At 46.0% G+C, this 133,046-nt stretch overlaps 4 protein-coding genes across 5 annotated transcripts; 3 read left to right on the forward strand and 1 right to left on the reverse strand.

Moving 5' to 3' along the window:
* Nucleotides 1-2,999: 2,999 nt before the first annotated feature.
* UBASH3B (ubiquitin associated and SH3 domain containing B) lies at nt 3,000-69,706 on the forward strand. Of its 2 annotated transcripts, none has more exons than XM_039722005.1 (14): nt 3,000-3,284; nt 47,902-47,955; nt 48,744-48,930; nt 49,350-49,548; nt 52,343-52,512; nt 53,389-53,597; nt 56,355-56,490; nt 57,303-57,423; nt 59,023-59,145; nt 62,178-62,270; nt 63,458-63,602; nt 64,375-64,481; nt 66,033-66,142; nt 67,518-69,706. In XM_039722005.1, the coding sequence occupies exons 1-14, from the start codon at nt 3,142-3,144 to the stop codon at nt 67,653-67,655; spliced, it is 1,935 nt and encodes a 644-aa protein (XP_039577939.1). In that variant the 5' UTR covers nt 3,000-3,141; the 3' UTR covers nt 67,656-69,706. The 2 variants fall into 2 exon arrangements, with proteins under 2 accessions (XP_039577939.1, XP_039577940.1); XM_039722006.1 differs by having other exon boundaries at nt 3,085-3,284; nt 47,902-47,959.
* A 3,102-nt stretch (nt 69,707-72,808) lies between these two features.
* On the forward strand, nt 72,809-85,937 carry CRTAM (cytotoxic and regulatory T cell molecule). The gene is made up of 8 exons (XM_039721764.1): nt 72,809-72,931; nt 76,354-76,506; nt 78,564-78,695; nt 81,027-81,197; nt 81,734-82,021; nt 84,443-84,589; nt 85,202-85,285; nt 85,589-85,937. The coding sequence occupies exons 1-8, from the start codon at nt 72,883-72,885 to the stop codon at nt 85,759-85,761; spliced, it is 1,197 nt and encodes a 398-aa protein (XP_039577698.1). The 5' UTR covers nt 72,809-72,882; the 3' UTR covers nt 85,762-85,937.
* A 3,252-nt stretch (nt 85,938-89,189) lies between these two features.
* JHY (junctional cadherin complex regulator) lies at nt 89,190-106,097 on the forward strand. Its single transcript, XM_039722021.1, has 10 exons — nt 89,190-89,206; nt 90,122-90,129; nt 91,134-91,537; nt 93,561-94,038; nt 98,447-98,554; nt 100,899-101,452; nt 102,249-102,507; nt 104,256-104,336; nt 104,924-105,046; nt 105,770-106,097. The coding sequence occupies exons 3-10, from the start codon at nt 91,164-91,166 to the stop codon at nt 105,965-105,967; spliced, it is 2,175 nt and encodes a 724-aa protein (XP_039577955.1). The 5' UTR covers nt 89,190-89,206; nt 90,122-90,129; nt 91,134-91,163; the 3' UTR covers nt 105,968-106,097.
* Nucleotides 106,098-114,188: 8,091 nt separating this feature from the next.
* BSX (brain specific homeobox) lies at nt 114,189-116,060 on the reverse strand. The gene is made up of 3 exons (XM_039722065.1): nt 115,766-116,060; nt 114,810-115,006; nt 114,189-114,421 (listed from the first exon to the last, which is right to left on the reverse strand). Exons 1-3 carry the CDS (start codon nt 116,031-116,033, stop codon nt 114,191-114,193), a joined length of 696 nt encoding a protein of 231 aa, XP_039577999.1. The 5' UTR covers nt 116,034-116,060; the 3' UTR covers nt 114,189-114,190.
* Nucleotides 116,061-133,046: the final 16,986 nt, after the last annotated feature.

The raw sequence follows: 133,046 nt of genomic DNA on the forward strand, positions 1-133,046 counted from the left end.
AAAAATAATTCCCTAAAATGCATTTTCCTGTAGGTAAAGGGATAAGGATTGGAGTTCACTCAGGAAAATTTAGGATTTCCCAGAGGACACAGCCAAGGCTCTTGGGGCAGGAATTTTCAGCCCTTTTCTGGCTTTGGGCACCCAAAAGTTGTTGTTCTAAACAGGAAAAGGGTGAGCAGCAATAAATGAACACAAATAGAAATATCTGGGATCAGGCCAGCAACACAAGGCCATGTGGGGGAAAAAAATGAAAAACCAAAGCAGAAATGTTCTCTGTGAAAATCTGACAGCATTTTAAATAAACTGAATATCACAGCTTTCATACAAGCCAAATCATTTTGTGTATTTTGATTATTTTGTTAAATTATTGTTAATTTTGGAGGCTGCAGCACATTTTCCTCCTTTTAAAAAATTTGGCTTTCTACTTTTACTTTCTTCCCTTTCCCTATTTGATCACTGTGACAGCTTTCATTTTCAGCTCACAAGCAAAAAAAGAAAGAAAAAAAAAAAAGGTGGGTGGCAGCTTTATTTCCAGGCACACGTTTGATAGCTGGGGGTAGAAAAAGAAACCTTTTTTTTTCCCAAAAAAAAAAAAAAAAGTTTCCATGTAAAAAAGCCCAGCCAGATCAAATGCAGGGACATTAAAGTTCCAAGGACATGATCTTGGCAGGCTTAGAAAATAATTTCCAGCCAGTCTCACCTAAAAAAAATCTTATTTTTGTTCCTTCTTGTTTGATGCAGCAGCTCATCCAAGCAAACCAGCTTCACCGTTGCAATTTCCCCAATGTGGATTTATTTCTGTTGGAATTGATTGTGTGAATCTGCCACAGGCAGAGGAAAGAGATTCCCATCTGGGCAAAGTCCCTGCAAGCTGCTTCCATAGCAAATTTCATTTTTATTGTTATTTCCTGGTTGAGTAATTCAGCTGGAGCACAGGAGGGAGGCCCAGGGAGAGAAGTCCAAACATTTTCTGCTGGCTGCAGATCCTGCACTCCCCTGGGAGATGGGAAGGTGGGATCAGGATTAATTTGGGATTTTTATCTATCTTTTATGCTCCCAGCGTGCCTGGAATGAGTTCAGGGTGCCAAACCCTTCTGGCGGCTCCAGCAATCCAAATTTGAGCACAAATATTATTATTCAAATGCTTAATACTCCTCCTGTACTAAAATGGCATAGAAAATATTGTTATTAATGCCCTTAATTCTCCCCCTGAATTAAAATGGAGTGGATTGGGTGCCTGATCCTGATTTCACAGCTGAAATCCACAACTGAATTGCTTTCACCCTCTGGCTTTAATGAAGGCCTTGCCAATTAATTGTGGGGGCAAATTAAAGAACCTCAGCAACATCTGAGGAGTTAAAAGTGATTTTAAGCATGGAACAAGAAGCACTTCTTTAGTTTGGTGTTGGATTTTTGTGCTGTGTCTTTCTGGAGCTGGAATTCCTGTGACCTCCTCAGTTAGGGATGGCTTTTCCCTGGGGATAAAATCACCTGGCACAGGAGGACAACGAGCAGGGAGCTGTGAGGGGAATTCTTTTTCTCCCCTTCATTGATACAACAAAATGGAAATGGGCTGTTGGTTTTCCCTAATGCGAATAATAACAACTGCAGTGATAGATTTGTCATTGCCAGTATTGATTTCCTTCCCCAACATAAACTATTTTTAAAAATGCCTCTTCAGGGGTTTTTATTTGCTGGCAGGGCTGGGGTTTCATGCTGCTCTCCGCTGGGCCTGCAGGAGCAGGATCTGCCTGGCCTTAAAAGTGAAAGGAAAAGTGGAAAAAAGGGAAAGTCAGGGAAAAAAAGAAAAAAAAAAGGCAAAGGAGAAGGATGAGGAGGATGAATTGAAAGAGAATGAGGAGAAAAGCAGGAATATCTGTCCCACCCAGCCCACGGGAACTGCAGGGAGGGGAGCAGAGCTGCTGGGAACACAAGGAGGAGGCAAACATTTTGGAGCACAGCTCTTTCTTCTGCCTCGAGCCACGTCCAGGTGAACCACAAAGAACTTTGAGTGGAGCTGCTGGAGAGAGCCCAGAGGAACCCACGGAGCTGCTGCGGGGCTGGAGCCAGGCTGGGAGAGCTGGGAAAGTTCCCCTGGAGAAGGGAAGGATCCAGGGAGAGCTCAGAGCCCCTGCAGGGCCTGAAGGGGCTCCAGGAGAGCTGCAGAGGGACTGGGGACAAGGATGGGGGGACAGGACACAGGGAATGGCTCCCACTGCCAGAGGGCAGGCCTGGATGGGATACTGGGAATTGGGAATTGTTCCCTGGCAGGGTGGGGAGGGACTGGGATGGAATTCCCAGAGCAGCTGTGGCTGCCCCTGGGTCCCTGGCAGTGCCCAAGGCCAGGCTGGACAGGGCTGGAGCAGCCTGGGACAGTGGGAGGTGTCCCTGCCATGGCAGGGGTGGGATGGGATGAGATTTCAGTTTGGGTTCTTCCAACCCTACCCAACCCAACCCATGAGAGTGGAAGTGGCAGAGGGAGACCCGGGGAGGCCTGACCCCTTCTCTTTGGTTGGGATCACAGAGAGGAGTTCCTAAAAAAATGAAAGGAAGGAAAGGAAGGAAAGGAAGGGAGGAAGGAAGGAAGGAAGGAAGGAAGGAGAGAAAGAATTTATATATATAAATTAATTAACAAATGATAAACAAATAAACAATAAACAAATAAAATACACAAAAATAAACGAACAAATAATTTAGTAAATAATATATTTCTGATACAGACAAATAAATAAATAAATAAATAAACATATAAATAAATAAACATAACCATTTTAAAGGTCAAACAAAAAAAAAAAACCAACAAAAAAAGCGGCAAAAAACCAAAATAAGCAGCAAAAACCCAAAACAACCGCGCGTGCACGTGCTTTCTTTTTATTTTTTTTATAATTTTTTTTAATTATTTTTTTTTTAAAGGAAACCTTCATTCCTCCCGCCCGCTCCCGCGCATCCCCCACCCACCCTCGGCGGGGCGGGGGCACCCCGGCCGCTCTCCCCGCATCCCTCCCCTCCCTTCCCCTCCCTCCCTCCGTGCGCTGCCCGTGGGCGGTGTCGCCGCGGCTCCCCTGCGTGTGGCTGTCCCCGGCGCTGTCCCCGAGCCCGCGGCGTGCATGGCCGTGCGCGGGCGGCGATGGCAGCGCGCTGATGGCCCAGCTCGCCATGGCCGCCCGGGAGGAGCTCTACAGCAAAGTCATCCCGCGCCGGAGCCGCCAGCACCGCGCCGGCACCGTCAGACATGGCTCGTCGCTGGAGATCCTGCTCTCCATGGGCTTCCCCAAAGCTCGGGCGTGAGTCGCTGCCCCCCGCGGGGCTTTTCTGCTCTTTTCTGGCGCTTGGCGGAGCGGGGAGAGGCGGGCGCCGCTCGGCTCCGCTGCTCCGGAGCGGCGCGGGGCCGGACGCGGGGAGGGAGCGCCGGGGAGCCGGGGAGCCAGCCCGGGAAGAGGCGGGGATGCTCTGCCGGAGAGGGGGGATGCGCTCCTGAAGAGGGGGGATGCACTCCCGGAGAGGGGGGATGCGCTCCTGAAGAGGGGGGATGCCCTCCCGGAGCAGGGGGATGCGCTCCCGGAGAGGGGGGATGCGCTCCTGAAGAGGGGGGATGCCCTCCCGGAGCAGGGGGATGCGCTCCCGGAGAGGGGGGATGCGCTCCTGAAGAGGGGGGATGCGCTCCTGGAGCAGGGGCATGCTGTGCTAGAGAGGGGGGATGCGCTCCCGGAGCAGGGGGATGCACTCCCGGAGAGGGGGGATGCACTCCCGGAGCAGGGGGATGCCGTGCCGGAGCGGCCCGGACAGCGGAGGATGCTGTGCCGGAGCAAGGAGATGCTCTGCCGAGAGGGAAATGCGCTCCCGGAGCGGGGGGGATGCTCTGCCGGACAGCGCGGGGATGCTTCCCCGGCTGCAGGGGATGCGCTCCCGGAGCAGGGGGATGCTGTGCCGGAGCGGCCCGGACAGCGGGGGATGCTGTGCCGGAGCAAGGAGATGCTCTGCCGAGAGGGAAATGCGCTCCCGGAGCGGGGGGGATGCTCTGCCGGACAGCGCTGGAATTTAAAAAAAAAAGCAGGGGATGCGCTCCCGGAGCGGCCCGGAGATGCCTGCTCGGAGCAGCCAGGGAAGCGGGGGATGCGCTCCCAGAGCCGGGGGGATGCGCTGCCGGGCCGGCCGGGGAAGCGGCGCGATGCTGTCCCGGGCTGCGGGGGATACGGCCTGGGGACGAGCTCTCGGAACCGCCCGGACAGCCGGGAATGCTCTCTTGGCAGCGAGGGATGCTCTCCCGTGGTAGAGGATGCTCTCCCGGGGCAGGGGATGCTCTCCCGGGGCAGGGGATGCTCTCTCAGAGCAGGGAATGCTCTCTCAGAGCAGGGAATGCTCTCTCAGAGCAGGGGATGCTTTCCCGGGGCAGGGGATGCTCTCCCGGGACAGGGAAGGCTCTCCCGGAGCAGGGAATGCTCTCTCAGAACAGGGAATGCTCTCCCGGAGCAAGGGATGCTCTCCCGGAGCAAGGGATGCTCTCCTGGAGCAGGGAATGCTCTCCCGGGGCAGGGGATGCTCTCCCGAGGCAGGGGATGCTCTCTCAGAGCAGGGAATGCTCTCCCGGAGCAAGGGATGCTCTCCCGGGGCAGGGAATGCTCTCCTGAAGCAGGGGATGCTGTAGGACTCTCGGGATGCTCCGCTCGCCTCCCCCGGCCAGGCAGGAGCCCCGGGCACTCCGCGTCCCACATCCCGCCTGTCCCGAAGTTCGGGATGGCCAGGGAGGCAGTTTTTGCCACCCAAAGTGAAATTGCTTTAGCTCGGACACCCGGGGGATTTTGTTTAATCCGTGTACAAGTCACCCTAAAAGCAGCAGAAGCAGATTTCCATCCGCAGCCCGAAGTGGTTCGGTTTTTGTTGCCCAATTCACGCCCTGGTGTGACCTCCCTGCGTGTGCTTATGCTTTAAATTAATCAGGCTGCAAACTAATGATGACTTAATGAGGGAACAGTGGCTCCTGAGGTGGGACTGCTCGCTTTGGGATCCAGATGAAACCGGGGGGATCGGGATGGTTCCTTGATCTCCCTAAGTTTTCCGTTTGTTGTTGAAACCCGTCAGAACTCCGGGGTTTTGCAGCCTGTCTTGTCACAGTTCTGGGGTTTTTTATATATAAATATAGACAGGCACATGCAGTTTAAGGGCATATGTTCCTTGTGGATTCGTGGGATTGCACGGATCCACCAGCACATGCAGGAAATCTTATTTTTGTTTTCCACGGTGCTGCGTTGCACTCCTTCTGGCTGTCAGTTATCTACTGAGATCAGCTCGCAGCTTTTAGACACAGTGAATGCAAATGAAGAGCAGGGCAGAGCAGTGACTTCATGCTGAGCTCGGCTGGAAGAAAAGATGGTTGGAAAAAAAAATGTGTATCTTTCAGAGGAGCTGGAATTTAAAAAAAAAATCAGCTTGATCCTATGAATGAAAGTGGTTCTTACCTGCACAACAGTGCCATCAAGGCTGCCAGGCAGCCCTGCTCTTACCTGGCTCAGGAACTGTGTCTATGGGTCACATTCCTGCCCAAAAGAGCTGGCATTTGGTAAAATGCACTCAGAGCTTCATCACGCAGGGCAGAGATGGTTAAACACAGGGGGCAAGCCAGAAAAATGGGCAAAATATCCATAAATTCAAAAAGTACTTATTGGAGAAGCAGCCAGGCAGGTGGGTAAAGCTGTCTTGAGTTCAGGATAACCCTGTGTGACAATTCAGCAGAGCAGAGAAGGTTAAACACAGGGAGCAAACCAGAAAAATGGGCAAAATACCCATAAATGGAAAAAGTATCTATTGGAGAAGCAGCCAGGCAGGTGGGTAAAGCTGCCTTGAGTTCAGGATAACCCTGTGTGAGAGCTCAGCTCTCTGCTGGGACAGGCTCCACTCATCCCATCTGAAGGAGCAGTGAGTGCTCCTGTTCCACCCTGCTGGAAGTGCTACAAATAATTCATCATTAAAATTCAGACAAAAATCAACATGGAAATAAACCAAATAAAATCCAAGAGGTGCCACCAAGGGTAGGATGTGGATGGAGCACAGGTTTGGGAGTTTGAGAGGGAGGAGTGCATGGGAAAATGACATTTCCTAAAGGTCCAGAGAGTGCTTTTTAACTCTCAGTATTTCTCTGGTAGTGGGAAGGAGAACACCAAGATGCCAGTGACATAAAATCATCATCCCCCTCCAGAGATGGTAAGGAGAGTAAAAAACAAAAAATCATCATCTCCTCCTGAGATGGTAAGGAGAAGTAGCCTTAAAGCACTTGTGAGTTTTCCCCCAAAACTCTCCCACCTCTGTTTGCTGCCCCAAAGCCACAGCTCCAGCAGGGAATTCAGTGAAATGGGAATTCAGTGAAAAGGGAATTCAGTGAAATGGGAATTCAGTGAAATGGGAATTCAGTGAAATGGGAATTCACTGAAATGGGAATTCAGTGAAATGGGAATTCAGTGAAATGGGATTTCAGCTCTGTGCACACAAACACGAGCCAGGCTGGTACTTAAAAGTGGTGACCATCTGTTTGGGTGGCTTATGCAAAACAAACCTCCAAGTTGTCAGACAAGTCTGTCAGGCATGTCACAAAATACCATCGCTGCCTCCTGGCTCTGGGCTGCAGCTGGGGACAGAGGGGACAGAGAGGGGCACCTCAGGCAGGGCCACAGGCACGGGGCTGAGCTGGAATCTGCATTTCCAGGGTGGTATGGGCAGAGCTCACATTGCCTGGCTTCCAGCTTTACCCTGTGTGTGCTAAAATAATCAAAGGTGAAGGTTTAAATGTGATTTCCAGGTGTTGCTGATGGCTCAGTGGGGGCAGAAGTTGGGCTGAGGCAGGGGAGCCAAGAGGGGATGTCAGCAAGTGCCAAACTGCCATGGGGTTCCCAAAAACCCTTTATTTGTCCATCCCACGGGTGGTTTGTGGGGGACTGGGGTGAAGGGCCCATCAAAGGACGTGTCCTTCCTCTCTGAGCTGAGACAATCCTGCAGTTAATGGATCTGCAGCGTCCCCCAGCTCACACTGACACTTTGAGGTTCCCCCCTCTGAAGAGTTTTTTGGCACAGGTCTGTCTGTTTTCCTTCTTCCCAGCACCAGCTGCAGTTCAGGGCTCCTGTGAATCACAGGGTGAAGGTGAAAGCACTTCTGGAAGGTTCTACCTGAGCACAGTGTGTCATCCCTCTGAACCCTCAGCACCAGCTGCTGCTCTGCCCTGCTGGCTCTTGCCAGCACACAGCCATTATTATTATTATTTTATTTTGCAATTAGCCCATTAGATTACGTACTGTCTGGCCCCACAGGCTGTCCCTATCCCCAGGAGTTTCTGATTGAAGCAAGCAAGGAAGGCAAAGGTGAGGTTGTAATTCCCATTTTGCAATTTGAGCACCAAGAAAAACATTTTACCCTTGTTCACACAAAGGCCTAATCAAACCCCCAGTGCTTCAGTGCCCTAAACACAACAGGAGGAGTCTTCCAGAAAGAGATTTCATACAAATGTTAGTTCCCAGTTACCCTAAAATATTATTTATCATCTTGTTATGAATTTCCCATCAGTGGTTTCACCTAATTGTCATCCAATCTGCCTGCCAGCACCTCTCACTATTGTTTGTAATGCCTGTATATCCCTGAGAGCAGAGAGAAGAAAAGCACAAAGTAATTTACAGGCCATCAAAACCACAGGGGATCACTTACAACTCCTATGCCTGTAGAAGCAATTAAAAAAAAAATCTATAATGTGTCTATAAAAGGCTAAAATTGAAAAAAAATTAGTGATGGACTACAGTTTCATTCAGGATGGAAGAAGACCTTTGACCAAACTTGAATTATTGAAACTTATTTATCCTGCATGGTGCAGAAATCAATGTGGCTCCAGAATCTGCAAGTTTTAAAAGTTTCATGTCAGCCTTTAAAAAAACATCCTCAAAACCAGAAAGTTCTAGCATGAGGAAAAATTACTGATCCTGCTTTCTTTGTTTTAATTCTGGGTTCACAGAATGGATGTAGAAATGGATGTAATGCATGGATGTATAAATGTATAAAATTCAAGATGTTTCAGCTGCTGTATACAATTCTGAACTCAAGGCACAGCTCTGAGATGCTGTTTCAGAGGAGATCCAGGCCCAAGAAAATGAAGATAATTCCCTGGTCCCTGCCATTACTCAGGCTGGGTAAATCACTGCCCACAGCCAGAACACTTAAATTAGAGATATTGTGCTTTTTCTGTCACTGCTGTCTCTGATAAGCAGAAGAGATGACACAGGTGGCAGAGCTTTCCAAAACTAAATGGATCTTCCTTCCCCTCATCTGGGCCTGGAAAAGGGTTTAACTCTGTGTCCATGAGGAGGAGTTGATTCCCCTGGACCTGGGTAAAACCAGACTTGGATTTGCCTTCTCAGAAACGAGGAGAATTTACAAATATTAAAGGTTTCATTATTGTGGAAGAAATGAAGCTCAGATCCCGTTTACAAACAGTAAAAGCCTCTCTGGTGTTTTCAAAGGGATTTTTAGCCTGCTAAGACATGTTTTGCTTAGTAACAGACTTAGCAACATGCAGGATTTCAGCACAGCAAGGCTGGAGTCGCTCCTTCCTCTGGGCTTGGAGCTGGATTTGGGAAGTGACTGCCTGGAAGAGAAGTGCTGCTCATCATTTTCAATTTTCAAGTGGCTTCCCTTCCTTCCCAGCTCTGCCTTCAGGGTGTTTGTTTTCTGCAGATACTCCTGGCTGAAACTCATCCCGCTGCAGAGACCCAGCCCAAAACCAGCCCCAAGAAGTCCCACTTGAGCCCAGACATTTGAAGGATTTTCCTGATTCCCAGGGTTTTTTTGGGAAATAAATGTGAAGGATTTTCCTGATTCCCAGGGTTTTTCTGGGAAACAAATGGGAAGGATTTTCCAGGGAAACAAATTGGAAGGATTTTCCTGATTCCCAGTATATTTCTGGGAAACAAATGTGAAGGATTTTCCTGATTCCCAGGGTTTTTCTGGGAAATAAATGTGAAGGATTTTCCTGATTCCCAGGGTTTTTCTGGGAAATAAAAGTGATGTATTTTCCTGATTCCCAGTGCCTGGTGCTGGCCCAGGGCGTGGAGGGAAACCCCATCCCAAGGGAAGGAGCTGATGGACAGAAATGTTGCTGGAAGCAGCAGCTTGGGAGGCTCCACTGAAAGGGATTTCCACGTTCAGCAGTGCTGGAGGGAATCTTGAATGGAAAATGCAGGTGTTGTAGCCACAGGGGCTTAGGGAAAAGCTTCCCCTCGAGCTGTGTCTGTGCTCAAGGAGCACAGGGAGCCTTGGGTTGTGTGGCAGGGAAACCCTCAGAGCAAAATGCTTCCATTTGCATGGAAGGAGGACATTTGTGTGCAGGAGGTGCCTAGGAAGGGTTTGTGACCTGTTTCCAAGTGCTGGCAGAGGGAGAACTTCTGCAGGTGCTGCTTTGGGAAGTCACTTGCACAAGGCCCTGGTTCCCTGCACTCAGCTCTGTGCCCCTCTGTGTCAGGGTTTAGGGGATGGGACTGGGGCAGTCTGAGCCCTGAGCTGCTCTGGTTTGTGTTTGGCCGTTCCTGGGTCAGCCCTGAGGCTCAGAACTGTTCTGTCCATCTGTCTGGAGGGGATCCAACAGGTCTGCAGGACAGGGCAGGGAGATAAGGCAGCAGCTGCCAGGGAGTGCTCTGGGAAAGGCTGCAGAAACATCCATTAGGGACTCAGTCCCTGGCTGCTCTGCACATGGATTTTAATTTTTTAATTTTTTTTTCCACTGGTTTTACTGCAGATCTCAGCTGTGGGACTGAGATGATTCCTGCAGGATTCAGGTTGTTCCGTGCCAGTGGCTCCAGTGTGTTTGGGGTGGGGGGATCTCCATGAGACAGTTCCTCACTTTAGAGATTTAAAGTGATCAGCCACAGAGGGCTCTTTATTTCCACTGTGTGTTCTGAAAACTGAGGCACAGAGAAGCTTAGAGATCAAATCTACAGTTAGGCTGAGACTTGCACCTGAATCTGTGGAGTTTCAGTCCATTCATGCAAGACTTAATAGAACAACTATTTCCATGACATGGTACAGCATTTTCAGAGGGAGGGAAACCTCTTATCAAAGGGAAAGGAGACATTCCTGTGATAAGATCAGGCTGTAAAATGATAATGGCAGCAGCAGTGCTTGGTGTTACCTCAGTGATTCAGGATGCTGGACACAGAAGTGCCATTAATCAAATGGACACAGAAGTGCCATTAATCAAACCTGATGGCTGGGAGCCCTGGAACAATCAGATATTCAGGGCTGATATCCACGGAGAAAACTTTTCTGCCACAAACATCTGAGGAAAGAGTTTAAGGACAGAGCACCCCTGCACAAAGATTGCTCAGCCAAGGTCAGGGAGCCCCTGCAGGACCTGCTGGCCCGGAGAACGAGCTCGTGTGTGTGTTCAGGGAGGAAAACAAAAAGCAAACTCCTCTGTAGTGGCTGCACACCCCACACTTCACTGGGATCTGCTGTTTGAGTGTTGGAGCAGCATCACCATGTGCAGAGAGGTCCCGGCTCAGCCAGCATTCCCTGCATTGCTGAGATGTGGTTTTCAAGGCTGTCTGACTTGGCAAACGCTGACAGAGATGTCAGGGAGTTTCCTGGTCCCTGAGTACTTGGTTTGTTTTGGTATTAAAATTACATGGTGACAAGAAAACATTTCCTTGGGCTTCCGTCCCTCTGATGATTTCCTTGTCTCGAAGCCAAGGTCCTGAACTTGATCCTACCCTCTGATCTAGGAAGGAGAGGAGCCCACAAAGTGCAACCCAGACCTCACATGTCACCGAGGGAGCCTGAAAAATTGCTCTGTGCCTTCTGTGCCAAAGCCCCAGGCAGTTAAAAACTTGATCCTTAGGATGCAATTCCCTCTCAAGCTTCCTATCAGCTTGGGGGGATGCAGATCCCAGTTTTATCTTTTCTGTCCCTTTTGCTTTCTCTTCACCTATCTCCAGACCTGATACCACTGTCAGGAGCCAGCTTAAATGTGCTGATGAGATTGTCAAGACAAAGAGTGGCAGGGAGCAGTCAGGATTTCAAGTGAAGGATTTCAGGTGAAGGATTTCAGGTGAAGGATTTCAGATATCCAGCGTGTTTGAAAGGAGCCTTGTTGGCATTAACTGCTGATTCTCCTCCCGCCTTGGGCAGTGCAGTGTTGGGCTGTTTCCTGCACAGTTCTGCCTCTTGTAAAGCCCTCTGGAAGTTCATCCCTGGATTATTGCTGCCGCTTTCCTATGGAGCAGCCTGTGCTCAGAGGGTGCTGCAAACCCCTGAGACTGGCAGAAATCAGGGGGGAATTCCATTCTTTGAAAGACCATGAGAAAAAAAAAAAAATTAAAAAAAACTCCTAAAAATGTGGCGCTTTTAAATATCAACTGCTAACCCTGCTGGCTCCTGAGGACACTTTTTTGTTTTTAAGTCACTTCTGAAAGTGAATTTGGACTCTCAGAGTTGAAAACACTGCCCTGGGTTTTAACTGGGAGCTCATCGTGGATGCACAGCATGTGCTGTGCAATTGCAGAAAGAATAGAGACATCCGTGTGTGTGTCTGTGCTGCACCAGTCTAATTATCCTCAACAAGCAGAGTCATCAAAGGAGCTGTGCCTCAGCAGCTGACAGGATTTGGATTCCAGCACCGAGGCTCTCTGCAGCCTTTGTGCTCCACAATGGGCTGCACTGCCACGCCAGGGCTCCTCAGCCTGCTGCCTCAGGTTTAGTTTTTATATTTTTCAGGTGCTGCTTTAGTGTGTGGGTCTGGGTTCATGTCAGGGGATGGTGAGCTCTGCACAGAGCAGGGACACAAAACAATTCCTGCTCCAGCTGGGCACCAAGGACAAATGATCCAAATCTCAGCCCAGGAGCACAAACCCTGTGGGCTGGAGAGAGAAAAACAAGCAGGATGGGACTGCAGGGGCTGCAGCTGGGGTTGGACACTGAACTGCAATGTGCACATGGAGCAGAGCTGAGCCCAGGGAGAGACCCCGGCAGCGCTCGCGCATTTTGGGACCATTTGGGTTCATCTTGGGTTCATTTTGGGACCATTTGGGTTCATCTCGGGTTCAGCCCTGGCTGAGCTCTTGTGCTGCCCAAGGTGCATCCATGGAGGCCTTTTAATAAATCCCTGCTTTGTTCCTTTATTCTTCAGCTCTGTCCAGCCTCTGTTCTAGGCCAGCCTGCACAAGGCATCAAGCTCCTCTAGAAATACGGGGTGGGGGGGAAGAAAGAAAACAGAAGAAGTCCTGAAAACAGTGAGAAATTGAGAGAATTGCTGAAATTGCCATAACAAAGCAGCTGACAGCCTGCAGAAACAGTGTTTGAGACACCTTGGACCTCTTGGCTCTGTTCATTAGGTGCTGTCCCTTCAAACCCACTCTTACCATTTATCCTGAAGTTTAGCAAGGGCTTGAGGTGCTCCTGAACACCCACAACTCGTGGTACAGAGCTTAGAGACACCAACCTCACACACCTGGGGAGCAGGAGTGCTCCTCCATTCCCTGGGAGGCCTCAGAATTCCCATTTCCCCCAAAGATTCCCAAAATCCCCAGTGGCATGTGCAGGTAAGACAGTATTCTGTCAGGTCTGGTCAGGATTGGAATAAAATTTAAACCAGTAATTATAAATTGAGCCTGGAATGAGAGAGGGGAGATGTGTTTGATGCCTCTGCTTTCCCCAGACACCAAATCTGTGCCCTTGGGGGTGAATTTTGGCACTTGCAGGCCAGTCCCTGTCAGCAGAACACCTTGGGAATGCTGCTGGAAGGCTGGGGCTGAGCAAACCTTGGGATGTCTGCCCTGTGTGCTAAACCCAGAGGCTGGGAACTCTGACAGACACCCACAGCCTGGCAGGGAAAGAGGTTTAGCTGTGCTTCACTCCCACCCATCACCCCTGGCACCATCAAACACAAATCAAGTGCCACTTTTCACCCTTCCCTGAAGTACTGCTGGTGCTCTGCTCTCCATGACTCTGCAGAATTAATCACTCGGGGCTGCTGACTGTGACATCACTTGCCAGGGGGTGTTTTAGGGAGATTTCTCATCTCCTGATGTGTAAAAAATGACTCTTTTCCTTCCCCTGTGCTGAATGAAACCCAGCAAGTTCTTCCACGACTCATCCCATTAATGGGCTAAATTAGCCCAGGCCCTCAGGAATGGCTGAGACCAAGGTGGCCCAAACATTTCCAGGCATTAAATGGCACTGGGAAGACCTGAAACAGATGAGGTGATGCTGTTTTCTTTCTGAGCTGTTCCCCATTTCACCCCATTTTTGCACTTTCGTGATGCAAATTTCAAGCTGAGGTGAAACCCCTGTGAGCAGAAATCTGATTTTTATACCACAGCAAAGGTAAACATCCTCCCTGCTCCAGGAGCTGGCACTAAATATGAGCCAGAAAGAGCCTCCAGAGGGGAGGATGGGGAGAAGGACGGGAGAAGCCAGGCCCTGACCCCAGCACTGCCTCCAAAATCCCTTTTTTTCCCAGCGAGTTGCATTGCTGGGTACATCCACAGCTGCATGAGGAGCAGCTACTCCCAGACAAGCACCACTCCCATTTTGCAGACAGAAAAATGCAGCTTGAGACAGCACACGGAGGCTCCTGATGCCAGAGAGGGCACCTTAATTAACATTTGCCATGCACTGGGGACAAAGGGCTCTCCAGAACTGCAGGCTCTAAGTGGTGTCAATGATGTCCTGCTCCCTTGTTCTGCAATTATATTGGATTTCTGCCTCACAATCGATATTTCCTTCTGAGAGGAGCTGCCAAGCCCCAGTAAGTGTCAGCTCACAATATATGAGCCAGGGATAAGCCAGTTCTCCAGGCTCCATTCACAGAAATCTCCAGCTAACCCAGATTTGGAGCTGGTTCTTACTCACACCACTCCACGGGCAGCAGGAGCAAGCCTGGCGGTAAATGGAGTTTACAGCTGCACCTTACAAATCACATTTCTGTTCCTTTTGCAGCCTCTTCATAGCTGTACCATAAATGCATTCATGTTCTGAGGGGCAGAGCCTTCCAGGAGTGTAAATCAGCCCAGCACCATTTCCTTTGTTGGAGCAATAATAACACACAGCAGCTGAGCATCTTCCCCAGAAATAACCCAACTTTCATTGCTGGCAAAGTTTCCTTTAGAGAATTGGGTCTTTTATACCACTCAGGGAAAAAAAAGCAAAAAAAAAAAGAAAAAAAAAGCCTGGGCATAAAAAGAGCCAGCACCAAAGCCTCCGGGAGGGAAAATATAAACCCCAGGTGTTTCACAGCACACCTGGGCATAAAAAGAGTCAGCAGCAAAGCCTCTGGGGGGGAAAATATAAACCCCAGGTGTTTCACAGCACATTTTTGTGTTGGGACAGTGGAGTGTTTTATAAATAATGTGAGCTGGGGCACATAATCCTGCTTTTCCAGGCGCACAGTCCTGCTTTTCCAGGCAGCTGGATCCATGGGAACCCCAATAATTTGTGTCTGAGGCACACCAGGCAAGCCCAGGAGGGTGAGGCAGAGGCCCCCAGGGTGGTGATGGCACAGGAGAGCTGCTGCTCCTTCCAAAGCCCAGCAAACACAGGGGTCCATGCTCTGTCCTGCTTAGCCACCAGTTCATTCACACCATCAGGACCCCTCACACCCACCTGTAGGGGGGATTTTGAAGTGTTGCTTGTGAAAGAAAGTGTGATTTGCAGGGGGAAAACGACCTGCTCCCCTTGGTATTGCCTGTTTTCCCCCTGAGGTAACATTTTCTACTCTCATGGGAAGGTCAGCCATTGTAGGATCCTTCATTTCATCACCCAGCTTCCCAAAGAGGAACAGAGGATTTAACTCCTGATCTTTCCCATCTTCCTGCCCCAAAGCTGCTCATCCTCACTGAGATCAAAACACTTTTTTGGGAATTCCGGGGGGAAGGATGATGTGCTGGAAGTGCAGAGTGTGCCTGGGATTCAGCTGGACTCACATATTCCTGCTTTTATTAAAATGGGCCAGCTTTTATTGGCACAGCCTGTAGCTCCTGTGGAAGTGCGTCCCACGTGGAGGAATTTGTTCTTCACCCTGGCTGTGTCCTGCCAGGTTTCTGCTGTGACTCAGCCTGACCAAGGGCACAGCATCTCCATCTCCTCCTGGGCAGCTCCAGGGAGCAGCTGCTGATTTCTTTGCTCCTTCTGGGCGTTCAGAGAGCCTCATCTGCTGCAAAGGGAACATCCAAAGGGCAGGGCCGAGGCTGCCCTGAGAAAATGTGACAACAGGAGGGGGAAAAGGAGGAATCTTTCACAGAAATGTGTCAGCCCCAAAGAGCCTGAGGCCAGGCTGGCAGGGCTAGGTTTGGAAGCAAATTCTGGGATCACGAAGCATGGGAACAGGATTGCCATGTCTTAATATTTCCACCCCCTACCAATCTCCATGAAAAATGCAGATAAAATTCTCCTGGAGCTGCTGCCACTGCTGCTTCTCCCAGCAGAGGAGCAGGAGCTTGCTGAGGTGTCGTGGGATTTCCCTGGATGGCAGCTCAGGAATTTTACAGATTTTGCTGTCAGCAGCTTGTTTTGGGGGAGAAGGATGGCAGAGATGTCACCTCAGCCCCTCCTCGCAGCCAGGGGGGCTGTGCAGGCGTGGGGAGGGATGAGAGCAGGGAGTGCCAGAGCACCCAACCCAAACCCAGCACCAAAACCCTCTTGTAATTCTGTGGTAGTGGGGAGGACACTCATGGGGCTGTTTTATCCCTTCTGACAGCAAAAAGTCGCTTGAAAACCTTCTCAGATCTCACAGGAAGCCGAAATGAGCAACACAACTGAGCCATCAGTGCAGGAAAAAACATCTTCCCTGGTTCCTGGAGCCACAGGCAGCTCCAAGTGCAGGGTGCTGCCTTCTTTTGGCTTCAGGAGTGCAGTAATTCCCCGTCTCACAGGTGTTCTGCAGGATAAACCCAGCAAACATCCAGGCTGTGACAGTGATGGGGCACAGGAGTTGTGTCTGGACCACAAAAAGGGCAGGATTCCCCCTTGGATCGCCAAAAGCCAAAAAAAAAAATCCCCTAAAAATCTAATTTAGCAGCACCTGGGAGGAAGTTGTGTTGCTGGGGTTTGGGTTTATTCACTGAAAGAAACTAATTCTGAAAGCTGAGGGCTTTGCTGTGCTGGAATCCAGGGCCTTTGTGAAGTCCAGGAGGGATGAGCTGAAGCCAGCAGCCACTCTGGAAGTCTTGGCTGAGGGATGCTCAGTGGCTCTGCAAATCAAGCACCTCCCTGAGCATGAAAGCATTTTAAGGTTTCTGCCTGAGGACACCAAGAGAGGCTCTGGCAGCACTGGTTTGGATCTGGGTGATTTGGATTTGCCGTCAGGCCATAAATAACCCCAAAATGTGCTCTTAGGTGGAAATTAGCTGCTGTTCCAGACATCCACCTCAACCTTCCACCCACTGGATATTATTTCAGTTTTGCTGCAGCACATCCCCAAACCATGCAGGACCTTTGATGTCGCTTTCATTTCGGTAATAGACATGAAATTTTGTGGTTTCTTAGGCTGGATGTAAGTGCTGGTGAGGAAGCAATCCTTTTTCCATGCTGCTTTATCTTCCCCTTGCTTGCAGCACATTAGCTCTGAGTGTCAGGAGCACGCAGGGAGTTTATTTGTGGAATATCTCTCTAATCACTGAAGTATCTGAAGCAGTGGAACAATTTAGATGAGCTTACGAAAACGGGATTGAGTGTTGTGATTAGATAATTGTCCCTTTGCTTCAAGGTGTGAGTCAAAGCAGAGACAAGTTTTTGGTTGCAGTGAAAATTCCTGAAAACTGTGGCTTTTGTGGTGGTGGTGGTGGTGAAACAAGCAGAGAATATCAGCAGCATCCCAGCCGGGTTTGGGAGCTGCTGAGGGGTGTTTAAGGGATAAATATTCCTGTCATTTTTGGGGTTTAGGGCAAAGCTGGGCAGAGGGAATGCTCATAGGTCCTCACATGTGATCCCAGCTCGGGGGAGGATGGATTTTGGTGACAGAAGATTCAACCACATGAGCAGCTCCGGGGTCACTCAGCACAGCCTTGGAGCAATTTTGGTTTTCAACCCAGTGCAGGGTGGACTCTGCTGGGAGCCCTTGGGTGCTGGTGTTACTGTGAGCTAACAGCCACCCCACAGCAGAGCTGCTGATTCTCCTATCTGGACCAGCTCTAATTTCATTTCCTCCTGGGTGTTGATCAAGGTGTTAAGCTGCTGAGGGATGTTTAAGGGATAAATATTCCTGTCATTTTTGGGGTTTAGGGCAAAGCTGGGCAGAGGGAATGCTCGCAGGTCCCCACATGTGATCCCACCTCGGGGGAGGATGGATTTTGGTGACAGAGGATTCTGAGGTGCTGTTCAAGCTCAACCACACGAGCAGCTCTGGGGTCACTCAGCACAGCCTTGGAGCAATTTTGGTTTTCAACCCAGTGCAGGGTGGACTCTGCTGGGAGCCCTTGGGTGCTGGTGTTACCGTGAGCTAACAGCCACCCCACAGCAGAGCTGCTGATTCCCTTATCTGGACCAGCTCTAATTTCATTTCCTCCTGGGTGTTGATCAAGGTTTGAGCTGCTGAGGGATGTTTAAGGGATAAATATTCCTGTCATTTTTGGGGTTTAGGGCAAAGCTGGGCAGAGGGAATGCTCGCAGGTCCCCACATGTGATCCCACCTCGGGGGAGGATGGATTTTGGTGACAGAGGATTCTGAGGTGCTGTTCAAGCTCAACCACACGAGCAGCTCTGGGGTCACTCAGCACAGCCTTGGAGCAATTTTGGTTTTCAATCCAGTGCAGGGTGGACTCTGCTGGGAGCCCTTGGGTGCTGGTGTTACTGTGAGCTAACAGCCACCTCACAGCAGAGCTGCTGATTCCCTTATCTGAATCAGCTCTAATTTCATTTCCTCCTGGGTGTTGATCAAGGTTTGAGCTGCTGAGGGATGTTTAAGGGATAAATATTCCTGTCATTTTTGAAGTTTAGGGCAAACTTGGGCAGAGGGAATGCTCCCAGTTCCCCACATGTGATCCCACCTCGGGGGCGGATGGATTTTGGTGACAAAGGATTCAAAGGTGCTGCTCAAGATCAACCACACGAGCAGCTCTGGGGTCACTCAGCACAGCCTTGGAGCAATTTTGGTTTTCAACCCAGTGCAGGGTGGACTCTGCTGGGAGCCCTTGGGTGCTGGTGTTACCGTGAGCTAACAGCCACCCCACAGCAGAGCTGCTGATTCCCTTATCTGGACCAGCTCTAATTTCATTTCCTCCTGGGTGTTGATCAAGGAGGGTTTTTCTCTGACGTGCTGGCGCATCCTGTTTGGGCTGAAATGTGCCATTCCATCCCCTGGCTCTGCTCATCTCCTGCTGGAGGAGCAGGCTTTGGAGCACAGGCACTACTCTGCCTCCACTGCGGGGTGAGGAAGGCAGAGAAATTTCCAGCAGCTCTCCTGCCATCAGCAGGGTGATAAGTGTTATCTCCATCCCCCTCCGCAGCGAGGGGAGTGCAAGGACAGAAGGATGAAGCTTCTGTTTTCCAAACTGGCTGTCAGATTTTCGGGTTTCCACGTGGCAGAGCAGGCGTGTGTGAGCTCTGCCAGGTGCATCCCGCCCTCCTCCAGAACCCTTCCACGGCTGAAATGGGAGCATCCAAAATCTGCACCTGCTCGTGGCTCATCCCTTGTCCAAAGCCAAATCCCCAGTCCCATCCGAGCACACAGCCTGGGATGGGATGTCTGACAGAATCTAGGAATTCAGGAGTTGTGTTCAGTGGTGGTTTGGGGCTAGATTTTAAAAAGTATTCAGGCATCCAGACAACAATTCTGTCCCCTCCTTGGTGATTCTCTCAGCTCCCACAGCCAAGTTCTGCACTTTCCTGCCTGCCAGATTTGGCTTCATATCTGAACTGGCTCCTCTTGTACCTGTGGTGTTACATTGCATCTCACAATTCAGAAAAAATTCAGAAAAAAAAATAGGTTTACATTCTCCCTGGTTCAGGTTAACCTTTCTCTTTCAATGCTGCTGCTTAAGATCTTCTAACCACATGGGGGAGGAGGGGGATCTAACATCGAACACAAGAGCTTTCTTTCAAGATGCAGATTGCATTATAGGAAATGAGAGGCAATAATCAAAGGAAGTTCTCCATTCTCGTTATCAGCTCTCATTTCTCACGGCAGAGCACTTCTGTGTCTGCAGCACAGCCCCTCTCAATTCTCCTCATTAGAGGTGGAGCCTCATCCCCGCTCCCTGTGCACAGCCACGATCACCTTCCCTGAGCCAGCATGGATTGTTTTTTTGCCTTTACCTTTAAACAACTCGTTTTCAAGCCCAGCCAAAGACGCAGCTCCTCTCCCCCAAAAATCAATTGCTATCAGAGCTCCCCTTTGTCTGGCCTCGCTCACAGCACGCTGCCTTGAAGAGGAATCATTCCCTTGGATTCAGCAGCCTTTGCAAGCATTGATTTTCCTGCCTGCCTTGTGTGCTGCTGATATCCCAGGCAGCTCTGGGAATGTGATAAGGAGATTGGCAGCTGGTCTGGAGGCCAGGCTGGGAAGGGAAGGTGGAAATGTTTGCAGTAGTTGGTGACAATGAATCTCCTGTGCTGGTGGCTGAATGGGAGCTGTTGGGGCATGCAGAGAAGGATTTGTAGGTTCTGATTTAAGAAAGCCCTAAACATACATTTACATGCCATTGATCTCAGTGAATGGCACAGTCTGATGTAAAGGAATATTTTGTTTCTGCCTCCCTGAGCACAGGCTGGTTAAGAACAGAGTCATTTCCCCACTCTGCACCCAGCAAACCCAGTCCTCAGAGCGGGCTGTGCTTTGCTGGCACTGCTCAAAGCCAGCAGGGAGCACTGAATTAACTTTGGGGGTGACTTTCAGGAGGCTCCTGGATCCCTGTGAGCACCCCTGCCACCGCAGCACGCTCCCCGTGCCAGGGGACACCTCTGCAGGGGATTGGGGAAGCACAGAGAGCAGAAGTGGAGGTGGCCGTGGCCACTGTGAGCTCCCACAGCCCTGCCCAGGGGTGGTTCAGCACCCTGGGAACATGAGGCCCCATTCCTCCCCACCACATTGATGCTTCCCAGCTCTGTTTGCACAGGTATTTTCCCTTTTTCCTGCTTCTGCAGAATCTCGTGTTCCCGCAGAGTGGTGGCTCAGAGCTCTGAACACATCCCAGAAACGCTCCCTGGCTTGGTTTCCATCCCTTCCCTCTCCCAGGAGCGTCGGAGGGAGCGCAGCAGGAAACTGTTCCTGCTCGGGGCAGGAAACCAAGGTCAGAAATGTGCAGCTGTAAATCTGCCAGCAGTGGTTATTTCTGGGGCCAGCTCCGTTGCAGCACTGCTCTGGTGCCAGCAGTGCTCTGGTGACAGGTGATCTGGCTGCTGGCCCACCCTAGGTGAAAAGCACTGTTGAAATTCAGGATTTTTGTGCCTTCCTCTCCCCCGCTCTTTGTGACGCGCTCAAAGGAGAGGAACAGCAATTCTCCTTCTCCTGAAGTGTGCAAGTTTTAGAACTGCTCTGACCTTTCAGAAGTCATGTTCTTCTGGTTTCTTGGATCACTTCTGACTTTTAAGTATCTCCACAATCTGTACAAGCCATAAGAGAGGGGTGGAAGACAGTGGAGGTCCCTCCTTCCACCCAAGCACTGATATTTGGGTTTTCTCCCAGGGAAGTTGTCAGGATCAGCACAGGGGCAGTTTGTCTCCTCTGCACTCCTGAACCTGGGGAGGGAAAGGAAAAGGCTTCTTCCATCCCTGCAGCACTTCTGCACCTCTCCAGCTCCCCCAAAACCTCCTGAGGCAGTTGAAAATCTATCCCAACACAACACATCTGTAATGCTGAACATCCCCGAGGGTCCTTAGGGCTGGTAGCTGTGGAAATACACAGAAATACCTATTTTCTGTCTGCATCCAGGCACATGCAGACATTTATCCACACAGACTCAATGTTCCTCCAAGAGATATCTGAAGTTAAGCAGCCATTTGTGGCCAGTGTGTGGTTTGCTTTCTTCTGTATTTTTTCCCCCCTCTCTACATCACGAACCATCAGAATTAGAAGTAGAAACCATGAGAGCGTGTTGGTTTGGAAAAGAACACGAAGCGCGACGAGAAACATCACGCAATAAAACTGAAAAGTGCATCTCAAACCCAGTGAATTATGGTGGAGGGTCTGTGGGGTGAAATGATTCAGCCACCAGGAAATTGTGTGCAAAAGCTGCCACTGGAAACACAAACCTGTCCTACAACATATTTGTATGTCTTGCTGACCACACTTGTAGGACGTTGATGAATAAAGTCTCACCCTTGCACATTTATTAACGTTTCCGTTAGCCAATCCTAATTTTAATTTCCCTCTGTTAATGCATTTGTACTTTAACCACAATGTGTGCCAGTAAGTGCCACCCTCAGTGCACCATCTTCAAAGCACTCCAGAGGGTTTCCTTCTGCTTCAAACACAAAAACTCTCAAGCTCAGATCTCAGATTGTCTGAATAAAGATCTGCATCAGCTCCACAGGATGCCCCAAGCTCCTGAGCTTTTATTTTAGGTGGCTTAAGCCATATCTAGAAACATCTAAATCTGAGTTCTGCTTCAGCAGAGAGGACTGAGTTTTATTGGTAAACTAGGACTGAGTTTTATTGATAAAATAAAGTCAAACTTCTGCTTTGCCTCTCTCCCCAAAGATAACCAAGCCCTCTAGTCCTCAAACACTCATGTGGGTGCTGCTCTTATATGTTTATTGAGAGACCTTGGAGAAAGCATGGACATGGCCTTAACTCTCTTAAAGGCACTTGGAAGAGTTTAGTTATTAATCTTTGTGTAAGTTTTGACAGTTGGGTCAGATAGATTTAAGCCATGGCCTTCAGGAGGGATTAACAAAGCCATGGTTCATCTGGGCTGGGCATTTCCTTCCGTGAGCCCAGGCACCAGGCTGAGGGCAGGAGTGTAATGCACATTTCAAAGATAATATTGCAAAGACACGTGAAGTCAATGGGAGTAGAGATCTGGTTGCAATTAAATCACAGCAAGTACAGTTTAAAATCTAGAGTTCAATCTTACTGATTTTTGAAGGGAAAGGAGAGATCTGAGGACACAAGTTACTGCAAGCAAGGTCTTGGTGGGTGTTATTGAGCTTAATTCCCCCTTGGTGGCAAGCCAAAAGGCATTTAGCAGAAGTGGGAAATCCCCCTTCCCCCTTTCAGATAAGAAATTATCTGAACATTTCAGTGTGAGAGTCTTATCTGCCTGGTATTCCCCTCTTGTCCTGGCTGCCAGCCTTCACTGTGAAATACTCTGAGCTCAGCCTGGCTGGAACACCCAGAAATTCTTCAGCAGGAGCAGGAGTGAGCTGTTCTCAGTCAGAGCAGTGATGGGCTCTGCCCTGAGCCAGCCCTGGGGTGAGCAGAGTTATAAACCAGCTACAGGGTGCTGGTGCAGCGTGACAGAAGCAAATCCCAGTGCCTGATTCCTTGGATTCTGAGCTGAGCCTGTTCCTGGGTGGGTGATAACAGAGAACTGGGAATGGAGGGGAGGCAATCCAGGATTGTCATGTGATGGTTTTGGATGCCTAATGACACAATTCTGGATGCAGTGGATTGCGCCCTAAAAGTTTGTATTGCTGTCCATGGACTGTAAGAGCCCAGACAAATAACTAGAGCAGATAAATCCAACTGCAGAATCACAGAATATCCCACTGCAGAATCACAGAATATCCAATTACAGAGTCACAGAATATCCAATTACAAGAATATTCTGAGTGGGAAGGGGCCCACAAGGACCATGGAGCCCAACTCTTCCATGAATGGCCCACGAGGGATCAAAGGCACAATTTTGGCATTGTTAGCACTTGAGCTGGCCTCAGGCTCAGACAAATCCCACCTGCACCTGCTCACGCCCAGAAACTTGGATGCACAATGTTCAGGTATAAGCACAGAACTTCTTTCCCAATCATACTTCTCCCAACACAACAGGGATCCAGGAATGTCGGGAGGAGATTGTGGTGTTCACGTGCCCTCTGAACAGGGAGAAGCTGTGAGAGAAGCAGAGAAAAGAATGATCAAAGCAATTCTTATCTCCTTTGCTGCTCCCGTGTTGTGTTTGTGCTCACGTGGAATGTGCTCTGGAGATTGTTTACCCAAGGTGATTGCTTGATTGGATTCTGGTGGAATTATGTTAATTAGCCTGTCAGGTCCAAGCTGTGTCCTGACTGTTGGGAGGCAGTCACGAGTTTTCTTTAGTATTCTTTATGATTATATGGAATATTAATAATACATAATATCATATCATATCATATCATATCATATCATATCATATATAATGGTAACAGAGCTTGTTCCAAGAGCTGAGCCAGGTGAGTGTCACCAAAGGGGTGTTGGGGACAGACCAAGGTGATACAGAGACTCCATTCTCAGAAGGCAGGAAAAGGCACTTTTTTATTAGAAATCCACTGTTCTTACAGAAACAATGGTGGATCTAAGACCTGATTGGCCTTTAGGAGTCTTCTCTCACCTATTGGGTCAAGAAGGGACAGCTCCTTCTTGTAAACATCTCTGATAAACAGAGATTGAGATAGTAATTGTTTTAATTCTTTCTCTGAGCTTTCTCACAGCTTCCCAGAATTTTCCTGTGAGAGCTGTGTCTCTCTGTGTTCAGAGGATGTGTGATTATTACGGTGAGCACAGCTCATGGCCAGCTGCCTTCTACCCCTCTTCCTGCAGAAAAGGAGGATTTTCCCTGACCACAGCTTGTAGGAAAATTATGAGAGGCCAAAAATTGCAGGGACGGCAGCAGGACTGTGAGATGAGGAATCCACCCCAATGGGCTGGGCAGGAGCAGGACTGTGAGATGAGGAATCCACCCCAATGGGCTGGGCAGGAGCAGGACTGTGAGATGAGGAATCCACCCTGGTGGGCTGGGCAGGAGCAGGACTGTGAGATGAGGAATCCACCCCGGTGGGCTGGGCAGGAGCTCTCTGATGGTGAAGATCTGCACATTTAGGATGAGTGAACCTTTATTCTGCAACCAAATTCAGGCCAGACACTGGGATTAACCCCAAAACTTCTCCCTGCAGGCCTGGGAGGGCAGAATCTCCTCTGGCCAGCGGGGCTGGGAGGCTCAGCAGCGTTTGAAGCTGCTCTGGGGCTCTGCTCTGAGCAGGTGCAGCGGTCAGAGCTGACAGAGGTTCAGCTGCTGACGGGATGGAAAAAGAGTCACACAAACAGGTCTCAATTTTCATCTCTGGAGCAAAGCTCAGAGTCATGTGAGTGACCAAATATCAGAAAATTTTATAACCGCTGGCTGCCCCCACCCAACCCCCCAGTCACACATCCTGCTCACGTCTTACCCTGGGCTTGGAGGGCTTGATTTATATTTATTTAAAATTTTGTATTTATAGTTTATATTTATATTTTAATTTTATATTTATATTTTATATTTGAAATTTTATATGTATATATTTCTATTTTATGTTTGTATTTTATATATACTTATGTTTATTTATAATATTTGTGTAATATTTGCCACAGGAAGCACCTCTACTTATATTCTTACTTTTACCAAGGATTCCACTGAAAAATGAGCATTTTATGCAAAATCCTCAGGGCATTTCACAGCACTGCATGATCAAGGTGTGAGGGGAACACCCTGGGGGTGCAGAGTGGGGTGTCCTGGGTGAAAGCTGCTCTCCAAATCCCCACCCCCTGTCCCTCAGGGTGCTGCAAGCTCCTGGCTCCAGCTTGACTTTCCATTCCATTTCCATTCATTTCCATTCTGGATTTCCCTCCTTGGTCCTTGTCAGCCAGCTGGACCCTCCCAGACACAGCCAAGCTCGTGGCAAAGGGGAAATCCCAAAATGATGATGATGCTGCTGCAGAAACCACCCAGCTTTGGGAGAGAAAAACTCAATAAACAACAGCTGAGACCTGCACAACACACCTGACCTGCTTGGTCTAGGAGTCAGGAGGTCCCAAAGATGGATTATTCCATCCTCTGTCCCATGGGCTGTTTGTTCCCTCCTCTGAGCTGTGAGCACCTCAGGGCAGGGACTGTGCCCCATCCTCTGAACAAACATCTGGGCATCTCCCACCCTGAATATTTCAGCATTCCTGGGCAGCCTGGCTGTGAGCAGCACGCAGAATTCAGCTCCTAAAGGGACAAAAGCCATGAGGAAACACAGTAAACAGCCCTGTTTATTTGAGAGGGGTTGGGGGATGTAGGTGGTGTCATCTTAAATTATTTTTTTTTTACCCCCAGTCACATTTCAGTCTCTTGACTGTTGGGTTGTGCCGTGGTTTGTTACTATAAGACACGAAAATACACAATGTGAACACGCTGCTGTTCTGGAGGTTAAAAGGGCAGTTTATTTCCTGACTCCAACATTTATAGATTTCCAAAAGTGACAGTGGATTGAAAGGTGACAGTGCCACCTCTCCAATGACACTGGACAAACCAACAGTCCATCACATTTCTCTTCCTCTATAAAAGACTGCAAAACAATAAGTTATTTATATAAAGTGTGTGAGAAAGTTTGTTACACGAATGCAAACATCAGAAGGCTTAGAAAATCTTAAAAAATCAGGGTGTCAGTTCTTTAGTGAGGATGGATGGTTCGCTCCTGTGGAGAAGGATGGAGCACTGGAAGAAACAACACCCCGTTAGTTCTGAGCAGATTTAACACCCCTGCCAAGCTGCCATCTGCCACGAGGAGGGGATGAGGCTGCCAGGGCTGGACTGCCTCCTTGCTTTGTTCCAGGCAAGCCCAAGTGTGAGCTCACACCCCGCTCAGGTGTTGTGCCTTCAAAAGAGCATTTCGGTGACTCCACGGAAATGAGAAGCTCTGGGGTTTGTCTGGGGGGGTGTGGTGTTGGGAATTGTCGGTTTGGGGGCTGGAATTGCATTTTTTTGTGCTGTGAACAGGGAAATGGTGCTGTAAAGATCAGGAGATTCCCTCTGGTACCACAGCAGTAGTGCCACGTGCTGTTTGCTCTCTCTGAGGCTGTCAGGGCTCAGAGAAATGCAAAACTCACTGCAGCTTTCACCTTGCCCCACTGACAGCACAGGAAGCGGTTCTTTGAGTATTTCCTACTCAGCTGCAAGGAGGAAACACTCCCAGGGCAGGACTCCCCAAATGCCACCTCTCGGGTGCAGGCCACGGGGCTGAGGGGAATCATGTTCACAGGGGGACACCCCCAGAGCATCCCAGACTGCTGCCTGCCCCACAATCCCAGAATCACGGAATGGTTTGGGCCTTAAAGATGATTTGTTCCAAGCCCTGGGTGGATGGCACGCACTAAATCATGGGTTTGTTCCACTCGTGGAAGGGGAATTATAAAATCACAGTGGATGTGGCACTTGGGGACACGGTCAGTGGTGGCCTGGCAGTGCAGGGGAAGGATTGGACTCTCTGATCTCACAGTTCCTTTCCAACCTTAAATTATTCAGGGGGATGGGGGAAATTATGCCAGAAGTATGAGCTGAAATGCTCTCCTTTATTTGGGGTGGCCTGTCCCTACCAAGCTGTGAGCACAGAAAGCACCAGAGAAGTTTTTTGGGTCTTCCAGCTCATTTTCTCTGAGTTCAGTCATGGTGTGGTGGTAAAAACAGCAAAAACTTGGTTTTGTCAGCTGTCCTGCCCATTTGCAAGGTCAAAATGAGCAGAGCCCATTAAAACAAAAAACAAAACACATTCAAGGATATTCCTCTAAAGATAAAACCCAAATTAATGCTACAAAGGTACTGATATGCAAAACACATGAAAATCAGAATTTTCTGGGAGCAGCTGGAGCACAGTGTGGCTGTTATCACTGTAAAAGTCTTTAGAGAAAAGGAGAGACAATTCCAGGGGTTTGAACTCTTCACCATGTTAATAGCATTCAGAATGTGACTCAGTCAGATGCTTCCATCCCCAGGGAGCCTGGATAATTCCACATGAAATTTTCCTGTGTGTGCTTCCTCCTACTCCTCTTTCTGAATTATGTCCCCAGCATTCTGCCACAAACATTTCTGCTTAACTCTCTGCCCTGGATGTATTATTACCCACAAAAAGACAATGCCTGAGGCTGCAAACAACAGGAGCAGAAGGAAGATGAGATGTATTTTTATTTCCTTCTAATACTCAGCGAGCAGGATGGGAGAATTCTCTCATTCCTTGTTCTCTCACTGAATTACTGTGAGCTAAGTTTAGCTGCTGAACCCATTTGTGCTGTGGTTTTCTCTCTCTTAATGAGGGTAATGACTACCTGAGACAGCAGCCTGGAGTTCACCACTGAGAGCTGCAAAGCATTCAGAAAAACTCAGGAAATTGGGTGCAGGAGCGCTGCTTCCCCTCAAACCATGGAAAATCCACCTTTATTCCAAAGTGAAATGCCGTCCCTTTAAGTCATTAAATACCTAACTGCCATACAGACACACTTAAAGGAATTATTTCGAGTTATTTCTGGTTGTGTGTGGGAGGTGGGCGGGGGATGAAGTTGATACTTGGTGGTTGGAGCAGCCTTTAGCCTCTGCACAGCCCCTTTGTCTGTGCACAGGAACTTCTTAGGGTCTTTCATTCCCTCTGCCTGTACACAGGAACTTTTTAGTTTTTTTTCTGCTCCTCTCCCTGTGCACAGGAACTTTTTTGGGTTTTTTGTGGCCACACCACACTGGTGATTTCCCTCTGGGAGTTCCTGAGCTCCATCCCAGCACGGATGTTACAAGTGAGCTTTGGCTCAGGAATTCTTTCAGGGCTGGCGTTTTCAGAGGAGGCTGAAGGAGATGAGGAAGGCTTGGCAAAGCCAGGTGGGTGGGATTTGGGAAGCTCCCACCTCAGGGTGCTGTGAAAAACCCAGCTCAGGAAGAAAAGAATCACCAAGAATTCACTGGGGCACCTCCAGGAGGGAGCTGTGGGCACAGCAGGGAAATGCAGAGCTGCCCCAAGGGAATGAAAGGAATAAAATGGGAATTGTGAGTGGCCTGGCTGGCACCCAGTGCTGCTCCCCACATGATGATGATGATGATGATGATGGTCCTTGTCAGAGCTCCCTGCTCCCAGGACTCTGCCCCAAACCCTGCTTTCAATCCATGCAAAAATTAAAGAGAAAAAAACCCTTCCATGAGCAGCCAGAAGGGAATGCAATTAAGGTGGCCTCGTGAAGCTCATAAAGGCTAATGCATGAAAAGAAGCAGACAAATTACGAGGGAGCATTAGGAAGAGGAACATTTCTAATTGTGAGGTCGGCTGGCCCTGTTCCTTCAGCTGAGCTGGAGAGGGAAATAAAAGGATCCTACTGGGAACAATTCTGGGCAGGATGAGTAAGATGGAAACTTCTTCTCTACAATATAATGCACTTTTTCAGCCTTTCTCCAGAAATCCAGCCACGGTTTCTGGCTCTTATTTGTGAACCTGTGTCCTTCAGGAATTAAAATCTTCTTTCGTTTTGGCTGAGCTGTTTTCTCTCTCCCCTCTGGATGTTTTCTTAGCAGAGGACTTCATGCAGCATTCTGATTCAGGAGAAAATAGGAATATCTCCCATCCTCAAGCTCTCAGGCACTGCTGGGATTGCTCTCCAGCTCCTACTGACATATTTGGCTCTCCTTTTGGGTTTGTTTTCAGATCTTGGCTGCTGCTGGAGCTTGAATTACAGAAATACCACATGCACAGAGGAATAAAAAACCCAGCACCTTGTTCTCAGTGTTTCCTGCCACCAGTCAGATCTTCTGCCTGTCCTGACCTTCCTTCCAAGCAGTTCTTGTGTGGTTCTTGGAGTGAAATCTGGGAAACCATCCCTGGGAATCCATCCCCAGGCTTTGGGTTCTTGGGATCACCCAGCAGCTGCCTCTTTTCCAGACTGTACATCAGGAATATCCCATTTGTGACCCAGCAAAAACCCAGCAAGCTTTGCCATGGGGAAAAAAAAAAAAAAAAAAAAAGTGAGAATTGGGGTGTTTGTCACAAATGTACCAGAGATTAAATCTTGTCCAGGGCTTTTGTGCCTCGGTGGGGGATGCGAAATGAATATGAAAATATGAATATGGATACGAATGTGCATTTTTATTCTGGATCTCATCTCTTCCAAGGCAGCTGCAGGGCAGAGGGGTGGACAAATAGTAGCATTATTCTGGAGTGTGTGTGTGAGTACATCTCACACGCTCAGGCGCAGGGAAGGAATCATGAGATGCTGCTTAAATAAGCCTTTGTGCAATTTTTATCTACGATTTTCCACTATGACTCAGAGTCATTTACATGTTATCTAACACCGAGAGTCGCAGGTTTAGGTTCCTTTCTGCTCTTCTGGGGAAGGGAAAAAAAAAATAAGAAAAAAAAAAAAAGGGAAGGGGAAAAAAAAAGCTTTTTGGAAGAGGTTCCTGCGGCTGGAAGGAGTTAAAGCTCTCTGGAATAACTGTCAGCAGCCGATTGTGTCCGGAGCAGCAGGAGTTACCAAAACCCATCGCAGCCTGCGGGCTGCAGGAACAATGCCTGCATTGTCCTGCCGGCACAGCCTTGGCACCCAGATAAGCCGAGAGAAAAGTCATGTTTTGTTGCTTACGGAAGTGCTGGAATCCAGTGAAAGGTTATTGTTTGAGGGGCTTTTGAAGCCAGCCCCAGCCCTTTGGTGCTGGGGTTTTTTGGGGCGGTGGCGTTACCTGGGGGTGACAAAGCCAGCCTGCCTCCAGGTGATCTCCCGTGTGACAGACTGCTCTGTGAAAATTTAAATTAAATTTAATTCTTAATTTTCAAGAAGTTTAATAAAGGACAATAGTAAAATAAAATAAAATTTTAAAATAGTAAAATAAAATTTTGCAAAAGTAAAATAAAAATTATGGTCAGGTGTGTCTTGCACTCAGCTAAGAGCACCCCATCACCCTTGAGGATACTCCTTAAATCCTTTTTTTATTAAATTGTTTTGTTGTACATTCATCTACTCTTGTATATTCATGGACTCTTATGTATATTCACAGTTTTCTATAAACTATTTACATATTTCAGGAAATATTTGGCATGCCCCCTCTCTGGCTCTGCATTTTTAGAGAATGTGCTTCTTTAGAGATGTGCTTTTGGCTCTTTTTATCACTTTTAGGCTGGGCCTTGGTCTGTACTTTTTTTAGATGGGAGATGTTGATAGTTGGTCTATTAATTAGCGGTGGATAGTTGGTATATTATAATAATTATAATTAATATTATAGATTAATTATATTAATAATTAATAGTAGGGTCCTCTTTATTTGTTCAGTGGATGTTATCCTGACTGAACAGATAGTTCACTTATAACTATAACAGTTATATATATCACTTTTTATACTATATTACTGTATTATTTACAGCTAGATCTATATTATTTAACTATATTACTGTATTATTAATAATTATATATACAACTATTAGTATACTACATTACTATATTAATACTAGTTATATACATAACTATTGTTATATTATATCACTACGTTATTAATAGTTATATCTATAACTATTATTTTACTATATTATTAATAGATATACCTATAACCATTATTATACTATATTACTACAACCCTAATACTTTAAAACTAAAAATAAAGTTTTGACTTTATAAGGTTAAAATACTTTATAAACTATTATATAGTTAGTAATATAATAATTAATTACTACTACTATGTCTAAGTTTTCTGTTAATAGCAGAAATAAAAGCAAAGTTATTTTAACATTATACATATAACATTCATCTTAATATTTGTGAAAAACCAACAATATAATATGTATTTATAACACCCTGCAAGCCCAAATTTCCATCACAAAGGTCTGAAATGTTGGGCAGGAGGCTTGAGCAGAAGTTTCTGTTGTCATCAAAACACATTGCTCCCTAAAAATAAACCCCAGTTGGAAAAACATTTGAAAAAATAAAATCCCAGTTGGAAAAAAAAACATAAAACAAAAAATAAATCCCACTTGGAAAATTTCACCTCTTCTTGACACTGACAAAAATCCCATGTTGGGCTTGGAAATGTGGAGCTCTCAGACAGGAAAAAGTTGATTTTTTTAGGCTACATAAAGTGCTTAGTCCTCGTGGATTTGGACAAGGTGTGAGGCTGTCACTGGTCTGGCTTTTATGCAGGAATTTTTATTCCTGATTTTAGCAAAGATCCTCCAGGCTTTAAAAACCTCAGGGAAGATTTTTCTGTGTGGGAAATGTCTGAAATAATTCAGTTGAGGTTGATTTGAGAGGAGGAAAATGATGGGAACTTTAATGAGAGGTTTTTACATGGTGGTGGATTGTCCCAAAAATGCTCTTGGAGCTCTCCCTGTCAATGGCACAGAGGGACACAGAAAATCAGCCACATCCCAAAAAACTGCCAACGATTTTTAACAATGCTGGGGAACTGCCACAAAGTTTCAGGGTTGGAGTTTCTGAGCTTTTTTCTCTCCATCCTGCACCTATTCCAACAGAAATCTGCAAAACTCAGGCTCTGACTAAGGACAAACTCCTGGGCCTGGCTTAAAGACTGAGATTTAATTATTAGAGCATTAAAACTTGAGATTTATTTTCATTCCTATGAGGATTTAGGACACACTGAAGTTGTTTTCTTAAGCTTTTCTTGCCAGACAGGAAGGACATGGGTTGACTTTCCCTTTTCTAATGAAACTCATTGATTCTGAAATAATCACTTGATGTTAGGAGCTGTGCCATTAAAACATCAACAGCAAAAAGAGGTGAAATTACAGGAGCGAGGAACTCGAATAATACAAACGTGAAAAGGCTTTTAAAATTCTTCAAAGGTGATTATGTCCTCCACACTTTGCTGATTTTTTTAAGTGCCTGGTTTCATTTGAAGCACTTCCTTTATAAATTACACACTTAAAAACCTGCTGATGCTGCCTCTAATGCTTACAAAAACATCCCATTTTTTACTTTTTTTTCCCCATCTCCCATTTTATCTCAGTTTTCCTTGGACAGAAATTTCAGGCAATAATTTTGTCTTCTTTTTAACCTCAGGAACAGCAGATTAACTCAGTTACAATTACTGGGGTACAGTGCAAATCTTCAGTTTGTTTTGCAACAGAAAGTTTATTTTCCCTGATTTTTAATTAACTTCACACCTGGCATTACTAATTTGGAGCCAGATTCAGTAGGGAGCTGTGGCATTTCATCCCCTTGTCCAAAATTCCCCACCTTTCATTAGAAATGTTCAGGCCAGAGCCATTTGGAAGCCACTGGGAATTTTTTTCAGCAGCTTTTGGAAGAAATTCTATGGTAACCTAAAGGAAAGCAGCAACAGGCAAAGACCTCCCTACCTCTATTTTGAGCAGAGGATAAAATGCACCCAAAAATAAATAGATTTGTCAACATCAAGCAGCAGAATAGGAGCAAATCCAGCACGAGATTGAGTTACTCCAACCCCCTCAGGACTTTAATAATCCTGCTTTTCCTGGACATTTTCCCTTGCTGCTCTGCAAGGAGGAAAGTTCTCCATTAGAAAAAGCAAATTGATTTGATTTCTTTCCCAGCCCATCCATCCGTCTGGGTGCCACACAGAGCTGGGGTTTCAGGCTGGAAATGATGGGAGAATTCATGAGATTCACAGAGGTTCTGTGTTTGTGTCAACACCCCAGAGACAAAAATAGGGGAAAACTCAGGGAAGCATAAATGTGTTCATATCCCGAGCAGTCTCCACAAAGAATACTTTGTACAGTCTTTTTATTGTTGTTGGAGTCTTTTTTTTTTTCTCTCTCTTTCCCAGAAGCATCAGCAGTTCCTTAGGCATGTAATTTATGAGAGGCTAAAATCTAAATTATGCATCAAAAAGGGAGAGATGCAACTTCAGGGTAATAACACATTGCAAAAATAACTTCAAATGCGTAGTTCAGAGCAGCCTATAGCAGTGCCCAGTCAGCAAAGGCAGCAGAGAAGTAAAAATTGCTCTTCCTTACATAAAAAACTCTTGTGGAGATCTTTATTTTTAAATCTGACAGCAGCAGAGCTGGATCCTGGAGCCCTGAATCCACGGGGAGGGGTGATCCTTCAGAAATGCACTGAACAGAGTCTTAAATAATGCAGGAAATCGTGGTTCAAACTGAAAAGAAAAGTTTATTTTTTAGGTTTAAGAGACAGAAGAACTCTAACGCAGCCCAGGGCTGATGTTTGCACAAATAAAAGTCCCTTGAGAGCTCTGAGATCCCTTTTTGCCCTCCTTGAGCTGCTCTACACCAGCCTAGAGCAGGGACAGACCTTCCCCTGAATTTCACTGCACTTAGGGACGGCTGATCTTTCCCTAAGAATTTTTTTATCCAAAAATTATTCTTATAAAAAACATTATTTTAAGTTTTAAAACTTATTATTTAAAACTTATTATTAATAACTTTAGTTATGAAAATGATTTCAGAAAAAACCTGTTTTTCACAAAAGGTATTTCGCTGAGGATCAAGAAATGGTGAGTCAGACTCACCCTGGGGAGTGCAGGGACCAGGCTGGGAATAATTTACCTCTCACAATTATTTATGTTCTGCCTGCCTGTAGTAATTAGAGAGCCTTGCACTGTGATTTCTGTGAAGGAGCCCTGGGATAACATCATCCATGGTAGGAATTGGCAGTGCCAGGGGAATCCATGGGCTAAACATGCAGGAAAAAAAGGATGGGGCAGGGAAAAGGCAGAGGGGAGGAGGAATTTCACACAGACTGAGCTGGCAGCAGGTGATATCCAGGTCTGGGTTGCATCTCACTCTTTTTCCAGGCCAGGAATGATCTGAGCTCTTTGAAAAGGCACCCAGAGCACAGCAAAGGTCCCTCATCAGAGGGGACAATGCCACCAGCACAGGGTTCACTCAGAGGGTGAACCAACCCTGCCTCCACTGCTGGGCTCTGGAGTGGTTTCCCCTCAGAATTCCCTCCAGGGATAAAAGTCTGTCCTTGCTGGAGCAGGAGGGTTTTGAACTGTGCCACAAAAGGAGGGATTGAGCCTGAAATGGCATCAGGAAAGGGGAAAATGGGGAAATCTGGGCATAAGTCGGATAAAAAGAAAGGGATTCAGCCTAAAATGGCACCAGGAGAGGGGAGAATGGGGAAATCTGGGAATAAGTCAGATAAAAGGAGGGATTCAGCCTGAAGTGGCACCAGAAGGTGAAAATGTGGAAATCTGCGGACAATCCAGATAACAGGAGGGATTCGGCCTGAAGTGGCACCAGAAGGGGAAAATGTGGAAATCTGGGGACAATCCAGATAACAGGAGGGATTCGGCCTGAAGTGGCACCAGGAAAAGGGACAATGGGGAAATCTGGGCATAAGCCAGATAAAAAGAAAGGAATTCAGCCTGAAATGGCACCAGGAAAAGGAAAAATGGGGAAATCTGGGCACAACCCATATAACAGGAGGGATTTGGCCTGAAATGGCACCAGGAAAAGGGACAATGGGGAAATCTGGGCTTAAGCCAGATAAAAGGAGGGATTCAGCCTGAAATGGCACCAGGAAAAGGAAAAATGGGGAAATCTGGGCACAACCCAGCCACAAAGGAAGGGATTGAGCCTGAAATGGCACCAGAAAGGGAAAATGGGGGAATCTGGGCAGCAGCCAGGGAAAGAGGGGAATATGGGGAAATCTGGGCATAAGCCTGATAAAAGGAGGGATTCGGCCTGAAGTGGCACCAGGAAAAGGAAAAATGGGGAAATCTGGGCATAACCCAGCCACAAAGGAAGGGATTGAGCCTGAAATGGCACCAGAAAGGGAAAATGGGGGAATCTGGGCAGCAGCCAGGGAAGAGGCTCCAGGAAGGGTGACACAAAGCCGCCCTCGCTGTTGTCCCACTGTGAGCAGCTGGCACCCAAAATAAAAAGCAGCTCCTGCTCTGGGGGCCCAGATGGAGCCACTGCAGCTCCTGTGGATCCAGCAGAGCTCCTGGGGATTGCTGCCAGCAGAAGTGCAGCAGCTCATCCTCTGCAGCTCCCCTCGGCTGCAGGGACACGGTGCCAGTGTGGATCCCTTGTCTGGGAGGTGACAAAACCCTCTGGCTGCCTTATGCTGTCCTGGTAGACCAAATTAAAAAATCCTTTTTGTTTTTGGGAGAGCTGGATACAGAAAAACAGCAATAAGGAGAGTGATAACTCTGGGAGGTGACCTTGGACATGCAATTTCTTCTCTCAGCTTTTAGTTTCTTGTCAGGGCTGTGCTGGAAATGAAAGCCTTGACTATCACAGCGAGCAAATCTTATCCTTCACCAATATCAGGGCTCCAGTTAAATGTCAGGGCCAGGGTAATAAATTTTGCCCTCTCTCCTTCTCCTCCTGTGGGTATGTTTGCAGCTCCCAGGGAATGCAGTTGTTGAAATACCACCAGAATATGTGATCACACTGTCAGGAGATCCAACAATAATCACTGATTAAAAAGGAAGAATGAAGAGAGTAAGAGCTGGTGGCAGCATTGCTAAATGCTGATCAGCGCTGTAAGACAGCCTTTGATTTTTTAAATTAATTATACATTCCCTCATACTTTGTACTGCTGTAGATTTAATTGGACTCCTTATTTTTAGGCAACTCCAGCAAGAGGATGATAGGATACAGCTTTCAGCAGCTCAGCTCCAGCCTAATTCTGCCTCATTCGATGCCACTGGGAGCAAAATTAGGCTGATGCTGAGCTCCTGTGAAAGCCTTGTGGTCTCTGTGCAGCTCAGCACGGTCACCTGCCTGGCAGGATGGAGGCATTGCCACCCAGGGATCCAGGCAGAGCTGGGCTCAGCAGCCAGAAAAATCCCCCAACCCCCAAATGGCACCGAGGTCTGTGTGCTACCCCGAGAATTTACCCAATAATTCACTCCAGCCTCACTCCACGTGATTTGTTTGCACCTTGTTGGCCAAGGTGCTTTGCTGGAAGCATGAAATGTTAAACTGCAGAACAAAGAGGATTGCACTGAAAAGAGGGTCTGGTTTCAGCTGCAGCCTGAAATCCTGTATTGCCCCAGGGATTGGGGACACGCAGGAGGGGCACCTGCACACTCACAGAGCAGTCCTCCTTGGCTGGAACCTCCTCATCTGAGCCTGCCAGGGCTGGCCTGGGGGGCTGCTCGAGAGGAGGATGAGGAGGGGCTGTGCTCTGCTGTGTCTGCAGCTGTGTCCTGCAGGGCTGCACCTGGAGCTCTGCACTGCACTGCTGGCTGCCTTCTTCTGGGCCTGACGTGGTGCCTTGGGAAGGCTGACTGCAGTCCCATCCTGCTTGTTTTTCTCTCTCCAGCCCAGAGGCACCTCAGCAGCTCCACACGTGGATCCCCTGCCGTGGATCCGCAGGGGAGGCAGGGCTGGGCTGTGCATAAGGCAGAGCAGCACTGATACAGCACAGCTGCAGGAAATGCTGTCCTGGGAAAGCCAGAAGAGCAGAATGTGTGTTTCAAAAAGAAGAACGTGTCTGATGTCTCAGGTTTTACCTTTTCTATTTTCAGATTCTCTGTGCTTTAGTGTGTGGGTCTGGGTTCACATCAGGGGATGGTGAGCTCTGCACAGAGCAGGGACACAAAACAGTTCCTGCTCCAGCTGGGCACCAAGGACAGGGATCAGTGAAATTCTTTAAGGCCCCTCCCAACCCAAACCATTCCGTGATTCCATGATTCTGTCACTTACCAGGCATGCCATGCCTGAAATTTACTGCAAAGAATTCCTCTCAACTGATAGATTCTCCTTTCTTGCCTGTTTTTCATGAGGCAGCTCTTAAAATATTTACCAAAAGGGAAGCTCACACGAGTCTAGCTCCTTCACCATGACCACAGGAGCCTGCAGAGCAAACTATTCTTTAAAAACCAAGAGAGCTTTGCAACCAGCCTTTGTAGGCACCTGCCACTCATTTTATTTATCCATTTTTCTTGTTCCAGCTCCCAGGAGCCCACTCTGACAGTGGAGGGAGGGGTCTTGCTGGAAGCACGGATATTATTTTGAAGTAGCAGCACTGCCAGGTGTTCTCCTTCCTGATGCTGCTGTGAGTGCCAGTGCCTGGAATTGTCCCTGGATCAGTGACTCCCTGCCAGGGCAGGCTGCCTCCTCGGCAGGATGGAAAGAGAGGCTGCAACAGATGGAAAAAGAGGCTCCTTGTGTGTTTAGGAAAGAAAAGCTGCACTTCTCAGGCTGCTTTCTAGATATCAGCCACACACGAGAACCCAGAGAAGATGGGGCTCAGCTCTCAGTTGTAAAAGGTTTTTTTTTAGGGTGGTTTTTTTTTCCCCCCATGAATAATTTTAGCAGCACACCCCCACAGCAGCGCTCGCCGAGGTGCGGGGGAGAGCTGAGCTCTGGAAATGAGGTGCTGCTCGTGGTGGGGGGTGTGTCTGCCTGCCTGTCTGTCTGTCTGTCTGTCTGCCAGTACCTGCCTGCAGAGCTCAGCCTGCATAACGAGGGCTCCGAGGCGAGCATCCATCCCACACAGCCCTGGCAGTGGCAGGAAATGTGTCCCCGGTGCTGGGATGAGGTGTGAGCTGTGGGAAAGGAGGAAAATAAAACATGGGAAAAGCCACTTCATGCTCAGGCAGCACAGCTCAGCTGGGAGTGCTCGTGGGCAAAGGGAAGCCCCAAATCTGCCACTCTTTAGGTACCCAGGCACTCACAGACACCCCTGGAAATTTTGGCCAAGGAGGTGGAGGACAGGCCAGGATGTGTCTCTGGTTTTTCTCAGGAAGAAGAAATGAGGGCTCTGTCCTTATCTATTCCCACCCCATCTGACACCTCTTAGGTGTCAAAAATTAAAATGACCGTGATGAGAGGAGGGGAAAAAGGAGATTTCGTTAGACTGTAGTACCCACATAATTTAATTCTGGACACAAAAGCACAGAGCTGGAGCTGAACACCTTTCTGGTCAGTGCTGAGAATCTGGCAGGATTCCAGCAGGGCTCGAGCCCTGGGAGTTCCCATCCCCTGGGCTCAGATGTGCTGGGCACTTTTGAAGACTTACCACTGCTTGTGTTTGCCCAGGTGGCTCAGCAGAGGCTGGAATGATGGAGGAGAGCCCTGCTGAGCTGGTGTTTTGTGGTCCACACCGTGGCTGTGTCCTGTGAGGTCTCTGACACAGCTGCAGAACCATTCTGGTGTTAAACAGACATTTGGGGGCACGGGAAGGTGAAGTTTTTCCAAAAAAAAAAAAGAGAATTAAGCCCCGGAGTGACCAATTCCTTGTGCCAGCTGCTGGATGGGGCAGTCTGTAATTAAAGGTGGTGGGAGGGTGAAGGAGGAGGGGGATGCAAGGGATGTGCTGGGCTGAGGGCTTTGCCAGACCTTTGCTGCTCCAGGGGATTTCTGTGAGCAAACACCCCAGCAAAAACCACACCCCTGGGTTCCTGCCAGCCCCAAATCCCCAGGTTTTCAGGGAGCTGAACAAAGTTCCTTTTATCACAGCAAACACTTGGTTTAAAATCCTTGGAAATTGTGCTGGAAGGGAGAAGAGCCCCAAAGCCTTGATGGTTTTTAATAACCTGGCAGCACCTGCTTTGCATAAGAGCAGGGCTGGAGTCTGTAAGTACATGCTTGGAGTTAAAGAGATGCATAAGTACTCTTTGGTGTAGGGATAATTACTAAATCCAGGTCTCATTAAAGTCTTCCTATTGCCTTTTTTTTTTGTAATTCGCTGACAGATCCTGCAGGATCAGATACAGGAATTAAAAGGCTCTACACTTAGAGCTGACAGGCCAGGACAAAATCAGGAAAGCATGCAAAGAAATCTTCCAAGTCTGTGGTGAAGTTTTCTCATTAAATTCTTAGATCCTTCTTTATCTCATTGTTTCTCACTTTATCACAATTTTTCATTTCCTGTTCCCTTTTAGGCTTCAAACGTATTTATTTTTAATGTGGAGTTTTTTTAACCCTTCCCAAGTGAGGACTGAAACTTTGTGGAGTCCCTTGGTTAGATCTCATGTAACAAAAAATCCAGATTACTGAGCCAGACACTGCAGGGTCATTTTTAATATTTATTCTGGTATTAAAGTCTGGCCATGAGTTTACAACTTATGATTACAAGAGCAAAATAATTGTACATTTTTACAGCTTTTTTATCGCCTGAGGACTCCAAAGTGACCTGAAGGAGACCAAATCCAGCTCCCCAAACAAATTCAGAGCAGAGCTTGCTGCCTCATTTGTTTTCTCTTTCCCCTGGTGGAAACTTTGACTTTAGCTGTAGCTCAGTGCTGTAACCACACACTTCAGAATCTCTGAGGCAAGAGCCTGAGCTCTGAGTGCGTTTTCTCACCCCCACATGGGGAGTCCCAGCCCCAGTTCTGTTCTGGGGGTGTTTCAGTCAGTGGCAAATGTCCCTCATCATCTGCTGCATGTAACCCCTTTTCCCCCTTTCCTACAGCATTTTGGGCTTCTTTGGCCAGATCTTGACGTAATAAATATTTATATAATTGATATTGACATGATGAATATTGACTTAATGAATATTGGCACGATGAATATTGACATAATGAATATTGACATAATTAATACTGACAATTAATATTGACATAATGAATATTGGTCTTCACTAGAGGACCAAAAAAAAAAAAAAAAGTGGGGAATACTGATTTGGAATAATGTGAATTTTGTGTGTTACTGAAAACAACCAGGCTTCCCAAATTTCCTGAACAGAGCTGTCTAGAGCAGGAGGCTATTTTGAGTCTCTCTTTTTGCCTTTGACCCAACTATTTCAGCACCCCACCCTTCTTCTTCCTTCCACCTTCCTTAATTTCTTAGACTTCCTTCTTGCTGCTTTGCCTGAGTCTATTTTAGGGGTGAGAGCAGGCTTAGCTTCATGCCAGGCGTCCACTTCCCATTTTGCCTCTCTGGCTTTGCCTTTTCAGCAGAGCTGTGAGCCCACAGGCACGCAGAGCCTCTGAGAGCCCCAGCGCTGCCCCCAAAGAGGGAAAAGCAGCACTTGAGGGGAAGATAAGGGCTCAAAATGAGCAAAAAAAAATTTATCAGGGCAAAGAACATCAAATTCGGCTGGGTGCAGATGTTGGGGTGGGAGCTGAGCTCACCCATTTTTGGCAAGCACAGGCTATTCCCTTCTTCACTGGAGAGAGAGGGAGTGAAAGAGTGGATGGATTTATGGATTAAATTCTTCCCCATGAGGGTGGTGAGGCTCTGGAAGAGCTTTCCAGAAGCTGGGGCTGCCCCTGCATCCCTGGAAGTGTCCAAGGCCAGGCTGGAGCACCCTGGGACAGGGGAGGGTGTCCCTGGTGGAACCAGAAGATCTCCAAGGCTCCTCCAACCCAAACCACCCAGGATTCCATGATTTGGTTGTGCAGGACCCAAGCTGGCAGAGTTTTGATCAAAACCTGTTGTTTGCACCTCGATCCAAATCTGAAGCAGGTTCAGAGCAGCTCTCCCACCAGCCCTGCGAGGGCGTGCAGCACACGCAGACCTGGAGGCTCACCTGGGAGGGAGGATTTTACACCCCAGGTTTCCCACGAGATCCAGCAGAGCTCAGTGCTCTGCTCTGGGCTTTGGGCTGTGTTATCTCTGCTCACTTCCTCTCCCAGCCTGGGTGAAGCTCCCCTGAGCACAGCTTTGTGCAGGACAGAGCAGCCCTGCGCCGCAGCTCCACACAGGGCTCCTCCAGGCAGGAGCAGCCCGTCAGAACCTGCTGGGAATCAGTCCCAGAAGGTCACATCCTTGGTGGCCGCCAGGGCTCGGGTTCCTGGTACAGCCCCGTGTCACCAGCTTCACAGAACAGCAGCTTTCTGGCAAATTGTGCAACTGCACCGCCCCCAAACTTCCTGTTTTGAAACCCCAAGAAGCTGGAAAATGTTAACACTGGCACTTTAAAGTGCTACTTGTGGCTTTGCCTTTTTTTTTTTTTCCCCTTTTCTTCCTAAAGATCTACTAAAAAATTCAGTGTATAAAGGAGTAAAGTGGGGCTGCTGGAGGAGTGGGGGCACAAAGGGAGCACAGGGAGCTGTTCCCCATCCCTGAATTTTGGGGTGTGTGGGGCAGCAGGGCACTGGGGACAGTGCAGAAGGGCTGGGACAGATGGACAGGCAGGAGGTGGCAGTGGGACATTGGTGACACTGCAGCAGCCACCTGGCCCTGCTCCCATTCCCCCAGCAGCTCCACCGGCCCAAACCCGCTCCTGGTGGGAGAAAGAGGCCGTGGCAAAAAGGAAAATAAAAAGCAGAGCTGTGGCAAATCTCATTCCTGGATAGGGAGAGGAGCAATTAGGGAGAAGAAAGCGCCGTGTCTGCCTCAAATGTGGGACTTCATTTCTTCCCTGTCAGCTGACAACTGCTTCCTTTCCTGGCTATCACCGAGCCTCCAGATGGTGCCTTGGAGCATCCTTAAACCTCCAGCTTGGCTCCTTGCAAGGACATTGTCTTCCTGGTTAGCTAAAAATGGATTAATGGCTTTGAGATGAAAGCTGCTCGCTGTGAGTGCTGAGCTCGTGGTCAGCTCTGGCTGCTGTTAAAATCAGGTTTTGAAGGGGACGAGGCCCTGCTGAATGAGCTCCAGTTGTGTGTGCATTTATTTGGTTGCTTTCCCCGTGGTCACAATTCTGCAGAAGCTTTAGCAGCAGTTATTTCTCACCTTCCTTCGCCGAGCCCCCACTGCCCTGCAGTCACAGGTTTGAGTCTGCTGAGGTGCTGCCAGTTTTTGTGGGTTTATTAGGGAATGGTGAGACATCATTTTCTCAAATTCCCAGCTCCAGGCCTCCTGCTATTTTCAGAGCTTGTCTGGGCAGCACTTTTAGATTAGCACATGGGGAGAGAAGCTAAAGGAAGTGAACCAGGAAGCCAGACAGCAAATATCATCCAAAGCAGAAATTAAAAAGAAAACCAATATCAGGATCATAGGCAAACCTAAGGACAGGGCCTTGCAGCTGAAGGGGAGAATGAAAGGACAGAGGAATTTTGATGGGGTGTGACCGATTCAAATGAGCCCAAAAGCCTGAGCCTTGTTCCTCCTCCATCCTGCAGGGACGTGGCGTGGCTGGCAGGAGCTGGACAGCCAAGCCCACGCCTCAGAAAAAGCTGCACTGTTGTTGTTCTGAGGAAGGGAATATCCTGCTTCCGCTCTAAACCCTGTCCCTCTTTGAAAATGGTGAATGGCTGCTACATTCCTGCCTTTGCCCCGGCCACTTTTTACAAGCCTGTACTTCCCTCCCCTCGTGCTTTAACAAGCTGGCTGAGCAGGGGATTAGGGAATGACTTGGTGCACATGTGGGGAGGGAAATCCGCCTTCAAAATCTTACATAACTCCAAAAAGCAAGAGACACGTGCCCAGGCCCTCCTTCTTTGCACACAAAAATCATCATTTCATCCTCCTCCTCCTCCTGCTGTGGCCAGGCTGCAGTTTGCTTGTCCTCTGAACAAAAAAAAAAAAAAAAAAAGGAACACTTGAAACTGTGGCGACTACAAACACAAATTATCATCTCCATTTCCCCTTTCCCTCTCCTCCCTGCTAGCAGAGCTCAATATTCCAGAGCTGGGGATAAGCAGGCAGCCCTTGGGAAGAGGGAGGAAGGGAATTTCCATCCCCAGCAGGCACCTTCCATAAACCCTGAGCTGCAGGATGCGGTCCCCACGTTCCCAGGAGCTTCCCCTCTGGAAGTTGCTGCATTCCAGGCAGGAGCTGGGTGTTTTCCACAGCTGGGATCTGCTGCTGGCCCCTGCTGACCTCAGGGGTTGGGAACAGCACGTTCCCAGAGGGGATCTTGGGGTGTAAAAGCAGCTGGTGCTCCGGGAGGGGACGTGGCTGCAGTTAAACTCTGAATTCCACGTGAGCAGGGATTTCTCTCTGCCGTCAGGCAGGAAAACAGAGAATTTAAGAGGCCACTGAAGTTTTAAGTACAACCTTTTGCAAGTGAAATTTGTCTTTTGCCGAGTTTTAACTTTTTGAAGGTGATCAGGCTTCCTGGGAAATTTAAACTGTGAATTGGCTGGGTTTTGAAGATGAATGGAAATCACAGACTTTATGCACTTATTAGATTCTCTTTTGCTTAAAACTCAGTGGAGGGAGAGAAATTAATTACCCTGCCACGCTCTCATATCAGAGTCGTTCTCCTCACAAAAGCACCACGGGGGTTTTGTTGTTTTTTCCTTCACAGATGCAGAAAGGGAACATCCCCAACCCCCTGCCCTAAACAGGAACTGGATCCCTGGTGATATCTTCCTGTCCTGGCCCTATTTATAGCAGCAAGGTCACCCAAATAAGAACAGAGGCAGCATCATATGATTTTTTTGGGGGTGGCTGAGTGAGTTGTGCACGGTGAGGATTCAGAGGAGCACAGCACATTTAGGAGGAACACCTCACTGTGGCCATTTCTGTCTGCAGAATAATTAAGAAATTCATGGCACCCAGGAATTTGGGAGGTTTTTTTCTATTTCACATAAACAAGTTATTAAATGCACAGAAATTTTCCTTGCAAAGCTGTTCCTCATTGTGCAGTTGTTTAGTGAAAGTCTAAAACAGACTCATTCCCCTTGTTGGACTGTTAATAAACAATTGATGAAAACTGCAAAAATTCAGGAATCTGTAAAGGTCACTCGATGGGCAATTTGGAAAAAAAACACACGAAAATTACTGGGCATTTTCCTGTTTGTGGAGAATTTTTGACAGCTTTACTGTGGGTTATAGAGCAGAGTTTGAATTCAGGACCTCCCACCCACGACTTTGACACATAAGGCAAGGAGAAATTTAAATATTTAAAATAAATTTAAATATTGGGCTCCTGACCTGCACCTGCACTGACAGATCTGCTCCAAACAGCAGCTGCAGCCAGAAAATTCCTATTTTTTCCCATTCCCAGAGCCAGCCAACATTTTGCTTTCTATTCTTTTACCAGAAACCAACAGAGATGCAAGAAGCCAAGCTTTAAATAGATACATAGAGCTAGCTGAATATATGTTTATATAAATATGTTTTATAGGCACAAACAAGCAAAAACCAAGGTGCTTATTTTGTATTCCTGAGGAAAAACGCTCTGTTTGACAGCATCCTTCTTTCAGACTCATTTGGCATAAATTATGGGCTGTAATTCCTATTTCACCCTCTCAGGCAGGCCTGTGAGTGGGACCTGATGAGGAAAGAGAAGTATTTCCATCGTATTATTTTAAAAATCTTTATTTACACAGCGAAATATTTGATGGGCCAAAGACTCAGTGATGAGTTCATCCCTCAGAGGGGTTTTGCTCAGGGGGAAGGAGTTTGTGGGGCTTGAGGGGTGGGAGGAAAGGGCAGAGTTTGTCATTTTCTCTCATTCCTCCATCCCTGCAGGGCTCAATCCCAAATCCCTCAGTGCCTGTGGAGCTGAGGCAGAGGCTGCTGCTGGTGTTTTCTGCAGCCTCTGAGAGCAGAAATTCCAAATAAAACCGGGTCCCTCTCGCAGACAGAGCTCTGCTGATGGCACAATTAGTGAAATCAAAGAAGAGCCAATGGAAATCCCTGCTGGGGCATCAAGCTCCTGAAGTTTGCACACTTTTTTAGTGATATATTTTTACCTGCATTATATTTTATCTCAGAATATTCCCCCCATGCCTTGCTCTTGCTGTTTGCAGTGGCTTCCCCACTGTCTGTTCACCCTCCTTTTTTAAGCTGGGCTTGGATAAATCCCAGCACTTTTTAAGCTGGACCAGAAGCAGAAGGCTGAGCTCTCAGCAGAGGGAGGATTTTTGTGTGGTTCTCGTTATGGTCAATGCCTCATTCCCCATTACAGTCATTTCCTCTGAAGCAAATGGGATTTGGCCATTATATTTTATGTTTATTGATATATTTTCCTGAGCTCCATTGACATTCCCCTTTTTTGTTGTTTTTTTCCCAGCCAGAAGTGACAGGAAGCCAAGAATCCCCCAGCAGTAAGGAGAGAAGTGCTCAGAGCTCTGTGCCCTGCCTCAAAGTGGGGTTAAAATGGGCACCATTTCCACATCAGTGTGGGGCCAGGGCAGCAGCACCAATTCTGCTGCAATGTTTTGGGGCCAGCTGTTTAGCTGGGATGCTTCCTGGCAATATTTCACCCTGTTTAACCAGGGGTTGAGTGGGGAAAGGTTTTCCTTGGGCCTTGACATTGAGGAGTGTCATGGGCAGGGCTTTGAGGTGGAAGAATCAAACCCAATTAATTCTTCCTGGTGAATAAAATACCTGCTGTGCATTTGGAAGTCGTTGCTGTTAGGATTTTCTTTCCCCTTCCCCAGACTCTCCAGAGCTGCAGTTGCACAGAACCTGTGCCTTGCTGTCTGTTCAAAATGATTATTCCATGTTGCTGGGTGCTTTTAAATGATTTCCCTGCACTTCATCTCAGAAGGCAAGAGATGGAGGAGCTGGGTGCCCCAGGGGACCAGCAGTGCTGCACAAAGCTTCTCAACCCATTTTGCATCACCAGAAACGGTTACTCAGTGATACCATCCAGTAAATTCTGAAAAATAAGTAATTTTCTTCCTTTTTCCTCTTTTCTGGTTCATCTGAGTCACTGTTGTTTTTTTCTGCAACGCTCCAGCCAACACTTGCTACCCAGCGTGAGGAAATGTGAGCACCTAAGCCATAATTTGTCACCTAATTAAGTGACCTGATTTTCTCAGGAGCAGGATGTGTTTTCCAGCTCCCACTGCACTCAGCAATTGTGAAAATCAGGCCACTTTTGCATGGTTGGGACCAGTTTTGAGTACTCAACTTCTAAAAAGCTGATTTTGGCCTGGGAGCTGGAGGATGGGTCCTCTCCAGGTTTTGACCAGGGTGGGATTTTGGGAGGGAAGCAGAGACTTATCAGTCATCAGCACCATTCCTTTCACTAAAATAAAAAAAAAAGAAGAATAAATCTCTCATTTGCAGGTCCTGGGATAAAAATATCCTCCGGCTTTGTTTGCTTTATGCAGCATTTCCTCCTCACACTGAAAATTAAATTGACAGGGGGGTTGGTTGTCCCTGTGGATGATGGAGGCAGCTCTGAAATCCCAGGTGAACAAAGGTGTGGCTCCAGCCTCGTGTTCTCTGCCTCCCTTCGGGGTCCCCAGCTCTGCAGGAGCTGCAGTTAATTCCAGCAGAGCTCCTCTGTGGGGTTTGTTCCAAGGAATCATCAGGTCATGAAGGAAAAGAGTCCCTGAGGTGGAGTGGGAGAACCTGGACTGTGCACAGCTCCTCCAGAGCTCTGGGCAGAGGAAATCCTGGAGAAACTGCTCATTCCAGAGGCAGAGCTGCCAGACTTCACTGCCAGACTTCAGGGGACAGTTCTGCAGAGTCACATCTCTCTCGTCAAGAGCAGAAACAACCCCGGCTGGAGGGGAGCGGAGCAAGGGCAGCACAACAAATGATGGAAGCAGGGCAGGAAGAATCCCCAGGCACTGCTCCCAGAGAGCTGCCCCTCATCCTTTAGAGGGGTGCCCTTTATCCTTTACAGAGATCCTCCTTGTCTTTTAGAGAGATCCCCCCTGTCCTTTAGAGAGGTTCCCTTTGTCTTTTAGAGAGGTGCCCCTTATCTTTTAGAGAGATCCCCTTATAATTTAGAGATGTGTCCCCTGTCTTTTAGAGAAGTGCCCCTTATCTATTAGAGAGGTCCCCCCTATCTTTTAGAGAGATCCCCCCTGTTTTTTTGAGAGGTACCCCTCTCTTTTAGAGAGGTCCCCCCTATATTTTAGAGTTCCCCCTTATCTTTTAGAGAGCCCCCCCATCTTTTAGAGAAGTGCCCCCTTATCTTTTAGAGAGGTTCCCCCTTATTTTTTAGAGAAGTGCCCCTTATCTTTTAGAGATCCCTCTTATCTTTTAGAGAGGTTCCCCCCTGTTTTTCGGCTCCTTTGCCTGAGCTGCTTTCCAAAGCAAAGCACTTTCTGCTTTGCACAGAACACTTTCCAGAGCAGAGCAAGGTCAGCAGGGCAGGAACCCCAACCCACAGCGTTCACCACCCCAAATCCACCAAATCCATCCCCCCAGAGGGCAGCACTGCTGATCTCCAGGGAATGCTGGCAGATGAGGACAGCAAAACAGCTTGGGGAGGAAGTATGTTCATCACCACGCATTTGCAACACAGCTCTTTAGTTTTTTTCTTTTTTGTTTTTTATCATTATCAGCATTATCTTTCTGCCTTCCTCTTACCCTCCAAACGAACCAAAATGTGTGTGTTCAAGGGGTGGGGAGGCTGAAGCACAGCTGAGTCAACAGCACATGGCTGGGGCTGGGGGTGACGTGCAGGATGTCCTCTGGGGGTGTCAGAGCATTTGGACATGCAGGCAGAAGGGTGACACAAACATGCTCACAAGTCCTGGAGGGTCCCTGACCCCAGACCCACGGGCTGGAGCCTGGATCTGCCCCCTTTCCCTTTAGGAAATCACCTATTCACGTGGAATTCTGCACCCTCCCCAGCTGAGCGCCTGTCTCTGCCTCATGACCCTAAAATTTCTGTCATTTTCTGCATTCTTCACTCATAATTCTTGCTCCATCTGGGTTCTGGGTGAATCCTTCCCTTTGGCTGTCCCTGGTGCCACGGGGCTGAGCTGATCCACAGCTGCTTTCCTGTGCTGGTGTCGAGCACTTGGAAAACACAATTCCACATTTAAATCTGTTACTTCTGCTCAGAAAACTTGCTGAACAGCAGAGCTGGGTGTTCCCAGCTGGAGGGAAAAGGGATTCGGAGATATCCTGAGGGGAAAGAAGCAGAAGAGCTCTTTGAGTACAGCAAGGACTAAAGGGAGGATTTTCTAAGCAGGAAAATCTCTGTTTGTGCCCTCTCGTGGCTGTTGAATTTTTCTCCTCGTCATTGCAACTCCTGCTCTCTCAGACCCAAATCTTTGGGGTTTCATGCTGAAATTGCCAGCAAAGAGACCATTAAATGCTGGTGTTTCTCTGTCCAGAAAAAGTGGGAAAACCCAGAGCTCCATAATTCATGTTTTGTGCTGGCTGCATGACTTTGCCCTTCAAACAGTTTATGAGGATTTGACAGGTGGCACATCCAAACAAAAAGCATTGGAGAATTGGAAAGGGCATCCCATGAGGGCCCAAACACACAGCAATAGACCCAGCAGCACTGAAATTCTCTTTTTCTTTTGCTCTCTCTGCAGACAAAAAGCGCTGGCATCGACAGGTGGAAGGAGTGTTCAAGCAGCATGCGACTGGTTGGTATGAAGTAATAAATGTTAAAAAGTAGCAGAAAGGGTGGATTTAGGGTTTCAGCCATTAGAATGTGGCAGGTTTAAACAGGGCTGTTGTCTGAACAGCACCTGCAGAGTTAGTGAGGTGCTGTTTAAGTGCTGGAAATGAGCCTGGTCTGAGAGGGTTTGTGATCTGTGTTATAATAATGTTCTTTTTTTTTAATGACTAAGCAGAGGTAACTGAGTCAGCAGAGGGTCGAGGCAGCTTCTGTAATTGCCTGTCACATTTGAGTCCCCAGGGTTTTGGCCAAAGTCCTTGAGTATCTGGGAATAAGAGCTTTATTCAGTGACCACCATCATTAGGCAGGGCCCTGCAGGGAGAGTGGGGTCTGTTAAACCCCTTTGGCTGCCCTGAACTGGAAGCACTGGGGGGAATAAATTCCCAAGCAGGTGGGAGGGGGAACAGGTGAGAGAAGGAACCCCCCTCACTCTGCAGCTGGGAGCTGCCTGCTGAGACATGGAGCGATTCCTGGTGCTCTCCTCCCTGTGTTCTGCACTCTGAGAGGCAGAAAAGGCAGAAGCAGTGACCTGGCTTAGATCTCCAGAGCACCAGCCTGAAAGTAAACCCCAATTTTCTGTGTTACTGAGCAGTGCAAATGGGCTGCAAGTGAGGCAGAGCAGCTCTGCCTGCCCCGCCAGAGCTGCATTTCCCCATGCAGGGACAACGAGCGGCAGCACAGGGGGAGCTGGTTTAGCTGGGGGAAGAAAATCCGCGACTCTGTCTCGATTTAAGAGCTGTTTGTGCCCGCCAGGCTCTTCTCCCACGTGGGTGACCCGTTCCTGGATGACACCCTGCCCCGGGAGTACGTGCTGTACCTGCGGCCCACCGGGCCCCTGGCGCAGAAGCTCTCCGAGTTCTGGCAGCAGTCGAAGCAGATCTGTGGCAAGAACAAAGCCCACAACATCTTCCCCCACATCACCCTCTGCCAGTTCTTCATGGTAAAGCACAGCTCCTCTCCCCTCTCTGCTGTAGCCATTCCTTGCCAGGCTCGGCCTGGAGACTTCATCCTGGCTTAGGGAGGAGCTGGGGGGATTTTGTCAGTGCCTGGGCTGCTGGAGGAGGTAATTGTTTTTTTTAAGCTGTTGTTTTCAGGGAAGAGCAGCAGCAGAAGACTGAATTCTCATCCTCTCCAGTGATCCTCAGCGTGAGAATGGGTGGGGGGAGCTTGGGGAGGTTACTTGGGGATAGCTGATCCTGCTTTGAGGACAAGGGAGGGGCCGAGGATTTCTAAACATAGATTTATTTTTTTTTCCATGCCCCTGTGCTTTTTCTCACTGCATGAGGGGAAAGGTAGGCCACTGACACCCACCCACACCCTCTGCTTTGCTGAGCCATGCCTGTCCTGCTTCCTTGGCAGTGTGAGGACAGCAAGGTGGACGCTCTCACGGAAGCCCTGCAGGCCACGGTGATGCGCTGGAAATGCAAATTCCCTGCCCCGCTGCCCCTGGAGCTCTACACCTCCTCCAACTTCATCGGGCTCTTCGTCAAGGAGGAAAGTGCTGAGGTGCTCAAGAAGTTTGCTGCAGACTTCGCTGCAGAGGCGGCTTCCAAAGCAGGTGAGTGACTGCTTGGGCGTTGTCAGAAAAACAAAGCTTGGATGGCATGAGATCCCAGCCTGGAGAGTCAGAAAACCAAAACTTTGAAGTCATGAAGGAGCCCAGCATGGGCATTGTCAGAAAAACCAAAACTTTGAAGACATGAAGGGCATTGATAGAAAACCAAAACTTTGGTGTCATGAAGGAGCTCAGCCTGGGCATTGTCAGAAAAACCAAAACTTTGATGCCATGAGAGCCAGGTTTGGACATTGTCAGAATTACCAAAACTTTGGTCATTAAGGAGCTCAGCCTGGGCATTGTCAGAAAACAAAAATTTGGATTTTAAGAGAGCTCAGTCTGGGCACTGATAGAAAACCAAAGCTTGGATGTCATGAGAGCCCAGTTTGGGCATTGTCAGAAGAACCAAAACTTTGAAAACGTGAAGGGCATTGATAGAAAACCAAAACTTTGAAGTCATGAAGGAGCTCAGCCTGGGCATTGTCAGAAGAACAAAACTGATGCCATGAGAACCAGGTTTGGGCATTGTCAGAAAAACAAAACATTGATGCCACGAGAACCAGGTTTGGGCATTGTCAGAATTACCAAAGCTTGGATGCCATAAGAGCCCAGTTTGGACATTGTCGGAAAAACCAAAACTTTGAAGCCATGAAGAGCATTGATAGAAAACCAAAACTTTGGTGTCATGAAGGAGCTCAGTCTGGGCATTGTCATTAAAACAAAGTTTGGGTGCCATGAGAGCCCAGCCTGGGCAGTGTCAGAAAAACCAAAACTTTGAAGCCATGAAGGGCATTAGAAAACCAAAACTTTGGTGTCATGAAGCAGCTCAGCCTGGGCGTTGTCAGAAAAACCAAAACTTTGATGCCATGCAGGAGCAAAGCAGCTGCTAAACCTCACAGTTTGGGCCTTTTCAGAGACCCAGAGCTCTGATGCCACCAAGAAGCAAAGCTCAAAAGCAAATCCCTGATTTTTAAGTGAAAACTCAAACACCCCAGCGGGTGCTTTGGCTTTTCAGCTGGGAGATGTCTCACCCTGAGTTTTGAGCGCTGTTTCTGGAAGGGAAGCTGACATTTGGTGGTTCTTTACCCTTTCACAGAGCTGCTCTGAGCTGTTTCCTGCCCGCTCGCCGCCTCCAGCCACCACCACAGAACTTTCCCCGGCCATTTCAAGGCCGTGGCTGTTTTTTCACTGTGTTTCTGAGGTGTGAAGAGGGCTCTGGGAGAAGACCCCAAGTGTTCTTTCCAACCTCAGAGCTCACAGGTGCTCCATGATCCAGAACCTCTGGAATGTGTTGCTTTCACCCAACCTAGAACTTCCCTTCCCTTTAGAAGAGGGAGGGAATTTTATCTTTAAAAAGAAGGTTTTGGAAGGCAGATATTGGGTGGGTCCAAGGACAGTGCAGCCAGTGAGAGTGGGATCTATGTTTCCCTCCAGCACAGCCAAAAATGTGATTTTTATCCAAAAAAACCCCACTGACCCAGAATAAAGAAGCAGTTGTGGCTTCCAACAATCTTCTGCCCCAAGACTGCTCCAATTCAGGCCAAATTGGGGTTTTTTAAGGGAAGGCAGTTGCTGCATTGCAGCCACAGCTTGGTCAGGTTAGCACATTAAAGTCTCTGGGTTTTTTTTCAAAGATCTTGAGCATATTTTTATTGCTGATGAAAAACAACAACAGAAAAAAGATGGATGAGCTTGCAGAGCTACCCCTGGCTGGCACTTGGAGCCAAGTCTCTGAATAGCTGCAATTGTGACTGAATAATCAGTCAAATCTAATTGCAATTTTTGGTTGAATAAGCATGAATAAATTACGTGCAAACAATGTGTCCTGTGATTTCCACATCTACTGGAAGAGCCCAAATATTTCACATATTTTCACCTGGAATCATCTCCTGATGCAGATTCTTTTTTTCTGCAGGATCATTTTGAATCATTATTATGTTTCCACAATTTGGGAATACCTCACCCTCAGTGACTAAACTGATAATCCAGCTAATGTCCAGGGAAAAGATTTAATCAGCTTGCACAAACCTGCAAATTCCATGGATTTGTCATTTAGTGCAGCAGAGAGAATGATAGAGGGAGAGTAAAAATCATGCTTTTAACCTGCTTATTTTGGAAAGATCCTCAGCTGCTCATAAAGGCCTCCTGGATTTTCCTACCTGGAAAAATGTCTTTTTTCTTTTGGCAGGAGATCCTGCATGTCCAGAGCTGCAGTAAGGATTGTCACACCCCCTGCTGTTTGGCAGTTTGCAGGGATGCCTTGTCTGGCACCCTGGCTGAATCAGACCCCAAATCTCTGATATTTTCAATATTAGAAACCTCCTGTGGATGCTGGCAGTCTGGTCAGAGAGGAAGTCAGATAAACTTTCCCAGGCATTGCTCTGGGGGAGCTTTGAGAAAGCTCAGAGAAAGAATTAAAATAATCTTTAACCTTTGCAGCTGATGTTTTGTACTTGTTTACTTGCAAGATGTTTACAACAAGGGTGTTGTTCCTAATTAGCAATGAGGTGAGGGGTATTGATTGAGAACCCACCAGATCCAGCTTTCTCAGAACAATCTATAAAAAAATGTGATGTCAATTTACTTTGCTGTTGCCTTCTGAGAAGACTTTGGAGTCTGTCTTGCTTTATTCAGCTGTCCCTAATGCAGCAGCAACAACCTCACACTCCCAGACTGATTCCAGGTGAACTCCAGCTTGTCTCTTGAGCTACTTGAGCTTTGCAAGTGCAGCTCTGTTGGAGGCCACGGTCACCAACCTGGCACGAAGGGGTTTTCAACCCTCCTCTCCCCATTGCAGATGTCCACGTGGAGCCCCACAAGAAGCAGCTCCACGTGACCCTGGCCTATCACTTCCAGAGCAGCCACCTGCCCACGCTGGAGAAGCTGGCGCAGAGCATCGACGTCAAGCTGGGCTGTGACTGGGTGGCCGCCATCTTCTCCCGCGACATTCGCTTCGTCAACCACGAGGTAAACTCCTGGAGCTCCCCTCACCCCAACAAATCACCCCTCTGCTGAAGGCCCCCTTCCATTTCACAGAATCACAGAATAATGAGGTTGGAAGGGAGCTCTAAGATCATCGAGTGCAACCTCACACCTCAACCAGACCCTAGCACCAAGTGCCGTGTCCAGCCTTTTTTTAAACACATCCAGAGGTGCTGATTCCACCACCTCCCTGGGAAGATCATTCCAGTGCTTTATTATTCTTTCAGTTAATTTTTTTTTTCCTAATATCCAACCTATCCCTTCCCTGACGTAGCTGAGACCATGTCCTCTGGTTCTGTCAGTGCTGCCTGGTGGAAGAGACCAACCCCACCTGTCCAGAACCTCCCTTCAGGAATTGTAGAGAGCAATGGGGTCCCCTCTGAGCCTCCCCTTCCCCAGGCTAAACAGCCCCAGCTCCTTCAAACGTTCTTCACAGGGCTTGTGTTCCAAGCCCCTCACCAGCCTTGCTGCCTTGTGGCAGCAGCTCTGTGGCCACAGAGAGGAATACAACTTTCCCAGGAATCATTCTGGGAAAGGCTGTGAGAACACCAGAGGAAAGAATGAGAAACAATTCTTATCTTCACTTGCTGATTATTGTTGGTGTTGTGCACATGTGGAATGTGTTATGGAGATTTGTTTACCAAAGGGTGGTTTCTTAATTAGCCAGTGGTAATGGTGTTTTAACTAAAAACACCAATCAATTCCACCTGTAGAGAACTAGAATATAAAAAAGAACAATGGGTTTCATAAAAAAGATTATTATTCAGCCTTCTGTAATACTTGGAGTCTATGCTAATTATTACCCTGCTGGGGGTCCATTTGATGTGACACTCATTAATATTTTGTGCTTTTCTCCCCCAGACTCTGCAAGTGATCTACCCCTACACCCCCCAGAACGACGACGAGCTGGAGCTGGTCCCCGGGGATTTCATTTTCATGTCCCCAGTGGAGCAAACCAGCACGAGTGAGGGCTGGATTTATGGCATTTCCCTGGCCACTGGCTGCTCGGGGCTGCTGCCTGAGAACTACATCACCAAGGCGGATGAATGTGGCACCTGGGTGTTCCATGGGTAGGTGAAGCTGCTCCTCCCCTTCCCACATCTGCAGAAAGGGGCTCAGGGATGCCTGGAGAGGCTCCTTGGAGCAGAGGCTGGGCAGAGTTAAAGGAATAAAGCAGGGATTTATTTAAAGGGTTTCAAAGGATACAGCTTGGGCTCTACAGGAACCTGCTCAAGGCTACACCAAAGATGGATCCCGAGTCATGAGTTTTCACATTTTACAAGTTTTGGTCCATTTCCATATTGGGTTCATTGTCCAATTCCAGCTCCAGCTGATGCAGTCCCATCCTCCCAGGCTGCTCTCCTCCATTCCCTGTTGTTTGCACTTTTTGGGCTGAAGCTGCAGCAGTTCTGGGGCTGGAAAAGGATTGTTCTGTGTGCCTGAGCTGTGAGGAGAACTGCTGACACTTGATGTGAAGCTCAGAGTCACACACTAAGGCAGAATCCAGAAAATATGTGGGTTTTATATTTTCCAGAATCTATAAAATATAAAAGCTCAAACTCAAGGCAGCAGCAGCAGCAGCTGGGATTTCACCTAGGGCAGCGAGGAGGGATGCTGAGAAGGGCACTGAGGGGAAGGAGCTGGCACAAGAGCCTCATCCCATCAGCCAAGGAGCAGCAGATGCTCTCCCTTAGCGTGGGGTGAGAGGACAAGGTGATTTTGCAGCTGAGATGTTGCAGCAGCTCTTTGTGACTCGCAGGCTGATGGAGCTGCAGCAGATGGCTGCTGGAGCCACTGCTGTGCAGGCACCTCTGGGCTGGGCCTGCCATCAGCAAGGTGTAAATATGAGAGTTAATTTGGGAAGAGACATCTTCCCTGCGTAATTCCCTGCTGGGAAAGACTTTGGATCAGGAATATTCCTTAGTTTATTTAGCGAGAATTTTAGGAGCTTGTTTTTGGCTTCAGTGAGAATGCAGCCCTTGTCTTTTAAATAAGGTTATGCCTCTTGATTTTGGTGGGAATTCAATTCAAAATTCAATTCAAAAACAGAATTCTGGTCCTGAAATCACTCATTCCCCCGTCATTTACCCCTGCCAGAGCAGGGGAGACAAGGCACCATCCAGAGGACAGGAGATGGAGTCAGGGTTTTTGGGGAAAAGCCTCCAAACAATGGCCTGTCCTTAGGAGATGAGTAAGCTGGAGCAGCCTCAGCAGTTTGTGTTTTCCAGCAGCTCTGGAGACAGGCTGGTGGCTCTTCTCCAGGCACACTGAGAGTTTGCCTCTCCTCATCACCATTCCCAGCAAATCCTGCCATCTATAAATAGATGCTGAAGCGTTTGTGGCCTTTATTAAAAGGCTCAGAGAGAAAGAAAGGCTCAGAAATTGTGTGGCAGCTCCTGGGGGCAAAGGGAAGTGGGGTAACCAAAAAATCCTTGGTATTCTCCAGACCAGTGTCCTTAAAAAATGTCATATGGGCAAGGCAGGAAAGGGATTAAATTAAAGGGAGGAAGGGCTGACAGCTGGGAGAAATTCACTTTGTGCAGAAATAGAGATGGGTCCTAAGTGAGAACTGAGATTCTGTTCACATTGGGAGTCTGTTCACAGTGAGATATTCACGTTCTGGGGTCACTGAGGATGGATCAGTGCTGACTCCAACGCTCCACCAGCATTTGGACAATGTGGGGAACAATTCCTCAGGGCAGGGCCAGCCCCTGTTGGGAGCTCAGGAATAATCCAGTAGCTCAGTGTCATCCTTGCACCCTAATTCCAGCAGGTCATAGATCAGGACCAACATCATAGTGGGTTTTTCCTCCTGTAAATCATATAACTCACGCAGGTGACCTATTTTTGTCCCACTGGCAGAGTCACTCGGGGCTATTTCACCAGCTGTGAAACCCCTGTGAGATTTTATCCTAACTGCTGCTATCAGGGAGCAGCTCCTGCTGTATTTAAGGCACTGAAAAGTGCCAGCTCTGGCAGCTCTTCCTGTCAAAGTAAATGACCACATCCATTACCTGATAATGTTCTTTTTTTTTTTTTAATGACTAAGCAGAGGTAACTGAGTCAGCAGAGGGTCGAGGCAGCTTCTGTAATTGCCTGTCACATTTGAGTCCCCAGGGTTTTGGCCAAAGTCCTTGAGTATCTGGGAATAAGAGCTTTATTCAGTGACCACCATCATTAGGCAGGGCCCTGCAGGGAGAGTGGGGTCTGTTAAACCCCTTTGGCTGCCCTGAACTGGAAGCACTGGGGGGAATAAATTCCCAAGCAGGTGGGAGGGGGAATAGGCAGCACTGAAAACTGCAGGAGCAACAGGGCTGAGTCCCTGCCAGGGGGAGAAGCTGTTTTGGGCACAAGAACCCTGAAAACTGCCCAGGGAGAGGCCCCAGGTTTCTGCTGAAGCCACAGCTTGTGCTAGAAAGGTGAGAGCAATCTCCCTGCAGCCATTAATTCCCAAACTTGGGAGCACAAATCCACAGCCAGTGACATGGACAGGTCCCCAGGTGATGTTAGTGAGCATCCTGTGGTCATCAGGAGGGTCCTGCACTGTCCGTGAGAATATTCCAGGGTTGGGAGGGCCTCCCAGGCCAAAGTTTGGGAATTGTTCTGTGAATTGTTTCTAAGGAAACAGCCCATGGAGGTGGAATTGGTCTCCTCACGTGTGTGCATCACCTGGCAAGGTGCTCTCAGGGCAGCACTGAAACCCCAATAATAATGAAATAACATCACAACAGTAATTACCACCGGCTCCTGCAGGCTACAGAAACATCCTGAGAGCAGCCTGGGCACAAGGAGCATTCCCAAACACAGTGTTCTTCTATTTTTGGCAGGTCCTACTCCATTCTGAACACCACGTCTTGCCCATCCCTGCAAGCCTTTGCTGATGGAGCTCTGGAGAGAAGGCAGCAGGAGGACCAAGGGCCAGGGGACCCTGGGCCACTCACCATCATCTGCCAGAACGTGCAGGTGGGGACCCCACAGCCAGAAATCGTTAGGGACAAGCTTCCAGTGAAAGGATTTTCCCCAAATATTTCTCTTTTCACTCCCTGCAGCACAAGTTACAGAGTTTTTAATGACACAACCCCATCCCCAAACTGCCTCTTCAGCTGGGGTGGCAGGACCCCATCCTGTGCCCCCCTCAGCAGCTTTACAGCACCTACAATAAATGTGAATGTACCAGGATTACATGTATAGATAAATGTACAGGATTATGAATTCCCAAAGAGCCCCACAAACCCATAAAACAATAAATCCTGCAGCCTTCCCTGGGATGTCTGCACAAGGGCAAAGCAGGAGGAGCCTGCTGCTGGCTCCTGTGGCTTGCTCAGGTGCCTCTCCTCTCTGCTGAAGGTCAAACCTGCTGTCACTGTGATGCCTGGAGCAGAGGCTGGGCAGAGTTAAAGGAATAAAGCAGGGATTTATTAAAAGGATTTCAAAGGGCACACCTTGGGCTGTACAAGAGCCTGGCCAAGGCTACACCAAAGATGGCCCTGAAATAAAAGTTTTCACACTTTTATAAGTTTTGGTCCATTTCCATACTGGGTTCATTGTCCAGTTCAAGCTCCAGCTGATGCAGTCCCCCCCTCCCAGGTTGTTCTCCTCCATTCCCTGTTTGTCTTTTTTGGGGCTGAAGCTGCAGCGGTTCTGGGGCTGGAAAAGGATTGTTCTGTGTGCCTGAGCTGTGAGGAGAACTGCTGACACTTGATACGAAGCTCAGAGTTATGTACAGAGTCTGGCAAATATAAAAGCTCCATCTGAAGGCATCCATTCCCTTGCAGCCCCTGAGGATCAGCAGCCAGCCGGGCCCTCAGAAGCGCTGCCTGTTCGTCTGCAGGCACGGCGAGAGGATGGATGTGGTTTTTGGGAAGTACTGGCTGTCCCAGTGCTTCGATGCCAAAGGTGAGCCCGGGGTGTTGCACACAGGTAAAACCTTACAGAAGAAAGGCCTTATAATGTCGTAGTTGAGATGGTCACAACACAAAGCAACACTCCATTTTCAGAAGGTTTCAAATCTGGTTTTATTTCAGCATGGATGCTTTTTATACAATCTTACAAAACTCTTCAGTTTACTCATTGGTCAGGAAAGGTAAACAAAGTCCTCATTGGAACAGGCAGTTGCAGGTTTCTCTTATTTATCCTTCTTTCTTTCTTGGTTTCTATGTCAAGGGCCTTGATATGAAATTCTTTCAGGGGTAAAAGTGGATCCTCTTATCAAACTCCTCTCTGGCTCACAGAAGTCACTGTAAAACCTCTTCCACATTATAAAATGAGGCCTTGCTATTTCAGCTGAATTTACAGGTAGCCTTTGAAGTTCCCATGGAAAAGAACCATGAGAATGGGTTTACATAACAATCTGTTCTTGTCAAAAGGCAGCTTGAATGTGTGAAAACAAAGAAATCCAAAAAGAAAAAATGTAAACACCTGTGTAAAGAGAGAGTCTTAGCACGTACACACCTTCTAAACAATTAATTGAGTGGCAAGAAAGAATTAATTCTAATAATTCAGTTAGTTTTATTCTAACCAATTAGAATAAAACACAATAACTTGGAAATTGGATAAAAAATAGGCTGTAACGTTACAGTGGAGCCTTTGCTGCTGGAACTTTGAAGTGTTCTGCCCATTGTTATTCACTTTTATTGTTATATGGGGGTATCCCAGGATTTCATGGAAGAAGAAGTGGCCACTGCCTGGTGGAAGCTGTGGGTTTTAACACAAAATGATGATTTTTGTGCAGCCTGCAGCAGCAAGTCATCCAGAGAGGAAATACTCCATTTGGCAATATTTGGGAAAATACTGCAGGAGTGATTGCACTCTGCAGTTACATCACCAAGGAGAAAATGCAGTCATGATGATGGTAGTCAGTGTTCAATGAAAACATTTGCTGCCATCAGAGAAAAATTTTGCACTGCTGGCTCTTGTGAAATGGAGCCATTGACTTGTTAAATGAAAATAACACTGCTCAGAGTGGTTTTTGGGGCATAAATTGCTGTTTTCAACCCAGTATTATGCTCGAGTTTCATACCAGTGAACAAATTATAACTTCAGGCTCTGTTGGCTTAGAGCTGATCAGAAATCTGTCCTAAAAGTCTTTCCTGTATTCAAAACCACCAACACCTTTAGTGAAAGGATAATTTCACAACTCCCTTCATTCTAAACTATGACTGAAGAGCTCTGATGTTCTCTCCTCCTGTAAAAGTGGAATGTTTGTTGTGGGATAGAAATGACATTCCCTTGGCGAAATCAGTCCTAAAAAATAAAAATAAAAAAAATTAGAACCTTAGCAACATTCTGTGCTGATTTTGAGCTGGTGAGAGGTATTTAATTTAATTTTTGTGAGATTCCTGATGGATTTACAAGGGAAAAAAAAAAACTGTTCACAAGCCAGGCTTAGGCAGGACCTGCACACCACAGCCGAGGTGGGGGGAGAGGGGAAAATCAGGTGTGATGTTCCTGCCTCTGCCTGGGGAAATAATTTCAGCTTGGCACCTCTCCCTGCAGGCAGGTACATGCGCAGTAACCTGAATATGCCTCACAACTTACCTCAGAGGAGTGGTGGTTTCAGGGATTATGAAAAAGATGCTCCCATCACCGTGCTGGGCTGCACGCAGGCCAGGCTCGTGGGTAAGTGCTGCTCAGCAGGCAAAGCCTGCAGCTGAAGGAGGGGGGATCTGGGGGGGATTTGGGAAGGAATTGTTCCTATGAGTGTGGCACAGGTTGTGCATCCATGGAAGTGTCCAAGGCCAGGCTGGACAGCGTTTGGAGCAAGCTGGGGTTGTGGAAAATGTTCCTGCCCAGGGGATTTTTGGGTTTTTTTTCCATCCCAAATAATTCCATGGGTTTGGAGCAACCTGGAGTTGTGGAAGGTGTCCCTGTCCAGGGGTTTTTTGGTTTTTTTACATCCCCCATGATCCCATGGGTTTGGAGCCACCTGGTTTAGTGGAAGATGTCCCTGCCCAGGGAGGTTTTGATTTTTCTAACCCAAATGATTCCATGGGTTTGGAGCAACCTGGGGTTGTGGAAGGTGTCCCTGTCCAGGGTTTTTTTGGGGGTTTTTTTTCCATCCCAAATGATTCCATGGGTTTGGGGCAACCTGGAGTTGTGGAAGGTGTCCCTGTCCAGGGTTTTTTTGGTTTTTTTTCCATCCCAAATGATTCCATGGGTTTGGAGCAACCTGGTTTAGTGGAAGATGTCCCTGCCCAGGGAGGTTTTGATTTTTCTAACCCGAATAATTCCATGGTTCCATGAAGATCTTGCCCAGGAAGGTTCATTCTCTCCCTCCCACTTCCCCCCATTATCTTCCCCTGCTATCAGAGAAAAGAAATGTGCAAGGCAGAAAAAAATGGATTGATTGGATGCCCTGAGCTAAGGGGATTTAAATCTTTCAAGGAGCTTTGCCAAGTCCCTTCACCTTCCCCAGCAATTTCCCTCTTCCAAAGGAAACCTCATTCCTTCAGCTGCTGAGGAGAAGGCAAAGCAGAGATGTAGGACTGGGGGAGATCAGAGCCATCAAAGGATGGTGCCTTGGGAAGATTTTGTTATTATCCACGTTGTGGAGCAGTGCAGCAGTGTGGCTGTCACCTCCTGCAAAATCTGCTTTTTTCACCCAGTTTGCCACACCCGTATCCTTTTATCAGTCTGCCTGGCTTTATATTGTCACAAATCATTTCCAGTGTTCTCCCATCCTCACCCCTGCCTCCTGAGCCTGCTGGTTTGTGCACAGACAGAAAATCCTTTGCCAGGAGCACATCTTGAGAGCTGTGATGAGGGAGCCCAGCCCCTCAGACACGAGCTCTGAGCATCTCCAACTCAGATCCTTCCGAGCACTCCTTGCTGGTCACATCCAAAGTGGGGCAGCTAAAATTATCTTGCCTTTTTGAACACAGATAAATCAGAGTGCAGCAGCAGGAGGATGCTCAGGCTCCACATGGCAGCGGGGTTTGCAGTCTGCACAGGACAGAAGGGACCCTGGGAGTGTCACAGCACACTTTGCTGGTGCCATTTGGGGGACAGGGACACACTGAGGGTGGCATTAAGAGCTCCAAGGACACTTCACTGTGGCATTCAGAGGATTAAAGGGACACAGTTTGCTGGTGGCATTAAAGAGGTCCAAGGACACACTTTGTGTGGCATTAAAGAGGTTTGAGGACACACTTCAGTGGTGGCATTAAAAAGGTCCAAGGACACATTTTGTGTGGCATTAAAGGGGTCCAAGGACACATTTTGTGTGGCATTAAAAGGGTTTGAGGGCACACTTTATGTGGCATTAAAAGGTTCCAAGGACACATTTTCCTGGTGGCATTTGGAGGATCTTAGGATACACTGTGCTGGTGGCATAAGCGGGTCCAAGGACACACTTTGTGTGGCATTAAAAGGGTTTGAGGACACACCTCATGTGGCATTAAAGGAGTCCAAGGACACACTTTGTGTGGCATTAAAAGGGTCTGAGGACACACTTTGTGGCATTAAAGGGGTCTGAGGACACACCTCGTGTGGCATTAAAGGAGTCCAAGGACACACTTTATATGCCATTAAAAGGTTCCAAGGACACACTTATGTGTGGCATTAAAAGGGTCTGAGGACACACCTTGTGTGGCATTAAAGGGGTCCAAGGACACATTTTATGTGCCATTAAAAGGTTCCAAGGACACACCTTGTGTGGCATTAAAGGGGTCCAAGGACACGTTTTGCTGGTGGCACTGAGGGGGTCTGGGGACACACTTTGCCATGGCATTCAAGGCTCCAGGGACACGGCTGCAGCTGTGGTGGCACCGTGGGACCTCCACAGGATTCCTGTGATGACCCAAGCCCCTGAGCAGCTCCTGTGACACGGGGCTGGCAGGTGTCCCTCTCCTCAGTGTCCCCTCTGCTCCCAAGGCATTTCTGGGTCAGCCTGCCGTGGTGACAGCCACGCTCAGGGTGAGTGTCCCCTCCTTGCTGCCACGCCTTTTCCAGAAGGAAAATGTGGCTGCTGCTCAGTGGAAGCCTGAGCAGATCCCTTCTCTCCTTTGATCTGCAGGAAAATTAAAAACCCTGATCCAGGAATATTAAAAACCCTAATACAGGAGTATTAAAACCCTGATACAGGAATATTAAAAACCCTAATACAGGAGTATTAAAACCCTGATACAGGAATATTAAAACGCTGACATAGGAATATTAAAAACTCTGAAACAGGAACATTAAAATCCTGATGCAGGAATATTAAAAACCCTGATTCAGGAATGTTGAAACCCTGATGCAGGAATTTTAAAACCCTGATACAGTAATATTAATACCCTGACACAGGAATATTAAAACCCTGATGCAGGAATATTAAAACCCTGATTCAGGAATATTAAAACCCTGATGCAGGAATTTTAAAACCCCTGATATGAACACACTAACAAGCCTGGCAGTGGAGGTGATTCTCACCCCGTTGGCAATGGTCTCCCAGCAGTGTAATGAGATTTATGCTAGCAGAGACTCCAGCCCATTGAATTCACCTGGGTTTGAGTTGTGTTCAATCATTTGATTTATGGCTTACAAATGCAATTAAATTAAACCCAACACCTTTACAATTTTTCTGGCTGCTTCTTTGGCCAGACCCACGAGAAGCAGCTCCTTGCAGTGCCTTTCACCTGGATTTACTGACAAAAATCAGAACTTTCTTGCAGGTGAAGCCTTGCTAGAAACCAACACCATTGTAGACTACATCTACAGCTCGCCGTCGCTGCGCTGCGTGCAGACAGCCCACAACATCCTGAAAGGTGAGAGCACAGGGGAAGGCTGGGTTCTTAAAACATCCTGACAGGTGAGAGCACAGGCTGGGTTCTTACAGCATCCTGACAGGTGAGAGCACAGGGGACGGGCTGGGTTCTCTCAGAATTCTGTCACTGTTTCCAGGCATGCAGCAGGAGAACACGCTGAAGATCCGGGTGGAGCCAGGCCTGTTTGAGTGGACCATACACATGAAATATTTTTTTTTTTCATTTTTATGATGAATAATGTTTTAATTATTTACAAATCAGTTCTAGGGCATTCTGTCATAGAATTCTCTCCATTTCGCAGGCATGCAGCAGGAGAACACGCTGAAGATCCGGGTGGAGCCAGGCCTGTTTGAGTGGACCATGAAATAAATTTGATTATTTTTATTTTTTTATAATGAATTTTTTTAAAATTATTTACAAATCAGTTCTAGGGCATTCTGTCATAGAATTCTCTCCATTTCGCAGGCATGCAGCAACACATGAAATATTTTTTTTTTTCATTTTTATGATGAATAATGTTTTAATTATTTACAAATCAGTTCTAGGGCATTCTCTCATAGAATTCTCTCCATTTCCCAGGCATGCAGCAGGAGAACACGCTGAAGATCCGGGTGGAGCCAGGCCTGTTGGAGCGGATCATGAAATAAATTTAATTATTTTTATTTTTTTATAATGAATTTTTTTTTAATTATTTGCAAATCAGTTCTAGGGCATTCTGTCATAGAATTCTCTCCGTTTCCCAGGCATGCAGCAGGAGAACATGCTGAAGGTCCAGGTGGAGCCAGTTTATGATGAATAATGTTTTAATTATTTACAAATCAGTTCTAGGGCATTCTCTCATAGAATTCTCTCCATTTCCCAGGCATGCAGCAGGAGAACACGCTGAAGATCCGAGTGGAGCCGGGCCTGTTCAAGCAGACCATGAAATAAATTTAATTATTTTTATTTTTTTATAATGAATTTTTTTTTAATTATTTGCAAATCAGTTCTAGGGCATTCTGTCATAGAATTCTCTCCGTTTCCCAGGCATGCAGCAGGAGAACATGCTGAAGGTCCAGGTGGAGCCAGGCCTGTTCGAGCAGACCATATACATGAAATAATTATTTTTCATTTTTATAATGAATATTTTTTTACTTATTTACAAATCAATTCCAGGGCATTCTCTCAGAATTCTCTCCGTTTGCCAGGCATGCAGCAGGAGAACACGCTGAAGATCCGCGTGGAGCCGGGCCTGTTCGAGTGGACCAAGTGGGTGTCGGGGAGCTCGCTGCCCGCCTGGATCCCGCCCGCAGACCTGGCTGCGGCCACGCTGAGCGTGGACACAACCTACAGGTACCACGGGGGCTGGGGCTCCCGCGGGGCTCCGCACCCAGCTCTGAGCAGGGGGGAGCTCAGGGCTGACTGGAAGAGCTGCTGAGGCTCTCAGAGGAAACTCGGAGCAGGCTCGAGGCTGCTGTGCTGAATGTGGCCTGAAAATTACATATAAATATATACATTTTTAAAAATATATAGAAATATTAAATATATATATATATCTATGTCTGTATGTATGTGTATATGTACATTTGTATGTATATATATAAAATAATATCTATAAATATGTACATATATGTATATAAAATATATACATGACCTGAAAATTATATATATATATAATATATATGTGTGTGTATATCTATGCTAAAATATATATAATATATAATATATATATTAATTCTATACAATATATGCAGACTATATATATGACCTGAAAATTATGTTATAAATATATATAAAATATGAAATATATAGATAAATATATTATAGAAGAGATATTATTTTTATATATTTATATATAAACTATATAAACACATGAATGCATAGAAAATATATACACTATGTATGAAATATATAAATATTGATAATAGATTGAATTCTTTATATATAAATTATATAAATATCATTATTTATAAAATATATATGTATAAAATAAGTTTTGCTTATTATCAAACAAATTTCCCACATCACTGGCAGTTCCTCCTGATCCCGGAGGTTGCACAGACCTTGCAGTTAGTTAGAATTCTTTATTTTTACAATATTCCCTGCTGTGTTTTTCTCCTCCCAGACCTCATATTCCCGTCAGCAAGTTGGTGGTTTCTGAGTCTTACGACTCCTACATCAGCAGAAGCTACCAAGTAACGAAGGAAATCATCAGTGAATGTAAAGGCAAAGGTGAGTGCTGCAGAGGGGATGGCAGTTCCAATATTCCTGCAATCTGTCCTCTGAGGGGATGAATTCCCACCCCGGAATCTCTCATCCTCTCTCCCAGAAGCATCAGAAAGTCCTGAGCTTTAATTTCAGATAAACTCTTCTTACAGGAGAGGGCCATAAGGTCAAATAGCAGAATTATTTTAGGGATCCCAACCCATTGGAATGATGGAAATTTATTCCCAAGGGAATAAATTGATTATTTTTCAGATACATCACCTTACACAAGAGGTCCATAAAGCCAAATAGCAGAATTATTTTAGGCATCCCACTGGAATGATGGGAATTTATTCCCAAGGGAATAAATGAATTATTTTTCAGATACGTCACCTTACAAGAAAGGGCCATAAAGTCAAATAGCAGAATTATTTTAGGGATCCCGACATATTGGAGTGATGGGAATTTATTCCCAAGGGAATAAATGGATTATTTGCCCTCTGCTGTGTGTTCCCAGCACTACATGGGACATTTTCCCTCCCCTGTCTGAGCTCCTCCAAATTATATTCCCTTAAAAACGTTAGAACATTTCTCCAAACACAATATTGAATTTTTTTTTTAATCCCTAGCTGTCATTGTTGATCCACAACATTCTGAGAATCCCTAAATTCTCAGAATTTGTGTAAATTCTGGTGTTTTCACTGATTTCCTCTCACTGACCTGTCTCTGCCTTCTAAGCTTTGATTTTAATGGTTTGCACACAAAACTCAAAAGCACAGTGGGGCATTGCTCGTGAAGGATCTCAGAAATGGAAATGCAAAGCTGCCACTGTGCAAAGCCAGCAAGTGAAATTAAAGTGTTTGTTGTAATAGGAATTAATTTTTGCGTAGGCAAAAAGCATCTGCTTCCCAACCCAGCTGAAATCTCACTGGAATTCTTGTTTTTTTCCAGAAAGCATTTTCAAACCAAGTAGGAGTGAGTTAACCACCACCCTGAAAATTGAGAAATGCTCTAAACATGTTAACAAATCTTATTTTCCCCTTCATTCACTATTGTATTTGTGGGGTGCCCCGTGGCAGGAAGGAATGATGAATCTGACTCCATGTTCTCAGAAGGCTAATTGATTATTTTGTGATCTATATTAAAGAATGCCATACTAAACCATACTAAAGAATACAGAAAGGATACACACAGAAGGCTAAAAAAATAATAATGAAAATTCGTTACTCTCTCCAGAATCCCAACACAGCTTGGCACAGATTGGCCAATGAGTCAAAACAATTCACATGGAACCAATGAAACAATCACCTGTGGGTGAACAATCTCCAACCACATTCCAAAGCAGCACAACACAGGAGAAGCAAATGAGATAAGAATTGTTTTCCTTTTTCTCTGAGGCATCTCATCTTCCCAGGAGAAAAATCCTGGGCAAAGGGATTTTTCAGAAAATACAAATGTGACAATTCTCAGTTTGATGTGTTGTTACAAAGTGTTTTAAAAGGCTGCTTGATCTGGGGCACCAGCCCCTCACCCTGCCTTTAGCTCCCTCCTCAGGCTGCGTTTCTCATTTTATTTCAGGAAATAACATCCTGATCGTGGCTCATGCCTCCTCCCTGGAGGCCTGCACCTGCCAGCTCCAGGGGCTGTCACCCCAGAACTCCAAGGATTTTGTACAGATGGTCCGAAAGGTAAGGGCCAGCAGGAGCAGGGCCCTGGCTCTGCGGAGACAAAAGCAGCTGGAAATCTGCTGGAGCAGGGTTTGGGCTGAGTTTCACTCATTTCAGGAGTCAGGAGGGTGAGCGAGAAGGGTTTGAGGGGCTGGAGTAGAATGTGGGGTCACTGACTTGAGTTGGTGCTTTGGAGGGTCAGATGCCCATTTAAGATGGGTTTGTAGAGAGACTCTTTGGTGCTGGAGAAGGGTTAGAGGGGCTGGGGCAGAATGTGGGGTCACTGACTTGAGTTTGGTGCTTTGTAGGGTCAGATGCCCATTTAAGATGGGTTTGTGGAGAGACTCTTTGGTGCTTTGTGGGGTCAGGTGTCCATCTAAAATGGGTTTGCAGGGACTATTTGTGCCTTGTGGGGTCAGATGCCTACCTGAGATGGGTTTGCAGGGTCTCTTTTGGGCTTTGTGGGGTCAGATGCCCACCTGAGATGGGTTTGCAGAAACTGTTTTGGGTTTGTGGGGTCAGATGTCCACCTAAAATGGGTATGCAGGGACTGCTTGTGCTTTGTGGGGTCAGATGCTCACCTGGGTTTGGTGTTTTGTGGGGTCAGGTGTCCATCTAAGATGGGTTTTCAGGGACAGTTTGTGCTTTGTGGGATCAGGTGCCCTCTTGAGATGGGTTTGCAGGGACTATTTGTGCCTTGTGGGGTCAGATGTCCACCTGAGATGGGTTTGCAGGGACTCTTTAGGGCTTTGTGGGTACCAGGGGCTGTGCAGAGAGCCCCAAACCCCTCCAGCACAGCCAGCCAGGCACTTCAGCCCTACAGCACTTCCCCTGCTCATCTAAAGAGATGTTAACCACCAAAAAGCTGGAAATTATAACAGGTTTTTATTTCCTCTCCTTTCCTGCCCTCTGCAGCTCCCTGGGGTATTCCGGGCTCATCTGGGAACCCCTGAGCTGCAGGAACATCCACATTTCCCCCAAAGCTGTGCTGGTTTGGGACCACATTTACTTTGAGCTGGTCCCTATTTAAACCTACATTCCATTCAAAACAACATTCCATTCAAAATTACATTTTTAAAACTGAATTCTTAAACCTACATTCCATTCAAAACTATACTTTTAAAACTTGATTCATAAAACTACATTCTTAAAACTACATTCCATTCAAAACTACATTTTTAAACCCACATTCCAAGGGCATTATCTTGGTTTTTTCCCAGTGTTTTGCACAGGCAGTGGTGCACAGTCTGTCAATCACCATCTGAAAACGGACTTTGGGAGAGGGAAAGAGAGAAAAAAGGGTGAAATCTTGGAGTGGGACAGCAGGGCTTCACCCCTGGGGACTGCCCAGCTCAATCCCTGCTTTTTGCCTGAATTCCCACCTCTCTCCTCACAGATTCCCTACCTGGGCTTCTGCTCCTGTGAAGAACTGGGGGACACTGGTGTGTGGCAGCTCACAGACCCTCCCATCCTCCCTCTCACCCACGGACCAACGGGAGGCTTTAACTGGAGAGAAACCCTCCTGCAGGAGTAGGGAGAAGCCAGCAAGGCCAGCCCTTCCCAGCGCTGGAGAACGCCTCTTCTTCCTCCTTGTGTTTTATTGCCAGCAGGAAAAACCCTCCTCGTCTGCCCTGCGGCTCCCTCCAAGCACATCTCACACAGCCACAGCCCTGCCCACAGCCTCATTTACAACAAAACGGGCTGATTTGAAGGGGGGAAAAAATATTAAAGTACAGCTTGAGGCTCTTGCACAGTTCAGGGTTGGTTTCCTCACCTTGAAGGCGCTCTGGTGACACTTTCACTGCCACTGCAGGGACAAGGAGCCCTGGGTCAGGCAGGGTGCTGGGGGTGTTTTCTCACTGCTGTTTTTGCAAAGTGTCTGCAGCCTTGTTCAGCACCTCGTGCTTGCTCCACTGCCAGCCCCCAAAGCCTCAGCAGCTTCCAGAAAAATAAAAGGGTTTTGTTTCCTTCCCCCAGGCTGGAAATGAGTCCAGCGTTGCCTCTGCAGGCTGCCCCAGGTTGTTCCTCCCTCTCCTCTGAGCAGACAGAGGTGGGAGTGCTCAGAATGTGCTGGATGTTGGGCAGAGATTGGTTGGTATTTGGGAAAATTCTGAATTTTACATCAGTTACAGGTGAACTGCAGTTCCAGCTTCCCTAAAGAGGAGAAACAACTGGGCTGGAGCAAACCCCCAAAAAAAGAGAAATACTTGGGATGGAAGAAACCCCAAAAAAGGAGAAGGAATTGGGATGGAGGAAACCCCCCCAAAAAAGGAGAAATAATTGGGATGTAACAAGCCCCAAAAGAGGAGAAACAATTGGGATGGAGGAAACCCCAAAAGAGAAACAATTGGGATGGAGAAAACCCCAAAAAAGGAGAAAAAATTGGGATGGAGGAAACCCCCAAAAAAGAAAAACAATTAGGCTGAACAAACCCCCAAAAAAGGAGAAATAATTGGAATGGAACAAACCCCAAAAAAAGGAGAAACAATTGGGCTGGAGCAGCCCCAGAGGGGCTGAGCTCAGGTTGCAGCTGCCCATCCTGTCCATGCTCAGAGCCTGGCCAACATCCCAGCTATTCCCACAATCCACAGGATAAATATTCCATTATTTCTACTTTCAGGACTGTGTAACACCCCTTAGGCCACTCGTAAGTGCTTTATTTCAGCAGGGATGGAACTGAAAAGTCAGGGAGAAAATTTAGGACAGGGCAAGGGAAAAAAAAATCCCGTTCCTGTGTGGTTTTATCGCTGTCAGGTTCATTTTTAATTGCCAGTTAAATTATTTTTGGCTGTGTGCAGACATTCTGAGGAGCATTTCTGGCTTGTTTTCATCCATGCAAAAAAAAAAAATTAATTAAATACTTGACAATCACACCAAAAAAAATTTTTTTTTGTTTGCTGAGGTGTGTGAATTCTCCAGATTTTTTGTTTCATGCCAGCGAGGTGTAAATTGGGGCAGGAAATATTGTTGTATTCTAATATTTATTGCTCAGATCCTGCTGGAGTTGAGTGACATTAAAAGGAGATTTTAGGGGCACGAAACAGAGAGGGAGCAAAAGCTGAATGCACAATTTGAGTGGTGTCAGCTGCTCTTTGATATAGTAATAGAGAAAAAAGTGTTCTGCTTGAGGAGGTAGATGTTCAAATACTCTTCTTTAAAAAAATATATATATTTTTGGATGTTTGGGAAATATTTTGACAATTGTAGTCTTGTCTCGAATTAGGTGTCAGGAATCACAGGGAGAAAAATCTTATTTTCTTCAGCATTTTGAGTTTCCTTGGGGGTTTTGTGTTAAGCAGTCTCGTGTTGAAAAGGCTTTTTGGGTGGAAAAAAAAGAGAAAAAATGTTGTTCCTTTTAAATTTCTAATTGAGAGGTTAAAAAGACAAAAGAATTGCTGCTTCACTTTCACCCCATTAATGTGGATTTAATGCTCATTAATGTGGATTTAATGTCTCACCAGTGGTTTGTCCCAGAACATTCAACTTGAGCTCTCCAAAATCTTTTCCTTCACTGTGAGCTGCATCAGATCCCAAGTTTTATTCTAACAGCACTTCCCAGGTTTTCCCTTCTCTCCACAATTAAGGGAAAAAAAAAAGCTGCAAACCTGCCAAGAATAAATAGTTCATTTTCATCATTTGCAATGTATGGCTTAGGGAAAAAAAAAAAAACCAAGAATTAAATTGACATTACACTCAAATCAACAGAGCTTTGCTTGTTTATGCAAAATGAGGATCCAGACCGTGATAATTTCAGTAAAAATTGGTATTTCCCTTTTCACTCCACGCAGCAGTTTCAGACAGAAGCTGGCTCAGGCCAGGGGACTCTGAATTTAAAGTGAATTTAAAGAGTGATCGTTTTTATCCCCAAATAATGGCTTTGGTTTGTGGTTTGGTTTAATTTCGAAAGAGGCACAGAGGAAATGATTTGGAAATGAGAAGTAGGAGGGATGGGGGAGCAGAGTGCCGGGATGGTGTCGCTGAACAAAAATGCAATTAACAGTGGCTGTTAATTAACAGGTTGGCTGCAAAGGCTCTAAATCACTTCTTGCTGCTCCCCACTTCCTCAAATTCATCCCCCAGGGACTCTTCATAACCCACAACAGAAAATACTCAGCCAGTTCCTTCATTATTTCCCCTTGAAATGTATTTTCCAAACTTTCTCTCCATGACATCTCTTCAGACTTGATGTTACCAACAGCTCCTTTTTCTTTCGGTTTTCTTTCGTTTCATTTTCAACCTGTTGTATCATTCTGTTTATTATGGATTTTATTTTTTATTTAGCGTGAGCAGATTGTATTTATTTGAGAAAAAAAAAAACGTTTGCTGTTTTAAAAACCCAATAATTGTATTGCCAAAAAAGTTTTGAGTGCTAACAACTGTCAAAACAACCACTGCGTTCGAATTTGCTTCTCACATTAAATGGAACTCTGAAAAGTCCGGCACAAATATCTCGAAGGTGATTTAATAAAGATGCCAGGCACCCTTCCTAGTTCAGATCTCCTCCGGAGCGTGGTGGGATTTTGAGCTGCGTTTTTCTTTTTTTCTCAGGCTGAAATTCACTCACTTGACAGCAGATGGCACAAAATTCCCCCGACTCCGGCTCGCCGTGCCCGGGGATGGGCTTTTCTCTCTGAATTCAGATTTTCCCCGGAGTTATTTCCCTCTCGGGTCTGGCTGTGTGGGACAACACAACTTTCAAACCAAACTCACTTTTCCAACACATCTTTCTTAATCTGGATTTTAAATTTTTTTTATCTTTCAACCCAGCTGCTCTAAATTCATGACTTTCAGCTCTGTCTTCCAGTAAAATTGATTCATGATGATGAACACAAAAGGAGATTTTATCAACCCAATACCCACTGAGTGATCACCTGAAACAGGTCCTAATAAACCAGGAATAAAACACACCATGTGTTCATAATTCATTTTCTCCACTTCACTCAAGCACACACAGGTTTTAAACAATAAATATCTAATTAAATTCCGTTTATTTTGACTGTCATGGTTGTCCACACCAAATTTTGAGCAGTTGCAAAGGAGGGCCAGAAGAGGATCTGCCAAAAATTCTTTTTGGGAATCACAAACCATGAGATAAATGTGATGTTATCACACAGGCTGCAATCATCAGACCTGCAAGGGGAAACCCCAATTTTGTCCCCTGGCACCTGCTGGTGTCCCCATCCCTCCTCCCAGCACCTCCTGCCACAACCACAGGCAGCAATTCCTTTTTCCACTGCTGCTCCTGCAGCATCCCCGCAGGCACAGCCAGCCAAAAACCTCCTGGCAACACCACAGTGCCACAAAAGGGACTTTTTCTTTTTAGTCCAAGCATTTAAAATGGGTTTTTAGGCAGCCTTGACACATCCACGAGTGACATTTTTTAGTCCAGACATTTTAAATTGGTTTTCAAGCAGCCTTGCCACATCCATGAGTGACTTTTTTTTTTAATTCGGCATTTTAAATGGGGTTTTAGGCAGTCTTGCCACATCCACAGGTGTTATTTTTATAATTCAGGCATTTTAAATGGGTTTTTAAGCAGCCTTGCCACTTCCACGAGTGACATTTTTATAATCCAAGATTTTAAATGGGTTTTTAAGCAGCCTTGCAAACTTCCACGAGTGACATTTTTAATCCAAAGATTTTAAATGCATTTTCAAGCAGCCTTGCCACTTCCACGAGTGACATTTTTTAGTCCAGCCATTCAAAACAGGTTTTCAAGCAGCTTTGCCACTTCCACAAGTGTAATTTTTATAATCCAGGCATTTAAAATGGGTGTTGAACTGCCTTGCCACATCCACGAGTGACATTTTTAATCCAAAGATTTAAAATGCATTTTCAAGCACCCTTGCCACATCCACGAGTGACATTTTTTAATCCAGTCATTTAAAATGGGTTTTTAGGCATCCTTGCCACACCCACAAGTGTCATTTTTATAATCCAGGCATTTTAAAATGGGTTTCAAGCAGCCTTGCCGCAGCCACCGCTGCCTTCCTGGCCTGGGCAGTGACATCCCGGGCCACCACAGCAGCAGGGACACCCCACTCCACGCTTCCCAGACCTTTTCCCTTCCCCCTGCCCGCGATCCCCCCGAGCTGAGCCCGTGTCCCGCTTTGGGGGCTGCTCTGAACTCGGGAGTCCCCGCTGCTGTCGCCCACCAGTTCCTGCGGGGGACCATGAGGTCACCGATGTCACAGCAGCCACCACCAGAGAGGAAACTCGAGCTGGGGCACAGGGAAGGGACAGCGACCCCGGCGCTGATGAAGTCACGGTGGATGTGCTGAAAAGGGAGCGGGGACAGCGGCAGCCCCGCAGAGAGGAAGCTGAGCCCAGCCAAGCTCAGCTCAGCCGAGCCCAGCTCAGCCGAGCCCAGCTCAGCTGAGTCCAGCTCAGCTCAGCTCAGCTCAGCCGAGCCCAGCTCATCTCAGCCGAGCCCAACTCAGCCCAGCTCATCTCAGCCAAGCCCAACTCAGCTCAGCTCATCTCAGCCAAGCCCAACTCAGCTCAGCTCATCTCAGCTCAGCCCAACCCAGCTCAGCTCAGCCGAGCCCAGCTCAGCTCAGCTCATCTCAGCCGAGCCCAGCTCAGCTCATCTCAGCTCAGCCGAGCCCATCTCAGCCCAGCCAAGCTCAGCCAAGCCCAGCTCAGCCAAGCCAAGCTCAGCCCAGCCAAGCCCAGCTCATCTCAGCTCACCTCAGCCCAGCTCAGTTCATCTCATCTCATCCAAGCCCAGCTCAGCCGAGCCCAGCCCAGCCCAGCCCAGCATGAGCGTGCCCGGCGCGCTGCTCACCGTGCCGCTGCTCCTGCTGCAAGGTAAGCCCGGGGCTGTCTCAGCCCAGCTCTCCTCCCCAGCCCAGCTGGGAAAAGTTCCCAGAGCTGCAGCACAGGGCACAGGGCTGTGCTGCTCGTGTTGGGGTGACAGAACTGCAATGTCACCCCATTTCATCTCATCTCATCTCATCTCATCTCATCTCATCTCATCTCATCTCATCTCATCCAAGCCCATCTCAGCCCAGCCAAGCCCAGCTCAGTCCAAGCAAGCCCAGCCCAGCCCAGCCCAGCCCAGCCCAGCATGAGCGTGCCCGGCGTGCTGCTCACCGTGCCGCTGCTCCTGCTGCAAGGTAAGCCCGGGGCTGTCTCAGCCCAGCTCTCCTCCTCAGCCCAGCTGGGAGAAGTTCCCAGAGCTGCAGCACAGGGCACAGGGCTGTGCTGCTCGTGTTGGGGTGACAGAACTGCAATGTCACCCCATTCCCAATTTTGTCACCCCATTTAGGGGTCAGGGAGCTCACTGAGTCCTAAACCCAGGATCAGTGAGACCGAGTCACTGCTGGCAGCTTGAGCTGACAAAGCATCGGGGTATCCAAAGTTCTGCCTTAAATTTGGGCAGGGGATCACTGCTTGCTTTGCCCGGGTCAGAAATCCACGTGTGCCTTTGTGGGTGCATTGTGTGAAGTCAGAGCAGCTTAGGGAGAACGTGCAAAGCCCTTTGGAAAAGAAAAGCACTTTGGATGCTCAATCTCCTCACTCCTTAGAGGAGGCAGCTTATTTAGAGCTCCTTTGTCTCTGGGCACAGGAGTGTGACAGGTTCATGTCTGACTGTGCCAAACAGAGGATGCAGGAAGGATCTACCAGAGGATCCAGGGAAGGAGGGAGCAGGGCAGCAATCCATGACAGGATCCCTGCAGCATCACTCCTGACCTTGGCAGGAGAGATGGATGTATGATCCTGGGCCTGGAGCAGTTATTCCCTCTCTCCTGACAGACACTGGAGCAGAAACCTCTGCAGGGCTGTCACTGACCATTTGCTAATTCCCAGTTTTGCCCCAGACTCCTGCAGGATGAATTTGTAGCTGCTGCCTTGGCTTCCAGAATTAATTCAGCTCCATCCACAGGTCAGAGGCAGGACAAAAACAACTCATTAAATGGGGTGGCTGTGGGTTACAGGCTCACAGATCACTCTGCACCAAAATTTATTAAATGGTGTGGCTCTGAAGGTTACAATCTCACAGATAACTGCACCAAACTCATTAACTGGGGTGGCTGTGGGTTATAATCTCACAGATAACTCTGCTTTAAAACTCATTAAATGGTATTGCTTTGTGGGTTACAGGCTCACAGATAACTGCACCTGTGAGAAATAACACTCACTTCCAAAAATGTAAAAGGTTTATTAAAACCTTATCAGAATACACTGTTGCATTACTCATCTATAACAGCACTAAAACCAACTAATTAAACAGGATGATTGTGGTTCACAAGCTCACAGATAACTCTGTGCCAAAATGAACTCATTAAACAGGGTGGCTGTGGGTCAGAATCTCACAGATAACTCTGCACCAGAATTATTAAATGGGGTTGATTGTGGGTCAGAATCTCACAGATAACTGCACCAAAATCATAAATGGGGTGGCTGTGGGTACCAGTCTCACAGATAACTCTGCACCAAAATCATTAAATTCTAAATCATAAATCATTTCTGTGGGTACCAGTCTCACAGATAACTAACTGCACCAAAATCATTAAATTCTAAATCATAAATCATTTCTGTGAGTACCAGTCTCACAGATAACTCTGCACCAAAATCATTAAATTCTAAATCATAAATCATTTCTGTGGGTACCAGTCTCACAGATAACTCTGCACCCCTGCTCTCAGTGCAAGTCTCAGTGCAAGGAGCTCTCAGCCACTTCCTGGGGGCTCCAAGAACAGCAACCAGAGTAGAACCACTCTGCTGGGTGCATCCTGCAATTCCCAGCACCAAACTGCTGCCCTTTCTTGCCGAGGATCTGTCCCTTGGTGGCAGAGTGGTTTTTCCAGGTGGGATCCACGTGGGACAAAAGCCACCCCCGTGAGCTGCCATGGGGACATGTGCCACACTTGGTGAGCACAGTGGCTGCAGAGCAGAGCCCCCGTGCTGGGAACACTTACCCTGTGAGTCACGCTGTGAACAAAACCCATTTTCCAGTGGTCTCCCATGGAAATTACATTTCTGCCCCGGGTTGGAAAAGCAAGCAACACCCGCAGCTCTTCTTGCTCAGCCCGGCTGCTGTCACCCCCAGAGGTGTGACCTGCCAGACCCCACGCTGCTGGGGGTGACAGGAAACCAGCACGGGGACAGAAATACCCGAGGGGCCTGTGGAAAACCACACGCAGCCCCCAGCTGCCTCTAAACAACTCTCACCTCCTGCCACAGCTCCTCTCAGGGACAGGCACAGCCACGATCCCCGTGGGAAACTCCTGCAGGGAGACGGGGCTGGCTCTGGAGGAGCAAAAATCAGCTCCAGCAAAATTCCCGACAAAAAGAAGAAAATAAAAATAAAATAAAATTTCTGAGCTATTTAAAATTTTTAAGAACGTGAAAATCTTCCCCAAAGCCCAGAAATATTCATTTCCCCAAACTGCAGTGGGAACTGGCAGCCGACAGCTACATGGAAAATCAAATCAAAACACACAAAACAGGAATGAAAACAAAACTCTCCTGCTGCCTGTTTGCTCAGCTCCAAGCCAGGCACCAATGTTAGGATTCTCCAGGGCATGGTTTTTGTCTGGAGAAGGCAATTCATTCCAGGTCATCAAATATTTTCACTAAGTGTTTTATCTGCCTTAGAATGGCTGGAGAGAAAAAAAACACATTTTACTGCTCACCTGTGAAATGAGCTGGGAGAAGAGAGAGTGAAATTTCATTTTAGTAACCTCTGCCAGGCCAGGTTTGGGGTTTTTTCAAAAGAAGTTTCATTTCTGAGTAAAAAATCCTCATTTTTAGAGGTGTTGGGAAATCATTCACTGCTCAGTCACACGCTGAGCAAATGGGACATAAAATCAGAGAATGGTTTGGGTTGGAAGGGACCTTAAATATGATTTAGTTATAATCATGGAATAAGTGAAAATGGAATGTTTGTGTTTAAATACGGGGAGAGAGTGCAGGAAATTGGTCTGCTTCAGTTCTTTATTGGCTAATAATGAAATATTTTCTTGGCTAATAACTAAAACAGGTTTGATAATTAAATCAGGTCGTGTTGGCAGGTGGAGATCCCAAATCTTTGTCACACAGATGACCTGTGATGACCTGTCCAATGACAATAATTTATTTATAACCCTACAACCAATAGTGGTGATGTAGAAGTATTAAAAAAACCACTGCAGAAAAGGAAAATTAACACATTACTGTGTGCAAAATATCCCTGCTTTGCTTCATGTCACAATTTCCAACTTGTTTTTCCCCCTGGTGCGTGGCAGGGGCGTTTCCAGGGGCTGCCAGTGACTCTGTGACTCTGAAGGAAGGAGAAAACCTAAATCTCAACTGCACCTTCAGCACCCTCAGCAACAACAACTTCACCCTGCAGTGGGTAAACCCCAAGAATTTCACCATTTTCCTCAATGCCCAGCGGGGTAAGTGTGAAACCCCAGCGTGGTGGCACTTCCCACCAGGGCTGGGGACACTGAGCTGGCCCTGCTGCCACCCTGGCCACGGGGGTGCCCAAAGTGCCAAAGGTGGGGGGGTTGTAGCTGGGTCCAGAGGATCCTCTCCCTTCGTGGTCTCCAGAAATTGGTGCCTCTTGGGGCTGCCAAAAAACAGAGGCCAGACAAAATTAAAATAATTAAAAGCAGTTTTATTTATTGAAGGGCCTTCAGGTACATTTAGGGCAGACAAAACCCACCCAAAAATTGATAATTAGTCACAGGTTTTCACCCTTTTATAAGTTTGGTCCATTTGCATTTTGGGGGTGAATCTTCCAATTCCAGCTTCAGCTAATGAAGTCATTGACCCCAAGTTTGCTCCCCCAACTCCCTTTTGTTTCCATCTCTCAGGCCTGAGGCAGTGAGGTGTCCTTGATTGCCAGGCCTGGGGAGGAATTGTTGTGTCTGCCCCAAATGGGGAAGCAGCAGCTCCCACTGTGTGTGGAGTTTGGAGTTCTGCACTAAAGAACTGCAGGATTGCAAAGAGATGGAAAATAGAAAAACTGAAATCCTGAGGCACCAACTCCTTCCCTCGTGGGGGCTGAGCTGCAGCCCCTTCCTGGCAGACGAGCAGTGGTGGTAAATTGGTAAATGATTTCCTGGTGAAAAGGAAACCCCCAGCAGCAGAGCTGTCAGCGCTGAGCTGCAGCTCCCAGCAGCACCCAGAGGTCAGCACAGAACCCACCCCTGGCTTTGAGGGGACAGGAGGGGACATTCCTGGCAGCCCTGACACTCCTCCACTCACAGGAATTCGGTGCAGTGCATCAGGAGGAGATTTTGGGGAAATAGCAGTGATTTTGAAATGTGCTGGCAAAGCTGAAGTTCCCATTTCTGCTTTCCCCCCTCCCATCTCTCCATCCTTCTCTCTCCTCCTCTTGGTCCAAATGCAGGGTGAGGAGTCCCTTGGCCTTCCCCCTCTGCAGCTATTCAACATTCCTTGTCAAATCCTTTCAGTTTTAATTATAAGAATGCCTGGGATTCACCCAAATTGCTGGGATTTCCTTCCAGCTCAGTATTTTGTCAAAACCTCAGCTAAAAAAAATTTAAAAAAAATAAAAAGAGAAGTTTTGAAGTCTCTTTCCCCCTGATGTTTGTACAAACCCCCAGTTTCAGTTCAATTTAAGGGCAGAAAGTTGCATTTTCTGTGCTGCACTTGTGGGAAAAGTTCATGGACTTGTTGGGCTGACCCTGAGGGTTCCTGTAAATTATGCAGCTGGAGGAAAGGATTAAAGATTAGAAAGTCAAGAGAGAGAGACAACTACCACAGAGATGGCAAATGGATCCAATTTGCTTGGCAATCCAGTCCCCTCTTGTGGCAGCAGCTCTCTGGCCACAGAGAGTGGGCACAGAAAAGAGCACAGATTTTTATTTTTTTTTCCCAGAAAAATCCCAGAAAGTTGTGTAGAAGCTGTTGGAAACTTAGAGGAAAATAATTCAAACAATTTTTATCTCTCTTTCTGTAACAATTGCTTATAGATATGGTTCTCTAGAGTGTGTTATGGATAACCAGCAACAGTGTGTGAGACGTTCTCACTTTGAGACCAGTCAGGTCTTAGGTCCACCATTGTTTTTATAAGAACTGGAGATTTCTAATGATAAAGTGTCTTTCATGCCTTCTGGATCGTGGTGTCAATGCTAATTATTACCCAGCTGGGGGTCTGCACCACACCCTCCAATAATGCTGATTACAAGGAAAAGAAGCAATAATTCTGATGAAAAGGAGGTAGAAAATGCCTCTAAACTGATCCTAAATCTCCCTGCTGCAGCTGCTCCCTCCCACCCCGTGCTGGAAGTCTCCCAGGATGAAGAAAGAGGCATCAAACTCTCCTGCTACACCCGGGGGGGCAGACCCCAGCCCCAGATTATGGGGGTCTGCACCACACCCTCACACCCTCCAATAATGCTGATTACAAGGAAAAGAAGCAATAATTCTGATGAAAAGGAGGTAGAAAATGCCTCTAAACTGATCCTAAATCTCCCTGCTGCAGCTGCTCCCTCCCACCCCGTGCTGGAAGTCTCCCAGGATGAAGGAAGAGGCATCAAACTCTCCTGCTACACCCGTGGGGGCAGACCCCAGCCCCAGATTTCCTGGCTGTTGGACAACGGGATCGAGCTCCCAGGTAAGAGCTCAAAGACTCTTAGAGCACTAAAATTGGTTTTTGTCAGTTTTGGGTGGTTTGAAGATGCTGGAGGGTGAAATATCAGCTGGGTCTGCCACTCCTGCCTACAGCTTGGGGCAGGTCTGGGGAACAGTCAGCACGAAATTCCAATGGGATGAAATAAAGCCCAAATCCTGGAACCTCAGCACTGAATTCCACTGCGATAAAATGAAACAAACCCCTGAAATTTCAGCACTAAATTCCACTGGGATGAAATGAACCCAGAATCTTGGAACTTCAGTACAAAATTCCACTTAGGTAAAATAAATCCAAGCCCCTGGAACCTCAGCTCTAAATTTCAGTGGGATAAAATAAACCCCAAACCCTGGAATTTCAATACTGAATTCCACAAGGATAAAATGAACCCAGAATCTTGGAATCTCAGCACTGAATTCCACTGGGATACATTGAACCCAAAATCCTGGAATTTCAGCTGAATTCCAGTGGAATAAAATAAACCCAAACCCCTGGAATTTCAACACTAAATTCCACAGGGATAAAATGAACCCAGAATTTTGGAACCTCAGCACAGAATTCCACTGGGATAAAATGAACCAAAATCCTTGGAATTTCAGCATTAAATTCCACTGGTATAAAATAAACCCAAAATCCTGGAACCTCAGCACTGAATTCCACTTATTTGAAATAATTCCACTTATTCCCCTTTATTTGGGGTAAAACAACCCCCAAAATCCTGAAGCCACGATTTTCAAAGCCCCAACAGCCTTTTTTCTCCTTCAACCTGCACAAATAACTGCCATTCTAGCAGTGCTATAAATAACATTATTCTACAAATAATAATAATGCCTTATCAGCTCCAGTGCACATCTGTATCAAAATGTGAGAAAAACACTCAGGGATGCAAATGGCTTTTCCTTCACACATCAACAAGCTCTTACTTGTGCTTTGCATCATCAGGAAATGTATTTAAAGCTGAACCTGTAACCTCCCCCGGTCCAAGATGGTTTATTTTTAAATTAGAGCTCTAGAAAACAGCAGAGAATTGTGTGTTCTGGCCTGAATATAGATGGAAATTAGAGTTAATAATAAGTCAGGCTGGCAGATAAAACCTGGGGGGTTTTAATGCAGAAAAGGTGAACACCTAGAGCAGTGCGTGGTGGAAAAGCAGGTTTTTAAATGCTGCCTGTGTTTGGGAAGAGCTGGGCTGTGTGTGAGGGCCTGGGAAGTCATAAAAACCTCAATATGCCCCCCAATTTTTTTATCCCTGTCTCTCACAGTGATTTTCTAGAACTGTGGGGTTCCCCAAGCCTGAAACCACCCTGATAAACTGAATTATTAGTGCCATCACAACACACAGTTCAGACACTAAACACCTCCTGCAAGCCAGCACTGCATTTCTCCAATATTTTAACAAAAACCTCTCCTTGCCTTGACCTCCTCCTCCCTTTGGAGCAGAGGGAACCCCTGAGCTGTGTCTGCTGCCTTGGTTTGTTTGGGGCTGCCCTTCAGAGCAGCCACATTCACATAAAAAAGGTGGGAGACACAAATTGAATTGTTTGAAAGATAAGAAATCATTGCCCTAATCGACTATTTCTCCAATTTCTGTGTTTTTCTCCATTTTTTGAAGGCTCGGAGTAACTCTCCTTCCTCCCCTTTCCATTCCCAGCTTTAATCACTTCCTGCAAATATTTACACTAATCAGAAAATAGCTAATAAATCTTAATTACTGACAACACCAGGGCTCAGCAGGGGCAAAGCAGCTGTAATTACTGAGCTGCTGCTGACAAAGATGATTTCTGAAATCCTTTTGGAGTGCTTACCTGGCCCTGCTGGGGATGGAAAAGAGGGCTGAGAAATGCTGATCTGGAAAGGTTCATTTGGAAATGGGGAATTTCTTTCATTTAAGGGTGACAGAGCAAGGGGAGCATCAGAACCTCTGCACTATAAACAAATCTTTCTAAATATAGAAGTTATATTCTAGAAATTATTTTGTAGAAAATTTCTATTTGTAAATACAGAAATATTTGTGTCCTTCAGATGAACATCTGAAACACCTCTCCCTCCACCAGGGCTGTTCACAGACTTCTCTGGTCACATCAAACACAACTTTATTTTCTGTATCATCAGCACTACCTGGAGTAATCAGTAATACTGGGAATCCCATCAGACTCCCCCTAATTCCTTGTGGCAAGGCAAGGAATCCTCGAGTGTGAATTCCAACAGCTGGAAAAGGGGAAGAGTCATACCTGTGCTGTAGAACGTGATTTCAGGGTGATAAAAATGCTTTTATTTATTTTATTTTATTTATTTTTTCTCCCACCGGGATTGCAGGTGACACCAGGCACCAGCTGGGAGCTGATGGGAAGAAATGGAGCACGAGGAGCACGCTGAGGATCCTCAGCTACAGCCCCAGAGTGACAGCCAGCTGCCTCATCCAGCACCCTGCGCTGGGGGCACGGAGGCTGCTGGCACCTTTCCCCTTCCAGGACCTGCCCAGCTCGGGTACTGCAGCTCCTCCAGCTCTGCCTCTCCAGCCCCGAGCTGGTGAAGATAATGCAGATGCACACAGAAGTGTGGGGTTTGCTTTTAAAATGAGGAACACGGGGCAAAAAAAGGGTTTGGAGCTGGTGAAGATGATGCAGACGCACACAGAAGTGTGGGGTCTGCTTTAAAATGAGGAACCTGGGGCAAAAAAAAGGGTTTGGAGCTGCTCCTCGGTGGCAGAGCTGAGCAGCAGCGCCTGCCCCAAGCTCCCCACAGCCAAGAGTTTCATTTGATTCCTCATTTCAGAGCAGCAAATACATTCTGAGGGCAGGAGAGCTGAGGGTGGGACTGGAAGTGAGACCCTTGAACAGCCAGAAAACCCAAACAATGCAGAGCATGGAGCAGGGCAGAAAACCCAAAAAACAATGCAGAGGACGGGACAGGGCAAAAAACCCAAAAAATGCAGAGCGGGCAGGGTAGTTTTTCAAGGATCTGCTCGGTGGCAAAGCCTTTTTATGATTTTTGTCATTTTTTTGGGGTGGGGGTTTCTTTAGGCTGCAAAAAAACAACCAGACTTTCAGAGGATGCAGAAGTTCCCAGTCCTTCAGAGAATCCAGCAGTTTCCAGTTCTCCAGAGAATCCAGCAGGTACCAGCCCCTCTTCATCCCCAGAGAATCCAGAAGTTTCCAGCCCCTCTACATCCCCAAAAGATCCAGAAGCTTCCAAACCTTCTGCATCCCCAAAAGATCCAGAAGCTTCCAAACCTTCTGCATCCCCAGAGAATCCAGCAATTCCCAGCTCAGCACCAGCCCAGCCAAACCTCACAGATGTCACGTTGAACGGTGAGTTTGGTCCCAGTCACCTGAATTTATCAAAGCTGAAATCACAATTACAGAAATGCTGCTGGGCACAGCAGGTCCCAGAGGAGTGTGGGACACAGGGTGCAGCATTTCCTGCTTGTTCCCTCCTCCTCCCTGCCAAAATCCCTGTCCTTGGAGGAAGAAGGGCAGGAGCAGGGTGGGAGGCAGGCTGGGATGCTCCGGATGGGCTGCACTAGATGGCACTGTGCAACAACTCTTCACACAATCACAGAATTCACAGAATCCCAGAATGACCAGGTTGGGAGAGACCCTAAAGATCATCGAGTCCAGCCCAGCCCCAACAGCTCAACTCAACCCTGGCCCCCAGTGCCACATCCAGGCTTTGTTAAACACCCCCAGGGATGGTGACTGCACCACCTGCCCGGGCAGCCATTCCAGAACTTTATCACCTTTCTGGGAAAAACTTCTTCCTGATCTCCAGCCTGTGTTTCCCTTGGTGCAGCTGGAGGCTGTGTGCTCTGGTTGTGTCAGTGCCTGCAGACAGAGCCCAGCCCCAGCTGAGCACAGGCACCTTTCAGGAGCTGTGCAGAGTGAGGAGGGCACCCCTGAGTCTCCTTTTCTCCAGGTGAGCACCCCCAGCTCCCTCAGGGGTTCCTCTTCATCCATGTTTGCACCAAATTCTACTTCCCAAAACCAGGAGGTTTTTCCAGCATAATTAAAATCTCCACAGCCCAAATAAATTACCCAAAACCCCACCAAGAGTTCTGCACCTGCTTAGCACGACAGGCCCTGCAGTGACAAATAATTGCTGCTTTAGAAACGCCCAAACTCTTGGTTTTTATTGGTTTAGAAGTGATCTATCAGTGATTGCAAACAGCACAAAATGAACATATCCTGGTAAAGCCTGCTCTGATAAATCCTGACACGTGTCAGGACAGCATCCATGGAAAGGGAGCCTCAATCTTGTACGGGGGCTGGAACCAGAGGAGCTTTCAGGTCCCCTCCAAGCCAAACCACTCTGGAATTCTGTGGCTTTTACTGGGTGTGAAAAGGAAAGGGGAATCTCTTCTTAATGCAAAGTTTTGGTACACACAGCACACACCATCATTTCAGCATTGCAAATCAAAGTCAATGCTTATGTATATAATTAAATTATTATTATTATTATTATTATTATTCTTTCAGGTCCCCTCCAAGCCAAACCACTCTGGAATTCTGTGGCTTTTACTGGGTGTGAAAAGGAAAGGGGAATCTCTTCTTAATGCAATGCTTTGGTACACACAGCACGCAGCATCATTTCAGCATTGCAAATCAAAGTTAATGCTTATGTATATAATTAACTTCTTCTTCTTCTTCTTCTTCTTCTTCTTATTATTATTATTATTATTATTATTTTATATATCCCTGTTCCATCTATATATGTTATATATTATATAACATATATAATGTATGATAATATGTTATATAATATAATATGTTATAGACTAATGTATATATATGTTATATATATAATCCTTTTATATTCTATCTTAAATGTTATATCATTATATATTATATTACACTAATTATACTAGTAATACTATTATATTAACTATATTATATACGATATATTATATCATTATATCATATATATAATATATATTATATATATGATATAAAATTATGTAATATATATTATATATGTATATATTATATTATATCATTATCTATTATATTATACTAATGATACTACTAATACTATCATATTAACTGTATTATATCCTGAAACTAAGTTCAAAACTTCATGAATTCATTATTCACATTTGTTAAGGTGATTTCTTCCCAATTCCCTGGGTGAATTCTGCTCTCCCAGAGATTTGTGTGTCTTAAAGATTGGTTGCACCTCATGGAAGGAGCTGACATAGGTGGTTAACTCCTTAGTTAGATTCAAATGAGAAATTTGGACCTTTGCTGTACAAAAGGAGTCAGAATTAGAATTTCCTGAAGGAAATCTGGACTTCACCTCCCTGCTGATCAAGGGGAGAAATTCAAGCAGTTGCAAAAGAGGATTTGTCTAGAAAATCTCAGAGAATGGAATGGGGTAACAGGGAGGAAATTCTGGGAAGCACAGCTGGAAAAATGAATTTGTTCTAGCAACCAGTGTGACTGCTAGAAATGATCACTGGAAGATTTTGGAAAGGAAAAGGTATACATAACTAAAGGAAAGGAAAAGGAAATATATATAAATATATAAATATTTCCTTTTATATATGAATAATATAAATAAATAAGATATATATAAAAGGAAAAATTATTCATACAAAAAGGTCTCTTTGCTCCAGTCAAATTTCCCGTGCAGGAAAGAAATTTGATTTTTCAGGAATGCATCAGCGGGGTGAAATCATTCCTGTTTGAATTCCCAGAAGTTCCCAGGGCATTTAACAGCACAAACCTGTGTTACAGAGCGAAATCCTGAATCCAAAGGGCTCCTGAAGAAGGAGAAGAACCTCCTGCTGCCCGTCCTGGTGGCCGCTCTCATCTTGGTGCTGCTCATCATTGTGCTGCTGTTCATGGTGAAGCTGAAGAAGGCGCACGGGGTGTGGAGGAGAGGTGAGCACTGGGACTGGTGCCTCGAGGCACCCCTGAGGTGCTCAGGCTGAGGGATCCCCAGTTTGGGACCCCTCTCTCGGGGTTTCTGTGAGATGATGGTGTATGAGACGGTGGGGATCTCTGTCAGGCTGAGAAATCCCAAATTTGTAACTCTTCTCTCAGGATTTTTGTGAGATGATCCTGTATGAGACGATGGCGATCTCTGTCAGGCTGATGAGATCCCAATTTTGTGACTCTTCTCTCAGGATTTTTGGGAGATGATGGTGTATGAGATGATGGTCATCTCTCTCAGGCTGATGAGGTCCCCAATTTGTGACTCTTCTCTCAGGATTTTCATGAGATGAAGGTGATCTCTCTCAGGCTGATGAAATCCCTGTTTTGTAACTCTTCTCTCAGGATTTTTATGCTCAAGGCAGAGGGTGAGAAGGAATAATGGGGGGAAAAAAAATCTCATTCTCTCCACTAATTTTTGTGGGGTTTTAATTATTTTATTTATTTAATTAATTAATTTTAAATAAATTTATAATTTAATTATTTTCTTTTTTATTTTATTTAATTAAATTTAAATCATTTCATTATTTAAATTAATTTTTGTGGGTTTTTCCCTCACAGAAAATGACGTTTCACAGCAAACATTGGAGAGTTATAAATCCAGATCTAATGAAGACAGTCCAGGCCATGAGAAGAATGGACAAGGTAAAAATCTTGAATTAACATATTCTTGTAAATATGTTCTTGTTTTAAATAATAATGAATTGTTGTTTTATTTAATTATAATAAATAATTTTAATAATAACCTTATAAGTGTTATAATAATTATAATATTCAATTAACATTGTGATATTTAATTATAATAAATAATTGTTGTTTCTTTAATTATAATAATTAATAAATAATTCTTGTTTTATTTAATTGCTGATGACTGTGGCCAGAGCAGGTGGCTGCCATATATAATATATAATATATAATATATAATATATAATAATTGTTGTGTTTTAGCTGGAAATCCCAAATCCAACCTGCAGTATGTAACAGAAGGACACGTGGAAACCCCAGAGAAGAACCTGGAAACCCCAGAGAAGAATCCAGAAATCCCAGAGAAGAACCCAGGCACCCAAACCACGGCAATAAATGAGGAAAAATTCACCTGTGGCAGGGAGACAGATGTGTAAGGGTGGGGAACGTGCAGGAAACTGCAAATTCCTGATGTTTGTGTGGAACTTTCCAGGGCTCTTGATTCGAGGGAGCAGGAGGGACAGGGAGCTCCATCCCAAAGCCACCTGCGGGGGGTTTTGTCACCCAGCAGGGCGGGGAGGGGGGCTGGTGCTCCTGGAAACCTGGCCTGAGCCACCTGGAACTTCAGAGCCTGAGCCGCCTGGAACTTCAGAGCATCTCACAAATCCCTCAGGAACTCCTAAATTATGGATTGATCAGCATTAAATAATGATCAGTCCTTCAAGTGCTCCTGGAAACCCGGCTTGAGCAACCTGGAACTTCAGAGCACATCAGGACCCTGTGCCACCAACAGTTCTGCACCCCATGTCCTCCTGGAAACCTGGCCTGAGCCACCTGGAACTTCAGAGCACATCAGGAACCTGTGCCACCAACAGTTCTGCACCCCATGTCCTCCTGGAAACCTGGCCTGAGCCACCTGGGACCTTCAGAGCACCTCACAAATCCCTCAGGAGCTCCTAAATTATGGATTGATCAGCATTAAATAATGATCAATCCTTCAAGTGCTCCTGGAAACCCGGCCTGAGCCACCTGGGACCTTCAGAGCACCTCACAAATCCCTCAGGAGCTCCTAAATTACGGATTGATCATTATTAAATAATGATCAGTCCTTCAGGTGCTCCTGGAAACCTGCCCTGAGCCACCTGGGACCTTCAGAGCATCTCACAAATCCCTCAGGAGCTCCTAAATTATGGATTGATCATTATTAAGTAATGATCAATGCCTCAGGTGCTCCTGGAAACCTGCCCTGAGCCACCTGGAACTTCAGAGCATCTCAAAAATCCCTCAGGAGCCCCAAAATTATGGATTGATCAGCATTAAATAATGATCAATCCTTCAGGTGCTCCTGGAAACCCGGCCTGAGCCACCTGGGACCTTCAGAGCACCTCACAAATCCCTCATGAGATCCTAAATTACGGATTGATCATTATTAAGTAATGATCAATCCTTCAAGTGCTCCTGGAAACCCGGCCTGAGCCACCTGGGACCTTCAGAGCATCTCAGGAACCTGTGCCTCAAACAGCTCTGCACCCCATGTCCTCCTGGAAACCTGGCCTGAGCCTCCTGGAACTTCAGAGCACCTCAGGAACCTCTGCCATGAGCAGCTCAGCACCCCCAGCAGCAATCAGCGCTCTCCAGGACACCCAGGCCCAAATTAAGATATTTAGGATTGATTTTGTCACCTCCTCTGTGACCACAGGTGCTACAACCCAACTGTGACTTTTCTTTTCTCCTTGGGACACCAAACCTGCACTTGCAGCTGGATTTAACCAAGCTGGAAAGTGGCCTGATGGCTAAAGGGTTAAAAATTAAAAAAAACCCAGCAATCCAACCCAAATTATTTGATGATTTGATGGTCCTGTGAAGGGGATGTCCCCCCTGGGCTGCCCAAATGCTGGGATGAGGGCAGCAGGAGAGCTGGGTCTCCTCCGGGGAGCCCTTCCTGCTCCAGGAGGGTAAAAGCAAATCCCTGCAATAAAGGAAATGTGAATTACGATGATTTTTGCCATTTGCTGAATGGTGATTTACATTTAAATGTGAATTACAGCGATTTTTTGTCATTTGCAGAATGTGAAAAATGCGTTTTTCTCACAGAGCCCCGGGGGATTTGGGGTGGGAAGGGAGCTCTGGCCCGGCAGGGTCACCCGGAGCAGGGACAGGACACATCCCGTGGGGCTGGGGTGGCTCCAGCAGGGAGAGCCAAAACCTCCCTGGGCTGCTGGGGCTCTGCCCCCTCCTGGGAAGGAAGCTCTTCCACTCCAGTTCCTCCCTGCACGAAGCCCAGAACGGGACAGTGAAATCTCATGAAATAAAACTCACTCGAGATTATTATTTCTCACTGGAAACTGGGGTTTGAATACCCAGTGAGATAAAAGGCCCTGTGTATTCCATTTTCCAATGGAAACAATTCCATATTTCAATGGAAATTATTCCATTTTTTGGTGGAAATAATACATTTTTTTCAGTGGAAATAATTCCATATTTCAGTGTAAAGAATTCCATTTTCCAGGGGACTATGATTTCTCACTGGAAATATGAAAAAATTAACGAAACTTGGGTTTGAGTGCACAATGAGATAAAAGGGCCTGTGTATGCCATTTTCCAATGGAAATAATGTCATATTTGAATGGAAACAATTCCATATTTCAATGGAAATTATTCCATTTTTTGGTGGAAATAATACATTTTTTTTCAGTGGAAATAATTCCATATTTCAGTGTAAAGAATTCCATTTTCCAGGGGAAACAATTCCATTTTCCAATGGAAATAATTCTGGTTTCCAATGGAAATAATTCTGGTTTCCAAATGGAAATAATTCAATATTTCAGTGGAAATACTTCCGTTTTCCAGTGGAAATAATTTCATTTTCCAATGGAAATAATTCAATATTTCAGTGGAAACAATTCAGTTTTCCAATGGAAATAATTCCATATTTCAGTGGAAACAATTCTATTTTCCAGTGGAAATAATTCCATTTTCCAATGGAAATAATTCCATTTTCCAGTGGAAACAATTCCATTTTCCAATGGAAACAATTCCATTTTCCAATTGAAATAATTCCATTTTCCAATGGAAATAATTCCGTATTTCAGTGGAAATAATTCCATTTTCCAGTGGAAACAATTCCGTTTTCCAGTGGAAACAATTCCATTTTCCAGTGGAAACAATTCCATTTTCCAGAGGAAACAATTCCATTTTCCAGAGGAAATAATTCCATTTTCCAATGGAAATAATTCCATTTTCCAGTGGAAACAATTCCATTTTCCAATTGAAACAATTCCGTTTTCCAATGGAAACAATTCCATTTTCCAATTGAAATAATTCCATTTTCCAATGGAAATAATTCCGTATTTCAGTGGAAATAATTCCATTTTCCAGTGGAAACAATTCCGTTTTCCAGTGGAAACAATTCCATTTTCCAGTGGAAACAATTCCATTTTCCAGAGGAAACAATTCCATTTTCCAGAGGAAACAATTCCATTTTCCAGAGGAAACAATTCCATTTTCCAGAGGAAACAATTCCATTTTCCAGAGGAAATAATTCCATTTTCCAATGGAAATAATTCCATTTTCCAGTGGAAACAATTCCATTTTCCAATTGAAACAATTCCGTTTTCCAATGGAAACAATTCCATTTTTCAGTGGAAACAATTCCATTTTCCAGTGGAAACAATTCCATTTTCCAGAGGAAAGCGGCGGCTCCGGGCGCTACCACAGCGCCCGCGGGAGGGGGGGAACCGCGCCCCCCCCCGCTCTGGTGGGTGCGGCCGGCGTCCTCGGGGTTGCCGTGACAACGGGACAGCGCGGCACGGCCCGGAATGGGCCCGGGCCGGGAACGGCGGGGACAGGGACGGGACACGGGACAGGGACACGGGAACGGCGGTGAGAGGGACAGGGGACAGGGACACGGGACAGGGACACGGGAATGGCGGTGAGAGGGACAGGGGACAGGGACAGGGACACGGGACATGGGACAGGGACACGGGAACGGCGGTGAGAGGGACATGGGACAGGGACAGGGACACGGGACATGGGACAGGGACACGGGAGAGGGACACGGGACATGGGAATGGCAGTGAGAGGGACAGACACGGGACACGGGACAGGGACATGGGACAGGGTGACAGGGGACATGACATGGGACAGGGGACGAAGGACAAGGACACGGGGCAGGGACACAGGACAGGGCACCAGGGGATGGCAGACTGAGAGAGGGGACAGTGGTGAGGGGACAGGGAGGCAGGATCAGGGACAGCAGACCAGGCAAGGGACATGGAAGAGGGGACCTGGGACAGGAGAGCGGGATGGAGGGGACTGGGACAAGGACATGGGAGAGAGAACAGGGATGGGGACAGGGAACTGGGACAGGGGATAGGGACAGGGGGTGAGGGAAAGGGGACAGAGAGCAGGGACAGGGGACAGGAGAGAGGAGATGGGGACAAGGACCAGGACAGGAGATCGGGGACAGGGAGTGGGGACAGGGGACGGGGTGAGGGAATGTGGGAATGGGAGTGGGTGGGGACACTGGGACAGGGGACATAGGATGGGGTGAGGGACGTGGAAAGGGACACAGGAGAGGGGACTGGGGCTGGGAGGAGGCAGGGACAGGGAGCTGGGGACAGGGCAGGCCTTGGGGACACAGTGGCCTTCCCCTGGGACTGAGGTCCTGCTCCAGACCAGGAGATTCCCCTTTCCCTGCCCATCCCAGGGCTGCCGTGCTCACTGATGGGAGCAGGGGACACCGGGGACAGCCCAGGTGTCTGCAGGGCTAAAATATCCAAAATTCTTTATCCCCAGGTGCTGAGGTGACACTGCCAGTGCACTCTGACCCTGCTGGTGCTGTGCTGGCACTGGGGCACATCTGAGCACTGAGCATCTGAGAACATCCCAGAACATCCCAGCCCTGAACATCCCAGAACATCCCAGCCCTGAACACTCCTTTTCCTCCCTCCCACCCCACCTTGGTAATACCTGGCAGACCAAACAACTTCTGATCACTTCAGCTGAGTGTAAAGAAATTCTCATCCTAATTTAGGCAGAGCTCCAGCTCCCCTGTGCTCCCTGTCACACCTTCTGATTTTACATGGCTAGAGGGTCTAAAGTTGCATGAAGAGAACAAAAATTTATTTTAATTCTCAAAGTTAACAGATGACAGATGCTTTGCTTCAGCTTAATTTTGTCACAAGCTGGTTTTGCATTATTTATTACCACCAATAGTTGAGATTTCATAGCAGTAAATTCTGTATTTGATATGTAAGATCTTGACATTATCGCTGAAAGGAAAATCAGTGGGAATAAGGGAAAATCAGATGAGAATTGATAGAGAATTGTTTGAACAAGAGAAGGTCAAGTTCTGAGCTTAAGCCAATGGTAGCAGCTTTTAAATATTATTAAAATGGTTTATGTGTTCTCCAAACAAAATGCAGTTTTTGAATATTATTAGAATATTTTATGTGTTCTCCAAACAAAATGCAGTTTTTGAATATTATTAGAATATTTTATTTGTTCTCCAAACAAAATGCAGCTTTTCAGTATGATTAAAATGTTTCGTGTTCTCCAAACAAAATGCAGTTTTTCAATATTGTTAAAATGTTTTATGTGTTCTCCAGACAAAATGCAGTTTTTCAGTATGATCAAAATGTTTTATGTGTTCTCCAAACAAAATGCAGTTTTTCAGTATGATTAAAATGTTTTGTGTTCTCCAAACAAAATGCAGTTTTTCAATATTGTTAAAATGTTTTATGTGTTCTCCAAACAAAATGCAGTTTTTCAGTATGACTAAAATGTTTTATGTGTTCTCCAAATGCAGGGCTGGCGTGACCCATCAGTGCCAAACGGGATGAATCCTTCAGGCATGAAATACATTCCAGTCTCTTCCCCACACACTTACACCACAAATAACATCCAGGTCCCTCCAAAAATCCTGGTGCCGCCCGTTTTCCAGCCTGCCAGCTGGGAACTGGGAAGGAGCTCTGCCTCCAGCCTGGAGGGCTCCCGGGATTCTGACCCGGAGGGCCTGGAGAAGGAGCAGCAGCGGCTGGCCCTGCAGCACAGCATCCCGCAAAACCAGGAGCTGCTGGGGCAGGAGGCTGGTGACATCCTGGCGGGTGACAGCGTGGATGAGGACAGCTTGGAGGAGATCAGTTCTGAAGAGGCAGGAGCTGAGTGCGACACCAAAAACAAAAGAAAACCAAGGATTTATGGCAGTGGAAGGTAAGGCAAAAACTTTAGTGGAGCAGAGTAATTCTGAAACTTTTAACCTGATGTTCCTCAAGGCCACGTTTAAACATCCTTCAGAAAGCATTAAGTGGGTGCATAAAATAAAATTGAATATCCTGGCATATGCATGGAAGGTTTAACCCTGGATAAATTGGGAATAATTCTTGAGTTTAAAGGGATTACATTAAACCCGAAGTAATAACAACGTGCAGTTTCAATTTAATAGTCTACTTAAAATAAAATGACAAACAAATGAAGGCTAAATGATTAATAGCATGCTTTTATTCACCTCCTCAACAAGCAAAATGGCCAGTTATTGAATATTTTATTGTGAGTGCAAATGATGTTAATTGTACTAGAAACATGCTCTAATTTTTAGTAATTTTTTTGGACTGAATACTGTGCTGAATGTGAGGCTCTTCATTAAATGGAAATTTGATTTTATTTTGTTTGAACTCAGCCCAGTAAGTACTCCAGTGCAGTCCATTAAGCAGAGCAAATATCACAGCACATACATATGAAACCCCCTCTCTACATCCATTACCAACCTCGGAATTTGAAGAGGAAATGCTGCAGCTGCTGTCTGCTCACCACACTTTTGTTGAGGAGCACAGAGTCCATCCAACCTCCCCACGGAGCTGGGGGCAGGAATAAAAGGTGCCCTTTTTTTGTCTGGGGATGATTAGGGATGAAGGAGCTCTTCACACTCATTTTGTCCCCGTGCAGTGACCTGGGCTGAGCCCCACAATTGGGTTCTGTGCACACATTTCAGCACAAAGGGACTCTTTAGCATTATCCTCTGCCATTTCAATCATTGCAATTAGCTCACATATTTCTGTACTCACTTCAGAGCAGCCTCACCTCGTGCTGTTTACCTGCCAGCTGGGAATAATGATGTTTTCCCTGGTGGAAATCAGCTCCAGGAGACCATGCTCACCTGGAAGGAAAGACAAAGAGATTATTTTGTTATTAGGAGCCACTTGAAATACAGGCAGAGGCATGTAGCTCGTTGAGAAAGGATGGATAAATGATTTATTTTTTAAAATATCATTAACAAGGCCAGAGGTTGGAGAATCCAGCAGATTTCTTTAACAGGAGCTGAAGAATCAATCAGGTCTCAGTGCCTGTAAATGTCCTCTGGCAGAGTCACCCAGAAACCAGGGCTGGACTGTGTTAAAAATTGTGTTAAAAGCTTTTTTTTCTCCCCCATTCCTTCCTCCTGCCTCTGCCTGCACATCTCCTGGAAGGCTGCTTGGATGGATTTGACTCCTGCAGTTGCTTTTCCTCCCGTTGGATCAGAAATTGGATCAAGTGGGGATTTTTTAAGGCACAGCATCTGGCTTTGCTTTATGACAAATGTAACTCAGAGCAGTAATTTGTCCACTTGTTAAAAAATCATCAAACACAGATTTTTCATTTATGTTTTTCTACTCTTATCTAATCACCGCCTGTTTTTTAATAAGAATTGATTTTTAATCTTTTCTTGAAGGAGTTTTTTACTCAAAGCATCACGATGTTTCACAGGAATGAGGAGAGAAAATAAGAACACAGAGCTGGAGGCTGTTCTTGTTTGGACAGTTTCAAAAGGACACTTGAAAACTGATTTTACCAAGAATTTCATTTTTATTTCACTCAGCAGAGCCTTCGAAGAAGGAACAACACAAATTGTCTTTTGTAGACTATATCACTTTTAAGGAGACAACAGAAAAATGCAATTTATCATTTCATCTTTTAGCTGATTCTACTAGGATTTAAAAATTTCTATGCCAGATTTAGGGTAATGATTGCATTCCACTGTGCTCTGAGTGTTAGACCAATTTATCATTCACTGATGATGAAAATTAAAAAGGAAGTCCTGCCTAAATTTTCTACCAAAAAAATCTTTGATAAAACTGTTCTGATCCTGTTCCCATACTGAATTCACTTGGCCAGAGCAGGACACCTGTTTGCACACTGAAATAATACAGAATTTGTACAATTGATGCAGAAATAATTTGGTGTTTGTTTTTTTAATTAGGAAAAAACTGCCTGTGGACAAATATTCCAGCCTGAGGTACAATCCTCATTGGAAGAATGCAAAAAATGGAGATTTTTTTGAGGCAGAGAAGGCATCCCAAATTTTTGAAGGAAGCAGCGGGGACTTTTCACTGGATTCATTTTACCTCCATTCTGATGGCTCAGAAAATAATGAACAGGAGGCAAAGACCCAGGATGCACTCCCAGAGTTTGGTCCAGAATTATTCACCTTTTATGGAGCAAACGTGGCCAGCAACAAACCTGTTGGGCCACAAGCCCAAAGGGAGGAACCTGAAGGTGGATTTCATTCCAAAAATAATCCTGCCCGTGCTTTTCCTCCTCAGAACCAGCAGGACCCACCCCAAAGAGCAAAAAAAAACTTTGTGAGAAAAAATAAACGGACTTTGGGGTTACAGTCAGAGAGGATTAATTCCTATCTTGAGCTGCACAATAAAAAGCAGCAAGTTCTTCAAGGGCAGGTGGGTACATTTATAAATTCCCTCATGTCTGTCGATTTGGTCTGTCTGCTGTTGAACTCTCAGCTTTGCAGAGGGGAGAAGCAGATTTGAAGTCCATTGAAGTGAGTGACAGCTCTGGATTTCCAGGGGGAATCTTGCTCACCCTTTGTGGGATAATTCACAAATCTCCAGCTGCTCCCAAGCCCAGGGGTGGCCACGTTCCTGCTGCCTGTTCCTGGCCAGGGAAGTGTCACAGATCTCACACTGCTTTTATCTTGATGCTAAGGAAATTCTGTCTTCTTTCCTGGCACCTGCACTGCCCCTTTCCAGTGGCTCTTTTTATGCTGCCTCTCATTTTTTCTGCTTGGCCAGGGTGAGTGTTATAATGTTACCCTGTTAATGTCAGCATTATCAACATGAGTTTGATAATGATTCTCTCTGCTATGCCTTATTCCAGCTTTTTCTCAGTGGAGGAAATGCAAATCTGGTTAGAAAGAATCTCAAAGCCCATCTTGTGTCACCTCTGCCATGGCAGGGACACCTTCCAGTGTCCCAGCCTGGCCTTGGGCACTGCCAGGGATCCAGGGGCAGCCCCAGCTGCTCTGGGAATTCCATCCCAGGGCCTCCCCCCCCTCTCAGCCAGGAATTCCTTCCCAAAATCCCACCTGAACCTGCCCTCTGTCAGTCTGAAGCCATTCCCTGTGTCCTGTCCCTCCATCCTTGTCCCCACTCCCTCTCCTGTCACAGGTATAACACAATGTGGACACGCAGCTCTCCTAAGATAATTTCTTTTAATTTCTGACTCCAACATTTATCGATTTCTAAAAGTGACAGTGGATTGGAGGGTGACAGTGCCACCTCTCCAATGACACTGGACAGACCAACAGTCCATCAAATCTCTCTTTTTCTATAAAAGAATAAAAAAGTAAAAGTTATTTACATAAAGTGTGTGAGAAAGTTCGTTACAGAATGTAAACACCAGAAGGCTCATGTTATAAATGAGGGAATTTATAACATCAGAGGGGCACTCTCCAGCTCTCCTGGAGCCCCTTTAGGTCCTGCAGGGGCTCTGAGCTCTCCCTGGATCCCTCCCTTCTCCAGGGAAACATTCCCAGCCTGGCTCCAGCCCTGCAGCAGCTCCGAGGGGTCCCCTGGACATTCCTTGGCCTCCAGCTCCACGAGGTTTCCATGGGCTGCTGGCCCCAGCCTGTCAGGATCCCAGATTTGATGCTGGACATCAGCACTTGTGTCTGGAAGTTCTGACTGTGCACAGTGTCAGCCACCTTGTGGCAAGGTTCGAGAGGAAATGTAATTACAGTTCCTAATGAACCATTAGAAAGGAGTTCATTGCTTTTCCTTGCTACTTATTATGCATAATGGGAAGGGAGGGGGTCACTGAATCACTCCACACAGAAAATTCTTACCTTGGAAACCTCCAGGGACGTTGTGCTTCAAGTGACACCTCTGCCAAGGCTAATGAGGAGTTGACACAACATTAGAGGGAATTTTCTGACTTCATTCCAGTGGCAGGAATGATGGACAGGATTTTTTTTTCTAGTAGAGCTATTAAGAGCACTTGTTTTTTTTCAGTTCTAATTGGGATGATGGTAAAAATAATGAGTGTGGATGGATGCTAATTAGAGCTATGTTGATATGATTATGTTTGCTATTCAGGGAATTCTGGAAATCTTTCCTGTCTAAGTGCTGGAGCCAGGGATCAGGACTTCATTGTGCAGACACCCTTCAAAAATATGGAATATGGTTCAAAAATCAGGGTTATAAGATTATCTGGCTGAAGTGGCCTTGGGGACAGCAGAGAGGTGACACAGCAGGCAGAGGGGGTGTAGGAAAGTGTGTTCCTGCCCTTGACAAGTTACAGGGAAGTTGTGGACTTCCCATCCCTGGAAGTGTTCCAGGACAGGGCTTGGAGCCACCTGGGCTGGTGGAAGGTGGCCCTGCCCATGGCAGGGGGTGAGATGAAATTGGGTTTTAATTCCTTCCACCCCATCATTCCGTAATTCCGTGATTCCATGAGCGGCATCAGCACTGCTGGCGGCCAGCCCTGGATCTGCTGCGGGACAGGCAGAAGTTACTGATTAATTCACTGCTAATTGCCAGTTCATTTACTGATTCCTAACCAGATATCCACGGCTCAGGCTTGTTGGAAGGGGTGAAAAAGGTTCATTCCGTAATTCTGTGATTCCATGAGCGGCATCAGCACTGCTGGCGGCCAGCCCTGGATCTGCTGCGGGACAGGCAGAAGTTACTGATTAATTCACTGCTAATTGCCAGTTCATTTACTGATTCCTAACCAGATATCCACGGCTCAGACTTGTTGGAAGGGGTGAGAAAGGTCCTGAGGGGAGCATCGTGGTGGTGCAGGAGGCAGCTTTGGTCACCCCACCTGGAAAACTCTGTCCAAAAGTGCAAACCCACCAAGTATGTGAAGAAGCAAATGAGCCACGTGCCACCAATGAAGCTGTGCTTCCCTAAACTGATCCTTCTGAGCTTTGCAGGGGGCTGAAGCTGAATTTATTATCTGCTCACTGCGGGGGTTGTGGTGATGAAATGGTGTTTGCTTCGAGGGCAGGACTTGGTGCACGACTGAGTTAAAACCCATCCAGCCCCGTTCTGCAAGATTTACATTTACAGATGACAGCTTCACCAAAAACCTGTGCTGATCTGTACATTTACTACCTCATGTAGCATTTCATACAGCATCAAGTTCTTTGCAGTGCTGCCTGATTCCTAAAGAACCCCAAGATGAGTTTCTTTGAGAGAGAGAGAGCGAGGCAGAGGGAGAAGCAGTGGCCCAATCTAGCTCAGCTGCGCTCAATCCCAGTTGCTTCCCTACCTCCAAGCCCCTTACTTCAAAGCCAGGAACATAATGTACAATTTTTTAATGGCTCTAGAGCAAGGCACTCAGACTCTCTGTGCACTGAGCCTTCCCTCGGTGTAAACACCTAATCAAGATTGCCTGTGCTTCAACAATAGCAGCCAAATGCAATTCGAGAACCACAAGGCTTTGAAGTCCTCCCTGCAAAGGCTGGTTTGCCAGTCTGGGATAATGACATGCCATGATTGCTGCCTTTGTTGTATCTTTTCAGTGGAGAAGCAATTATGGGCCTCAATTTAACAGAATAGGCATTACACAGCTTATGATTCTCAAAATGCAATTTCATTTGATCATTTTCTCAATTTGATTGGTATTAATAGAATGGTTCACAAAAAAAAAAAAAAAAAAAAAAAAAGGGAAAAAGAAAAAAAAAATGCTGGCAGAGGTTGTGTCATGTTCCTCTTTCAAAGAGATAATGTAGAAGTATGTTTTACCTGCCCAGCACTCCATCAATGCACTGAGTCAGTTGGCTCCACCAAAAACATCTTGTTCACTGCAAAGCTGTGTCTGTCCACGGCTCAGGAAAACCTCCGTGGTATTTTTTAATTTTCTTGTGAATTTTTTCCAGGGATTTACGTTGAATTTGGAGCCATGAGATCACCCATAAATTCAGCAATAAACCCTGCCCACCTTTTCTTTCTGCCAAAATCTCTTACCCCCAAAGTGAGAGGCTCAGCTTCCCACATTTCCTTCCCACTGATGATTTTCAGTTGATAATTCTCATATATATCATAAATATCTTCCCAGTGCCACTTCTCCTGTGGGACCACTCTGGGGTGGAGCAGAGATTCCTGTCACAGTGACACTGCCCAACACACTTCCACTGAAATACTCAGCAGGATGGTTTGGGACAAAAAATAGAAATTTAAAATGTTAAAAATTTGTTTTCATGCAGTTTTATAGATTAAAAACAAGTTTATTTCAAGAAAAAGATTAATTATTGCTATATTTATAGGGGGGTCACTCATTTTTGTGCAGTGATAACTGCACAAACTCAAAAATCTTGCTCCAAATAAATTTGCAGTGGAGCTATCCTTGTTTGTGAGCTTGCTTTGCCAGGCTCAGTGTATTCCAGACTTTATTCCTGCAGCTCCCCGTGTGCTTTTCAGCCCCATTATTGTGTTTTTCCAGCTTTTCCTGCCAGCCTCTCTCGCTGAGCTGGGGTGTGTGATTGCCTGGCCAGGGATGGTTTCTGGCTGCTTTTCTGTTATTAGGTGCATTTCCTCCATGGAAATGGAGGAGCTCAGACATTTGAGACTTTCTGTGCTGCACAATTTTCCTTTCTTTTATTCCTCTTAAAAGTAGAAGGAATCATCCCTCCCTTTAATTGGGTTTTTTGCTTCTTTTTCTCCTTTAACCATTTCTCTCCTTGCCATCCATTCAGCAATTCAGCATCTCAAAATTTCAGCAATTCACCATTTCAAAATTCAGCATATTAATTTTAATAGGCCACCAATTATTTCTCGTTATTTCCCCAAGATTTTAAGATCTGTTCCCCTGATTGCTGTGACCATGAACATTCCTGTTTTTTAGGTCACACATCCTCCACCAGCTGAAGAACCACTCCAGAGTGTCCCAACATTCCAGACTGGGAAAATGAAGCCTGAAGACAAATGGTACCCAAAAGGACAGCAGCTCAAGGTTCCTTTTGAGAGAATTTAATAATTTCATTTATCATTTTAGAATTTGAAATTGTATAAATTTAGAATTTATGCATTTAGAATTTTTCAGTTGAAATATATCCAATATATCAATTGGATGTTTAAAGCTGTCGCCTTGTGGCTTTTAAAGTAATTATTACTGACAAGAAATCCTTAAATATTTTTCAGTAGATAAACACTGTCATTTAATGTATGTGTGCTTTATGTACTAAATAAATTTAAAGCAAAATGCCAAGAAATTCTGAGCTCACAGAATCTAGTATTGTCTATTTAGGAGATGATTTGGTTGATAATCTAAAATGATAAAATAGTACATGGTTGTGTTTGATGGTTTGGGAAATTCTGAGCCAGAACTTCACCATTTCTGCCTGATTTGTCCCCTAAAATTAAGGGGGAGTGAATTAATTGCCATAAACTAGAAAATGAACCAAATAATCTCCTAAATAAATTCTCAGAATCCTCCCAAACCATCAAACATAACCCTGTGCTGATTTATAAGTTTAGGTTATCAACCAAATCATCTCCTAAATAAGTTCTATCTCAGAATGCTCCCAAACTATTGAACAAAACCCTGTTCTAAGTTATAATTTTAGGTTATCAACCAAATTATATCCTCAATAAATTCTCACAGTCCTCCCGAACCATCAAACAGAACCTTGTACTAATTTATGATTTAAGATTATCAACCAAATAATCTCCTAAATACATTCTCAGAATCCTCCCAAACCATCAAACAGAGCCTTGTACTAATTTATGATTTAAGATTATCAACTGAATTATCTCCTAAATAAGTTCTCTCACACAATCCTCCCAAACCATCAAACACATCCATATACTAATTCATAATTTTAGATTATTGATCAGATACTATCCTAAATAAATTCTGGCTCACAATCCTTCCAAACCATCAAACACAACCATGTACTAATCCTTCATTTTAGATTATCAACCAAATCATCCCCTAAATAAATTCTCACAATCCCAAACCATCAACCAGAACTCTGTACTAATTTATAATTTTGGATTATCAACCAAATAATCTCCTAAATATATTCTCAGAATCCTCCCAAACCATCAAACACAGCCATGTACTAATCCTTAATTTTAGATTATCAACCAAATCATCCCCTAAACAGAAATAATTGTGGCAGCAGCCAAACTGGGAGCAGTCCAAACCAGACAATCCCACTTTGGCCGTGGAGCTCCAGGAGTCAGAACTCCCAGGGCTGAGCCTTTCCCAAACCTGGCTGCGTTTCCCACCTCCATGAATTTTTATTTTTGGAGTGAATTTGCCCCGTGCTGGCTGCAGGGGCTGCTCACAAAAGAACCCAGAGAGGCAGGAGGATTTCAGCCCTTGCAGGGCTTTAATGGGTTGAGAATGGATTTGTGGATTCCCTGGAAGGAAATTTGAGTTTTTCCTCCAAATGGGCAATGCCTGATTGGAAAGTGAGAGATGGAAATGGATTTCAGATTTAGAGGGTGGCAGTTTGGCTCTAAATGGCAGCCCTGGGGTGCTTGAATTCTTGAGTTCTGGATTGTGTTTTGCAGGGAGGAGTGCTTGGGTTAGAAATTAGATTGTTTTTATAATGTATAGTTTATAATTATTTTTATAATTTATATAATTTTTGAATAATTTATAATATATAGTTATTTTATTGTTTCTATAATATAATATTTTATAATTTATAATAATTTTAGAATTGATATAAGATTGTTTCTGTAATTTATAATTATTTTTATAATTTATATAAGATTACTTATATCTTTAATAATTTATAATTTTTTATAATTTATATATTTTATAATTTATAATTATTTTTATAATTTATATAAGGTTATTTATATAATTGGCATCAGGCTGTTCTACCATGGGCCAGTCTAACAGTCTGTACAAAGCCATTTTCCCCCAAAATTTGGCACATAAAAAGCAAGAACTGATTTGATTTTTGGAGCATTTTTTCCAGGTGTTTGACAGAGAGGTGTCACTTATGCACAGAGTTAGATCTGTGCACTTTAGGCCCCATTTTTGCACCTCCTGCAGATAAAATCCGCATTTACCACACCAGGTTTGCATCTGCAAGGACCTGATTTTACATTCCAATGCTGCAGAATTTGTCTCAGGCAGAATAATTCATTGTGCAGCACCTGAATAACTGTTGTGGACTGAGGGTTCCTTTAATATTTGAATTTTGGGCTCAATCCAGCCATGAGCAGGGTGAGATCCGAGCAGCTCAGAGCGATTTTGCTGCGAGTGATGAAATTTCTGCACCAATATCTCAAACACCCCCGGGGAAATTCACGCCGCTGTCGGTGCCTCGTTCCAGGAGCAGCAGAGGTTCCTGCAGAGACACAAGGCAGGCTCCAGGCAGCCCCTCAGGGGCAGAGCTTTCCCGAGGGGCGATGGCCGGGAGCCCCCAGGAGCGGCAGCAGCAGAGCCCTGGATCCAGAGGCAGCAAACCCCAAAATTCCAGGCTGCTCCCCCTGCAGCCCAGGAGCCCAGCTCAGCCCTCAGTTCTGCTCTTGGCCCAGCAGAAAAACCCCAAAGTGGCCTCAATCATCTCCCAGATTCAACCCTTACCACGCCTGCCTATCATTTCCTCCCAATATTCCAGAATTTTTACCCACCAGAGGTTTTAAATCCTGAATATCCCAGTAAGGAGGACAAGAAATACCAGCACGACTCTCCAGCTGGAATTCCACATCAATTCCCAGCCAGTGCCATCCCTGGGCAGCATTTTTCCAGGAATAACAGCAGCAGTGGCCAGCCACATCCAGAACTGGAGAATATTTCATCTGATTTTAATGCAATGTTTCAAGAAAGGGTGAAGGATCAAGCACTGCTTCCAGATTTCAAAAATCATATTCATGAGGATAACAGGTATCAGAATAGTTTGTGGTGAGGATTGAAGTGCTAAAATAATATTAAGTGATATTATTATTATTATTATTATTATTATTATTATTATTATTATTATTATATATCACAGGGTTAAGTGATAAATAACCCTGTGATTCCAGAAAATTTTAAAAATGGACAAGAAAATGCTTTTAAGTCAAAAGTATAAAGTTACTTTGCTACAAATCTGACATAATAATTTACTACTCATTGAAGATTCATTCTAGATTTTGATTTTTAAATATGGCATTGGAAAAGGACAGCTCTGTCCTCCAGGTATGGAAATTTCCACCATTGAAAGTTTCCTTCTAGGAGGCTGGGTGGGAAAGTTTAAAATATCAATAGGAAAGGGCACTGTGCATAAATGAAGAGTTTGTAGCAAAATTGGCTTTGCAGGGTGGATATCCAGGGTCAATTCTGTCCCTAAAGGGGAGAGCAGGAAAATCCTCAATTATGTAGAATTTCACCTGTCTTGATAAAAAAAAATGAAGGTTTTATTTCACATAAACAAACAATTCTATCAGTACTCAGCAGGCCTGATCCAAAGCCTTTCATTGGCTTTAATCACCTTTGCACCAAGCTGAAATTTCCCCATTTGTGGTTTTTTCCCATTTATTTTCCATACACCTGGACGTAAGCAAAGTCATTTATTGTGAAATCCGCACCTTCCCATCTCCCTGCTCCCTTATTCCATGTCCAGGTTGTTTGCTGTGTGTAAATTCAGATTTTTACTCTTTCCCCCTCCTTTTTTAAGGCCTTTTCCATGTTTTGTTCACAGCCCACCAACAGCTGCTTGTAGAATCTCCCATTTGACAGAAAGGAAGGAGCAGCACCGGCCAAGAATTTCTGATTTTGGGGATGATTTTGCTGGCACGTGGCTGTGGGGTCTGTTCCCACCTGCCCTGCCCCAGGGGCAGAGGGGCTCACAGGGAGACTCAGGAAAAGCTGAAGGAAATCCAAGGAAAATGAAACGAAGCAGCTCAGAAGGGTCTCTCCTGCAAAGGGAAAAGCAAAACCAGCCCAAAGCCAGCAAGAAGGTGAGGAAATACATGTGGGTTGGGTGGTTTAACATTTCTATTCCCTCTCTAATGTTTCTTCTTAATAATCCAAAGTTGGGGGTTTTTTTAAAACCCTATAAATAGGGACTGAGAAATGTTGTAAAAGCACATGGACACAGCAAAGCATTAAAAATCATGGAACAAAGGTGGAAACACACACTGAAATCATTTTAGAGCAAAGGGATCCACGTGGATCAGTGTGGTTTAGACACACAGAGCAATGTTTGTCCTGTCATTTATCCACAGCTAAAATCATTTCGGGTCAGGCTGCTTGTGAGGAGCAGCAGGCAGCCTCAGATCTGAGCCATCCATTATCCTGCTCACGCTCCTTTCTTGTCCAGCTCAAATCTCCTGCTTTCCAAGAGATTCCAACCCCAAAGCTGGAGGATTTGCAAAGCTAACAGCATAAACACCATCCCAAACCTCCTGATGGTCCTTATTAAAACCTGCATTTCTGTCTCCTCTCCAAGCCCACTTCTCCTGGTGTCACTTAGCACAGCTGCAGGGCACAGCAGAAGGCTGCCCATGACAAATGAAATGTTTGAGGAGTTTGCTCCAGGTCTCAGGGCAGACAAACTAAGCTGGAGTAATGATTTCAAGCAGTTTGGGTGTTGCTGCCTGAGTGCCTCTAAGAAGAATTAGGATTATGGTGGTGGCTGAAGGGCAGATCTCCTGCCTCTCTCTTCAGGCCATTGTTTCTTGTCCCGTGCTCGCAGCAGTTTTCTCACGCTTCGCATGTGAGGAATGCACAGAGAATCAGACTGCTTGTGCTCCCAGCAAAATCCAGCTTTTCCTCATAAACAAATGCACTCGTGCTCCTTGCAGCAGTGAGGAACCCCTGACTTCGTGGGACACAGTGAAATTAACTCCTCACTGTACCTCGGATTAAAAATTAATGAGTTATAGCATGGAAGAGCAGGGATAGCTGACACAAAGAAACCTCAAATAGGAAATTTACTGCATAAAATTAATTTCTCTGCAGCTGATTTTAACTTGAACCTGTGTTTTGAAGAAATGTCCATGTAGAAATTGGTGCTCCTGCCTTACTCCGTGGTTGAAGTTACCACAGTGATGATCATAATGAGCTTCACTGGCAAGTTTTTAAAACAGAATTCCCTTCTAAAAATGTGGTTTTGAAAGAGAATAAAATATTATGGAGGCATTGGAGTCTTTGTGTGATGTCCTGAGGTGTTGGATGGCATCACCCACCACTCCTGCCTTCCCTGTGCACTTGTAAAGCTTTTGCATTTGTTCCCAAACAAACCATGGATTTTTCAGCTGTCTGTGGACAATGTTCCAGTGCAGCTTTGAGAACAAGGAAAGGTTATTCTCACTAACATCATTTGCCTGATTTTTGCCACCAAAGTCAGGTAATTTTATCTGCTTCTCTTACAAAAAAATTCTTTGGAGTCTCATTCTAATCATAGTCAAATGAGTGGCTTTAGGCTGTTTCACAATAAAGCTCACAAAAGGTCATTTTTGACTGAGAAAATATCACTTTGTGGTTGGGATAATTGGCAATTTCCCACCTGGATCCAAAGGAAATGCGGTGTCATTTGACTTTTGCCATTAACTCAGTGCTGTTGGTCACTTATTTAAAATGAGACTTGCCAGGGGTGGGACTGAGATTGCAAATGAAATCCTGAGGTTTCCACTACAAGACTTCCTTGAATAATTCTCTCTGTGAAATCATGTCAATGAAAATCTGTTTGCTGTTTGGTTTGCAGCTGGGTAGCTCCAAATTCTACTTCAATCTGAGTATGAAGCTTGGAGGCCTTGGACCTGACTATGAAACAATCAAAGAGAAAGTGAGTAAAGCAAAAGTGGATTTAGGCAGGGGGGAGTGGCAGATAAATCACAATTTATGATTTTCTGGGACTTTATATCCTTGGCTAGCTGGAGATGCTACAGGAAAATTCAAATAAAAGCAAGGATGGGGATAATTTTAACCCTCTAATTTTTAAAATCCAGAAATAGGAATTAATCAGGGCTAATTGCACATCAGGAAATTACACACTCAGGTGGCTGAGTTGTCGTTCCCAGTGTAAAGATCCACCAAATGTTCCAAGTGGAAGCAAAAGTTGTGTAAACAGGAGAAAATATCTGTCTGCACTCTGAAATAGAGACAGATTGTTCAGGAGAGAATAAAGATGGACCTGTCACAATTCTGCTGAGCTCCATCCTCTATTCAGTCCAGGCAAAAGCTCTTAAAAGGGAAAAGCAAGTAAAAAAAGCTGTGCCATTTATCAGGGCTTCCTGTTGTGTGCTGAGGAGGGATCAATGGCAAAGCCAGGTTGAACAGCAGCAGAGGTGGAAATGGAATATTGGTGGGAAAAGGTTTGCATTGATGGATCCCCAGCCGCTGAATGCCAGCCCCCTTCCCTGCTTCTCTCAGAAAGAAAAGCTAAAGCTGCAGAAGGAATATTCCAGGCAAATTAAGGAGTATAACATGAGGAACATCACTGTGGTTCAGAGGTTGCCTGCAAAGCCCCAGGTGTCTTCAGTGGCCAGGCAGAAGGTAAGAGCTGAGTCCCTGCCCTGGGTGTTCCTCAGGGGTGACAAGTGAGGACTGCAGGCTCCAGGACAAAGCTGTGAGTTCAGTCATGTCAGAGTGCCTCAGTTCCTTGCATTTATTCCCAAAAATAAACCACTAAGAGACAAAACTTTATTGTTTGGGTGGCAAAAAGGGGTTTGGGTTCTTTTAGGGGACTTCACCAGGAACATGAGGTAGTGCAGCTTCCACTGGAGACGTGAGGCGTCCCTAAATCCCTGCAACACACAGCACCAAAACCCATCCCAGGTTAAACCAGGGCTCTGCCAGCTCCAGCATTTCGGTCAAACTCTTCCCATTCCCTCTCCAATTCCATGTTCCAGGCGTCATTTTGCTTTTTAATTTGGATAGTTAAGTGCATTATGTACAACCTGAGCTTGTCCTGTTAACCTGCAAAACTCCTGCCTGAGGGCAAGGGCTTAATGACACTGGGAAAAAAATGTTTATAAATGTAATAGATTTGTGTTGCTATTTCTTTTTTCAAATAAAAACACTTCCTCAGTGTCTAAGGTGCCAGGCAGCAAATCTTGGGCTGGGTTATGTTGCAGTCACCACTGAAGAATCTGGGATTGATTTCTGTCAGGAACAAGACCAGGAATTCAGAGATACCTTACTCATCCCACCTAAATATTTTTTGAAATCTTGTCCAGGTTTTCTCTTGCTCAGTTCCCCCAGTTTTCCTGCTTTTAGGCTCTGGAATATGCCAAGAAGATTCCAAGACCAAAGACCTTCATAGCGAGGCAATCAGAGCAGGAGCTGAAGGAGGTTCTGCCCCAGGCTCCAGCTGGAACCAGCTTCCCCAAAATCCCTTCCCTGGAGTCTTTGTGGAGCAGGCACGAGAAGGAGAAGGAGGTTGTGGCTGCTTTTGAAGCCCTTCACATCTTGTAGGTATTTGGGAATCTCAGGGATCAAGGCAAAAATGCCTCAATTGTTTCATTTTCACATCACATCTTCATTTCCCAGTCCGCTGAAATTTAAACTGGCTTAAGTTTAATTATTTTTAAATGTTAGAATTGGTTCTAATTGTTCTACTTGTACCTATTTTGTTTAATAAATGGACCATTTGAATTTATAGCATTTTAAATATAGTGCTCAGTTCTTTTGTTAGAAACTATTTTATTAGAAATTTAGTCCTCTGCTCTTTTTCTTTGAAATAAACGATCTGACAATTCCATCTTTCAGACCAATCAGCTCTTGGCTTGTCACAACTGGATCATTTTTAAACACATAAACAGGAAAATATATCTACAAAACATTAAAAATAAACTTCTGTTTCATCTGATGATCTTACCACCAGCAATCTTTCTCTTTCTTAAATGCAGAAGAGACTTTTGACCAGAAATAAAAGCAAAAATAATCCATTGCTGCTAAAAAAGAGAACAAAAATATGCTCCAAACACAGCAGTTGGTAATGACGCAATGCTAATTATTTGTTACTCTGTTATCTCTTAGTGAAGAGTTTCCACAATAAAACCAAAATTTTGAAGCTTCATTTGGGACAAGAAAATTCCAAACCAGTCCTGGCTGAGCACGCAGACAATCTGGGATTAGCCAGGAGCAGTTGGAGAATATCTTGGGTAACTGGGGATAATTGAGAGCTGCATGTTTGAGAGGAAACAGCTTTTAACAGATTAAGCTGTAAAAATAACAACAAACAGATGGGTTTCTTAGGGTGCTTCCATTTCTTGAACTCAGCAAATTATGAATTAAGTCACCATATGAAATGTGATTAGAGCACACAGCGAGGGAATTTGGGCTAAAACCTGCTGGAAAACAGGCTGGATAAAGGAATAAAAACCCAACCACCTTGTGATGATGTGGAATTGCTTAATCCCATTTAATGGGGGTTTGTTTTATGGGGGCTCCCAATTTTATATGGGGAAAAGTGATCCCAATTCTGCCCTTCCTCATGGAGAAAGGACCTGGCCTTGCTTCAAACCCTCCTGAAAGGCAGGAACCTCCCCTCCATTGTTGAAACATCCCCTTGGATTCACAGCTGGAAGTTCAGGACATTTTGGGCAATATTTAGACAACCACCCTGTGATGGTGTGGAATTGCTTTATCCCATTTATTTGGTCTCTTTTTTTTATGTGGCCTCCCAAGTTATGTGGGGAAAAGTGATTCCAATTCTGCCCTTCCTCACGGAGAAGGGACCTGGCCTTCCTTCAAACCCTCCTGAAGAACAGGAACCTCCCCTCCTCTGCTGAATCAGCCCTTGGACTCACAGCTGGAAGTTCAGAACATTTTGGCCAATATTGAGAAATATTAAGAATATTTTGGGAAGCCCTGGTGGAAGAAGCATTGTCCAGCACGGGAACGCGGGTCAGGCTGCAGGGGGAATGTTTGCCATGATATTTTTGTCACTTACAGCATCCAATTCCAGCTTCTGAACAGAACCTTCCTCTTCCTCAGCCTCTTTCCCTCTCCTTTGGGCACTGCCAGGCTGGGAAATGCTTCCCTGCTCTTCTTTCCTACTTTTATTTTTAAACCAAACTGTAACACTTGGAAGCATTTCTGCTCAGGGCACCTCAACTTGTTGTTCCTGCTCAAAAGTGATAATCCCCCCTTAATCCAAACCTCAAGTGCCTGTTTTAATGAAACCTTCAGATGAATATCAAAGAGCTATTTACTCGTATCTAATATTTTAATTAGATTATATTCTCAATTTAACCCATTAAACCCCCTTTGATGAGCTCCATGTTCAGTGTTTAGCCCCAGATGCTGGAGGTAATGAATATTGGACCTTTGATTTAATGAGAACTTCTGCCTTTCCAGCCTGACTCCCTTTGTATCCCCCCTTTTTTTTTTTTGCTTTTCTGGCCTATAGAATTCATTTAATTGAAGAAGTCTCTTATCACCACACATTAAGGAACCTAAATTAGCATCCCTTTTCTGATGAGAAAATGCAAGCAGACATTTTCTCTTTGATCTGAGGGCTGAGTTGAAGTAGGCAACAGCCCCCTGAAAATGAGCTGATGGCTGCATTATTTGGCTGCCATGCAGATGTGTCCATGTGGTGCAAAATGCTTAATGTCTTAATTGATCATCTTCCTCCCTGGCTGGCATCCTCCTCCCAGAAATTAGGGGAGAAATCTGTTCATTTGGGATTTTTTTAATAAAATAATGAATTTTTAGGAAATACTTAAGTATTAAACCTGTGAGAAATTTGGATATGATGCTGCATCTGGAAGAGCACATTTTTTATATATTTTATTATTATTTTAATAACCACTTATTACTTTTTTTATAAACACTGGTGATGGTCATCTCACAAACCATTTAGAAATTCTGTTTGCCCTGGTGTTTTGGGTGTTTTACATCCTACAAAGTGACATTTTTACATGGAATGAAAATCTTTTAACCTACCAAAATACAAATTCAGATTTTCCCTGCGCTTCACAGATATGGCACAAAAAAAGAGACCAATGAGCATCCACCTCAAAAGTGGCCAAAACTTAATGTATTTCAGATTAGAAAGGCAAAATTTAATGTATTTCAGATTAGAAAGGCAAAATATTTAAATCAAATCAGCCCCAGCAGAGCCAGCAGGATGCACAAAACCAGGGAATCCCAGTCTGGGGCAGAACCTGCAGTGGTTTCAGTGGTTTCAGGGATGGTTTCAGTGGTTTCAGGGATGGTTTCAGTGGTCTCAGGAATGGTTTCAGGAATGGTTTCAGTGGTCTCAGGAATGGTTTCAGGAATGGTTTCAGTGGTCTCAGGAATGGTTTCAGTGGTTTCTGGAATAGTTTCAGTGGTTTCAGGAATGGTTTCAGGAATGGTTTCAGGAATGGTTTCAGGAATGGTTTCAGGAATGGTTTCAGGAATGATTTTGGTGGTTTCAGGGATGGTTTCAGTGGTTTCAGTGGTTTCAGGAATGGTTTCTGGAATAGTTTCGGTGGTTTCTGGAATTGTTTCAGTGGTCTCAGGAATGGTTTCAGGAATGGTTTCAGGAATAGTTTCAGTGGTTTCTGGAATTGTTTCAGTGGTCTCAGGAATGGTTTCCTGCAGCGGTTTCAGCAATGGCTGAAATGTGAGCATTCGTCCCTGCCACCACCAAGCTGGGTGATAAACCTTGAAACCAGCTCCTTCCTTGAGGAAATGCACCGTGCCAGGGAGAGCAGCCGCTGCGGGTCAGGATCACACGTGTGCACCCTCCTGCCCTCCCAGGGGTCGATGCTGGGGGCAGCTGCCCCACCCCTGCAGGGCACCTCCAGGGGCTCACCCAAGCTCTAGAAGCAAGATAATCCCAGAAACAAGAAATCTAGAAACAAGATCAATCCAAGAAACAAGAAATCTAGAAACAAAATCAATCCAGGAAACAAGAAATCTAGAAACAAGATCAATCCAAGAAACAAGAAATCTAGAAACAAAAGCAATCCAAGAAACAAGAAATCTAGAAACAAGATCAATCCAGGAAACAAGAAATCTAGAAACAAGATCAATCCAGGAAACAAGAAATCTAGAACAAGATTAATACAGTAAACAAAAAATCTAGAAACAAGATCAATCAAATAAACAAGGAATCTAGAAACAAGATTAATACAATAAACAAAAAAATCTAGAATCAAAATTAATACAGTGAACAAGAAATCTGGAAACGAGATAATCCAGGAAATAAGAAATCTAGAAACAATATTAATACGATAAACAAAGAATCTAGAAACAAAATTAATACAGTTAACAAGAAATCTGGAAACAAGATTAATACAATAAACAAACAATCTAGAAAGAAGATAATCCAGGAAACAAACAATCTAGAAACAAGATCAATCGAAGAAACAGTAAAACTAGAAACAAGATCAATCCAAGAAACAAGACATCTAGAAACAAGATTAATACAATAAAGAAGAAATCTAGATACAAGATAAACCCAAGAAACAAGAAATCTAGAAACAATATTAATACAAAAAAGAAAAAATCTGGTAACAAGATGAAGCCAAGAAACAAGAAGTCTAGAAACAAGATAAACCAAATAAACAAGAAATTTAAAAACAAATCCTAGAAACAAGAAATCTGGAAATCAACCCAAGAAACAAGAAATCTAGAAACAAGATCAATCCAGGAAACAAGAAATCTAGAAACAAGATCAATCAAATAAACAAGGAATCTAGAAACAATATTAATACAATAAACCAAAACTCTAGAATCAAAATTAATACAGTTAACAAGAAATCTGGAAACAAGATTAATACAATAAACAAACAATCTAGAAAGAAGATAATCCAGGAAACAAACAATCTAGAAACAAGATCAATCGAAGAAACAGTAAAACTAGAAACAAGATCAATCCAAGAAACAAGACATCTAGAAACAAGATTAATACAATAAAGAAGAAATCTAGATACAAGATAAACCCAAGAAACAAGAAATCTAGAAACAATATTAATACAAAAAAGAAAAAATCTGGTAACAAGATGAAGCCAAGAAACAAGAAGTCTAGAAACAAGATAAACCAAATAAACAAGAAATTTAAAAACAAATCCTAGAAACAAGAAATCTGGAAATCAACCCAAGAAACAAGAAATCTAGAAACAAGATAAACCCAAGCAACAAGAAATCTAGAAACAAGACAAATACAAGGAACAAAAAATCTGGTAACAAGATGAACCCAAGAAACAAGAAATTTAGAAACAAGATAAATACAAGAAACGGGAAATCTAGAAACCAACCCAAGTAACAAGATTTCTAGAAGCAAGGTAACCCAAATAAACAAGAAATCTAGAAACAAGATAAATACAAGGAACAAAAAATCTGGTAACAAGATGAACACAAGGAACACAAAATCTGGAAACAAGGTAACCCCAAGACCAAAATCAGCCCCTTTTGAAGCCAGGACCTCCCAAGCAGAGTTTGCAGATGGTTGGGCTGATGCTGTTTGTTGTTGAGACCAGAAGAGAGGAAAAGTTCCTCAGGATATCAGTGATAGAAAATGCTCTGAATCCAGCAGACAGCAGAGAGAAATGAGGAGAGGAATCGGGAAAAGAATTTTACATCATGCCCAGGTTGTTGCTGGGCTTGGCCATTTACACCCTCCCCACTTCCTCCATGTGTGTGTAGCAGCAAGAAATTCAAATTATTTGCTCTATAAATGCCCTTTGAACCTATATCTGAGCTGCTTTTATGGAGTTCTGGCTATAGAATGAAAATATTTGGGATGCAACTGCTTTCCAAACACATAAAAGTTAAATATTTAAGGCAGCATGCAGGAAAATGCTCAAAATCAAAACAGAAAGCAAAGGTTCATGGCACGGTTTAATGGATTGGGGTTTGATTTTCTATAATAAAAACGACAACAAAAAAGCATTAACCACTTGTGTCTTAAATTAATCATCAGAACACGATTTCATTTCACAAAAACTCACTGAAGAATTTTGATGAAAATCAATCTTGAAAAATAGGAAATCCACCGACATTTCCTGGTTCCAGCAATTATTTCCTGTGAGTCACTTCCACTCCAGCATTCCCCAAGTGAACACATTAAATTTTTGGTTTTTTAAAAAGAGAGAGAGCAGCTCTACATCTCTTCCCTACTCCTCAAGCTTCTTGGGAAGAGGAGGGAAAAGTCAGGTGCTTGGAATAAGTCTGGATCCAAGAATAAAACTTCATTTCATTTATTCCAAGTGAAAAAATCTCTGAATAAAACCTCATTTCAATTATCCCAAGTGAAAAAAATCTCTGAATATTTCTATTTTTATTTCACATTTATCTCAAGTAAATTGTATCATTTACATCAAGTGAAATATCTAATTATTTCACATTTCTATTGAGTGAAAAAATCTTTGAATAAAACCTCATTTCATTTATTCAGTGAAAAAATCTCTGCTAGAAACAAAACCCGCCTGCCCAGCCCTTCCTTTTCCCCAGAACCATCTCCAATCTCCAATAACCTGTTCCCAAACGTTGCCCAGACTCTCTGGAAATGACATTTTTCCATCTCCAGCGGGGCCGGAGCTGGCTGCTGATTTCTCTGGCAGTGAGTTTTCCTTCAGCTGTCTCAATTTCAGGGGTTTTTGCACCAAACTTTGTGGGATAAGCAGATTCCCAAATCCTCCTGTTCCCTGCAAGGCTCTGGTGTCCCGCTGGGATGGGGACATCCCTGGGAATGGAAATATTCCCGCTCTGCCTGTGTGGGATCGGGTTTTAATCTGATTTTTAGCTTTAATTGGCAGCCAAGGTGCCTAAAACCGCCCAGAGGTGAAGATGGTTGTGGGGTTTGTTTTATTGATCGGCAGAAATACTTTGGGAAGGGAGTTCCTGGAGTGGCAGGGGAGCAACAGCAGAGATTTGAGGGGGATTTGAGTCGTGTTTTGACCTTTTTCTCAGAGATCTGGCACCCCAGAGCAGAGCCAGGCCAGCCCCGAGCCGTTCCCGACCCTGGAACAGCAGCGGCAGACGTGGTCAAAAAAACATCCCATAAATATCGTGTGGATCCCATAAATATCATATAGATCCCATAAATATCACATAGGTCCCATAAATATCTTGTAGATCTGATCTTAATGTTAATAATTCCCAATGAAACGCGTGCTGGGGGGAGAATGACAATAATCACAGAGCAAAATACACAGAAAAATTGTGAAAATTCAGGTTTTTTTATTCCCATCGCTTCCCTGCCCACGGGATTTGGGAGAAGGGGAAACCCCGGAGCCGGGAGCGGCATTTCCAGCCGGCTCTGCTTCAAACCCCGCTGAGAAAAGTGGTTGCTTTAAAATTCCTAATTTTTAGGGAGATTTGCAGCATTTTGTTGGAAATTTTTATTCTGAAAGGTTTTATTAAAAACAAGCAGCTTTTCCTGGATAGGTGGGTGGGTATTGAGGGTTTTCCTCTACACACAGTGTGTTATCTTTATTTTTCATGTAAAAACTAGAAAGGCAGGCTCACAAAAAAAAAGAAAGCGAACATACACATTCCAATAATCTATATTTTATATATTAAACAGGAAAATTAAACGTTTTCCCTTCACAAAACATGTCCCGTCATCCAAAATGCCCTGAAAGCGCTAAGAACGCCAGACAACCAAATGAAATTCCCGAGGAAAAAAAACAAAAAAACAAGGAAATAAATGAAATAAGCGAAGGAGACCCCGCCACGCCGCCGTGCTGCTGCTGCAGCAGCGATCCTGAGCCAGCACAGCCCCGCTCCAGGCTTTTCCCGAGGAAATTCCCAATCCCAGCATCACCCGGAGGTGCTGAACCTCCGCCGCGCTGCCGGCGCATTTCCCAGCCAGCAGCTCAGCCCAAAACCAAAACTAAATGATAAAAAAAATCTGGATTTACCTGGAAATGAACCCCATTTCCCTGGCAGGGAGGTAAAGGCAAAGCGAGGGCGGCTCGGGAGGGGGACGGGAGCCGAACACGGACCCGCTCCGGGGCTGTTTCAGAGGAAAAGGGAATTATCCGGCACCCACACCCGCAAGCCGGGCAGGAATCAGGCTGCCGACACTTCTCCGAGCTGTAGAAAATCCCTTTTTTCTGGCTGGGAGCGCCCTTTGCTCCGTGCAGCCGTGGCAAAATCGAATTATTGGTGATGCTCCCCCTTCACTTCCCCAGAGCGGAATGAAATAAACCGGAATTTTTGCCTTACCTGTTTCTTCGGAGGGTTTTTCTTGTAATTTTTTTAATTTATGCACGCCTTGGAAGCTCTGCCCGACCTCCCGCGCTGGGGATGGAGACGGCGAGCGTGGGAAGAGCGGCGAGGATTTAGGATTTAGGAATTCGGGGAATAAAGGGTGAAATGCGCCCTGCCTGCCGCTCCCAGGAACCACAACACGCTGCCACGAGTATACATTTATTTTACACCCGAGGAAAGTTCGGGGAGCCAGGAAAACTCCGCCACTTCGGAGGGAAGGGGGATCCTAAAACCAACTCGGCTCGTTCCGCTCCCCCCGCCCCAGATACAGCCTTGGGGTGATGCTGGGGGGCACCGGCGGCACCGCGGGGTCCCGGGGGCATCGCCACCTCCTTGCCGGGGAGGGGAGGGGGCTCCCCTCGCATCCACACCCTTTTCCCGAGCCGTGCCCCCCTTTTCCCGAGACGTGCCCCCCTTCCCGAGCCTTTCAGGGGCGACCTGCGGGCCGGGTGCGCAAGGAGAGGCAGGAGAGCCCCGGCTGTCCTAGAGGCGGTGGGGGCACACGTCCCCCTCCTCCAGGATGTCCACCTCGTCCTCGGGGTCCTGCAGCAGGAAGGGGCCGGGGGGGCCCTTGCGGGGCTCGGCCGCGGCCGCTTCGGGCAGCTCGGGCTCGGGGGAGCTCTGCTCCCGGCTCTCCTCCTGCTTCGGGTCGTCCTGAGTCTTCCGCAGCTGCTTTTTGTGCTTCATGCGGCGGTTCTGGAACCAGGTTTTCACCTGGGGAGAGGACGGGAAGTGGGAGAAAGATAGGGGGGGAAAAGGGGGAAAAAAGTGGTAAAAATTAAAGGGAGAAGGATGCTGGGTGTGATGGATGTGGGGATGCTGGAGGGGATGCGGGGATGCTGCACAGGGTACTGGGATGCTGGAAGTGATCCGGGGAATGCGGGAAGGATGGGATGTGGGGATGGTCTTCGGGATGTGGGGATGCTTCTCGGGATGTGGGGATGCTCCTCGGGATTTGAGGGATGCTACTCGGGGTTTGGGGATGCTCCTCGGGGTTTGGGGATGCTCCTCGGGATTTGAGGGATGCTCCTCGGGATTTGGGGGATGCTGGACGGGATGAGGGCTGGGCACAGGTGCCAGAGCGGGTCCCCGCTCCCCGTACCTGCGTCTCGGAGAGGCTGAGGGCCGTGGCCAGCTCCACCCGCTCGGGTGTGGAAAGGTACCGCTGGATCTCAAACCTCTTCTCCAGCCCCGAGAGCTGCGAGTCGGAGAACACGGTGCGGGCTTTGCGGCGGCGGCAGTGCTTCCCGGGCAGCTCGGCGTGAGCGTGGTGCTGGAAGAGCGCTGGCACCGGCATTCCTGGGGGGACACAGGGCGGAGACCCGCGCTGCGGTCGGCCGGGGGGCCGGGACCCCCAGGAATGACGGATTTTCCTGCTCGGGGTGCGCTCTCCCTCCGCCTCTTTGATTTTTTTTGTGGTTTTTTTTTTTTTCGTTTGTTTCGTTTTTGAGGTCGATTGGTTGGTTTGGGTTTGGGGTTTTGTTGTGCTAAAAACGGGGATTTGCCAAGAGCCCACCCCGGGAAGGTGAAGCCACCGGAGGGGACTCGAGGCTGGCGCGGCCACCTGAACCCTCCCGGCGAGGAAACCACAACGAAATGGGCATGAAAAACACCGGGGGAGCCCTGGAAAAGACTGGGAAGGGGAAAGCGATCCTTGACGGCCCCGCTGACACACGGCTTGGGAAACTTTGGAGGTTTTCTCCTTGCAGAAAAGGAACGGGCCCGGGCAGGGTGCGGGAGAGGAGCGGCACAGCCCCAGCGGGGATGTGGAGCTGGAAAACGAAGCCCTCTTGGACAACGAGAGGGAAAAGCGAGATTATCTGTCCCAAAATAAAAGCGATTTTAAAATAAAATTAAATTAAAGGAAAAAAAAGAGGGAAAGTCTCAAGGTTTCGGGCATCCGCTAAGGAAGTGGCTGCCGCGGGGCCAGCGGCTCCTGCCCTGGGGGATGCAGGGGTGTAAAAGGTGCCCGGCCGCCCCAGAGCGGCTCTTTCACCCTTGTCCCCACCCCAGTCCCCGCCTGGACGCCCCGAACGCTGCAGGTGCTGCCGCACTTACCCGAGGTGGTGAGGAAATAGGGGTGGTGGTGGTGATGCTCCGGCTTGTGCACGGCGGGGTGCGGGTGAGGCGCCAGCAGGGTCGGGGTGGGCATCAGGGGGTACCCATAGTCCAAGAGGGGCACGCGGGAGGCCAGCGAGCCGGGGAAGTGCTCGGGGGGCACCTCCCGCAGGGGTTTGGGCTTGTGCAGCAGGATGTCCTCGATGAAGAAGGAGGTGGGCCGGCCCGTGGACACGGGCAGCACGGGCGACGTGAAGTTGAGGTTCATGGCAGCTCGGGCCCCGCGGGCGAGGGACGGAGCCGCGCCGAGCTGCGGGAGCGGAGAGAGGGGCCCGAGCTGCAGCCCCAAGAAATGAAAATAATGATGGGAATAAATATTGTTTAAATCCTCTGGCCAAATAAACAGCGATAACAATTTTTAAAAAATGAATCCCCCAGGCAGAGGGAAGCTGGCGGAGCCGGGGGAGGCGAGGCGGGCGCGCCGGGGATGCGCGGGGCGCTGCGCGCCTTTGAGGCGCGCTGGGAAGGGGGATGCGCGCTGAGCCAATGGCGAGCGGGGGGGGGACGGGCCTGCCGGGCCACCCAAACCACCCCGGGGGCGAGGAGGGGGCGAGGAGCGGCTCCGCAGCCTCCCCCGCGCAGCGCTCCGCGCCAGCGCGCTCAGCCCCGCTCCGGGCGCGGCGCTTGGGGCGTCTCCCCAAACACGGGGTGGGGGGAATCGCCTTTGTTTATTTATTTAATTTTGTTCTTTTAAAAATAAATAAATAAAGAGCAAAACTTGGGGGGAAAATAAAGCAGCGGCTCTTTCCCACGCTCCGCTCCCAACCTGTCCCCGCAGCTTCTCCCCGCGCTCTCAGCTCTCATCCCACCCCGGTTTTGTTCCCATCCCTTGCGCCAACACTTCTTTTTTTTTTTTTTTTGGGGCTTTCCTCTGTTTGTCTTTTTTTTTTTTTTTCTTTTGCCTTTCCTCACCCCTCTAATCTGCACCATTCATTTCCCCGGAGTCAATTTGCTCAAATGAGGGTGATACACCACATCATAGCCGAGATAATTTCGGTTCGCATCTCGGAAAATTGCTCTAATTATTGATGTTAAACTCAGGGAAATTAAAAGAAGGCGCTTCTCCTTCATCTCCTGATTTTAAGCTCTAATTTGTTGAAATCGAGTTGTCATCACAATTCCAATCACTCCCGTTAATAGTAAAAGTGTTCTAATAGAGGCAGAATTCGCACAACCCATGCTATTAGATAATTAAGAAAGATGTTAGAAAGACAAGTGCTAATCCTTGGGCACACGGACAGCGTCTCCATCTGATCCAGCAGGTAGAACAAATTAATTACCCGAATCAATTAGTCCTAAAAGTACAGTTCTCAGGCAAGTGCAAGCCATGCCTTCCATATGGATGAGCTGGTAAATGGCAAATAGATGAGGAAAAAAGCTGCGAAAGAATAGAAACGGCGAGCGCCGGCCCCTAATGAGCGCCCGGCTCGCGAGTTCCGCGGCGCTGCGGCTCCGCCGCGGGCCGGGGACAGCGGAGCCTCCTCCAGCAGCTGCCAAAATTGGGGAGGGGGCGGCCGGAGAGCCCCCCGGGAGCGTTCTGTGCCCGCTGGAGCCACACCCACACTTTGGTTTGTGCTGAGTGCCCGCGCACAGGCAGCGCCCAGCGGCGTGTGGTGATGGATATTAAATATATACGCGGTCCTGCATGTGTTTTATACCTATATTTGTATTTAAATCGCGTGTTATAGTCTTATATGTAATATGAATTTTTTTATCTTTTAAAATATTTATGTATACACAGATCCTTTCCTGCAGAGTATGGATCATCTACCCTGATGTAGGAAAGCAGGAGGAGCCCCCAGGTCTGGGGGAAAAGTCAACTCCTCTTCCTCTTTTCCCCAGGAAAAATAAATAAAAAACTCCTCTCCTCTCCTCTCCTCTCCTCTCCTCTCCTCTCCTCTCCTTCTAGGAGCCCCCAGGACTGGGGGAAAAGTCAACTCCTCTTCCTCTTTTCCCCAGGAAAAATAAATAAAAAACTCCTCTCCTCTCCTCTCCTCTCCTCTCCTCTCCTCTCTTCTCCCTCTTTTCCCACAGGAAAAATAGATAAATAAAGAAATATATCAATGATTTTTTTATATTACTAGACATAAAAATAAATAGACAAATGCAATAATCCTGTTGCAGTGGCCCCTCCTGAAATGACCATTAGGATTTTTTGGCTGAAGGATTTCAAAACCCAACTTTCTGTGCCGGAGCAATCGAGTGGATGAATTCAGGGTGATGAAACGGGGCTAATGCCCCCCGGTTAATGAGGAGTGCCTAAGCTGCTTGCGGGGCCATTTCATCAGCCGAGATTGCTCTGCCGGGGGGGCCGGGGCCTCACCCGCCTCCTGGGGGGGCAAATTTGGGTATTTAAAGCAGAGCTGAAGGATTAAAGCTGTGTCACCGCAGCAGGTTGGTCACAGCTCCAGGGCTCGGAACACGGACAGCGCTGATTTCTGGAGCTCCTCGGGATTTCGGGCACGGCTGAATGAGGCAGAGCAGGAAAGGGGCTGTGTCTTGGGGTTCGTTTAAAGAAAAGCTCGTCCCCAAATTGTGCAGTGACACTTCAGGCACGCAGCCTGTCCCTGCTGCTGTTTGGGGCGAGAGGCAGAGGGGACAAACCCCATCTGTGCAGAAGGGACAGGACGGCAGCCCCAGCAAGGGAGATGTCCCCTGCAGTGCTCACATCCAGGGATTTTTTTTTTCAAATGTAACATTTCACAGCTCTTTGTGACAGAAATGGGGTGCCAGGTATGACTGGTCCTCTCTGCCCCCAAAGTATTTTCCCTGTTTTCCCCCATTTCCCTGTTCTGCAGGTGATGGGGACCCAGCAGAGTGGGTTTCATCCAGAGACCCCCAAATGTGCCCAGGAGAGCCCCTGGAGCCTGGATTAGCCCTTTGCCAGGCTGGACAGACACACGGACACAAACGGAGGCTTCTCCCTACACACCCCATCCCATTCCTGCCAAATTCCGGGAGAACAGAACTGCCCCAGCCTGCAGGGCTGGGACACAGCCGGGAGGGAAAAGCAGAGGGAGAACCAGCAGGATTGGGATTGGGATCAGGACCACGTTTGGGATCAGGATCTGGAGCACGAGCAGGAGCAGGATTGGGATCAGGATCACGATTGGGATCAGGATCTGGAGCAGGAGCAGGGTCAGGGTCAGGATCAGGATTAGGAGAAGGATTAGGGTCTGGATCGGGATCAGGATCAGGAACGGGATTGGGATCAGGATCTGGAGCAGGAGCAGAGTCAGGGTCAGGATCAGGATCAGGATTAGGAGAAAGATTAGGGTCTGGATCGGGATCAGGATCAGGAATAGGAACAGGATCAGGAACGGGATTGGGATCAGGATCCCAAGAATTGGGATTGGCATCAGGATTGGGATCAGGAGGAGGATTGGGATCAGGAACAGAATCAGAATTGGGATCAGGAGCAGAAGCAGGAACAGGGTCAGAATCAGGATCAGAATTAGGAGAAGGATCACGATCAGGATCAGGAACAGGATCAGGATCAGGATCAGGAACAGGATCAGAATTGGGATCAGGAGCAGAAGCAGGAACAGGGTCAGAATCAGGATCAGGATTAGGAGAAGGATCAGGATCAGGACCAGGATCAGGATCAGGATTAGGATTAGGATCAGTGTCAGGATCGGGATCAGGATCAGGAGAAGGATCAGGAACAGGATCAGGATCAAGATTAGGAGAAGGATCAGGATTAGGATCAAGGTCAGGATCTGGATCAGGATCAGGATCAGGATCAGGAACAGGATCAGGAACAGGATCAGGATCAGGATCAGGATCAGGATCAGGATCAGGATCAGGACCAGGATCAGGATCAGGATCAGGACCAGGACCAGGACCAGGATCAGGGTAATTTTGAAGCTGCAGCCTGGGCTGTTTCACTCACTGGGTGTTTCCCTCCCCATCTGGGAGGGAACAGAGGGGAGGAGCAGAACTGTCCCTTTCTCCATCCTCCCTAAACACCTTGGGGGACTCTGTGAATCCCAGCCTGGCACCCCAAACAACTCAGACCTCCTGATTTTTATCTAACCACAGCCACACTGCTGTGGAGCTTGTCTCTTGCTCCTTCAATAAAATGAAACTGATTTTTACAGGCTCCAAGAGGTTTATAAACTTGCTGGAAGTGATGCACCCCCAGTTTCTGATTTAATAACACACGTGCTTTGCTTAGATAAACACCAGCCATCATCACTCGCACACTTAAGATCATTTGAAGACATCACAGGGAGAATTTTACCCAGGAAAACAGAAATGTATTTGACTTAAAACCTCGGGGGTCATTTCAAAGGTCAGCACGTCTGCATTGATGCTGGCAGCTTTATTTCAGTGTGCTGCATTAGGGATAAATTTGGTGTGGTTTAAAAATACAGGCACTTACCTTGCCGTGCCTCTTGAAGAGGTAAGGTAGCTCAGGAGCCCGGCCTTTTCATGCCTTTCAAGACCAATCCACTCCAAAAGGAAGGGTTAAATTAAAAACAGACAGCCTTGATAGGCTCCAAATGGGAGCCTGGCTGCAGCAGAGAGGGCTGAAGAGCCCGGGCTGAGTAGCCACACATGTAACACCGAGAGAGGGCTTTTGAACACAAAGCTTGGCTTAATGGAGAATGTTCCTTGCTTGATGCTTCAGCCTCAGTGATTTTCCCGTTCCCGAGTGCCTCTGCTGCTGGGGAGAGGCAAAAGCACTCCTGGCTTGCCCCAGCCCCTCTGCCCATCCCCATCCTGTCTGCCTTTGCCCAAATCTGCCTTTTCTCCTCGAGCTCAGGCTCAGCCTGTGGGGAATCCAGGAGTGGGGTGGGTGCTGGTGATGAGGGATTTTAGCAATCCAGCTCAGGGATAAAGTGGGAACCCCTGGAGCACCAGGCTGGGACTGCACTGGGAATTCTCTGCCATTTCAGCATTGCCACAGAGGAGCAGGAGCTGAACTCCTCGGGGTCTCTTCCAGCTTGGGATATTGGGAATATTTCGGCTGGAAAGCCTCTGCTGTGCCCTCCAGGAGAGCTCAGAGGATGGGTTTGATGTTATCCCAGGGCTGAGGGAGGGGAAATGAAGCTTCAAAGAGGAGTTTGCCTCCTAAGCAGGGTTGGTGGCAGGGGGAGATCCATCCAAGTTTTCCAAGGCTCACAGTTCATCCCTCGGCTCTGCTGCCTCAAACCCTCCACTGCCCAGCCTGGCACTGCCCTTCATCTGTGCTGGGAGGAAGAAAGGCCAGAATGGGAACCAGAGGGGAAATCAGCCTGGTGATTTATCCCCAGACAATAAACACTCAGGTTAAAAGCCAGCTCGAGTAATTCTGAGAAAATCACTGAACCTCCCCAGAAAAGCACAATAATTCCAGAGCTAAAGTGCCCCAGGAAAAGCACAGGGGCATGGAAGTGCTGCTGATGGGAGGAGGTTTTGAGAAAGGCACTTTTGAGGCTTCCAGCCTACAAAGAACTGCAGGAATCTTGGGGATAAAAATTGAAAGTGGAAAAAGATTATAGCTTCCTTACACAGCTCCCAAACTCAAATCCAGAATTTTATCTCTGTATCGAGAATTTACCTCATTATCTGATAACCCTGAGCATTTCCTCAAGGCAGGGAATAAAAGCAGTAATACTGGCAGGTCTGATCCAAACACTTCCTTTAAAAGTGACACTTACTAATTGAGACCTTTTCCATTACCTAACAGTTGTTTTCACCTTCAGCAGGGTGATCGGGACATTTCCAAAACCCAGCAAGACAGAAAGAAAGAAAAAGAAAGAAAGAATCTTTCTTTCTTTTCCTTCCTTCCTTCCTTCCTTCCTCCCTTCCTTCCTTCCTTCCTTCCTTCCTCCCTTCCTTCCTTCCTTCCTTCCTTCCTCCCTTCCTTCCTTCCTTCCTTCCTTCCTCCCTTCCTTCCTTCCTTCCTTCCTTCCTCCCTTCCTTCCTTCCTTCCTTCCTTCCTTGCCTTTTTCTCTTTTGCTCTTTCTCTCTTTTTCTTTCTTTCTCTCTCTCTTCTCTTTCCCTCTTTCTCTTTCCTCTTCTCTTTTCCTTTCTCGTCACAATGAGTCACAAATCAGGAGGGAGGCTCAGAGCTTTCCCTGGCACCTGCTTTCAATCGTTCTCCTCCTCGTTTTGTCCCCTCCCAGTTCCTCCTTGCCCAGCCCTCGGGCACCGCTGGCTCCCTCGGGGCAGGGCTGATTATTTCACCCCGGACCATCTGTACTTTGGGATCTGGGCTAATCCTCTGCTCTGCAAAAAATCCATTCCTGCTGCCGTGCTCCTGCTTTGTTGTTGCCTTTAGCACATCAGTGCTCGAGGTTTGCTTTCATTCCAGCTGTGGAACCCTCAGCTGCACAACTGCACCTTTTGGTTGGCCCTTTTTGGCACTAATGGCTCAGCACCTCCCTTGTTCCCGGATTTCGTGGTGCACGAGCCGTGTTCGTCCTTGCTTTTAACCTCTGGGGTGGGATAATCCTCCTTTTCCCTTTCTTGCCCATCCAACCTTGATTTTAGTCCCATTGTTTTCCTCCTGTTCTCTGCGGCTTCCCTCTGATTATTTGCCACACTCTGCTGCTCCGTGGAGAACCTCTCGTGCCTTTCCCACTCAGAGAAACCCCTGGAATAAATAAATAATCCCAGTCTGGAAAACCTCTCGTGCCTTTCCCACTCAGAGAAACCCCTGGAATAAAGAAATAATCCCAATCTGGAAAACATTTCGTGCCTTTCCCACTCAGAGAAACCCCTGGAATAAAGAAATAATCCCAATCTGGAGTAAACAAGGAGTTCACTTCTATAAAACCCACCAGAGTAAAAAACCTGAATGGTTTTTGTGAAAATGAAACCACCAATACTTTGAGGCCTTTTTGATTCCATTTTTTTGCTTTCCAGCTTTAAAATGTCTCGTTCTGAAGGCTCAAAAGTAAAAATCTGCACTCCAAGGTCGGGGGGAGCTGTTGGGAGCACCCAGGCTGACCCCAAACCCAGCTCTGTGTCAAACACTCAGAAAACATCCAACCTGTGGCATAAAAAACCCAATTTTCTAAGCATTTAAAATATATTTGATGCATCACAATGAATACAGAGAGGGAAGGAGTGGTTGTAAATTGGGGAATGAGCACGTTTATCTCCAGATAGAGCTCAGCTCCCGTTTCTGGGTTTATATTTTGAGCCTTTCTGTGGTGATTCACAAACCCTGCACTCACATTTTCTACCCACCAGTCAGGCTGCAGTCAAAAGGTCGATTCTGGTGGGAAGTGGGTTTTATAAATCACTTCAGACAAGCCCCAGTGCGCTTGGCTTGGTTTTCCCACCCAGCTGAAGCACACCAAAGCCAAAACTCCCACCTGAGATGTTCCCGCGTGACACAACCCCTCATTCAAAGAATTGTCCTTTATTGCAGCACAATTAAACCTCATTTTCTTTCATGTTTGCCCCAAAACAGATCGCAAAACCAGTTTACAACAAAAAAAAAAAAAAAAAAAAAAGTGGGGGGGGGGGGGAAAAAAAATCACCTTTTTGATGATCAAAGGGAGAGATTGGTTCCATTACTTGCATTAGGCAGAGTTGGCTGTGCTGTGGCCTTCGGAATAAAGGCAGAAATGTACTTTAGAGAGATCTGAGTAACACACTTTGCTCCAAACATTTCTGTATTATCTGCCTTCTTGACTCTTGCAGCTTCCTCTGTATCTGTGCACTTTATTTTAAGCACTCCAGAAGTGGATGACAGGTCTGGGGGGGAAAAGGGGAGGGAAAAAAAAGAAAAAAAGAGAGAGAATCAAGTCAGCAGCTCACAAATGCAGCTTCAAATAATGCTTTAAAAGTGGAAATTGCATTTTGAAATGGCATTTTGGCCATTGCCAAGGGTGAGGTGTTCGGAGTGAGGGGATGGTGTCCAATGTTCAAAACAATTCCTCACATTGGTCAGTGTTAATATTAAGATAATGTTAATTTTTAAATTAATTTTAAAGGGAAATATTCAAATGTCCATTAAAACAAGGAGCGATGCAGGTGGATACCTCAGAACAAATCAATAACAAAATATTTAGGTGATTTTTCAAACCCATTCTTTGGATTCAGCCCAGCTATTCATGATATTTGATTCTAATGTGATTTTCTGCACAAAAAATAACAACAACAACAGCAACAAAATTATTGCCTGTAGGTGCCTCCCTAAAGTGTTATGTAATATATATAATATAATGTGTCTCATAAATAATAAATGTGTTATGTAATAAATACAACTATATATAACACAATGTGTGTAATAAATAATAAATGTGGTTTTTGCTCTTCAAAGTTGATGGTGGAGATGCTCCGTGCAGTGAAATCACCACATTAACAATGCAAAAAAAAAAGAAAATAAAGGGTTTTCTGCCCAATTTTGTTTTCTTTTGAGTTTGGAGGGACCCAGCCTTGGCCTTTGCCAGTGGTTGTTGGGAAATAATGTGAAAAATGAAACCTGCAAGGCCAGGGCCAGGAGCTTGGAAAACAGCCAGAAATACGGGAATCAACAAATCACAGAAAATATTCCCAAAATACTGAGGGATTTTAGCATTTTAGGAGCTTTCTCTCACACTCCCGAATAAAAGCTCTGTGTGTGCATTTCTGCCCGACACACATCAGTCCTTAAAGCCCCCAACAACTCCAACAATTAAAAAAAAAAGGCGAATTTTCCAGTTTGCATCCTCCAGCAAGCGCAATTTCACTCCCAACACACATTAAATTCATTTAGCCTAGTGCATTTTTAATCGACATTATTCATCTATTACCTTAATGAGCCTGTGGTGAAAGCATATTGCCTCCCAATTTTCACAAAAGCACCGAACGCTGCTGCAGCTTTTTCCCCTTTTGCCTTCTAAGGCAGCAGCACGGAGCGGGGAAGGAAAAAAAGCCACGGAGCCAGATAAGGTTTTTATTCTGTGTCACAACACTACATTAAGAATAAAACCTTCCACTTAAACACTTAAATGAAAACATCGAGAAACTAATTTACCATTTGTAACCACATGATTTAAGTAGGAGCAGCTTTAATTTTCTTCCCATTTTCCTCATATTCAATGTGAGCCCACATTAGATTTCACTGGCTCAAATCACAACACTTAAAGCCACTTTCATTTTCTTTTTGATTAAATAATTGAAATTCCTGTCACTGCCTGCACTTTACTAGCACACAAATTTTCTGTGTAAAGATAAATACTCTTTTTTTCTCCCTTCTCTGCCTGTAGGCTTTTTATTTTTTGGGGCTTTTTTTTTTTCCCCTCAGTTTAATCTTAAAAGCAGGCAAGGTTTCGTTTATTGATGGTTCCATAAAATGGATCAGTACTCCATTCACCTATTTCGTGGAATTATACCGCTCCCATTAAGTGATTGTTTGGAGAAATTATGGAAAGCCATCTTCTCTAATTTAGCTGTGGTGCCTGGGAGCTCGCTGCCGTCCAATCCTAAAAGGACAGGAAGCCTGGTTCCTTCTCTGCCATCCATTAACGCCCAAAGCTCCAGCTTTATTCCAGCTTTCCTCCCAATTAGGGTAACAAGTTTTATTAATGCTCCCGAAGAAGTTACTGCCACCAAATCCAGGCACCTGGAGCTGCTGGGATAAAGGTGGAAAAGGGAATCTCACAAATTCTGGGATTGGTGGAGGTTTCTGGGGAGCAGGGGACTCTGCAAGGATTAATTCTGATTAAAAGAGTTCAGATTTGTGTGTCCTGGTGAATCTGGGATTCAGTGCATTGGGTATGGACCAAAAATAGAAATATTTCTGTTTATTATGGGAAGGAAGGAAGGAAGGAAGGAAGGAAGGAAGGAAGGAAGGAAGGAAGGAAGCCCCTCGAGGTGTTGAAGCAAATTTAAACTCATCACCACAGCAGAGCTCTGGAGTTGGTGTGGAGCTGCTTGAGAAGAGTTTGTGAGCTCCAAAAGGAGTTTCCAGGTTTTCCACTGAGATCCTGCCTGATTAAGTTTGTCTTAATCATCCTCAGGAAAAGCAATTAAGGCAACTTTAATTGTCATCTAACACATGAATCCATCCTGCACGATTTACAAACCTTCCTGCCAGTTTTGACCATGAATTTTCTGCTGGAAAAAAAAAAAAATTACAAATAAACCCAAACTTCCAGAGGCAAATCAGCCCCACCTAAGTTAGAAATCACTTTTCTGTGAATGAGGCAAGGCACGAGGCCAGCCCCAGCTTTTAATGCTGAAAGGAGCTCCAAGAAAAAAGAAGAAAATCATCTTTTCATGATTGCCCCATCCCTTCCCCTCCAAGAATTCACCCAGAGCACATTGTTACCATATAATAACTGGCCATGTCAGGATTAATTAAGCAACTCCTAATGAAGCAGATGCTGCTTTTGTCAGGCCCAAATGTGGACGCAGGCTCAGATATGATGCTAATTGAATCCTTGCTGCCGATTTTTCACCCCTAAATGCACAAGAAAGAGAAGGATCCTGGAGGCTCATCTGCTCAGCTCGGCCACGGGGAAGGATTTCAGGGCCAGCAAATGAGCAGCAAATCCAGGGGGATGTGCAGCACCAGGGGTTCCTTGGGAAAAAAACCCAAAAAACCCCCCCAAAAAATCCCTGAGGTGTTAAATACGCCTTGTGCCCTGTTGCCACCACACCAGCAGGGACCAGGGATGGTTATTTTGTTTAACTTTAAGGAAAATGAGCATTTTTTGAGGTTTTTTCCCCTTATTCAGAGGATGGAGATCCTGTGGGGTGCAGAGGGAGAATTTTCCAGGCTCCATCAGCCCCTGGCAGCTTCAAGGAGGCTCTGACAGCACAAATATTTCAAATATCAACAGCAGAAAGGCTTAATTAGAGCCTGGGCACCTGAATTAAAATCTGCTGCTGTCCCTGGCAAAGCCACGCCTGGGAGCTGCCTCTCAAAGTTTCAATTCTCTCCCTTTTTCCTTTGGAAGGAGCAGAGCTCAGCTCGGAGCCGTGGTGTTTGAACCCCCTCTGATGGTCCTGAAACAGCCCCCGAGCCCTGAGCAGCTGGAGGGAGCAAAAACAGGAAATTTGGGGTGCCTGAGGACCAAAAACAGGAAATCTGGGGTGCCTGAGGACCAAAAACAGGAAATTTGGGGTGCCTGAGGACCAAAACCAGGAAATTTGGGGTGCCTGAGGACCAAAACCAGGAAATCTGGGGGGCTTGAGGACCAAAAATCAGCAAATTTTGGGTTCTTGGGGACCTAACAGGAAATTTGGGGTGCTTGGATACAAAAAAGAGGAAATTTGGGGTACCTGAGGACCAAAAAACGGGAAATTTGGGGGGCTTGAGGACCAAAAATCAGCAAATTTTGGGTTCTTGGGGACCTAACAGGAAATTTGGGGTGCTTGGATACAAAAAAGAGGAAATTTGGGGTGCCCGAGGACCAAAAAACGGGAAATTTGGGGGACTTGAGGACCAAAAAACAGGAAAGGTGGGGTGCTTAGAGATCTAAAAGGAGGAAATTAGGGGTTCTTGAGGACCAAAACCAACAAATTTGGAGTTCTTGGGGTCCTAAACCAGGAAATTTGGAGTGCTTGGGGACCAAAAATCAGGAGAGTAGGGGAGTTTGGGGACAAAACCAGGAAATTTGGGGTGCTTGTGGACCTTAAAACAGGAAATTTGGGGTGGTTGGGGACCAAAAAAAAACCAGGAAATTTGGGGGTCTTGGGGACCAAAAACCAGGAAATTTGTGGTGCTTGGAGACCTAAAATCAGGAAAATTTGGGTTCTTGGGGACAAAAAAAAAAGGAAATTTGGGGGGCTTGGGGAGACCTAAGAAGAGGAAATTTGGGGTTCTTGAGGACCTAAAACCAGGAAATTTGTGGTTCTTGGGGACAAAAAAGGAGGAAATTTGTGGTTCTTGGGGACAAACCCAGGGAATTTGGGGTGCCTGGGGAGCCCAGCACCCCCTCACCCCCCTAAAAAGACGGAAATGTTGCAAATTAAAGTTTGCAGATGAAACCTCAGCAGAGTGAAGGCGAGGACTCCCAGAATTCTTCCCAGGCTGACACCAAAATTCCGGGTTAAAGCTGCTGGGGGTTCATTTTTTACCTGACAGCCTCAATTTTTCCCCCTCCTCACACAAAAGAAATGATTTCTCCCCCTTGTCGTTATCAATGAATAATTAAATCTCTTCCAGCACCCCTGTGCTGGCAATGCCTTTTAAATGAAAATATTTTCCATTTGATTTTTGTTGGCTGCTCAATGAAAATTGGGAAAAAGAAGCTAATTACAGCTCTCCTAATTAAGCCCCTACAATAACCCCATAATTATGCCCATATTTATCACCTTGGTGCTGGACACTTTAACCTGTTGTGGTTTGTAATTAGTCAGGGGCTGTAAGGTTTTCTCTCTTGGTCTGGGTAGAAATTGAATTTAAAGTGTGGAAACAAACTCCGTGCTCATCAAAGTCTAATTGGGGTAATTTAGGAGGGGTTTTGGAAATTTAGGAGGGGCTTTTATCAGCAGCAAGCCCAGGTCAGAGAGCTGGGCTGGGTTTAAGCACACTTAAAATGTGGTTTATTAATGAGAAATCGTGGCACTGCTGCTGAGAGAGCCACCAAAAAAGGCAAAATTTGCTTTTTTTCCCCCAAAAATGGCTTTTTTTCCCCAAAAAAAAAGTTGGAAAAGGCAGAAATGCAGGCAGAGCAAAGTGCAGGAGATGCCAGCCCCAGTTTTAGGAGGGCTGTGGTTTTATTTTGTGTGCTGGGGAGGATGCTCAGGGTGCAGGGGCTGAGGGGAAGCGTTTTCCTTCTCTTTAATGGAGACACAAATGGGTTTACAAGGGAAGAAAAACCTCTCCTGGGGTGATATTTGTTCAATTCTATCCATTCTGACTTCCAGGGAGAAAAATCTCTTTCCTTTTGGGGCCTGAAGGATTCACAAACCCCAGTTTTCCCAGCTTTTCTTAGTTTTTTCACATTTTTCCCATTTTTCTCCCTGTTTCTCAGTTTATTTCCCATTTTCCCCCGTTTTTCCCCATTTTCCCCCCGGTTTTCCCCATTTTCCCCCCATTTTCCCAATTTTCCCCATTTTTTCCCACATTTTCCCAGTTTTTTCCCAGTTTTTTTTCCATTTTCCCAGATTTTCCCAGTTTTTTCCCCATTTTCCCCAGTTTTCCCAAGTTTTTCCCCAATTTTTCCAAGTTCTTCCCCATTTTTTCCTATTTTTCCCATTTTCCCCCCAGTTTTTCCCAGTTTTTTCCCAATTTTCCCCAGTTTTTCTGGGAAAAGCCAATTCCCAGCAGCTCCCTGGAGGCAGCAGGTGAAGATCCCTCTGCAGAGAGACCCTTCCCTCCCTGGCTCCTGAAACCTGAGGGGTCAAAGGGGTAAAACTGCAGAAAAAGTGGATTTTTGCTACTAAAATATTCATATTTCACAATTTCTGAGAGTTGGGGGGTAAAAGAAAAAGGGATTTTTGCAGGTAAAATATTTGTATTTCACAATTTCTTAGAGTTGGGGGTACAGGAATTGTTTGATTTCTTGAATCACTGCAAGAATTCAACACTCCTGGGATGAAGAGTTGGAGAATTCTTTTTTCCCCAAGTCAAAGGTGTAAAACTGCAGGAAAAAAAGGGATTTTTACTGCTAAAATATTAATATTTCACAAGCTGTGAGAGTTGGGGTTACAGGAATTGTTTGATTCCTCAAAAAAAACCAATATTTCAACCCTCCTTGATTTGAAGAATTTATTTCCTCAATCAAAGCTGTAAAACTGCAGAAAAAGGGATTTTTGCTGCTAAAAATATTTGTATTTCACAACCTCTGAGAGACAGGGTTACAGAAATCAACTAATTTCTCAAAACTCTGTAATAATTCAGTGTTCCTGGGCTGAAAAGTTGGAGAATTCTTCTTTCCCCAGAGAAGAGAAAGGAAAAGAGAGCTGCTTTTCCCCAAAGGAAACTCCCCAGGCTAAAATCCACCAAGGCTCCAAACACCCAACAAGCTGGGCTTTGATTTCTGGATCATTTTCTTGCTGAAAAAAATGAAATTAAATCTGCACCATGAGACAGCAAATGGGGTCAGATCAATGGGTTTTGTACAGCAAACTCACCTCAATGGAATTGTTTTGCATTATTATTACTATTATTATTATTATTATTATTACTATTACTATTATTATTATTATTATTATTGTTGTTGTTGTTGTTGTTATTATTATTGTTATTATTGTTGTTGTTATTATTATTATTATTTCACACATTATTGATGTTATTTTTATTATTGATATTATTGATATTATTGTTACTATTATTATTATTATTATATCAGTATTTTGAGGACAAATGATGGAATATTCTGGGTTGGAAGGCACCCACAGGGATCAGCCCCAAAGTCCTCAATAAACCCCACAGTGAAAGTCAGAGATTGAGGAGGACCCAATCAGTGCCACAATTTTATTAATTTTAAAGAATTTCAGGGAAAGAGAGAAAAATTCCAGAAATCCGAGGGGGAGGGTGATTTCTGCACTGAACCTTTATGGAAATACGGAGAAATTTGTGAAATCCTGGCGTTTTCCTGCCCTGAAACGAGGGGCACCCAGCGCTGCCCCCACTTGCGAGGCCATTTAGAGCTGATTTCTTTCTTGAGGCTACAGAGACTGCAAAATCAAGCCATTACAACCTTTTAAAAGCTTTCTTGCCACAAACTAAAAATATCCCCGGCTGGCAGATGCAAGCTGTCAATAAAGAATTTAAGAACTCAGTGTGGAGAGTGGAAAGAGTGCAAAGTCTTGATAAACATCTCAAATTGGGTCTTACTCAGTGGGAAACAAGTAGTTTATAGTGGTAATTGTAAAGGGCATTTTACACGGAATCAATTAAATGAAAATCTTTTAAACCCTTTTTAAAAAGAGACCTTTTTAAGTTAACAGGTGATTTTAATTGGAACCATGGGACTTGCAGCCCGGGAGGTGGGTTGGGGTTTTTTTTTGTTGAGGAGGGTTTGGTGTTTTTTTTGGAAGCTTTCAATATAGGGGAAAATCGATCCACTTCCATCAGCATCTGAACTCCCAGAGCCTTGCAAGTTCAGGAGTGAGGCTGAGCAAGAATTACAGTTTGCTCTGGTTTGTGGAGCTTTTCCTGGCAGTTAAATGTGTCTCCATCACTCCCTGATTGTGAAAGGTGCAGGAGAATTTATCAAGGATAATTATTTTCAGTCAGAATCCTCTGCCATGACCTACTGTAAAAATTTAGAGCTACTTCATGTTGAAATATGAGTTCAAACATCCCAGCTGACACAAGCAGTAATTCCAAAACAATTCCTGCTCCAGCTGGGCACCAAGGACAAATGATCCAAATCTCAGCCCAAGAGCACAAACCCCGTGGGCTGGAGAGAGAAAAACAAGCAGGATGGGACTGCAGGGGCTGCAGCTGGAACTGGACACTGAACTGCAATGTGCACATGGAGCAGAGCTGAGCCCAGGGAGAGACCCCGGCAGCGCTCGTGCATTTTGGGACCATTTGGGTTCATCCTGGGTGCAGCCCTGGCTGGGGGGTGTGAGGGCGTGGGTTGCACTCGATGATCTTAGAGCTCCCTTCCAACCTCATTATTCTGGGATTCTGTGTGATTCTGGGATTCTGTATGATTCTGGGATTCTGGGATTCTGTATGATTCTTTGATTCTGGGATTCTGGGATTCTTTACTTCTGTTCTAGGCCAGCCTTCCCAAGGCATCCTGAGGGGAAACTGAGGCACAGCCAGCCTCCATCCGTGCCCTGCCCCCCTTCCTCCGTGGAATTGCTGTGCTCCTGGCGTGCTCAGAGTGATTAGAGGCACTGTGAAGTTATGGAGTGGGGATCCAATCCCTCAGCCCTCTTTGGAGGGGTGAGTGTTCCGCAGGTTTTTTCCCTGCCTGCGCCAATCTGCACAAATAGGCTTTTAAATTAAGCAGTGATTTGGAATATAAGTGAGTGCATTTAAGCTGCTAAGAGATGGAAAGATCCTAATGGCTGAAATATTTGTCATATCACAAATAAACTGGCTGGATCGGGAGCCACTAATATAACTAATTTTTACCAAATCCTTCACTGCTCTGTGAGAGAAAATGAGGTCAGCACAGGTTGAGGCAACAGCAAATGAGCAGCTGCCAGGAGGCAGCACAGAATACTGATAAAGGACTCTGCAGGAACTGCACTGCCTGCCCACGGAAACTGGAATCACTTTGCTCAAATTAAGATATAGCTTCTTCCAGAGCATCCAGGGCTTTAATGGAAAGGTGCCAAGGAATAGAGGCTCCAATGGATCTGGAATACAAATGCATTCCAAAGGCTCCCCACACCTGGGCTCATCCGGTTTTTCTCCATCTGGGTGATTTGGGCTGGGGGAGAGGGCAGGAGGGAGCCCTGGGGCAGCTGATGAGAGTCCCTGGGACTCCCACAGCTCCCCTGGGATTTTCCAGCTCCAGGAATTGAACCCTGACTCAATGTGCCATTCATGAGGAGGAAAAGTGAAATGAAGAGGAATTCACAATTCACTTTAACAGAAAAATCCAAGCCCAAATCCCACAAAGAACCTTCCCCAAAATCCAACCCAAACCTGCCCTGCCTCCAATCTGTTCCTCCAGGTTGGGGTGTAAGGAGAGAGCCTGAGCATCTCTTCCACTGTGACCCCACCAAAAACCAGCTCTGAGGGGGGAGCAGGGTGTCCTGTTCTCATTTGGGATGATCTTTAATGCAGGATCACCGGGATCCAGCCCCAAGGGCTCTCCTGGGATCAATCCACAGGGAGGGCACTTGGGAACATCAGCCAATTTCGGTAAAATAAACTTGACATGGATTAACAATTGCAATAATTCCTGAATGGAACAGGAGAGGGGTTCATATTTGCTAACCATTAAATGGTTTAATGAAATAATTATAACCCAGAGCCCTGAGCCTGGCCACGATCAATACCTATGAGCTCTGGGGGAAGAACCTTTCCCCAAAATCCAACCCAAACCTGCCCTGGCTCCAGTCTGTTCCTCCAGGTTGGGGTGTAAGGAGAGAGCCTGAGCATCTCTTCCACTGTGACCCCACCAAAAACCAGCTCTGAGGGGGGATCAGGGTGTCCTGTTCTCATTTGGGGTGATCTTTAATGCAGGATCACTGGGATCAATCCACAAGGAGGGCACTTGGGAGCACCAACCAATTTCAGTAAAATAAGCTTGACATGGATTAACAATTGCAATAATTCCTGAATGGAACAGGAGAGGGGTTCATATTTGCTAACCATTAAATGGTTTAATGAAATAATTATAACCCAGAGCCCTGAGCCTGGCCACGATCA

This window comes from Passer montanus, unplaced genomic scaffold (genome assembly GCF_014805655.1).
Source record: "Passer montanus isolate IOZ18808 unplaced genomic scaffold, ASM1480565v1 scaffold47, whole genome shotgun sequence".
In the NCBI taxonomy this organism is placed as follows: domain Eukaryota; kingdom Metazoa; phylum Chordata; class Aves; order Passeriformes; family Passeridae; genus Passer; species Passer montanus.

What these genes read in the sequence shown, in the direction of transcription:
- UBASH3B (XM_039722005.1), top strand. Translation starts at nt 3,142, where the DNA reads ATGGCCCAGCTCGCCATGGCCGCCCGGGAGGAGCTCTACAGCAAAGTC. An exon ending in CCCTCTGCCAGTTCTTCATG is followed by an intron (nt 48,931 to 49,349) that starts GTAAAGCACAGC and finishes CTTCCTTGGCAG; the next exon opens with TGTGAGGACAGCAAGGTGGA. An exon ending in AGAGGCGGCTTCCAAAGCAG is followed by an intron (nt 49,549 to 52,342) that starts GTGAGTGACTGC and finishes TCCCCATTGCAG; the next exon opens with ATGTCCACGTGGAGCCCCAC.
- CRTAM (XM_039721764.1), top strand. Translation starts at nt 72,883, where the DNA reads ATGAGCGTGCCCGGCGCGCTGCTCACCGTGCCGCTGCTCCTGCTGCAA. An exon ending in CAACGGGATCGAGCTCCCAG is followed by an intron (nt 78,696 to 81,026) that starts GTAAGAGCTCAA and finishes CCGGGATTGCAG; the next exon opens with GTGACACCAGGCACCAGCTG. An exon ending in GCACGGGGTGTGGAGGAGAG is followed by an intron (nt 84,590 to 85,201) that starts GTGAGCACTGGG and finishes TTTCCCTCACAG; the next exon opens with AAAATGACGTTTCACAGCAA.
- JHY (XM_039722021.1), top strand. Translation starts at nt 91,164, where the DNA reads ATGAATCCTTCAGGCATGAAATACATTCCAGTCTCTTCCCCACACACT. An exon ending in AGGATTTATGGCAGTGGAAG is followed by an intron (nt 91,538 to 93,560) that starts GTAAGGCAAAAA and finishes TTTTTTAATTAG; the next exon opens with GAAAAAACTGCCTGTGGACA. An exon ending in CATATTCATGAGGATAACAG is followed by an intron (nt 101,453 to 102,248) that starts GTATCAGAATAG and finishes TTTTGTTCACAG; the next exon opens with CCCACCAACAGCTGCTTGTA.
- BSX (XM_039722065.1), bottom strand. Translation starts at nt 116,033, where the DNA reads ATGAACCTCAACTTCACGTCGCCCGTGCTGCCCGTGTCCACGGGCCGG. An exon ending in CTATTTCCTCACCACCTCGG is followed by an intron (nt 115,007 to 115,765) that starts GTAAGTGCGGCA and finishes GTGTCCCCCCAG; the next exon opens with GAATGCCGGTGCCAGCGCTC. An exon ending in TCAGCCTCTCCGAGACGCAG is followed by an intron (nt 114,422 to 114,809) that starts GTACGGGGAGCG and finishes TCCTCTCCCCAG; the next exon opens with GTGAAAACCTGGTTCCAGAA.